The 144179-nt window shown below is 45.4% G+C and overlaps 3 protein-coding genes across 5 annotated transcripts; 2 read left to right on the top strand and 1 right to left on the bottom strand.

The window, feature by feature from the left end:
• Positions 1-77490: 77490 nt before the first annotated feature.
• TSEN2 (tRNA splicing endonuclease subunit 2) lies at positions 77491-105623 on the top strand. Of its 3 annotated transcripts, none has more exons than XM_088472712.1 (12): positions 77491-77581; positions 83186-83384; positions 84344-84425; positions 86689-86725; positions 88658-89144; positions 94238-94315; positions 94428-94478; positions 95746-95884; positions 95999-96035; positions 96305-96416; positions 104164-104253; positions 105508-105622. In XM_088472712.1, exons 2-12 carry the CDS (start codon positions 83199-83201, stop codon positions 105565-105567), a joined length of 1359 nt encoding a protein of 452 aa, XP_088328838.1. In that variant the 5' UTR covers positions 77491-77581; positions 83186-83198; the 3' UTR covers positions 105568-105622. The 3 variants fall into 3 exon arrangements, with proteins under 3 accessions (XP_088328838.1, XP_088328840.1, XP_088328839.1); XM_088472714.1 differs by having other exon boundaries at positions 77497-77581; positions 83189-83384; XM_088472713.1 differs by lacking the exon at positions 77491-77581 and adding an exon at positions 77596-77693 and having other exon boundaries at positions 105508-105623.
• A 134-nt stretch (positions 105624-105757) lies between these two features.
• MKRN2OS (MKRN2 opposite strand) lies at positions 105758-122433 on the bottom strand. The gene is made up of 4 exons (XM_088472715.1): positions 122184-122433; positions 118639-118688; positions 117724-117886; positions 105758-109258 (listed from the first exon to the last, which is right to left on the bottom strand). Exons 1-4 carry the CDS (start codon positions 122399-122401, stop codon positions 109051-109053), a joined length of 639 nt encoding a protein of 212 aa, XP_088328841.1. The 5' UTR covers positions 122402-122433; the 3' UTR covers positions 105758-109050.
• An 8788-nt stretch (positions 122434-131221) lies between these two features.
• Positions 131222-143529, top strand: MKRN2 (makorin ring finger protein 2). The gene is made up of 8 exons (XM_088472711.1): positions 131222-131477; positions 135255-135383; positions 139067-139239; positions 139367-139677; positions 140304-140518; positions 140820-140930; positions 142371-142515; positions 143263-143529. Exons 1-8 carry the CDS (start codon positions 131452-131454, stop codon positions 143404-143406), a joined length of 1254 nt encoding a protein of 417 aa, XP_088328837.1. The 5' UTR covers positions 131222-131451; the 3' UTR covers positions 143407-143529.
• The last annotated feature ends 650 nt before the right edge of the window (positions 143530-144179 follow it).

Here is a 144179-nt window from a genome sequence, read left to right as displayed (position 1 = left end):
TACTGTCTGGTAAGCCTAATTGAAACTCAGTAGGTGCCCGACGGGGCCGTACAAACTACTGGGCCAGTGTACAAAGCAGGTACATTGTGGTTATCGAGAAACTAAGGGGTTTCTTGGTCCGACACCCATTAATCGCAAACTACATTGATCAGTTAGGTTCTTTGGGAAATGCGATCGAACCGCATGGTTATATAAACTGTGATTGTGAAGTGGGTTGTTGTGGGAGTGAAACTGCTGGCAAGGTTAGGAGTTATTGGAATTTCTAGATGCTACCAGTGGGAGAAAGCTCAAAGTAGGAAGCGAGTGGTGAAGCTTGGAGTTAAATTCATCACAAGTAAAATAATTGGCTAGGCGCTTATTTTACTCCTCGTTTATGCACACGGACCCTATCGCCTAGCGGGAAAGTGTGTATAGCAGGAAGGAGCGAGCGGCGGTAGCTCGGGTTTAATATCGTCGCAGGTAGAATAATTTACAATAGGTGGTTATTCTGCTCCTCATTGTGCAAGCCGACTGTCCATAACGGGAGGGAGTGCGTGAACGTAGCTCTCTGAAAATCGTTCACTAATTGAAATCCTCTAGAAATTGCTAAGTGTTTACCTCAGATGCAATCTCTAGTAATGGTCGATGATGTGCTGCTGGTGGAAGGGCCGCTTGGGTATGTTATGGTATGTTATGTTTAAAAAGTAAGGTGCGTACGCTACAGCGTACTGCGACATATGGGTCAAAATTACCAAAAAATGTAGAACACCTTTTCCTAAGATTGGTATCTTTGATTTGGAGGTTCTGAACAATGTCAGAGACAGTATATATTTAGTGAAGTCTCTGAAGAAAAGGGTAAAGTTTAATGATTGCTTGAAGTTGTGGCAGCACGAGGGGAACATGTGGCTTAGTGCTGTGCACGCGACGCAAACTAGAGTTGCATGCACATCGCAAAGTAGCGCGCACGCAAATAGCGTTGTGTGTGCGCCGCAAAGTAGCGCACATGCACCACCACCACCCTATGTGGATGGGGGTGAAGGTACAGTCGATCTAAAAAATCATAAAAATGTAACAAGTAACTTGTACCCTCTCCTAAGTAACTATAAGGAACATGTTTATGATGCAGATGATGAATCTGTTGTGATGTCCGCTCTTTCCCATGTTGCACAAATGTTAAATGTACCACCACAGCAAGCACAGGTAGCTGCCCCGCTAGTACCAGAAATGGAGGTAGCCCCACCAGTGCAGGAAGTATTAACACCCGCTGTTACAGTAGCGGAGATTGCTAATACCATACGTAGTAGCAATAGGCTGAACCCTCAAACAGGTAGTAAGGCCAAAGGTAGCAGTGTGGCAGGCATCCATCCCGTCCGGACAATAACTGTTCCCAATGGGAGTCCGGAAGCACATGGTGTAGTGGCCACAAGGAATGTAGCGATGCATTGTCCATGGACAAGAGCAGAACTACGTTCCATAATGACAGATTTCCCTGACCCTAGGAAAGAACTAGCAAAGTGCCAGAGATTTGTAAAGGATTTAGGTAATGCTCATAAGCCAACCAATAAATATTGGCGAGTGGTATTACGGGCTTGTCTTCCACACAATACTGACATGAAAAAGTTTATCACGGCCTGTGTATTGGATGGAGATAGTCCCATAACTGATGAAGGTAATCACGACAATATAACCCACATTGTCACCCAATTGGCTGTATTTTTCCCATTAATTGTTAACGGGAGTAAAATCTTCACAATTAAGCAGAAGAGAGTGAGTCTGCAGCAGATTATTTTACCAGAGCGCTGCAGACTATTACCCAATACACAGGCATAGAGGATATAAAGGACAACAGCCATCACAGGTAAATTACCATACCGGTGCTTATGGATGGTCTTAAAGACCCTCTAAAAGCCAGGGTTCAGACCTCACTTCCTGGTTGGAGAGGAGTTACAGTAGACACACTCAGAGAATCTGCAATTGAACATGACAAAACATCTTTAGGAAGAGAGAAATGCAGAGCGAGAAGCTAATGGCTGTTAGTATTCAAGCTCTGGAAGGAAAGCAAATAACACCACAGCACTCTTATCACACTCAGCCACAATACATTCATCCCATATAACCGCCAAACACTTATCCCTATACACAACCACAATCTTTCCACATTCCCCAACCCACACAACAACAATCTTTCACAACACGTCAACCATGAAGGTGTTATAGATGTAACAAGGAGGGCCACATAAGTAAGTTCTGTAAGGCTAGAAAGTGGGAAAAGCCAAACCAGGGAACACCGACATACCCACAGAAAAGGCACCCACAACAGTTAGGACAATTCCAGCCATCACCTGCTCACGTCGCAGCAGTAAATGCTTTACTGGAAGAAGATAGTCAGCTCTAGGGGTCAGGTCACACCTGTAGTCTACAGCCAGTCAGGTTAACTGGGGATATAAGAGAAGAACCTGTAATGATAGTTGATGTAGCTGGTACTAAGCATTATTTTCTTGTAGACACAGGGGCGACCAGATCAGTGATAAAATCTCCATCTAATTTACAGGTGACCAGCAAAACAGTACCAGCAATGGGTGTAACGGGTAAAGTGCAATATTATCCTTTAACCAAATCTGCAGAGGTTACTATAGGTCCATTGCATACCAGGCATTACTTTCTGCTGGCAGCAGCGGCCCCTACTAACCTACTGGGAAGGGATTTGCTATGTAAAATGGGATGTGTCATTTATTGTACCCCTGATGATATATTTTTAGATATCCCAGAGAGAGTTGTGCACGAGGTGAGGGATATATTGGACACTCCCCAAAGGTTAATGTATCACTCCACTGTTCCAGATAAGAATCCATCTCATAGTAGAGTAGATGTTGTCTCAAATACCAGGTTCACTTTGGACCAAAGATGGACAGGATACTGGATTGATGGCAAATGTAGCTCCCGTAATGGTAAATCTAAAAAGTGGTAGGCAAGCTCCAAAAATTCCCCAGTACCCATTAAAACCAGAAGTAGAGTTAGGAGTTTATCCCATAATTGAGCAATCATTGCAACAGGGAATTTTAGTCCATATAGCAAGTGTAGCCAATAGTCCCATTTTTCCAGTGAAGAAGGCTGGGGGGAGGGGCTATAGGTTAGTACAGGTGATGCCAGTAGGCCCGTAGCATACTACAGTGCACAATTGGACACTGTGGCAAGATTACTCCCAACGTGTTTAAGAAGTGTAGCAGCAACTGCTCTATTGGTCAGTAATAGTGAGGATGTAGTATTAGGCCATGATATGATTGTTTATACACCACATGCTGTATCTGCTTTGCTGAATTCTGCCCAAACCAGACATGTCTCCTCAGCTAGGTTCAAAAAATGGGAACTAGCTCTAATAGCACCTGCAAACATCACCATTAAACGGTGCAGTACGTTAAACCCAGCAACGTATCTACCATATGTGCCTCAGGATGCACAAAGAGTGGAGAGAGGTGAGTTGCTGGTGGAAGGTGAGTTTTGCAGGTATACTGATGCACATGATTGTATGGAATATTTAAATCAGACCTTTACTGCAAGACCTGACATACTGGATACACCTTTAGAAAATGTAGATGTGACATTTTACACGGATGGGAGTTGTCATAGACAGACTGACACTGGAGAGTTATGTACAGGTTATGCTGTTGTAAATGACGAAGACATCATAGAAGTCGAACCTTTAGGACCACCACACTTGGCCCAAGTGGCGGAACTGGTGGCACTAAAGAGAGCATGTGAATTAGCGAAAGGTAAATCTGCTAATATCTACACTGACTCTAGGTACGCCATCGGGGTAGTACACGATTTCGGTGCCTTATGGCGTCTGAGAAAATTTATGACAGCAGCAGGCACACCAATTGCACATTCCAAACATATAAAAGGACTACTAACAGCAATCCAATTACCAAAGGCAGTGGCAGTAATTAAGTGTAAAGCCCATACATGGGAAGATGATCCAGTGTCACTGGGCAACAACAGGGCAGGCGAAGCTGCAAAATGGGCAGCAGGGTTAAAAATGAATGTACCAACTGAACAAATCATGACTTTCCAAACAATTGATATGCTGAATTAATCGAGGTGCAAAATTTGTGTTCTATCCAGGAAAAGTCAGTCTGGAGGTCCAAGGGATGTGGGCAAGAGTCCTCTGGACTCTGGAAATACGGACAAGGTAAGCCAGTAGCTCCCAAGGCATATTACCCAAGCCTGGCTGAGGCAGCGCACGGTCTGACTCATCTGGGAAAGCAAGGTATGTGTATATTGGTGAGAGCTTACTGGTGCGCACCGGGTTTTTCTTCTCAAGCGGAAAAGAGAGCAATGTCCTGTCTGACCTACTTGAGGAAAAACATTGGGAAAATGAGCCCTACCAAACCATCCCACAATCCCCAACTGACGGACCTTTCCAGTTAATACAAATTGATTTCATCCAATTACCACCCTGCAGGAATCTCAAGTATGTATTAGTGTGCACTGATGTGTTTTCCAATTGGGTTGAGGCATACCCAGCTGCCACTAATACTGCTGCGTTTACTGCCAAGAAAATTGTTCAGGAGTTTGTGTGCAGATACGGTATCCCTAAAATTATCGAGAGTGATAGGAGTACTCATTTCACAGGTGATGTTTTTCAAAATATGTGTAAACTGATGGGTATTAATAGTCGACTTCATACCCCCTACCGACCGCAAGCCAGTGCCAAGGTGGAGAGGATGAACGGAACTATTAAAAACAAACTAAGTAAAATCTTGGCAGAGACTGGACTAGGATGGCCAGAAACACTACCGTTGGTCCTACATAGCATAAGGACCACTCCTAGACCCCCTCTAAATCTGTCCCCCTTTGAAATACTGTTTGGTAGACAACCTCATATGATTATAAGTCCGCAGGAAGATTTGAAAGGTAACAACGAGGTAACTGTAATGAGTAAACAGTTAAAACAGCCACAGCAGAAACTGAAATTGTTGTCCTATGATATGCCTGAAACAAACTGTCATGATGTTGAACCTGGAGAATATGTTATGATCAGAAATTTCTTGCATTCAGGTTGTTTGACTGATCGTTGGGAAGGTCCGTATCAGGTGTTGCTGACGAGTACCACATCTTTGAAGGTGGCTGAGAGAGATAAATGTGTCCATTCCACGCACTACAAAAAGGTTAACCAACCAGTGGAAAAACATGGCGGAGACGAGGCTGATAATGTGGACCTGTCGATCGCGAGCTTGTTCCGGGAGTATTAAAAGGTGGCAGTGAGATATCTGAGCTAAAGAAATTTGCAGGTCCTTGCTGCGGCAATGGACTGGTCTGCTGTGTTCATTTTTATATTCTCTTCCAGAGTTTCCATCATCCTGGTTTGTTCGGGGATTTCTGGTTTCTGTGACGAGGGACCGAAGGAGAAGATGGGAGCTGATGGCAGTATTGATGGAGTGGAGTCACAGCATTTATACTAACTGAACCAGTTTAAATCTTATACTTTAAAGCTTATTAAACCTTATGTGTGAATATGTAATGTGTGAGTATGCGGGGTTTGATATAAAGACGCTAGTCAACTTGGGGCAGATGCGTGCGCATGAAGTTAATAAAACAGTGTTTTCATACAAGGTCTTATGTATTCGCTAATATGCAACTAGTTAACAGCGCAGTAGTGTGTATTAATGTGTGTATGAGGAATGGTGCACTTAAATCTCACTTACTAAGTGAACACCTAGCAGTGTTGAATGCTGAGCCTTATAGTTCCACATGCCCCCTCAGCAGCCCCCACCTTTCCCAGGCTCAAAAGAAAAGCCGTTTATTCTCCCAGACTCTTGTGTGAATGCAAATTAGCCCAGCTACAAGACCCAAACCTAAGATAACACTCTTGGCTTTGAAGTTATTTCATTGCAGGAAGCCTGCTAATGTAAGGTGTGTATACTAGCCGGGCCACCTGGAGTGAGAGCAGATGTTATCCAGGAAGCTTATCTACACAGGCTAGTTATCACGTGGCCATTTGCTCTGTTCTAGCTAAATGCAATATATCCTTTAGGGGAATTATAATAATATGCACTTTATCCAGAACACCCAAACTATGTAAAGTCATGAAATGGGCTTTTGGTGAATCGCCGTAACTTATGACGATGGTCACGGATGCAATCGCATGATGCTAATAGTATTATCGCCACATGTACTAAAGTGTGAGTTTATCTAAAATGGCGCTTAGGCGGCCATTCGCAAAATGGCGTCTTGCAGCCAGTCGCAAGATGGTGTCGCTGCGATTCAATTTTAAACTGATCTTGTCTCAGCCAATAATCCAGTTTCGACAGTCCACCCTTTGATAGCGAACAACATGCTATCACAATCTGCTATTAGAATTTAATTTAGGCTTACAGTTACATATTATATAGTGTTATTATGGGATGGCACAAGGTGGTTCTTAATCCATCAATAATGTGTCTCTGAGTGGGGACATAAAACTACTATTATACACACACCGCGGATCTTGGAAGATCATGTGAAAGGTGTGGGGATGCACCAGTCTTATAAAAGCAATCTTGAAGGGGAATTTACACTTTACATTATCTGAGGTGCTTTAAAAATAACATTTCAATACATTCTATGCATGTCTAAATATAATACATTAAATGATGGTATTTCCTAGTTCAGGGTTGTAATATTTACCTCTGTATTCATATTGTCATTACTGACCACCATCATAGTTTCGTTCTTTCGTTTTACTCTATTTTTACATTTTCCACACTTCAACACAATAGGAACACACCGGACGCATATGCCAATTATTATGATGACAATTAGTATAAGGATCAAGAATTTGCCTATGCTGGTGATCACTTCCTGGACCCATTCCCCTAGACCTGAGAACCATTTCACTGGGTTCAGCCATGAAACCCATCCTTCTATCTTCTCCCCTACTTCAGCCACTGAAGCGTTATGGTTCTTATGAAACTCCCATTTTAGCTGCAGAATTTCATCCATCCTCCGGTCTATCACCTCCTTAGGGTCACTGGTATCATTGGTGACATAGGTGCAACATTTTACTCCAAATTGGGTGGCTAACGTTATGCAATACCCTCCAGTAATAGCAGTTAAATAATTCAACACTAGCCTGTGTTGCACCAGTTCTTTCTTGTACGTTTGCAATTCTCTCCCTGTATACCTGAATGTGTCATCGTATATCTCCGTGATATTATCTATCAATTTAGCAAGTTCCTGAATATATCTAAAATTTAATGTACCCTGAGCAATTCTGGTGGGATCCAGTGCGACTAAAACTTGAAAGCCATTTGTCTCACTAATTAACTGAGTGGCTTTATGCACGTCACCAGGTATCATATTTCTTTTGCTTCTGTGTTCATATTGCGTGTGAAGATATGGTCATTTCAACATGTGTGAGGGTCATAACTTCTGGAAGTATTCTTCACAAATAACATAACAATTACAATACTAAGATTGGTCAGACACTCCCCTGATTTGGTATAGCACTCCTCCTCCTGACTCCACTCCATCAGCTCTGCCATCAGCTCACATTTCCTTTATCGGTCCCCCATCACAGAAACTGGGTATCCCCAAACAGATCATCACGACAAAAACTCTGAAAAAAAAAAGAACTAGGATGACCACAGCAGACCACTCCATTGCTGGAAGCACTGATCTACACATTTCTTTTGCTCATATATCTCACCGTCACCTTTTTAGTCCTTCCGGCACAAGCTCGCAATCGACAGGTCCACGTTATCGGCCTTGTCTCCGCCTTGTATCTCCACCAGTTGGTTAACCTCCCTATAGTGAGTGGGATGGACCCACGTATCTTCCTCGGCCACCCTTTGAGGATGTGGTATCGTCAGATATGGACCTTTCCACTGATCAGTCAAACAACCTGAGCTAAAAAAAATTGGATCATAACAAATTCTCCAGGTTTGACACCATGACAGTTTGCATTAGACATGTTAGTTAATAACACTTTCAATTTTGGTTATTCTCATTCATCTTCGTGAGACCCTGCACAGTAACCTCATTATCATATTTTCACATGAGGCTGCCTGTTTGAACAGTATCTCCAAGGGGGGCAAACAAAGGAAAAGACAGTCTGGGATAATCTTAGTGTTGTTACCCATAACCTTACACATGTTCTTGGAAACGTCACCTGTAAAATGAGTCCCCCTATCATTTTTAATAATTCTAGGGATATAGTATCTGCATACAGGTTCCTGCAATTAAATCTTGTTATTAATAGCTACTGCTCTAAATAATGCCTGGGCCACTGGGATGGATAGTATTCCGAGTATTCGACCTTAGCCTGGCATAGCTGCCGTTTATCCTTAGCAACCTTGTGTCCTGTGAGTGGGAGATAAAGCACAACAGTTTAATATCATTTAAACATGACCTAAAATACAACAATAAATTATCCACATTTTACATTAGAACAGATCCATTGATAGGTTGAAAAGATTGTAAACAGTCATATAAGGCCTGGGAGAAGATACTGGGGTTACCTATGAACCCATGGGAAACCCGTGTTCATGTGTGGTGTTCTTTACTTTGCAGTACTTATGTGTCCCGCTTGGTTGCAGTTAAAACATTTTTTGAGCGGGGTGGATGAAAAGATTGTTGTGGAATTTGAGCAAGAGGGAAAGGTGGTGGGTATGGGTAAGGATATGGAGGATAAGGGTATGGTGGGAGGTATGAAGTTTGTGGGTAGCATGAGACCTGTGGTTGTGTATGATATGTGGGGTAAGGATGTGTTTGCTGTGGTGTGGGATTGGTGAGGACGTGTAATTGTTCAGGTGCAGGTGTGTGTGTGGGTGCAGGTGTGTCGGTTGGCTGTGATGTTACCAACATTCCTTCCAGAGCTTGGATACTGACAGCCATCAGTTTTTCGCTCTGGGTCTCTTCTTTGTGATATTTTTATCATGTTCTATGGCAGATTCTATGAGTGTATCTATTGTGACTCCCCTCCAGCCAGGTTGTGAGGTCTGAACCCGAGTCTTTAAGTCGTCTTTCAGACCGTCCATGAGTACCGTGACTATCATTCCCCTGTGGTGAGTGCTATCTTTAATATCTTCTATCCCAGTGTACTGGGTGATAGCCAGCAGAGCCCGATCGCAATAATCCTCTGCAGATTCACTCTCCTTTTGCCTAATGGTGAAAATTTTGTTCCAGTTAACTACTACTGGAAAATATATACCCAATTGAGTTACAATGCGGGAAATCTTACCTTGGTTTACTTGGTCTGTTAAGGGAACGTCACCATCCAATACACAATCCGTGATGAATTTTGTCACGTCGGTATTACGTGGCAGACAGGCCCTTAACACCACACGCCAATCTTTTTTAGTTGGTTCATGAGAACTACCCAAATTTCTCAAAAATCTTTGACATTTGGCTAGTTTCTTTTTTGGATCGGGAAAATTATTTATGATGGAATTTAGTTCTGCTCTTGTCCAAGGACAATGCATTACCACTTCCCTCGTGGGCACTACACCGTTCGCATCTGCATTTCCATTTGGAACAGTTATCGTCCGAATGGGATGCAGACCGATAGCGTTGCTACCTCTGACCTGGTTACCTGGCTGGGGGTTTAATCTGCTGCTACTACGTATGGTATTAACAACTTCCTCTACGTGTGCAGAGTGTGTTAACACTTCCCTTGCTGTTACCGATGGAGATGGCGGCACCACTCGTGATTGTGGTGATGCAGCATCTATCATTTGCACAGCATGGGAAATGGCAGACATTACAATAGGCTCATCATCCACATCATAAACATTTTCTTTATGGTTACTTAAGAGAGGGTACAAATTGCTTGTTACATTTTTATGGGTATTTTTGGTAACTGTACTTGCACCTCCATCCACATAAGGTGGGGGAGGTGAGCGTGAACTGCTGGCAATACTCTCCACAACGCTACCTTGCCGCACGTGTGTGCCATTTTGCGGCTCGCCCGTATTGCAATTTAGCGTCGCGGATGTATTTTCTGGCAATGCGCTCGCGACACTAGTTTGCGTCGCTTGCACATTTTTAAGCAACGCATCCCCTTCATGCTGCCACAATTTTAAACATTCACAATATTTGACCTTTTCCTCTCGGGAGCGCATCAAACTGATGTGATCCCGGACATTATCTAATACATCCTTATCAAAACTACCAATTCTACGAAACGGTCTAACACTCTTCATCGTCATTTTAAACCATACATCACAACTCCTTATTGCATAAGTACCATACTCAGTATGCATAATACGACGGGCTTTCATTAGCAGCACATCATTGTCTAACATCTCTACTGTTTGCATGGCTCCCATTCTGAGACAAAATCCTACGCTTTTCAATAAAGATTTAAACTGGTGAAAGACAATCTAGATACTCTCACTTACCTACGGAAGAAATTTCTAGATGCCCCCGCTCACCTACGGAAGAATTTCTAGATGCCCCCGCTCACCTACGGAAGAAATTCTAGATGCCCCCGCTCACCTACGGAAGAAATTCTAGATGCCCCCGCTCACCTACGGAAGAAATTCTAGATGCCCCCGCTCACCTATTATCTCTCAGCTCACAATCACACCTAGTGTGGCTTAACTACAATGCTCAAATAACCCAACCTTATTATTGAACACTGCAGTCACACTGAGAGCCGGTCCCTAACAAAAATAACAAACCATACACCTGCTCTGTGTACTGAATGGTAAGCTGCTTACCGAGCGGCTAGCACCTAGCCCTTAAAAGTCATACGGTACCTCTAACTGTAGGGAACAAGTTACCCCTACCAACAAACACTCACAACAAATACTCACTGTTACACACTTTTTCCTGCGCAGAAAAATACACGTTAACCCAGATATTGATAACAATTGCAGCACAACCAGAAGTACGTATACGCTATTGTGCGACCAGTCACATACAAAATAATGCGACTACCACACAACCGTATGACAACTTTTTAGCTGCGTATGCAAAAGTGCGTCTTTACTGTGCACAAAACTGCAACTCAGCCGCGTACTCAATACTGCGGCACCCTTTTAAACGTTAGGTTCTATCAACAAAGGAAAACAAACTTTTTCCTCTCTTGTCCCTGGATTCTAGTCAGCTTCCTTTGCTCCCACGAAAACGGATAGCGACTTTTCAGCACAAAGCGGTTGCAGGAAAACTCTGCATGTGGCCACTCCACCCTTTGCTGAGATATCGATAGCCGTATGTGCCGTGTGAGTAGGTAAGTGACTTCACTTGATGAGCCCCCATCTGATGATACTGGATCAGAACCTCTATATACCCCTGCCTATACCTTCTAATATCCTACCTATAAACCTCTAAGGATGACGCTAATTTGCATACGCAGTCATACAGTAAATAAAGAATCTGTGGTTCCAAAGCACAAGTATTATTCAGGTAAAAGTACAGTCAGTTACACGCTATTGATCCAGACACAATTCAGCGCAAAGGAATTATACAGACCCAAGTACAGTATACATACACAGCGCTTTCTGGTCCAGATGTTAGGCATCAGCAAGAAACCCCTCGTCCCTCAGCGTTCAGCAAGAAAACTAAAAACCCAGTGTTGGAGCACCCATATTTATACCCCCCCAGAATAGACAGGACAATAGGGGAATAGGGGAAGCATCTGTTACAGAGCGTTTAACAGGCTGGGTCAAATAGGCGGGGTCAAATAGACTCATCCCAGCCTCTAACAACTGGGGGTCTCTGCCCTCCCGCCCCCATGCACCATCATAACAGTTGTTCATAATATACATTTTGTTGCTTGAAGTCTTTGTGGTCCATAAGTTGAGAATGCATGATGCGATCTCCACACCGATAATACCGGAATTCTGTTGAAAGAGTACGCATCAGTACAAAACCAAACACGGCTTACTTCGCATGTATAAAACCTTAGTTATCAAATATCTTTATTTCACAGCATTTATACTAACTGAACCAGTTTAAATCTTATACTTTAAAGCTTATTAAACCTTATGTGTGAATATGTAATGTGTGAGTATGCGGGGTTTGATATAAAGACGCTAGTTAACTTGGGGCAGATGCGTGCGCATGAAGCTAATAAAACAGTGTTTTCATACAAGGTCTTATGCATTCGCTAATATGCGACTAGTTAACAGCGCAATAGTGCGTATTAATGTGTGTATGAGGAATAGTGCACTTAAATCTCACTTACTAAGTGAACACCTAGCAGTGTTGAACGCTGAGCCTTATAGTTCCACATGCCCCCTCTCTCAGCAGCCCCCACCTTTCCCAGGCTCAAAAGAAAAGCCCTTTATTCTCCCAGACTCTTGTGTGGATGCAAATTAGCCCAGCTACAAGACCCAAACCTAAGATAACACTCTTGGCTTTGAAGTTATTTCATTGCAGGAAGCCTGCTAATGTAAGGTGTGTATTCTAGCCGGGCCACCTGGAGTGAGAGCAGACGTTATCCAGGAAGCTTATCTACACAGGCTAGTTATCACGTGGCCATTTGCTCTGTTCTAGCTAAATGCAATATATCCTTTAGGGGAATTATAATAATATGCACTTTATCCAGAACACCCAACTACGTAAAGTCATGAAATGGGCTTTTGGTGAATCGCCGTAACTTATGGCGATGGTCACGGATGCAATCGTATGATGCTAATAGTATTATCGCCACATGTACTAAAGTGTGAGTTTATCTAAAATGGCGCTTAGGTGGCCATTCGCAAAATGGCGTCTTGCAGCCAGTCGCAAGATGGTGTCGCTGCGATTCAATTTTTAATTGATCTTCTCTCAGCCAATAATCTAGTTTCGACAGTGGCTCTCTCCAAGTTCCGAAGGTTTGTGTTACCTGGGAAGAGTAGTGCCAGAGGTTATGACCCTCACACATGATGAAATGCTTGGTATTCATAAAAACACACCATCACCATATCTTCACACCCAGTATGAACACAGAGGCAAAAGAAATATGATACCTCGTGATGTGCATAAAGCCACACAGTTATTTAGTGTGGCAACTGGCTTTCAAGTTTTGGTAGCACTGGATCCCACCAGGATCACTCGGGGTACACTAAATTTTAGATATATCCAAGATCTTGCTAAATTAATAGATAATATCACCGAGATGTATGATGACACATTCAGGTACACAGGTAGGGAGTTGCAAGTGTACAAGAAAGAACTGGTGCAACACAGAATTATAAATTATTTAACAGCTGACACTGGAGGATATTGCATAACTTTGGCCACCCAATTTGGAGTAAAGTGTTGCACTTACATTACAAACGATACCAGCGATCCCAAGGAGGTGATAGACCAGAAGATGGATGAAATTCTGCAGCTAAAATGGGAATTTCAAAAGAACCATAATGCTTCAGTGGCTGAAGTAGAGGAGAAGGTAGAGGAATGGGTTTGATGGTTGCACCCAGGGAAATGGTTCTCAAGTCTAGGAGAATGGGTCCAGGAAATGATTGCAAGCATAGGTAAACTCCTGATCCTCATCCTGGTTGTCATCATAGTAATTGGCATATGTGTCAGGTGTGTTCCTACTGTGTTGAAGGATGGAAAATGTAAAGACAAGGTAAACCGGAAGAACGAAATTATGATGGTTGTCAGTAGTGACAATATGAATACTGAGGTAAACGTAGAACTGCATTACAACCCTGAACTAGAAGGTACCATCGTATAATGTATAAGATTTAAACATGCATAAAAATGTGTTATTAAAAATGTTATTTTACAACATCTTAAATAATGTAAGTCCCTATTCCCCCTCAAGACTTCCTTTATAGGATTGGTGCATCCCCACATCTTTCCCATGATCTCCTAAGATCCGTAGTGTGTGTATAGAGGTAGTTTTATGTCCCCTCCTAGAGACACATTATTGATGGATTAAGAACCATCTTGTGCCATCCCACAATATAACATTAAATAATATGTCATAATGTAAGCCTAAAATTAATTTTACAGTCAGAGTATGATAGCATGTTGTTTGCTATCAAACGGTGGACTGTCGAAGCCGGATAATTGGCTGAGACAGGATCGGTTCTAAAATCAGATCTGCGCGACGCCATTTTGCGAATGGTAATGAGACGTCATTTTGCGACTGGCCGCCCAGCGCCATTTTAGTGAAACTCGCCACTATATGTACATACGTCGATGCTATTATTTAGCGTTGTGCGATTCCCACGCAATAGAAAGAAGTTAAAAGTCCTCACCACATAAATACAGTCGCTAAAACATATAAACTAATTATCCCTGCAAGACACGCACCACAGTGTACACCACAGAACACATAGTCGCACAACGCTAACTAGCGTCTTTTCCAAAATTCCCCAATACTTACACACTGCACACTTACATGAAAGGTTCCCTAGTATTAAAGTGTAATATTCAAGGTTTATTCAGTGATTATTAATGTTGTGTAATAAAGGTTATTTGATATCTAAGGTTTAGTACAGTGTTGGCTAACCTTGACACTCCAGCTGTTATGGAACTACATAACCCAGCATGCACTGCTACAGTTTTGCTATTAGGGCATGCTAAAACTGTGGCAGGGCATGCTGGGATATATAGTTCCACAACAGCTGGAGTGTCAAGGTTAGCCAACACTGGTTTAGTACATGGTAAGCAGACCATGTTTGGTGTTGTACTGATCCACTGTGTCTCCACAGATTTCCGGTAACATCGGTGAGAAGATCGAAACAGACGTCTGCAAACTATGGACTATAGAGAGTTAAAACATTAAAATGTACTCTGTAATGTTAGCAGCTTAGATTAGCATGCAGCGGGAAGAAGGACACAAAGGGCGGTTGGAGGCTGTTTGTGTCCAATTGAAATTGTCCAATGAACTATCCTGTAACAGAAACATCTTTAAGAAGAACCAATGGAATCATGCCAAACTTGCCTATTGAATTGTCTATCCCTGAAAGAGTATATATGTGCGCTCTCTGACCCCACTCGAGAGTCTAATTGCTGTGCTGTTGACTGAGGTTTCTAATGCTGATGCCGGTATCTGGGCCCAGAGCGCGTGCGTATATAACAACTGTACCTTGGGTCTGTATGATTTATTTGCGCTAATTGTCTTTAGATCACAGCGAATAACCATCTGTTTTTATACTGAATAATAACTTTTTGTGCTTTGGAACCACATTCAAAGTCTGAAGGCATTTATTTACTGTGCTACTCATTACGCTAAATATCGACAATTTTAGAAGGTATAGACAGGATTGCATAGAGGTTTTAATCGGGTATCGATAGAGAACTGTGCGAAGCCCGAGGCGGTCTTTTTCCTAGGACCATGTGGGGTCTTAATCCGGCTCTGGGACTGAGCAGTAGTAAGGAGGAATGGAACCACGAGCAATAATAAAGAGGGTGGAGGAGGCAGTCCTCTCCCATCATCACCCCCGGCTTCTCTTTGCCTCCACTGAGTTGGTACCCATTTCCCATCCTGGTCCTGACATCAGCTGTCCTGGGTTGCACAGATTGAGCATCAGTCACACAGGAGGAGAGAACATGGCGGCTGTGTCCCTGCTGCTGAGGGGAGGCCTGAGTCGGGTGCTGCTGTTGAAAGCCCAGGTTGCAACGCTTGTGACTGCGAGAAGCCTGAATGGTAAGTCTGGTGAGGTCACTCCTGACTGCTCTGATGCCATATGCAAATAAGGGGCACTACTGTGGCTTACGGTGCATAAGAGGCACTACTGTGGCATAATGTGTATAAGTGACACTACTGTGTGGCATTATGTGAATAACGGGATCAATTGTATGGCACAATGAGAATAAGGGACACTACTGTGGATTAATGTGTATAAGTGACACTACTGTGGCATAATGTGAATAAGGGGCACTATTGTGTAGAATAATGTGAATAATGGGACTACTGTGGCATAACATGAATAAAATACACTACTGTGTAGTGTAATATGAAATTTTGAGCACTATGGGCCAAATGTAATAGGGTGAGAGTTTAGAAAATGTGATGGAGCATACACACGGTCAGATCTGTCAGATGAACGATTTGAACGATTTTACCAAAGATTTGAACGATTTGAACAATTGAATGATTTTTGAATGCATTGAAATGAATGGAATCGTCCAAGTCTGACTGCAAACACATCAGATGTCGATTTCGTTATCTGACCATCGGGAACCGCATCGTTTAAATCGTTCATCTGACAGCTATGTCAGATTTTCCTTCAGATATGAACGATTGAACGATTTTTTTAATCGTTATCGTTCAGATCTGAAGAAAAATCTGACCGCGTGTATGCTCCATGAGAGTTTAACAGTAAAACTCTCACACTAATACATTGATCGAGTTGTATTTTCAATACAGGAAACACCTGGATGAGAGTTTATATCTTGAGAGTTTTTTGAGTCTGAAAAACATGCAAGTTTCCATGTTCTGTGACTTTATTACATTGGCTGAGTTTCCATGTTCTGTGACTTTATTACATAGGCTGAGTTTGCCTGTTCTGTGTCTTTATTACATAGGCTGAGTTTGCCTGTTCTGTGACTTTATTACATTGGCTGAGTTTCCATGTTCTGTGACTTTATTACATAGGCTGAGTTTGCCTGTTCTGTGACTTTATTACATTGGCTGAGTTTCCATGTTCTGTGTCTTTATTACATAGGCTGAGTTTGCCTGTTCTGTGACTTTATTACATTGGCTGAGTTTCCATGTTCTGTGACTTTATTACATAGGCTGAGTTTGCCTGTTCTGTGACTTTATTACATTGGCTGAGTTTCCATGTTCTGTGTCTTTATTACATAGGCTGAGTTTGCCTGTTCTGTGACTTTATTACATTGGCTGAGTTTCCATGTTCTGTGACTTTATTACATAGGCTGAGTTTGCCTGTTCTGTGACTTTATTACATTGGCTGAGTTTAAAAATGTGACAGTTTTCTCACACATTTTCTAATCTCTCACCCTATTACATTTGGCCCTATATGTGGCTTAATGTGAATCGGGTGCATTATATTACAGTACATATAACGTAACATTGCTTATATTAATGTTATATTTCTGTTGTATATATTTTATAAGTGGAATTACTTTAGTGGGTTGGAATATATCTAGCCCTCCATGTCCCAGTTTGAAACTATCCCTAATGTTTATTTTTAGTTTCATGTAGTTTGCAGCTACATGCTTTTCGGGGAAGCGCAGTAGCACTCACATGCTTTGGGTGCCATGCAGGGGCTGTGACCGGATGGCCTCTTGCCGACTTCCGATCACAGGTTGGGGTTTCGAACCCCACTTGATCTTGGGGTATCAGGGATTCCCACTTACCGTCAGTGACCGCCTGTCACTGACTCCACCCACTGCAAAATGGGCGAGTGTGTCGCTGCCACCACCAAACTCCTTCCATCTGCGTTTGGAACCACTTCTTAGGTACACTCAGGCTCCTACCACCGGCGCCTAGAACCACCCAGCTGTGTATGCGTTGACTAGCTGCAGCCACACCTTCTGTTTGGTGTCGGCTGTTCCTGCCTTATCCCTCGCAATGGACCAGGCTCTGCACGGTAGCTGGCAGGGGGCTTGAGCTTCGGAGACGCTCGGCTCAACCCAGAACAGTAGGAGAACGGAATAGCATTTGGCGCAATTCTGTTGGTCGCAGGATTCAGATGCAATCGAATAGGCAAAGGTGTTTATTGCTCAAAGTCTTAAAAAAGACTCGTCCCTTCGGATTGAAGGGGAATGTCAGCATACAAAAGATGTTACAGCAATTCTTCTCCACACAGGATATACAAGGATGCACAATTTTACCAGGCACGAAGCCTTCTTTTATGCTACTCCAATACACATTACCACAGGGGGTAAGTCCGCCCTGTGGTTTCAGACCAATCACCTTAAGTGTCTGTGCTGTGCATGTGCTGGCCACACGTTTAACATTGTCCCCTATGGACGGTGGTGAGTGGTCACTCCTCGGTGTCCGAGCCTGCCCACAGAGCTCGGCACACCCAAAGCTCCGATTCGTTGGAAGGTACAAAGTTTTCCCTCCAAAACCAACTTCCAGGAATCTGCTCAGCGCTGGGCTCCACTAGCCCTGCAGTCTGGGACTGCTGAGGCTCTCTCCTGGTGCCTGCTCACAGTGCTGGGAGTCTGGCTCTCCCTGTCCCCCAGCGTGCAGCCACTTGGTCATGCTACTGCTGCACAGGGAGCCGCTAGCCCGGTCCCCCTGTGCACTCTATCCTGGCCAGTCACGATGTACTGGGAGCTGCTTTCTCCGGCCTCCCAGTGTGTGGCCTCTCCTCCTATACTGGGGTATCGGGAGCTAGCGCTCCCAACCCCCAGCGTGCAGCTATGACAGTTCTCCCCTCGGTGCCACACACCGAGGGTTAACTGCCAGCCACGCTGCGTTCTGGAGCTGGGGCGTCAGGAGCGATGCTCCTGATCCCCGGCGGTCAGCGCACAGCACCACCTGGGGAGCTGGCTTGCCCGGTCCCCCTGTGCGCCACTTAGCCCTGCAGTCCGGGACAATCTTGTCCCAGCTGCACCGGCTTTCTGCTGTCCTGGGGCGCCAGGAGCGCTGCCAGGGGCTGCGGCGCAGCAAAATAATATATATTTTGCACACCCGACGCCTAGCGCCGTTAAACAAGTAAAACATGGCGCCTAGCGCCATTTATTCATTTAAAAATGGCGCCGCAGCATGAGGGTTAACCCCTTCAGTGCCGCTGCAGCCATTACACATGTGTGTGGCCAGCCTCCGGCCACATGGGCGTATCTATAATTGGTGCAGGGTGTGCGGGGCACATGGGCCCCTAGATCCATGGGGGCCCCGCACCGCACACCCTGCACCCATAATATACTTACCTCTCCGGAGTCCCATGTCTGCGCGGGGGTCCGACGCTGTGAAAACATCTGGCCTCTCCTATACTGGGGTATCGGGAGCTAGCGCTCCCAACCCCCAGCGTGCAGCTATGACAGTTCTCCCCTCGGTGCCACACACCGAGGGTTAACTGCCAGCCATGTTGCATTCTGGAGCTGGGGCGCCAGGAGCGATGCTCCCGATCCCCGGCGGTCAGCGCACAGCACCACCTGGGGAGCCGGCTAGCCCGGTCCCCCTATGCGCCACTTAGCCCTGCAGTCTGGGACAATCTTGTTCCAGCTGCAGCGGCTTTCTACTGTCCTGGGGTGCCAGGAGCGCTGCTCCCAGGTCCCAGCAGGTGGAGGTTGTAATGCAACACACAGCCCCCAGCCTTCCAATGCAGAGCACTTCGCCGGTTAGCTGGGGCACCGGGAGCTGAGCTCCCAGCGGTCGGCATCCCACCCTGCCCTCCTCTGCCTGGCTGCAGTAAGCAGCCAGCATGGAGGGACCAGTGGCATCCGTGTGGAGCTTGGGCACCGTGAGTCACACTCCCGGTCTCCAGCGAGGAGCCCTTACTGCCGTCCTGCCGCAGCCGACGGGGATGATCCGCGGCAGCGGCACCAACATACAACCCCCAGTGCAGCACGTTGGGGGTTAACAGCCATTACACATGTGTGTGGCCAGCCTCCGGCCACACTTCTTCCCCCCTCAGGCGGGCCAGCAGAGGGCTTCTTCCCTCCCGCAGTCTCTTGGGGGGTGAAGGGAAGCTACCTGGGGGCCTTTGGCTCCAGCATGGAAAGTTCATCCATATTGCAGTGGGCATTTCCTGGTCAGTACACAATATCCACAAAGTCACCATGAAGTCCAAGGCTCCACCACAACTGTCAGTTTCCCCCAAGGTAGGTATCAGCCACTGCAAAGGGTGGTGGTCAGTTACCACTGAGGGGGGCCAGTTGCCCAAACAATTGCCAACCATTGTGTTCCAATTGTGGCATACCCCACCTCCCACCATAGCAGAATTCTGCTCGAACAGGCCATAGGGTGCTCCTGCCCATATGGCCCCTCCTGGCTCCGTACTGCTCCCAGTCCAAGCAATGACGCATTACTTCGTACCACAATGTCCTGGTCCTGGAATTGCGCCAACTGCACTGGAGCTGGTACCAGAGCCTCCTTCAAAGACTGGAATGCCAACTCACAAGCGGGTATCCGGTCCACTGTCTTGGGAAGTCCCTCCCTAGTCCAATCTGTAAGGGTTGTCACTACAGTCCTAAAGTCAGGGACAACTCATCTGTAGAGCCTTACAGTTCCTAAGGTCAGTATCTGTCTTGGGGTTGTGAGCCGGGGACAGTCTCTGGTTGCCTCCACCCCAACTGGTCTTGGCCTACCATTGTCTCCCCCCACTCTATACCCTGGGCACTGCACCTCTGTCATCTCCACCTGGCATCTGTCTACACTAACTATCAGACCTGTCCTACCATCCTCCTCCAATGACCTATGACTAGGGGAACCTACCCTGTCACCAAGGAATTCTCTTATCACCTCATTTGCTACCTATTCCACAGTGATGGCGGACAGATCACTAGCCTCTGAACGCCATGTGGCATGCACCACGGTTATGCTGTGTGTCTTCCCTGATCTACTTGACACAAGCAGGGGACCTTACTCCCTAAATGACCTATCCCCGTCTACCTTCCTGGCTACCCTGTATCCTAACCCTTCCCACCAGGTCATACACACTGCCACCATCCCTGAAAGGCCGCTGCCAACTTGGCATGATATGCCTCCCAGAGATGGGTCAGCAAGCTGATCTTCCCTGAACTCCTGTCTGTGGCCCTCATTTCCTTCTGAATAGGAACATTCTACAGGGGGATATGGGATCGCCAGGGTCAGTCTGGTTGAGGTCAGTCAAAGGGAAGTCAGTGTGGTCACTCATACTCACCGCTGGAGTTGGCAGACCACTAGGGACAGGAGCATCACTGGGCAGACCCACAGGATCAAATGAGCCGGAACCAATATCCTCTGCGTTTCTGGGGACGTAGGCATACCATAAGCAAAAGGCATGCTGGGTAGATGTGCTGATCTAGCCGCTGTAATCTTTTCCTCTTGGCTGGTTGATGCTGTGGTAAGCTGTGCTGGCAGTCATCTAGCCACTGTGGTCTTTTCCTCTGGGCTGGGCTGGGCTGGGCTGCTCTGGTACAGATGTTGTAGACTGTGATCTGGAAACTTGACTTCAGGCAATGGCGTCAGCAAACATGGCAACGATTCCACAACCAAGGTCATTCCCCAAGACCACATTGGTTAGATGGCCATCCATGACGGCAACATCCCTCAACTCTGGGCCAGCTTCCCAGTCCAGGTAGACTCTCGCCACAGGTACCTCTCGCTCCATTCCGCCTGCCATGGTCACTTTGGCAATGCGACCTGGCAGTACTGCAGCAGGATCAATAAGGTAGGGACTCACAACAGTGATTGAGGCCCCATAGTCTCTTAATCCTTGTCCCTGCAGGAGCTCCACTTGGACCGTCTGCAGGTGCCGCCACATATTTTGGGGTGGCCCCTTGGTCATGCAGGTTACTCTATTCATAAAGTCCACCTGATTCAAGTCACACTCCATTGGACTGACTGGAGTAGGAACAATCTTTTTGCGCTCAACTCCCCATGTTAGACAAGCAAGTTAGGCACCAGCACTCGGATTTGGGGCACGAGTCTGGGGTGCTTGGGGTGCAGGACAGTTTATCCTCAGATGTCCGATATTCCCACAGCTGTAGCATTTCTTGTCCAGTCGGAGCCTCGGTGGTCTGTAATGATTTCAGGGACAGGACGGGGCAGTTGCTGACCAAGAGCATCCGGGTTGGAAGATGCTTGCTTTGGGGGCGATGAGCAGAAGAGGGGTATTCCCCAATTCCCCTGGTTGTACAGTCCATTGGGGTTGGCTGCTAATTGGGCGCTTCTGCCCTTGTGGCCAAATTGCCACATATTTTTTCTGCTAACTGGGCAGCCATCTTCAAGCTGGGTGGCTCCCAGTCTAGTATCCACTCCTTCACCTCTGGGGCGCACCTGCGGTAGAACTGCTCTTGACACAGCAGATGAATCAGTGCGTCCCAAGAAGTGGCACCAGATCCCTTCACCCACTTCACCGCGTACTGCCTCAGCTGGGTGGCGAACTGCTCATGGGTGCTGTTAAGGTTCTTGGGCAAGTCCCGGAACTTTTTCCTGTAGGAGTGACAAAGTATCGCTATAGGAGGGCCCTTACAACTTTGTCATAGTCACCGCAGTCCTCGGTGGCCACTCCTCAATAGGCCTCCAGGGACTCTCCATGCAGTGTGGGCACTAGGTGTCTGACCCACTCCTGCTTGGGTAAATCGTGTAGTTTACAAGTCCTTTCAAATACTTGCAAGTATCCATCTATGTCCCCATCAAAATCTGCAAACTTGGCAAACTGTATATGATCTGATCCCGGGACAGCAGTCTGCAACAGTGCTCGGGGTACCACGGCCAGTGGTGCCTGCTTGTCATGCCACATCCGAATGATTAGCATACATTCCTGCTCCATTCTTCTTTCTCCCAATTCCGCTAGCCGATCCACTAGGGTATCCATTCCACCCTCCTGGGACGTAGAGATTTCTGCCATGCTTGAGAATGCTGAGAAACATAACTGCTGTGAGAAGGGGTGGGACTTGTTGCTCTCACCATGTTCTGAGGGGCGTCCGTTGTTACGCCGGCCGCACTTTCCACCTCCGTCTGATGCAACTCCGCTCCGCTGTAATCAGCCATCCTGCGTGTTCTCCTGAACTGCAGTTACTCCTCTCCTGAGTAACTTGGCTTCTCTTGTCGGGTGACTGAAAAGCCGCCTGGGATTATCCCACCGCTATGCCACCAATATCTGTGACCGGATGGCCTCTTCCCGACTCCCGATCACAGGTTGGGGTTTCGATCCCCACTTGACCTTGGGGTATCAGGGATTCCCACTTACAGTCAGTGACCGCCTGTCACTGACTCCACCCACTGCGCAATGGGCATGTATGTTGCTGCCACCACCAAACTCCTTCCGTCGGCATTTGGAACCGCTTCTTAGGTACACTCAGACTCCTACCACCGGCACCTGGAACCGCTCTGCTGCGTATGCGTCGACTAGCTGGAGTCAAAACTCCTGTTTGTCTTGGCTGTTCCCGCCTGATCCCTCACAATCCCCAGCGCACCATCTACTGCTGCACAGGGAGCCGGCTAGCCCAGTGCCCCTGTGCACCCTATTCTGGCCAGTCACGATGCACTGTGAGCCGGCTTCTCCAGCCTCCCAGTGTGTGGCCTCTTCTCCTGTACTGGGGTATAGGGAGCTAGCGCTCCCGACCCCCAGCGTGCAGCTATTGCAGTTCTCCCATCGGTGGCACACACCGAGGGTTAACTGCCAGCCACGCTGCGTTCTGGAGCTGGGGCGTCAGGAGCGATGCTCCTGATCCCCGGCGGTCAGCGCACAGCACCACCTGGGGAGCTGGCTTGCCCGGTCCCCCTGTGCGCCACTTAGCCCTGCAGTCCGGGACAATCTTGTCCCAGCTGCAGCGGCTTTCTGCTGTCCTGGGGCGCCAGGAGCGCTGCCAGGGGCTGCGGCGCAGCAAAATAATATATATTTTGCACACCCGACGCCTAGCGCCGTTAAACAAGTAAAACATGGCGCCTAGCGCCATTTATTCATTTAAAAATGGTGCCGCAGCATGAGGGTTAACCCCTTCAGTGCCGCTGCAGCCATTACACATGTATGTGGCCAGCCTCCGGCCACATGGGCGTATCTATAATTGGTGCAGGGTGTGCGGGGCACATGGGCCCCTAGATCCATGGGGGCCCCGCACCGCACACCCTGCACCCATAATATACTTACCTCTCCGGAGTCCCATGTCTGCGCGGGGGTCCGACGCTGTGAAAACATCTGGAAAATGGCCATTTTTCCATCGTTTGTGCATGCGCAGTACAGGGAAAATGGCTGCCACAGTCATTTTCCCGGTGACCTGTGCATGCGCTATAGACTCTGGGCACACTCTAGTGCCCAGAGTCTATAACGCCGGCTGCCGAACGGAGAGGAGGGGGCCCGTGTCGGAGACTGCACACAGACCCTCTCCTCACTAGAAACGCCCCTGGCACCATGGCTACACCTCTGGTAATATAGAGAAATGAAAAGGCATTGCATTGTCCCCCCACATGCAGTTATCAGATGGTATCTCCCAGCTGTGTGATCAAGTTATATAGTAATCTGCTTCAATGCCTGATATGTAGTTGCCAAGAGGAAAGAGGCGTGGAATAGCTCTATAATGTTTACTGTTGCATGCCAGGCATATAAAATCTATTAATATGTAACTATTTCAACTCTTTAGACAACAGTAAGACCAGGCCATAGCAGTATTTTGTAAATACTATGACTATTATTGCTGAACACTGATGAGGTTGTTAGAGAACCAACCCCTTGTCGTTTATTACGAGAACGAGTTTAATGATTTTGCTTATTCAACAATGATATTTGCAGCACATCGAGCCAGCATGTTGGACATAAACTTATATCACTGTTTATAACTTTTTGTTTTGTTTAATTAAAATTTTATTTTTACTGGTTTTCGTGTGAACAAGCCATACTGGAATGGCTGTACAGTAAGATATTTACAATATCATTTGTGTCAGGAAACTTCTGGATGATTCACTGAATTCTGTTACGTATTAACAAGGCTGCAAGGGAAACGTTTTGGGTGGAGGACAGAATCATGCTAGAATAGGCTAGGCCATAGCCTATTTAAAAGCTGAAGAGACTTCACCAGAATCATGTGATAAAAAAAAAAAAAAATTGCATTAAGGATAATGAAAATATTATATATGGGATAATGCACCACCTACACAGTATAGGAATTCATAAGGATATTAGAAGCCATAAATAAGTTATTATTTAAAAGTGTGAACCTTCTTCAAAGAGCATTTCATACAGGTCACTTTACTATACACAATGGTGTAGCTGATTCTTTTTTTCTTATACAAGCTTTCCTAAAGCACAGTGAAGTGGTGGCAATGGAACTCACCAAGTATAAGCAATGATGTTGTGTACGGGATGCCGACACTCTGTATCCTGGTGTTCAGGATCCTAACCCTCCCTTCCCGCTGCCTAAACTAAACCCTCTGTTAGGATCTGAGTTTGTTGTGGACCGTGGTAGCAACAGGAGCAGACACCTGAACAGACTTAAACTGAAAAGTGTTTTTTTTAATGGGTGAACTTGAAGACATGTACACTGATAATTGTTACAAGTCCAGTCCAGGACTTGTCTCCTGCCAGTATTCCTCCTGCTCCTGACCATGCTTCTAGGTTGCCGGTTGCTAGGAGACCCAGACGTCAGAGGATTTCACATGTTTCCTCCTAGTGTTGCCTGATTGGCACCTGATCCTATTTGAACTTCCTGGAGTGTCGCCGCCCTGTCGGCTATAGAGTTTTCATGTGGAACTTTTGGTTATGCAAGCTGCTCTCTGTGCATCCAGACTTCCAGCTATATTTTCTACATGCTGTGTGTATTCTGCTCACCGGCTTTTAAGTGACCCAAGTACCCTGGGTCCAAGCAACGCTGTCTACAGAGCCCTCCAGGCCATACAGCTATCCTGCTTGTATACCGCGGTTCAAGCATCGCTGTCTACAGAGCCCTGCAGGCCATACAGCTATCCTGCTTCTATACCACGGTTCAAGCATCGCTGTCTACACAGCCCTCCAGGCCATACAGCTATCCTGCTTTTATACCACGGTTCAAGCATCGCTGTCTACAGAGCCTCCAGGTCATACAGCTATCCTGCTTCTATACCACGGTTCAAGCATCGCTGTCTTCTAAGCCCTCCAGGCCATACAGCTATCCTGCTTCTATACCATGGTTCAAGCATCGCTGTCTACAGAGCCTCCAGGCCATACAGCTATCTTGCTTCTATACCACGGTTCAAGCGTCGCTGTCTACTGAGCCCTCTAGGCCATACAGCTATCCTGCTTCTAAACCACATTTCTAGCTACGCTGTCTACTAGGCCCTTCAGGCCATACAGCAATCCAACACCACGTTTCAAGCACCGCTGTCTACTAGGCCCTCCAGGCCATACAGCAATCCTGCTTCAACACCACGTTTCAAGCACCGCTGTCTACTAGGCCCTCCAGGCCATACAGCAATCCTGCTTCAACACCACGTTTCAAGCGCCACTGTCTACTAGGCCCTCCTGGCCATACAGCAATCCTGCTTCTATACCAGGTTTCAAGCACCGCTGTCTACTAGGCCCTCCAGGCCATACAGCAATCCTGCTTCAACACCACGTTTCAAGCGCCACTGTCTACTAGGCCCTCCTGGCCATACAGCAATCCTGCTCCTATACCAGGTTTCAAGCATTGCTGTCTACTAGGCCTCCTGGCCATTTAACAACTTTAGTTTGGACTGTAAACCTACAGTATATTCTATTGACTGTCCTATGGTTTCAGCTCCTTATTGCACCATTGACATGTTGTGTTTTCACTGGTCCATCATATCATTTATTTAGTAAACTGCCATGATTTAACTATACTACTTGTGTTTGTTCTTCAATGTGCCACGTATCTCCAACACCTCCATCTCAGTCCTAGCAATTGCTAGAGGATCGTAATAACAATAATATAAAGTCCTGAATATAGATGGGGAGGTGATGACTTGAAACTGAAGTGAAGCAACAGTGGGTAATGTCCAGGTAGTGACAGAAATAATAAAAAGTCTTTGTAATGCAAATGGTTACTGTGAGACAGCAGACAGGTTATCAGCTTACAAATTGATACTGGTGAGATGAAATCCAGAGAGGTTATGGAGTAGTTGAATAGTAGAAACTGGATAGCTGCAGAGAGCTAGGTAACTGGAGGCAGTGTAGGGACAGGGTTAACTGCACACTCAGGTCTTTAGGCAGGGAGAGGGTTAATGGAAGGTGCAGGGTGGTTCCAGCAGGAGACTGGGAGCAGGCAGAGCAATGCAGGCTGCTTGGATGCTGTAATCCAGCAAGAGCACAGGTGAGCAGGGAACAGACAGGTCTCAGGAGCACAGGAACTCTTTCACAGCATGCGCTGTGAAACATGTTGCACTGTCAACTATGGGGAGCTTTAAACTCCCTAAAGTACTCAGTCACATGACCAGAAGCAAGATGGCGGCGCCCATACCAGAACGGAATGGAAACACCACCAGGCTTACCCCAGCCAGAATGACACAGTGCCTGCGGAATACCTTGCATAGCCAACGCCGGCCACCAACCCCTCCGCCGGAAGGACCACGCCACAGTGCCCTCACAGGTAATACCCGTCGTCCACTATGCTGGGAAATACTCGTCATGACACCCTCACCCCTAGTGCCTATCCCTAACCCACCTCCTTAGTGCCTATCCCTAACCCACCCCCTTAGTGCATAACCCTAACCCTCCCCCTAGTGCCTTACCCTAACAGTGGTGGATTTTACCTAGGGGCTGTGGGACTGCAGCCCCTCCAGTAAAATACACCACATGCAAGGACTGCCTAGCAGTGATAGTGACTTCTCATTGGAAGCACTCCATGCCGATCATAGCCAGACAGGCAGTCCCAGGAGGAGGTGTTTTCTTCCCCTGGGACTGCCAGTCCAGACTGCAATAGCAGAGAGAGTGCTTCCCATGGGAAGCTACTCCGCTGCTATTACGCCAGCCCTATCTGGCTCATGCAGGTAAGAAGCCGCCGCTGAATCCTAACAATCCCCTAACCCCAGTACTTACCGTCAGGATGCCAGCTGTTGGGAATATAACTACATCCATAAGCAAAACTGTTTATGCTGATATTATCACCACTGCAGAGTTTTTTGACAATTTAAAAAACTCCCCAAGACTGAGAGCTTTAATGCAGGAGACATTTTGTTTTTGAATCAACTTATAGGGGCTAATTTCATTAGCTCCACTCCGGCGGCTTCTCCGCGTTAACTTCAGAAGGCAGATTCTACTTCTACCAACAGACTCTGCTTACCATAATGAGAAGAAAAAAATGTGTAACTCGAGAAAGAAGAAAGGGCATATCCAACGCTTTCCCCCAAAGAACACGCCTTCAATGCCAGACAGACCAGTGGAAAGTGAACACGGAACCCGTTCACTGCTGCTCTAGAGAGTTCTACTGAACAGAAGATAACCATCCAGCCTGCTGAGCAATGCTCAAATTAGAATAGTTGGGATATATATGTAATAAGGCTTTAATCACAAGACCTGCTGCTCAAGTATAATTATAGTGGTTATGGTATAGGGAGTGGTTTGTGGGTTGCTCATGCAAAGTTGTAAGGAGCCGATTGCAAGTTGTGCTGTTGCCCATGGCGCAGGGCCCTGAGGGCGACACTGTCACTGCCCCCAGCTCCCTGTATCTGGTTAGCACTGTGCCTGAAATGGCACCCTGTTGCTAGTAGCACTGCTGTAGTGCTCCTCAGAGCGTACAATTAAATGCTTGAGGCATGCACGCGGCAGTGTGTAGAGCTGCCCTCACAGTTCTCTACTTTCTCTTGTCAACAGCCCTGCCCTCTCATGTGACATCACTTGGAGGCGGGCTGGCACAGGACAGCAGTGAGCCCCGCTCTGGCACTCCATACCTCCTGGAGCCACACAGGAAGAGAATGAGAGAGATGGGTTCCAGGGTGATTCTATCAATGGGGTACATGAACGGCATTTTATTTTTAGGAACTGCCTTGCTGAGGTATCTACTAATATCATACATCTACACTAGAAGTATATAATTCCTTCCACAAAATGGCATCTACAATAAGTACTTAGAAATAGTTTCCAGGTTAGCAACCGTGCATGATGTTACACATATTTCATTACATTTTATATTTACTGAGGTGACAATAAACGGGTATTGCAGCAGTACTACTGCCACTTGCAAAATCAAGGGAAAGCTATTGACAGTAACCCTTGTTATATAGGATGCAGCAAAATAAAAATCCCTATCGCAGGAACTGAAGTTTTTATAGATAATAGGGCTCAAACACAAAACAAGAACGGCCTTACAATCTTGTGCTATAGGTTGTTCCAGCAGTTTCAAAATGTCAGAATCTCCAGATGTTTTGAGTAATATGGTCCGTAAATGTAAAAAAAAAAAAAACATCAAAAGGAGGAACAATAATGTGATATCAGTTAGAAACCCAAAAAAAGGTTCATACCCCTTGTATCTGTTTACATATAACAGGGTGAGACAGTCCACATCCAGAAGATCTTAAAGATGTCCAACTCCCATCAGAACCAATAATAAATCATACCCATGGGAGCAAATGTAAAAACCTGCGAGTTTTCGGCGATGTATCAGCTAGATTTAAAGTGGCAATTTATTATGAGGTAAACTCAAACATTCAACAGGTAAATTGTGACTCAGGGCCTGATTTAGAGGTGGACGCAGTGTCGATGTTTGCACAGATGAGCGATTATTTGCTACTGTGCATGCGCAAAGAGTCTGAGAATGCCCTACGGCGTATGCGCACCACTGAGTGTATGCAGAGATCTCTGTAGCGAACAGAGTTGCTTGTAATAGAGCTGGCTGGCGGTGGACAACCATGGGCGTTCCTGGGAGGTGACTGGAAGAGGCTTGAAATGAACACCGTCTCATGGGCATGTTAGGGTGTGTCCGCGAATGCGACTGGGGTCTCAAACGCAGAAATGCAGCCACAGAGGCCATGATTAGAGAAAGTTCAGAAGAAGACTGTGCCAGCCATAGGGCGTCATAAGTGACCCTGGTCATTGCGATGGTGCACCCATTGTGGAGCGTTTGAGTCCACCGATGGATTTCCACATGGACATCAAAAGTAGGCATCTCGGGGCTCATAATTACAGAAGGGGAAGGCTGAGACTAGCATTTGCATATTATCGCAGCAACCAATCAAAGAAATCACAGCCATGCATGCATTAACACCCACCTCTGAATCAGGCCTGCAGTTCCTATAGCTACTTTTACTTATTGTATTGTTTGTAAAATAATATTATAATAATAATTTTATGTTAATGTTAATTTATATAAGGTACCATAAGGCAAAGTATAGCAATTCATTGAATAATGATTGCTCCATTGAAAATAGACCATCATAAGACATCGGTATATATAAAGTCATAACTTCATTAAAATGTATGGTTTATATTTGGGGCACGTGCAATTTGTTGGCTAAATTGTTTTCTTAATTCATGTTTCCAGCATTATAAATTGACATAATATATCTTTTGAATTGATGTTGTGTTATTTTACCAGTGAAAAATCATTCCGCAAATAATTCTACTGCATAGTTTTAAAAATAGATAAAAACCTAATTTTGGGCAGAAAAACAGTCACACATGGGGCCTGATTCAGAGCCGCTCATAAGCGGCCGCTTGTTCGTTCCGAGCGATGTTTGCCCAACTGCGCATGCGTACGGATCGTAATACGCATGCGCGAACCAGTCAGTGCGGCCGAAAATCGTTTGTTCGCTAAATAGCGAATGCCTGCTATTTTGAGTGACAGGAGGAGGCGTATGTGGGTGGTAACAGGGGAAGGTGCTTGAAAACGGGGAGTGGAGATCTGAACGCAGGCGTGCTTAAAGGTCAAAATGGGCGTTTTATGGGTGTGCATAAATAATACAGCAGCGTCATTGACCACGTCACTGGGTTATTTTATAGTCAGAACTGCTCGCAAGATTGTGGTAGGAAAAACCAACCACAAGAATAGCAAGCAGTTCATACGCTGGTCGATGTACTCGATTAATCTAATAAATAGCGGACATGACGTAGGATGCGAGCGGCCAGGGGGCGTAGTTATCCAAAAAATGACCGCAAGTTTTGTTCGCTCGTTCAGACATAGAGGCATGAACAGACCGCAAAGAGCGAACGGTTCATTTGAATAGCCACCCCTTTTTTCTGAACGAACGACCGGCAAATAGCGTCCGGCTCTGAATGAGGTCCATAGTACAAATCACCTCAGAGCGTTAAGGTGCCTACACACTTAGAGGTATTTTACATGATTTGCCCGATTCCGACGCATTGTGATGACAAATCATGTAAAATATGCCCAAATCGTGAGTGTCCACTCCCTGTCACGATGCCGATGCGCGTCCCCGCAGGTCATACAATGCATCTTCAGATCTGTCGTGCTGTAGGGCAGATCTGACAATCTCAGTCACGATGCCCTGGAATAGTTAGGAGGCACGATAGATTGTTTGTCACATTGGACAGTTTTTAACACCAAATCGTTCCCACGACTGCTGGGGAGAGTTCAATGGGAAATCGGACACAATGTCGGATAGTGAGCACATCGCCAAGTGTGTAGGCTCCTTTAGAAATAGGCCTGGTTTTGTTAAAAGGGATAATGCAAGGGGGAGAAGTGGAGTGTACTCCTGTTTGCAGAGTGTAGTCTGCGTGCTTTTGCATTGGGCATACTGTGGAGCTGAGTTTAGGCAAGTAAGGACGATGCAGAGTAATGCTTTTTGATAGCATCTCCACTTACAAGTAAAGAGGCATTACTGGGCTGTAACAGGGAAAGGCTCAGTGAATGCATGTCCATGGGACTGTGGGCAATCAACAATTGGACATAAGTGTAAATAAACCTGTTTCCAGGTGTATCATTTGCACCAAATATAGGGCCTGATTCAGCAAGGATCGCACCTGCAACAGCGTACGCAGACAGCCGATAGTTGTGTACTGCATATGCGTATGCATTGTGGTGCGCAAATGCCTCACTGTGATCGTGATCCTTCTGAGGAAACTGCCAGTCTGTAAGGCAGAGAAACGCATCAAGGTACTGGTACTGTGTTTAAAGATTACCAGAAGACGTCCCGGCTCTCTGTGAATCCTATCAGCAGAGCCGCAGCTAGACTTTCTGCTGCCCTGTACCAGAGAGAGCATTGGTGCCCCCCCCCCCCAATATTTTTTTATAAGATTCTGCACCAGAAAAAGTGCCATGGCCTCATGGGGAAGGGCCAGGGAAGAGATAGGGGAGGCCAGGAGATGCTGGGGATAAAAGAAGAGGAAGCTACAAGTGAGAATGATAGTAAAAAAAAAAACTGACAGGCCAAAACAGCACCCCCTGCTCTGCGGTGCCCTATGCCATGGCACTGGTCGCACTACCCTAGTTACAGCCCTGCCTATCAAGCTGCCCGGCAATACAGTGTGGTAGACACACAGCCGCCTGCCGCCAGGAACTTGCCTGTCGTAAGCGGTCCTGACCTATGGACAAAATCTTGCTGATGGCTTGTCACTGCCGCTGGCCACACATACAGTCACTCGCTGCCAGTAAGTGCCCTGTCGGAGGAGGCCCAGACCCATGGACAAATACTACCGATGACTCGTCATTGATGTAAGCCACATATGCAGATACTGCTGCCCGGATCACCTGGCTGTCACTGACCTAATAATCACATGCCAGCCGTATACCCAGTAAAAAATATCTGGCCAAATAGCCATCTAGCACACTCAGGACCTCATTCAGAGGCACTCGCAAAATTTTCCGGCCCGGCCTCCTGGCCACTCGCTAGGCTGTGGGTGACCACCCACAGCTTTAGCGAGCGGCCAGGTTGATAGTCGCGATGGTCAAGACCATCGTGACCATCCGGGCTTGCGACGAGACCCTTGTGGTAGGGTCTCATCTTCCGCAAACCCCAGTGAGCTTTCGGCTCTATTAGAGCCGGAAGCTCACCACTGACATCACGAGTGATGTCAGTGGGGCCGCCCCCAAACGACAGGCATTCCGTCAGGAACGCCTCCGTTTGGCAAGCCACCCCCCCGCCCCGCCTACAAAACCATCACCATCGAAAGCCGTCCCTTTTGTAGTAAGCCCCAGAGCGAGAGAATTTCTCTCTCGCTCCGGGGCTTGCGCACAGGCAGTGCGGCCGCTGCGCATGCGCAGGGCCTCTACATCGACCCGCATGCGAACGCATCGGCGCTTGCGAGCGGGTCTGAATGAAACCCTCAGATCCCACAAAAGAAACTCTGATACATAGGATCCCTGAATGAATTACTTTTCTCAGTGGTATAGAAACTCTTCAAACAGGTACAGACCGTACACAGAGATCATACAAGTTGTGAGATGAATCCTTATACACACTTTCTAACAGTGCACTGTAACAAATGTGCCATTCTCATTGAAGCTATACGACTATATCAAACTAAGCAACTTTATTAAGGATTGTTTCAAATACTGCAGCAACAAACTTGCCTTTTTTATGCAATCTGCTTGCTATCATGCCACGTATCCACTACGCGACAATACTGAGCGATTGCACGATTACGACATCGTAATAGTGCAATCGCTCAGTAATCAGGCACAAATTGCGCACATTACTGTCGGAAATGACCAGCGATGCTCGCTCCCCCTGGTCGTTTCCAACATCAATCATCGCCCGAACATGCTGGTCAACCTGACGATAACGACAGATTTCCCATTCGGGGGTGACTGATGTGCCTACACTGAATGACTGAACGTTCACTGTAGGTACAGCACAGGCTGTGAAACGACTGCATGATTACAATGTCGTAATCGTGCACTCGTTTCTATGTCTACTAGTGGATCCGCACCTTAAGTCTCAATAAGAATATTGGATAAAGGAGATTTCTAATTTTGTCAGTTGATATGTATTATAATAAATGTCTATAAAGTTTATTGATTTTTTATGTATTCTTGTTTTTTTAGACTGCTAATATTGAGCACCATATAATAAATGACTGTTATATTTAATCGGTCACCTTTTATCATTTATATATAATTGGTATAGTAACCCTAAGCACTTCCCTTAACTCCTTCTTTCCTCTTGTATTAGTGTAAATAAACCTGTTTCCAGGTGTGTCATTTGCACCAGATATAGGACCTGATTCAGCAAGGATCACAACTGCAACAACGTATGCAGACGGCCAATGGTTGCGCACGTATGCATCGCAGTGTGCGAATGCCTTGCAGTGACTACGCATACTTATCGCAGAGTGATTGACAGGAAGTAACACAGGCGTACTAGTGCGTTTGAACGCCGTTACAGGGGTGTACATAAATTAGCCACTACGATGGCATATGCAGCTTGAGTGCTTACTGCGTACAGGAAAGTTAGCAATTTATTAGTGAGGTCTGACCTGCTGTAAATGTACGAGTGGCTCTGATGTACTGTGATATTACCGATGTTTTGGCTGGATTGCAAGGTGTGAAGGAAGTGCGAGATTGCACAAATTAGCATACTTTCGCAGCAGACCTGCGTACGCAATCGCATCAGCGATCCTTGCTGAATCAGGCCCATAGTCAAATGCAAGTGCGCCATAATCATTGTGGCTAGAAGCAAACCAAGCATAAGGATTCAGGCCAAAAACACAGTAAGATGCGTGTAATAAATGCGTTAATATGCATTTATTTCCCTGCATGCAATGCGGGAGCACATTTGAGTCCAACTCTGGTGGTGAGTCAGCATAGGACGGAATTGCAAAGCCGTACACTAGCAGCTTTGCAATTCTGTCCTTGCAAATATGCAAATGCAGCAGGTGGTGTATGACACCCACTGCTGCATTTGCGATCCCAGTCAAGGTCTCAGGCTGGGATAACCATCATGGCCATCGATCGCGATGGTGGACGGTGCCGGCTAGCTGAGTTAGCCTGCTTGCGAGGCCAGGAAACTGTGTCCGTGGACACAGATCCTAGCCTTGCCGCTCCTGGAAAACTGGGACGACACACCTCCATTTCCAAGAAACGCCGGCCGCCCCAGCCACATAAATGTCTCTGCTTGTCAATCAGACAGAGGCACAGGAGGGGCAGCGTGCGATCACTGTATACATGCAACCTCTGTACCAGGGGAGTGTGAATGGCAGAGGTTCAGCACAACACATTGTGTATGCATTTTCTTTAAACAATCTACAATAAACAATATATATATAATTTGTTTTTATATTAACTAGGGGTGTGCACCGGCCACTTTTCGTGTTTTGTGTTTTGGTTTTGGATCTGGATCTTTCTTCGTGTTTTGGATCTGGATTGGTTTTGCCAAAACCACCCTTCCGTGTTTTGGGTTCTGGGTTTTGTGTTTTGGATCTGTATTTTTTTTTTAAAAAGCATAAAAACAGCTAAAATCACAGAATTTGTTGGTTTCTCTGCTCCTATGCTATTATTAACCTCAATAACCTTAATTTCCACTCATTTCCAGTCTATTCTGAACACCTCACACCTCACAATAGTGTTTTCATGTCCAAAAGGTTGCACCGAGGTAGCTGGATGACTATGCTAAGCGACACGAGTGGGCGGCACAAACACGTGACCCATCTAGGAGTGACACTGCAGTGGCAGACAGGATGGCAGTTAGAAAAACTAGGCCCCAAACTGTACATAATGCAAAGAAAAAAAAGAAGTGCAAGATGGAATTGTCCTTGGGCCCTCCCACCCACCCTTATGTTGTATAAACAGGACATGCACACTTTAACAAATCAATCATTTCAGCGCCAGGGTCTGCCACACAACTGTGGCTGAAATGATTGGTTCGTTTGGGCCCCCACAAAACAAGCTGGCAATTAATGTGTCCCTGCACAAACTGGCTCTACGGAGGCAAGATGTCATCCTCATCCTCCTCATCCACCGATTCCTCACCCTCTTCAGTGTGTACATCCTCATCCTCACAAAGTATTAACTCGTCCCCACTTGAATCCACCACCACAGGTCCCTCTGTACCTTCTGGAGGCTGGTCTCCCTGGAAGAGCTGATAATTCATTTTGATGAACATCATCTTCTCCACATTCTGTGGAAGCAACCTCCTACGCCTTTCGCTGACAAGGTTCCCGGCTGCACTAAACACTCTTTCGGAGTACACACTGGAGGGGGGGCAACTCAGGTAAAATAGAGCCAGCTTGTACAGGGGCCTCCAAATTGCCTCTTTTTCCTGCCAGTACAGGTATGGACTGTCTGACATGCCTACTTGGATGCTGTCACCGATGTAATCCTCCACCATTCTGTCAATGGTGACAGTATCATATGCAGTGACAGTAGACATGTCAGAAATTGTTGCCAGGTCCTTCAGTCCGGACCAGATGTCCAAACTTGGTCCTGCCTGCCCTGCATCACCGCCAGCGGGTTGCTTAGGATACCTAAGTTTTTTCCTGGCAGCCCCAGTTGCGGGAGAAAATGAAGAAGGAGCCGTTGACGTGTCACGTTCCGCTTCAGCTGACAGTGTGTTCACCAGCAGGTCTTTGCACCTCTGCAGGCTTGTGTCGGCCGGAAAGAGAGACACCACATAGGCTTTAAACCTAGGATCAAGCACGGTGGCCAAAATGTAGTGGTCTGATTTCAACAGATTGACCACCCTGGAATCCTGGCAAAGCGAATGAAGGGCTTCATCCACAAGTCCCACATGCCGAGCGGAATCGCTCCGTCTTAGCTCCTCCTTCACTTTCTCCAGCTGCTTCTGCAAAAGCCTGATGAGGGGAATGACCTGACTCAAGCTGGCTGTGTCTGAACTGACTTCACGTGTGGCAAGTTCGAAGGGCTGGAGAACCTTGCACAACACTGCGCTTGAGTTAGGTGCATACCCCCTCCTTTGCCTATGTCATAGGTGGATGTATAGGCTTGTATGGCCTTTTGCTGCTCCTCCATCCTCTGAAGCATATAGAGGGTTGAGTTCCACCGCGTCACAACCTCTTGCTTCAGGTGATGGCGGGGCAGGTTCAAGAGTGTTTGCTGGCGCTCCAGTCTTCGGCACGCAGTCGCTGAATGGCGAAAGTGGCCAGAAATTTTTCGGGCCACCCAAAGCGTCTCCTGCACGCCCCTGTCGCTTTTCAGAAAATTCTGCACCACCAAGTTTATTGTGTGAGCAAAACATGGGACGTGCTGGAATTTGCCCAGATGTAATGCCCGCACAATATTGGTGGCGTTGTCAGATATCACAAATCCCCAGGAGAGTCTAAGTGGGGTAAGCCACTGGGCGATGATTTCCCTCAGTTTCTCTAAGAGGTTGTCGGCGGTGTGCCTCTTACTGAAACCGGTGATACACAGCGTAGCCTGCCTTGTAACGAGCTGGCGTTTCTGAGATGCTGCTACTGGTGACGCTGCTGCTGTTGCTGCGTAAGGTGATACATCTACCCAGTGGGCTGTCACAGTCATATAGTCCTTAGTCTGCCCTGTTCCACTTGTCCACATGTCCGTGGTTAAGTGGACATTGTGTACAACGGCATTTTTCAGGACACTGAGGACACTTTTTCTGACGTTTCTGTACAGTCTCGGTATCGCCTGCCTAGTGAAGTGGAATCTAGACGGGATTTGGAACCGGGGACACACTACCTCCATCAATTGTCTAAATCCCACTGCACTAATGGCGGATACCGGACGCACGTCTAACACCAACATAGCAGTCAAGGCCTCAGTTATACGTTTTGCTTCAGGATGGCTGCTGTCGTACTTCATCCTCCTCGCTAAGGACTGTTGGAGGGTCAATTGTTTAGTAAAAGTAGTGGTGTTCCTACTTCCTCTCTGGGATGATGAACGACTCCCAGCAGCAGCGGCAGCAGTAGGCGTAGCAATGCAGGATCCTCCAGAGGAATCCCGGATAGGAGAGTCAGTCATGCCAGTGACATGGCCTGCAGGACTACTTCCGATCCTGACTAAGGAGGAAATTGACGAGGAGGGAGTTGACGGTGTGGTTTGCAGGCGCTTGGATACAACAGGACAACGGGATTTAGGTGTCCCTGGACTGCTTACGGTCTTAGCCAAAGTTTCTGAACTTGACAGTAACTTTTTATGAACGCGCTGCAGGTGCCGTATAAGGGAGGATGTTCCTAGGTGGTTGACGTCCCTACCCCTACTTATTTCACCTTTACATATGGTACATATGGCAAGACAGTTGTTGTCCGGATTTGGATAGAAATATTGCCAGACCAAAGAGGTGGAATGTTTGGTCTTCTGCCCAGGCATGACCGTGATGGGCTTTTTCATCCCACGGACAACAACTGTCTCCCCCGGAGCCTGATTTAAACAAACCACATCACCATCAGAATCCTCCTCGCCAACTTCCTCCTCAGCGCCAGCTACACCAGTATCCTCATCCTGTTGTACTTCAACAGTGACATCTTCAATTTGCATATCAGCAAGTGGACTGTGGGTGCTCCTTTCAGCACTTGCAGGGGGCGTGCAAATGGTGGAAAGAGCCACCTCTTCCCGTCCAGTGCTGGGAAGGTCAGGCATCGCAACCACCACCACACTTGGACTCTCCTTGGGGATTTGTGATATCTTCTTAGAAAGCACAGTTCTTCGCTGTGCTTTTGCCAGCTTAACTCTTTTGATTTTTTTAGTGGGAGGAGGGCTTCCATCGTCATGTGAAGCTGAACCACTAGTCATGAACATACTAGGGATCGACCTTAGCCGTTCCTTGCCACTCCGTGTCGTAAATGGCATATTGGCAAGTTTACGTTTCTCTTCAGCTGATTTAAATGTCTTTTTCAAGGTCATTTTCCTGAACTTTGCCATTTGGGATTGTATGTGCCCTCTACTATGACATTGGGCATCGGCCTTGGCAGACGACGTTGATGGCATGTTATCGTCTATGTCATGACTAGTGGCAGCAGCTTCAGCACTAGGAGGAAGTGGTTCTTGATCTTTCTCTATTTTATTTTTATCAGAGAAAGTTTGGTCCTCCATTTATGTTATATCGATTTGATATATACGTGCGGCTAAACACAGAAAATAATTATTTTTTTGGTTTGGACTGGAGTGTACTTTGTGGGTTACAGCACCCTTTAACGGTCAAGCCAGCCGGCCCTTTACTTATGACACAGGCGCACGCTTGGCACTACTTTGTTGATGCACGTGCGGCTACTGCGCACACAATTCACAAACACAGAAAATAATTTTTTTTTTGGTTTGGACTGGAGTGTACTTTCGGGGGTTACAGCACCCTTAACGGTCAAGCCAGCCGGCCCTTTACTTATGACACAGGCGCACGCTTGGCACTACTTTGTTGATGCACGTGCGGCTACTGCGCACACAATTCACAAACACAGAAAATAATTTTTTTTTTGGTTTGGACTGGAGTGTACTTTCGGGGGTTACAGCACCCTTAACGGTCAAGCCAGCCGGCCCTTTACTTATGACACAGGCGCACGCTTGGCACTACTTTGTTGATGCACGTGCGGCTACTGCGCACACAATTCACAAACACAGAAAATAATTTTTTTTTTGGTTTGGACTGGAGTGTACTTTCGGGGGTTACAGCACCCTTAACGGTCAAGCCAGCCGGCCCTTTACTTATGACACAGGCGCACGCTTGGCACTACTTTGTTGATGCACGTGCGGCTACTGCGCACACAATTTACAAACACAGAAAATATTTTTTTTTTTGGTTTGGACTGGAGTGTACTTTCGGGGGTTACAGCACCCTTAACGGTCAAGCCAGCCGGCCCTTTACTTATGACACAGGCGCACGCTTGGCACTACTTTGTTGATGCACGTGCGGCTACTGCGCACACAATTCACAAACACAGAAAATAATTTTTTTTTGGTTTGGACTGGAGTGTACTTTCGGGGGTTACAGCACCCTTTAACGGTCAAGCCAGCCGGCCCTTTACTTATGACACAGGCGCACGCTTGGCACTACTTTGTTGATGCACGTGCGGCTACTGCGCACACAATTCACAAACACAGAAAATAATTTTTTTTTTGGTTTGGACTGGAGTGTACTTTGGGGGTTACAGCACCCTTTAACGGTCAAGCCAGCCGGCCCTTTACTTATGACACAGGCGCACGCTTGGCACTACTTTGTTGATGCACGTGCGGCTACTGCGCACACAATTCACAAACACAGAAAATATTTTTTTTTTGGTTTGGACTGGAGTGTACTTTCGGGGGTTACAGCACCCTTTAACGGTCAAGCCAGCCGGCCCTTTACTTATGACACAGGCGCACGCTTGGCACTACTTTGTTGATGCACGTGCGGCTACTGCGCACACAATTCACAAACACAGAAAATAATTTTTTTTTTGGTTTGGACTGGAGTGTACTTTCGGGGGTTACAGCACCCTTAACGGTCAAGCCAGCCGGCCCTTTACTTATGACACAGGCGCACGCTTGGCACTACTTTGTTGATGCACGTGCGGCTACTGCGCACACAATTCACAAACACAGAAAATAATTTTTTTTTTGGTTTGGACTGGAGTGTACTTTCGGGGGTTACAGCACCCTTAACGGTCAAGCCAGCCGGCCCTTTACTTATGACACAGGCGCACGCTTGGCACTACTTTGTTGATGCACGTGCGGCTACTGCGCACACAATTCACAAACACAGAAAATATTTTTTTTTTGGTTTGGACTGGAGTGTACTTTCGGGGGTTACAGCACCCTTTAACGGTCAAGCCAGCCGGCCCTTTACTTATGACACAGGCGCACGCTTGGCACTACTTTGTTGATGCACGTGCGGCTACTGCGCACACAATTCACAAACACAGAAAATATATTATTTTTTTAGCACTTGGGGGGAGCACCCCTGATGGACAGAGCACCCCCTGGACAACACTACAGCACCCCTTTAGGTCTGGGACACTGCACAGGACTTTGGAGTGGACACAGCCCCTATGGAGAACTGACTGCACAACACAGTCCAGCCAGCCCCTATGGACTTTGAAGTAGTGGACACAGCCCCTATTAACAACAGCAGCACAGCACAACACAGCCAGCCCCTATGGACTTTGAAGTAGTGGACAACAGCAGCACTACACTACACTACACTACACTACACTACACAGCCCTAACTCCCACCCTCCCTCTTCACTGTCCACAGTGAGAAAATGGCGCCGACGCGGGTACCTTATATAGGATCCAAAACCCGCGAGACTCGGAAGGCGGGATGATGACGTTTTGCCTCGATTTCAGATCCGAGTCAGGCGGGAAAAGTCGAGCCTGACTCGGATCGGACTCGGATCGGGGGGGCTCGGGGGGGTTCGGATTTCAGAAATCCGAACCCGCTCACCCCTAATATTAACCAAAATAACTGGATAAAGTTATACAAAAAGTATCTATGATGTATATGAGCATATTTTTGTATAAATAATACCATTGAAATAAAATCCAGAGGAGAAAAATCCTTATTGTATGGCGGTTTTCAGATTCCACTTTTCTGGACACTGTTAGAAGTCAGACCTTTATACAAACATCATTGAAGAATAGATGTTTTGCCATGCCAAGGAATGTACTCAAAATATGAGATTTTACAATTAAAAATTGTTGTGGTACGTGGCTTTTTAACCTGAAAACATATTATAAAATTAAAGAATCCTCAGAGGACCCATCAAACTTTTCCTGCTATGAACAAAAAAAAAAAAGGGGGAAAATCACATATACGAGAAACTGGATATGTTTTGCAAAAAGGATGTTTTCTTAAAATGAGATTGATATGTATTTTGGCATATTAATCATTTATTTTTAAACTGCAACTGTACAAATTGCAAAATCTAAAAGTGCCATCCAACCCTCAGTTTTTGAACAAGCATCCTTCTTGCATCATGAAGGAATTTTGTCCATTTAGTTTCTTGTGTCAGACAATTAACTCTTCAGGATATTTTTCTTATTCTATAGTTCTATCAGTAAAGCTCTTTTAGGAAGCTCAAAGCATCTGATCAGGGGCCCGTGTGCATTACCCATCCGAGGTCCCCTTCTCTCACCCTGGTAGCTGCCAGCAGACTGAAGGCTGACTGCCGGCGGCCGCAGCATCAGTAGACTCTGGGCACTAGTCTGTGCCCAGAGTCTACTGCACCTTTTCCCAGCGATTCCCTCACTGCGAATGGCACTACCCCGGGAAAATGGGCGCGGCAGCCATTTTCCAGCGTTTTGTGCAGGGCTGAAACACCCGATGTGGGCAGGGCTGAGACACCTGACGTGGGCAGGGCTGAGACACCCGACGTGGGCAGGGCTGAAACACCCGTGAGTATTAGAAAAAATGGGTGCCCCGCACACCCTGCGCCCATTATAGATACGCCCCTGCATCTGATGCACAATGTAAGACCAGCCATGTGTCCCGAATTTTCATAAGATTTCCACTGAGGCGTATGGGTTTATAGCCCAAGCTGGCAACAATTTCAGAGGATTGCCAAGGGAGTTGCAGAATTAAGTTGTTCTAACAAGGTGCAGACTAGACGTTATAAACAGTGGCACAGCCAGATTTTGAAGTGAGGGGAGCAAAGGGTAAAAAAAAACATGGTGTTTCTCTTAGGTCTTTCTATTTCTCACCAATGGAGATCCTTTTTTTATGCTTCATTTCCACTCTACATGCCCTGCCAGGATCTCTCTCCTTCTCCTATTTTCTCCTTGCACTGGCCCCCATGGCTTCCTGTGAGATACACCTTCACTGGTGCAGAAGTGTGCGACTGAATGTACAATTACTGGGTTGCCTACTTTGAGCATCTTTAGACACTGCAATCCTGCTAGGGGCATCTTTAGACACTGCAATCCCGCATGGGGCATCTTTAGAAGTAACCACTAATCACATCATCGAAACTTGCACCAGCAACATGCTAGGTGCAGACTCAGCATCAGCGTATGCCCTCCAATGTGAACGATTAGGCATCTGATGACCTGACTGTGTTTGTGCACAACTCCGATGGTGGGTATACTGCACATGCACAGGACCCGTACTGCGCGTGTGCATGATGAGTCTTTTGACATCACACGCAGTGCTTCCATGACTGACATGCTGCGGCCGTTTTGGGGCAGGAACGGTCTCTTAAGCGGACAGGGGGTGGCAATTCTGATTAAGTTTAAGCTGCATACACACCTGGGTGTCCTCGCCGATCTAACGATTGGTAAGTGCATATACCAATTGTTTGAGCGATGTTTGTGTCCAGCAGAACCCTTTGAATATGACTGCCCACTGGGGACGTATTCATATCATATCTCACATATTCAATCACTTCTGCTGCAGGCATATCGGGCTGTTGGAAGATCGGCCATACAGACAGCCAGATGAAACGATATATCTGCTAGATGTATCATCATCGGCTGTGTTGCGGGGCTGATCAGATATGTCTGTGAACAACGTCATTAACAGACATATCGGGTGTACACAACCACCAATGCACTACAGATATATCGCCTGTTCCATTGTAAGTGTGTAGTACTGTGTACCCAGCTTTAGGCCTACTCAGATGGCTGATGGTCTTCGGGTGCAGGCATCGGATCTGAGATGCCGGAAGGAGGTGTCTTTTTCCTTCAAACACCTCCTGCAGGCATTAGCATATTTAAAAGCGTCCATCTCTAAATCAGGCAACTAGTTCAGCGACCTGTACATGACACTACTATAAGACGGCACATCTCACACACTGTACATCTCAATCGCTATTGCGCCTCAATGTTATGCATGCGCCGTATGTATTTCAGGGATTTTCACGCACATGCAGTAGCAAAAAAAATCGTTCAACTCCTTGAACATCGCCATTGAGTGAGTCTCTGAATCAGGTCCAGAATCTTAATTATTATAGAAGGAACAGTAGAGGAGACCCAGTCACTGGCCAATGTGAAATTGCCATTGGAATATCTATACTGTAAAATAAAGATCTTGACGTGAATATTACATTAGAAGTATATATTTAGGAAAGAATACTACCTTATATTGGTGAACCATAACTAGCCCACAGTTCTTAGGTGCTAATTCAGCAGAGGACGGAATTGCAAAGCCGCACACAAGCAGCTTTGCAATTCCGTCCCTGCAAATATGCAAATGCAGCAGGAGGTGTCTGATACCCCCTGCTGCATTTGTGATCTCAGCACTGTGACAACAGGCTGGGATAACCATCCCATTGGTTGTGATGGTGGACTGCACCAGCCAGCTGAGTAAGCCTGCTCTAACCTGTAAATGAGTAATGCCTGTCTTATAACTGGTGCAAACTGAATTAGTATACGAAGGCGGGATAAGCGTGAGTATAACTAAGAATACTATGTTTTTTGCTGTATGGCTGTTGATGACAGCCTTGTTGCTGGGCAGATTATAAGGCTGTCTGGTCAGCTGGTTGGGTGAGCCAATGATATTGCTTGAAGGAGTGGTCAGATGATCAGTATATATTGGGCTGTGTGAGCATGGACAGCCTCTTGGTTCCTGGATCTTTGAAACACTGTCAGGCTGAGTAGTTTTTCCCTTTTTCTGTGCACTACCTTTCCATTCCAGTTTTATCCTTTCATTCCCCCCCTGGTATATATATTCCCACTGGTGCCTCTCTTACATTTATCCCCTGTTCAGTCTGTCCTGCCCCCCCCCTCCCTTCTTTCCCCGTATAGCCCGTTCATTCCATTCTGCCCCCCCCTGCATTTGGGCTTGTTGATCATATGGTACCACTCAGCCCCGGCACCATGCGCCCCCCCCCCTCCACCACCACTTGCTCGTGGCTCCCTCGTGGCTGTAGGTCCCCAGCCCTTCCCGCAGCAGACTAGCGCTTAACCGCGCCAGCGGGAGCTCCCGCTTTCGCGCCTCCCGCTGGCGCTCCTTTGTTCTTTTCATACCCCCCCTTTTTCCTTCACCGCTTCTTAGGGGGTGTGCGCTCCCGCGCCTCCTGCCTGTTCCCAGCCCCGGCAGCATATGCAGTTTTGGCACCAGCGGGAGCTTCCGCTCCTCCCGCTGGGGAGCCGGTTACTGCCCTCCGGTCCCCATTTCACCTTACCCACCAGTGGGGTGAGCACCTCCCGTTGGTGCCCAGTCACCGGCGGCGCTAGTCCCTCTATGCGCCAGCGGGAGCTCCCGTATCCACTCCTCCCGCTGGCGTTCCTGCCTGCCCTCCAGCCTCCACTTCACTGGCGGGGGTCACCGCTCCCGCGCCACCTGCCGGTTTTTCCGGCCACACTGCCACGAGTGCGGCTCTTCACTCTCCAACTCACCCCCCCCGCGCCATGTCCACCGCACTGGGGGGTGTCCCATTGTTTCATCTGCAGCTATGCATTGCCCCTGTCCGCGCTGCAGGCCCGGCGGCCATTTCCCATGGTGGCCATTTTGAGTCCCACCTTGGTAGTGGGATTTCAGCCCAGCATCCATCTTTAATATTATTATTCTTTTTATTTTATTTTTTTTCTCGCAGCTGGCCTTGCAGCTTCTGCCCACTGCCTGCCCCTGCCGTTCTGCCTCCTCTTGCCCTCTGCCCCCTATCTCCCACACCTCCTGTCTTCTTTTTACTGCTTCCCCATTCCCCCACCCCCAGGTTCATTTTCCCTTGCTTCACCCCCCCCCCCCCCCCCCAGTTTTTCTTATTATCACTGTCCTTCCTTCCTCTGGCTATCTTTCTTTGCCCCTTCATCCATGCCTCCTTATAATATTTTCCTAGCACGGCTCCTCGACCTCTCTTCTATGTCTCTGCTTTCAGCACTCCATATTCCTCTCTACCCATTAATTTTCCACCCCTGGTTGTCCCATGCACCCTCTCTGCCTTCACGCCTGTCCCCACCTCCCCTCCCGTGCTTGCACCCCCCTTCTCCTCCTCACCTTTCTCCTTTAGTTACAGGTCGGCCTGGCTCTGTTGGCTTCTCAAGATGATGCAGTTGCTGTTCCATTGCGGTGGCTGGTGATCCCGTGCGTTTTGAGACGGTTATGTCGGTCAACATGGTGGCTCCGCCACGTTAAAACGTCGAAGATGGCACCTCGCAGAAGCATTGTAGAGGAGGTTCTGGGTCCACCTGGTGCTGGCGAGTATGATTGTGTCACAAATTTTGTTAAGACATTTGTTTCTCATCTACCGTTTGCTCGCCCGCGTAAGATGGACAGGAGGGTTGCGCAGCGGTTAGACAAGGGGTTTAGGTGATAATTGCAGTGAGGTTTATGATGCAGTTATAGGGGTTAGGAAACAAGGGTACTGTACATTGTGTCAATTCAGCTTTTGCTGTGTGTTTTGCGCTGCAGCGAATAAGGATCCGCAGAAGTTGATTTGCTGATTTTTCTTGTTCAATTTTGGGATGTCATAGGGTGAAATCAGACGACATAGGCGAGTGTCGCAATTTTTGTGAATATAATAAATTGGGTCATGCTCCCCTTTGCCATCGGCTATTTGGCGGACAGAGTGCATGGGTGGATTTATTATACATCTGTGTTGTCGTTACATGTTTGTCTAGTCCAGAAATTTGGTATGGGGTGTTTTTGATGCCCAATGCGGGCGGAAAAAACAGCAACGTCAACTCTCCTTGGTCACGGGGCTGCCTCCGCATTACCTCTTCGAAACTGGGTAATCCTGGTTTATTAAGGCATATTTTTCGCCAGTTATGATCCTCGATGTGTTGTAGGTTGGGCTCTCGTTTGCCCTCATGCCGCACTTGCGGGGGTGGCTCCTGTCCAAGGATAGCCTACGGGTATAGGTGGGTTTACCTCCCGACTCAGGGGTTAGCTCCAAGGGAGCTAGTTGGGCTCAGTCGCCATTTTGTTTGGCTGTCTTTCGCTGTGCAGCACAGGTAGTGCAGTGGTTAGCGTTCCTCCCTTCCAGCGAAGAGATTGTGGGTTCGGTTTCCACCTTGGTCTGATAGCTTCCTGTGTTTGTTTTTCCTCCATGTATTCGGTTTCAATGCATGGGGTTTAAGTGGTATTCAGGTGAATTTGTAAATAATGTTTGCCTTCGGGCGGTGCGGTTTCCGGCACCTATTTCGGGAAATCCATTTTTCTTATTTTCGCATGTTCAGGACGGCACTGACCAGGTCGGTGTAGCACATCGTCCGTATTGATTTCTCTTCATGGGCGCGGGAAGGAGTGACGTCTGTTTGGACCTCCTCTTGGGGGGCAGTCACCTTTTTTCCGTGTTTTGGGTGTTCCAGTTGCGCGTGATATGATTGTAGGTTTTGTGTCCTGTTGGTAGGTTGGAGAAGGAGATAGTCACGATTGTCGGTTATGGTTGTTTGGTAGGTTTTTGTAGCGTAGTGGGAAATGGATCACATATCACACAAGACATTTAAGGTTTTGAGCCTCAGTGGAAACATTTTAAAAATAAATAAATAAAATAAATAAATAATAATTATGTATGGGGTTTGTAAGTTGTTTGCTTAAAGGCGGCGGATTTATAGGTTTACACAGTTTGAACAAGCATTTCGTTGTTGGTCAAGTTTCTTGTTCAATTTGACGGTGAACTAATTTGTACTTCAGCGGCAATTTTTGCTGCAATTTGTTTACCAATAAGGCTGGCTGGCCAGGTTTTTTTAGGGGGGTTTTCGGTTTTAGGGAAATTTTTCAGCATGGTTTTTTACGATGCAGGTTTTTCGAGTAATTGTTGCTGTTGGAGCCGTTCCCAATTTTCATGGCCAAATTTGCTGGTTAGTTCATCTGAGGTTTAATTATTTTCTAATCTACTCAATAGGGTGCAGTTCATGCCATCTATGACCGAAACTCATTCCTTTTGAGTTTGCGTTGTCATTTAGTTTTGTACGTTTAGTTTCAGAATATTATATTACTGATGTGAATTTCCAGATCTTCTCGTAAAGCGCTGCGGAATATGTGTGCACTATATAAATAACTGGTAGTAATAATAATAATAATAATTTCTACATACAAGTTGAGCTTCGTTTTCTTGTCCCAATGATACCAAGGAGGTAATCGTCTGCCTGGCAATTTTGGCGAGCTTATAGGCTCAGCCATCTACGGAAGGTAAGTTTTTCAATATTGCCTTTACTTCTTTGTTTGGAGCCATTCATAGCGGAGTGGCTCCAAAGCCTCTGCGGTGGTGGCGCCAGCGGGGAGCTCATCTATTGTTGGCTTGAAGGTATTCATGTACATACCCAGTCAGTTATTACATGTTGGGTGAATGGTTTCCCCGTTCGCGTCGTCACCCGGCGGTTTTTTGATGTACGGTTTTTTATGCGTTGCTTATGGTTACGGGCAGGTGACTTTCTGACGGGTGTGAGGCTTCGCTTTTGCATTGGAACTTTCCAACTGCTATTTTGGAGTGTTTCATTTCGTCGGGGTTTTTGTTTAAAGATATTGTTTTTCAGGGATTAGTGGTGCTTTGCAAGTTTTTATTGGGCAGTTCAGACCATAAAGGTGGGGGTGGATAGTTTCCTTTTCTTAACATCCATAGGTTCATTTGCCCGGTACGCCTTGCGGTGCATTACAGATGTGGCGCCCTGCTGGTGAACACAAGGAGAGTTTACAAGGAGGGTATTAGGCCTCGCTTTTACATTTGAACTTTCCAGTGGCAATTTTAGAGTGTTTAGTTTCGTTAGGGATTTGGTTTAAGATATTGTCTTTCAGGAGATTAGTGGTGCTTTGCAAGTTCATTGGGCAGTTCAGACCATGCAGGTGGGGGTGGATAGTTTCTTTTTCTCAACATACAGAGGTTCATTTGCCCGGTACGCCTCGCGGTGCATTACAGTTGGGCGTCCTGCTAGTGAATGCAAGGAGAGTTTACATGCCAATCTTACCCTGCATTTCTTCAGTTCACTTAGAGCACGAGGGTGGTGTACAGGCCAATTTTATCCTACACACTACATTTTAGTTTTCTGCGGTTTTTGGTCATAGTTTTGATTGGGGCAGTTTCTATGCTTCAGTTTCTAGTACTTAATTTCTTCTAACTGGCGCAGCGATTGCGGTGGCATTTCCTGCAGAGTTTAGGGCGTGCAAATGGCTGCCTATGAGACATGTTCAGTTGCGACTAGAACGAGTTGCGCACCTGGCGACAACCTGAAACGTTGTTTACCAACCAATCGTTGAACGACTAGCATTCAACAATTGGGGGGGGGGTGAAGGGATTTTTTAATTTTTCCTCCCGGGAGCCTTGATCCGGCCCAATTTGGTTCACGGGTAGGTTTTTTAGTTTTTCCCCTTCACTCGGGTTATTTGTTTCCCCTCTTATGCATCCCTGCTATTTAGTTGCTATGTGTTTTCTTAAAGTTGTGTCGGGATGGTTTGGGTTTGGTGCGATACTCATGGTACGGAACTTTGTTGCTCACTGGGATTGCAGCATTGACAATTGGGTTGTGAATGATGTGCGCGGTTTGATGTAGATTTTCGTGCTTGGTTTTCTTGTGTCCTCGGTGACTAAATAGGATGTGCCTGACTAGGAGGGTTGCCCGTCAGGGAACGATGTGCGACAGCAGAAAGGTGCGGGATGATCGTTCGTGATGAGAGGTTTTGTTGGGCTTACGGACAAATGGGAGGATGTATGATCTGGCTGGTGCATAGTTTGACTTGGAGAGTGGTGTATAAGCATGGTGCATTAGACAGGACGAAGAAGAAGGTGAATGTGTCAGAAGACTGTCATGCGGAGTCACTGGGTGGCTTGGTTGTGAGTCATAGCTTTTAGTTGGAGATTTAACTCTGTATTTTTCAATCCTGATTGAGGGCATCTTGATGACTTGGATTCAGTTTCTTTATTTAGGAATTCTTGTTTTGGGCTAGGTCGTGTTGGGTGGCGGGCCAGTTTCCTTTGGAGTCTGGCTTTGGCGGGAGTACGCTGCAGCTCAGTGGCTTTATGTGGCGTAAGATACGTTGTGGGGGCACTTGCCCTCGATGAACCTGGCGAATTTGTCCTGCTCCGCACGGGGGGACCCGGGCGCTTTTTGGTACGGAAGCGCCTCGGATTGGCCCAGGAGGGAAGTGGGACCCTCGCAGCGTTAGTGCGTCTAGAGGGGGGACGTGTCAGTCGTTCCCCGAGTATTTGAGCAAAGTAAAAGCTAGAACTGAGTCTGCAGCGTCTCTTTGCCACCCTGGTTAGGTTAATTCATTATAAATAAAAGCTGTGACCTTTTTTAGCCAAGCTCTTGTTGTCTGTGTCGTTATTTATTAGTTTAAGTTAAGTAAGCTATACAAGGTTGTTAAGGGTTAGAAGCAATAAACCAATGTATTTCTTAGTGGTACTGTGATTGTCTCTCTATAGCTGGAAGTGGACACTGCCAAGCACAGGCTGCTGTTGGACATGTGATTAGGCAAGATACTCATGTTCTGTTTACAAATGTCCTGAGCATAAGACATCATCCAGGAATGACTGGTTGACGTCTTATGCTTGGCGACAAAAGACGCAGCCAATACTGCAACAGCGTCCACCTCTGAATCACCCCCATATTGTCTTAAAACACTTTCAGGGACAGATTCTGAGTAATGTGGTTGCAATTTTGGCTGCTTACAGCGAAGGTAAGTGGATCTGTTTTCTCAGATGCATCTGTGTGTCAGCATTGCCCCCAGCCTTCTGGCTGTGAGAGAAGCCATCATCACTAGTAACGGAACTCACACCCACCACATACTGGTGCAGAAGATCGGACTGATTGGACCATTATTATGTACATTTCTAGTCACCTCCCATCACTTTTCTGATACCATCGCAACAGCACCTTTGTACGTACACAGAAATCTTTGCGCGTGTGCAGTTGCAAATAACGCTCAATTGCGTGCACATTGGCACTGCGTGCGGATTTCATGCCTCTCGGAATCTGGCCCTATGTGTTTTACTAATGGGGAGTACAGTAGATGGGAAGCTCAGTCCATAAAACAGGCAGATTATGACATCTAGTGGTTATACATAGAAATGGCAAATAAGCTGTCACTATGCATTCATTAAGTTTCATTCATTTGTCCATTTATGAAGTGATGTTGGCACAGCATACCCAAGCAGTTTAAGTTTGCTGAGGCTTGCTGGGACCAGTAGTGCCACATATAAATGTGCTTAAAAAGATTTATTACTCGAAAACCCACCGATCAGGTGTTTTGAGGAGCACCAGTGCTTCCAGCACGAGACTGTTTTCCCCATGGAATTCAGGGCTCGATTCAGCAAGGAAAGCAGTTGCTTATACGCACGCAATCGGACGATTAATTCGCACTGCTCATGTGTATGCATCGCAGTGTGCGTGCGCGAGCCAGACACTGCGATCGGGAAAGCGATCGCAGAGGATACGCAGACCCATGGCAGAGTGATTGACAGGAAGTGCCATTTGTGGGTGGTGATGGGGGGGGGGGTTGGGTGAATGCAGGCGTGCCAGTGCATTCCAACGGTGTTGCATGGGCGTGCATAAATTAGCCACTGCGATACCAGACGCAGCCTGAGGCCTCATGGCGTGTGCTGAAGTAAGCAATTCCTGAGTGAGGTCTGACCTGCCTTAACTGTGTGTATGTTACCGATTGTTTCGCTGTGTTGCCAAAGTATACGGATGTGAGTATGCATATCACCGCTGATATTAGCAATCCATAGTGAATCAGGCCCTCAGTCCAATGATGCACAGGCTGGTTCTGTGTCCCAGCCTGACAGAGGGACTCATTGCTGTGGGTGTTAATATTATTTGCATTCAATATTATTGTTTAAAATTCCTCAGGCAAAACAGCTGGAAATCAGTGACTTTGAAAATCCAGACAGGCAGATAGGAGCAGGACAGCAAGGAAAGGATCGGAGATGTGCAGCAGGTTGGGGCTGACCAGGGGGTAAAGGTGCAATAATGATGCACTACACAAACAAAAATGACGATGTGGAAAGGCAGGGGTTAATGGAGGCTGGGATCAGGGATGTCAGTGGCAGCTGGGATGCAGGGGATGAGCCGGTGCCAGGCTCTGTCTCTCAGGAATGGCTGGGACAGAAATTCGGTGCAGGCTCTGAGAATCAGTGGCGGCCTCCCCTCACTTGTCTCCCTCAGACGCGGCCCAGGAGAAGGCGCCTGTATCAGCCCCAGAGACCAGTGCGAGAGGTCATGTGTAGGGTTGAGCTGGATACCAGCGGCTGCCAGGGGTGGATTGGGATGGAAAACCAGCCCTGGATATTTTTGGAAGCAGCCCTATATGCTGACGGGGTCTGTGGAGGAAGTGGGATACTCCCTCCTCATAGGGCCCGAGTCTGAGGCAGTTGTTTCCTTCCTTGTGTCTTTTGCGGCAGTTGCTTCTGTGACTTTATGCTAATGTAGATAGATAACTGGATATAAGGGGAAAACAGACCTGTTAGAAGAAAGCGCCGTGGCTCCGTTTCCAAACCAGAAACCAGTTTCCGATATCCTCTGGACACGCAGTCTACCAACAGGTTTGTTTGCTCCTGATATGCCAGTTTTTAGCTTTTCTGATGTACGTGTGATTTATCCTAAATGGAAGTCTTCCTTACCTATATGGTGGTTTCACTGCAATAGGGAGCCTCTGAAGAAACTGATCCTCCATGGGCAGCTGGTGACTTCAGATGGTATTTTCTATTCGTGTTGGAGATCACTTTGTCTGGAAGATGCCTGTTTGCTCAGGAATATTTAAGCAATGTCATAATCATATAACAGAGGTTCAACTGGCTAATACATATTAACAGAAGTTTTTGTTGCAGGGCAAAATGTGAACTTCCCTGATCAAACATTTTTCAGTGTCTAACCAACTCCAGCCTCCTTGTTTCTCCCAAGACCCTCAGTGTCTATCCAGCAACACAGTGCCTCCCCAGCTCCAGCCTCCTTCTGGGCTCTATTTATTAACATTATTTTTACTAAAATAAAGTGAAAAAGGGTGTTTTCACACCCTTTTCACATTATTTTAGTTTCACCTGTAGTTACTATAGGGCAATTGGAGTAGAATTAGTAAAATTCTACTCCAACCCCCAGTATCACTTATTTTTAGTAAAGCAGATCGCATTTCCCATAATTGTAATGGGAAATGTGATCCGACCTAAGTTACTAAAAATAAATTGTAAAAAAATACCGGGGGAAGCCCTGTGATAATAACGCCACCTGGAGGTGGCGTTATCCAGGGTCTCCCCCGGTTACCGGGCTCCCACTCTGCTCTAACGGGGAGAGCAGAGGCGGGAGCTGGTACCAGTAATCAGCTATGTGGTCTAATCAGACCGCAAGCTGATTACTGTACAAAAAAGAAAAACAAGCCACAGAGGGGAGCAGGCGGTGGTCCAATCCGTCCCTTGCGACTGCTGCTAATTATACCCATAGCCGCTACCAGCTCCTTGTAAAAGAAGGCATACCTCATTTTTATTTTGTTCAGTGGACTCCGCGTCACTCTCCAGGGGTCGGCGCCCTAGGCAGCTGCCTAATGGTAGCATCGGCCCTGCATAGGACCAACAAATGCACCTCTTATGTGTGGAATTATTATTACCCAAATCCTGACAACAATTGTCAAGCCATCTGTAGTGTTTGTAAAATCCACGTTAAGTAGAGGTAGGGACGTTAACCATCTAGGAACCTCCTCCCTGTCACGTCATTTGCAGCAAACCCATTAAAACTTTTCGACAACATAAGAAACTGGTGCTAAAAAAATCAGGATTTTGGTACTTACTGATAAATCCCTTTCTCCGATTCCACAGGGGACACTGGAGTCTCAGGGCCTGATTCAGAGCCGGACGCTATTTGCGGACGCTCGTTCAGAAAAAGGGGCTGGCTATTTAAATTGAGCGCTCGCTCTTTGCGGTCTGTTGACGCCTCTATGTCTGAGCGTCTTTGTAAAGACGCCCCCTGGCCGCTCACATCATACGTCATCTCCGCTATTTATTAGATTAATCGAGTACATCGAAAGGCGTATGAACTGCTCGCTATTCCTGTGGTAGCATTTTCCTACCGCAATCATGCGAGCAGTTCAGGCTAAAAGACAACCAAGTGACATGGTCGATGACGCTGCTTTGTTAATTATGCACACCCGTAAAACGCCCGTTTTGACCGTTTGGCACGCCTGTGTTCGGATCTCCACTCCCCGTTTTCAAGCACCTTTCCCTGTTACCACCCACAAACGCCTCATTCTGTCACTCAAATTAGCAGGCATTCGCTATTTTGCGAGCACACGATTTCCGACCGCACTGACTGGTTGGCGCATGCGCATTACAACCCATACGCATGCGCAGATGTGCGAACATCGCTTGGAGCGAACGAGCGGCCGCTTACGAGCGGCTCTGAATTAGGCCCTCAGTACAATGGGGTATAGATGTGGGATAACTGGGAGCTGGCAATTTAATACATTTGAATAGTAGCTAGCTCCTCCCCCTCTATATCCCCCTACAGGTCAGTCTAAATAAACTGTGCCCGAGTGGAGCTGGAACAAAAGGAGAAAGGAGATAGAAAAGCTACAGCATTCATGTAAAAAGAAGTAAATAGTGTTATAAAAGAAACAACAACATTCCAATCAGACCCTGGATAAAAAACAACCATCTGAACCTGGAAAACAATAACTTATGCAGGTGGAACAGCGCAGGGTGGGTGTCCAGTGTCCCCTGTGGAATCGGAGAAAGGGATTTATCGGTAAGTACCAAAATCCTGATTTCTCCTTCATCCACTAGGGGACACTGGAGTCTCAGTACAATGGGGATGTCCCAGAGCTCACAATCCGGGTGAGAGAGCGCTGAGAACCCTGCAAAACTGCACGGCCAAACTCTAAAGCAGAGGCCGCAAAAGTATCAAAACAATAAAAGTATGTCTGCCTCACCAAAAGGCAGCTCGACAAAGATGGTTTAAGGAGACTTCATGAGCAGCCGCCCATGAAGGACCTACAGAGCGCGTTGAATGCGCTGTAATGGAAAAAAGGCGGTCGTCTTGAAGCCGCCATATAAACCTGTCTGATAGACTAATCCATCTGAATGGTTTGTTTTGAAGCCAGTTCTGTCGACATAAATCCGGAGTGCTCTAACAACATCTAAGGATCCAGAGGCTGGAGACTCGTCCCTGAACACTGGGACCACAATTGGTTGTTTATATGAAAAACAGATACAACTTTAGGAAGAAACAACATCTGCATACGCAACTCCACCCTATCCTCATGGAAAATGAGATAAGGTGGACAACAGAATAGAGCCCCCAGCTCAGACAAGCGCCTCGCTGAAGCGAGCACCATAAGAACAACCTTCCATGTTAAATACTTTATCTCTACCCTCTGTAATGGCTCAGAGGAATCAGACTAGAAAAAAAACAGGACCAAGTCAAAGTCCCATGGTGCCGTAGGAGGCACAAAAGGAGGCTGAATTCTGACTACTCCCTGTAGAAAGTTCTGGATATCCGGCAATAAGGCTAATTTCCTCTGAAAGAAAAAGGACAGCGCGGAAACCTGTAACTTTAAGGGACCAAGACGAAGGCCTGCTGATAAGCCGGCTTGAAGAAAAAGGAAGCGTGATATCTTAAATTCTGACTGAGGTGAACTGCGGCGTTCACACCAAGCTACGTACGTCTTCCATATCCTGTAGTAATGTTTAGACGTAACCTCCCTCCGAGCCCGAGTCCTTGTAGGAATCACACTGGACAGGATACCCTTCTACCTGAGGATGGGCCTTACAATAGCCACGCAGTCAAACGACACCACCTTAAGTCCCGATAAACAGACCCTGAAGAAGAAGGTCTACTTGTAGAGGAAGCAGCCCCAGCTTGTCTCAACAGACTCTGTATGTGGGAGTACCACGCTCATCTGGGCCAATATGGAGCTACTAGTAGCACCCTGACGTTTTTACGCTTGATTCTTAGAAGCACTCGAGGGATGAGCGTAAAAGGAGGGACAGGTACACGTAGTGAAATGGCCACGGTGTTGTCAGTGCATACACTGCGGCAGCCTGTGGGTCCCTCGATCGGGAGCAGTAACTGGCAATTGGTTATTAATCTCGAGGCCATGAGGTCGGCCTGATGTCGACCCCAACGCAGAGTCACTTGGTGAAATACTTGTGGATTGAGTGACCATTCTCCCGGATGAATGTCATGCCACCTGAGGTAGTCGGCCTCCCAATTTTCTACTCCTGGGATAAAAATCGCAGAAATCGCCCCTGCACTTCCTCTGCCCAAAGCAGAATTCGGCTTACCTCCCTCATGGCGGACCGACTTTTTGCTTCAGCCTTGTGTGTTTATGAACGCCACTGCCGTGGCATTGTTGGGCTGCACTCTGATTGCATGGCCCTTCAACAGGGGCTGAGCCAGCTGAAGAGCATATAATACGACCCTTAACTCCAGAATCTTTATGGGCAGTACTGCCTCCAGCGGCCCTAAAAGTGTCTACCCTGAGACACTGCCCCCATCCTCTCAGACTGGTGGGGTCTCTCGGCAGCTCCAACGATGCAGACAGGCAGGGAGTAGCCTGTCTTGTCCTCATATGTTGATCGAGGAATCTTTAATTAAAACAGAGAGCTCTGTATAGTGCAACCAGCTCCCTAGGCACAAAATTTAGACTGACCTGTAGGGGGGTATAGAGGGGGAGGAGCTAGCTACTATTCAAATGTATTAAAGTGCCAGCTCTTGGTTATCCCACATCTATACCCCATTGTACTGAGACTTCAGTGTCCCCTAGTGGATGAAGGAGAAATAATAACAAACAGTCCAGCTAGCTTCCTTCTGTCAAGTTCAACTAAATCCGAGCACCTGCAATCTCTACCGCCAACACCTTCATCCTCAATATCCACAGTAATGATTGGAGGTAGTCATGCATCCAATTTGTTAAGGCTAGGTGACTCCTTCCCTATCCAGGATTCCTCAGAAGAATCCTTCAGTGCTAGGCCTGCTGCTGCTGCTGGATCTTCATCCCAGAAGGGGACCAAGAAGACTAGTTTCAAACGACAATTGACTGTGAAACAATCCTTTGCAAGGGGAAGCAAGTATGACAGCTCTCAGCCCGGCGCAAAATTGAATATTGAAAACAATATTGTGAGCTATGAGGTTGTCAAAATTGACTGAAAATAAGTGGGAATTAATAATGTTATTGAGGTTAACAATACTCTAGGAACAAAAAAACGTTAAAATTATGTGATTTTAGCTTTTTTTTGCCAATTTTTGGAAAAACAAAACAAAACTAGTCACAGAGGTTTGGCAAAACCAAAACCGGCCGACGAATTAGAACCAAAACTAGAAAAAATGGTCATTTTTACTGATTATGATGTAACAAGTCACATGGTCAGTATACTGAGGTGAAAAATCACCTCCTGCATGCATATTGGCATTGCTATCTATTTATAATCTATTTATACTGTAATCTATCTATCTATCTATCTATCTATCTATCTATCTATCTATCTATCATTTAGGTTAAACTAAGCTTAAATTACAAGACCAGTAGACATATTAACAGAAACAGTTGATAACTGACAGATCTATAGCATGTCACATGATCAGCCTGTTAAGGTTATAAATCACATCCTACCTGCATTTCATCTATCTATCTATCTATCTATCTATCTATCTATCTATCTATCTATCTATCTACAGTATCTATCTATCTAGTTAAAATAAGCATACTTTACATTGTGACATGTTATATCAGCAGATAAAGTTAATAACTGACAGTTTTCTACAAACTGGTGACCTTTCAGCCAAAGCTGAGTGACCTCACAAATGCTGTTTATGATGTAATAAGTCACATGGTCATTATACTGAGGTGAAATATCACCGCCTGTATGCATTTTGCCATTGCTATTTATAATCTACATATTTTCTATCTTTTAGGTTAAAATAAGCTTACACTACAAGGTCAGTAGACATATTAACAAATATAGTTAATAACTGACAGTTCTAGACCAAATCACATGATCACGCAGTCACATCCTTCCTGCATTTTACCAATACTATCGCTCTCTCTATGGGGTAAATTAACTAAGAATCGAGTCTGATCGAGTTTGTTTTTTTTAAAACCGCTTTGCCTCCCCGAAACTCGAGTGATTTTCCCGTTTTTAAACTCACAAATTTACTAAGAAGTGAGTTTAGCTGAAAGTGAAATGGCAGATGGTGAAGCGGAATGAGATTTCTCCCCCGAGTAGCAAGTTTAGATGAGATCACTCACCCGAGACTGCAGTGTTTTCTCTCTGCAAAACCCTCCCAGAGCAAGCAGCCTGCACATATCAGTCAGATATCTGAAGGCTGCTTGTGTGTTGTACCTGTAAAAAATGGGTTAAATGTAAAAAAAAAAATTACGTAGAGTCCCCCCCAGAAGCATAACCAGCCCTGAACTGCTCAGCCAGTCCTGGTTCCTAATATTACGGGGAACAAAACGAGTAGGGTTCCCCCGTAATTTAGGAACCAGCACCTGGCTGCAGGGCCAGTGCTGGTTTTAAATATAGGGGGGAAAAAATGCGCAGGGGCCCCCCTATATTTAAAACCAACACCGGACCCAAACCGATCGGGGTGTAATGCCACAGCCAGGAGACCATATCACCTGGGCTCCATGGCCAAAAGCATTCACACCCCAAGCCGGTCAGCCCAAGCCGGGGATCTCAAGGGAGGTGGGGACCCCCCCCCCAAGAATGGGTCCCCCCTCTCCCAAAACCCCAGGCTTAGGCTAATAATGATAGGTAATAATGTGGTATATAGTTCAAAACTATTGTAATTTACAGTGGAACTACAGGTGCCAGCATGCCTTCCCTTTGGCACTTGTGGAACTACAAGTACCAGCAGGTGTCCAGCACTCATACCTCCACTTTAAAATAAATAGATTAAAATAGGACAGTACACACACCGTCTAAAGTAAAACTTTATTACACACCTACCTACCTCACTGACACATACTTACCTGTGCCAGCTGGTCGGTCCACTTCTCCCATGTAGAATTCGTTTGGAGTACCTGGAATAAAGATCCTATACTCACCTCCATCCTCGCGCTGCTCTCCGTAGCATCCAGGGGTCTTGGCAACATAACAAACTCAGTAACCGAACCCAGTGTCAAACGCAGGATTTCTAGAGAGGGGGTTCCAAAAGCTTGATTTTAGAGTGAGTGTGGCCAGTCCATGAAGAGGGCATAATTACCACTTATCCAGCTTTAATATGCGTCATACAAAGTGTATTGTGTGTCATAATTCCAGCATATACAGGACCAGAGATCACAGTAAGCCATTAAATGCGGCAGTAGGGCCATCCTGCTTGAGCTGAATGTTTTTATTTTAGATGTGATCACCTTTTCAGGGCAAGGGAGCAAGTCCGGGAGTCTGGGGGAGCAGCAGAAGCTGCTCCCCCAGACTGCCTAGCTACTCACACAATCAGCCATAAATTACTAGCACTGCCCTGGACATATATGTAAATATTGGACTCTATAGCAGTGCATCCCTAACAGTGCATGTTTTCCAAATCCCCTAATTGGTGCACAGGTTATTTATTCCTGGCTGATACATGTTAAAAGATCCACAGGTGGTGCTAATTATTTCATTTATGATACTGAGAAAAACATGCAGCGCTAGTAAAATTCCATTATATTACTATTCATGGTGTGGGCTGGGGAGGGGGGTTTCCAGGCAGATGGAAACCCCCCCTGCATTTACCTATGGAACCCATATGGACAAGTATTGGTATGTGTTGTCACACATACCAATACTTCGCGAATGCCAGCTGACGGGCCTTGGTTCGGTTACTCGGTTTGTTATGTTGCCAAGACCTCTGGATGCTACGGAGAGCAGCGCGAGGATGGAGGTGAGTGTAGGATCTTTATTCCAGGTACTCCAAACGGATTCTACATGGGAGAAGTGGACCGACCAGCTGGCACAGGTAAGTATGTGTGAGTGAAGTAGGTGACATCATCATCGTCATGATGACCAGCTGCCTAGCTACTCACACAATCAGCCATAAATTACAAGTTTTAAAATAGATTTTCTAGTTTTCTCTCAAAATTATAATTTATTTTTTTATTTTTATGTATTAAGGGAAGGTGGAGCTGATAGTGTATGGGGTAGTGTATAGTATATTTCACTAGAGTGCTAGCCCTGTCCCATCACCTAGGAGGCTCTCCATGGAGGATTTTGTGGGGACATCTTTTTACAATGTTTTAGAAATTAGTATCAAAATCAGTATTCCATAATTTGCTTTTTACTGTCTATATAATGTCTTCAAATGAATTAGGTTTAGCCATAGCTGGTAGGACTCTGTCGGATGTTTTGAGCAGCTATACAGACACTGGCCTGTCATGGTCAGTGATTCCGTCTTTGCCACAGTTGTGCTGATTGCAGCGGCCATGTTCAGACGGATAGTCTGCGCCTCCATAGGTCTGGTGCAATGCTTAATGGTGCCACCAATGGTGCTTCTTAAGGCGTGCGCAGTCGGTGGGAATCTCTGTACGAATCCCATGGGCGGTGGCTGTAATACAGTGCACTTTCATGTCCCAATATCCTGGAATGGCTTTTTATTTTGAATTTTCATTGATCATGACATCCCAAAAATACTCTCTGCATTATATAAGCATTACTTTGATGGGCAATGTGGAGTTTATAATGTTGCCAAATGAACAAGATCTTGTACATCTAGTTGTAACTTGTGACTATGGGAAAATACTGTCTGGCTAAGGGGATTATTCTGAGTTGGGAGCAAAGCAAAAAAGAGCAAGTAACTGTGCACTTCGGTATAACCATGTTGCACTGCAGGTGGGGTAGATTTGAAGTGGGCAGATGGATTTAGATTTGAGAGGTGCATGTCCAAACTTTGATCAAAATTGCAGTGTAAAAAGAAACTGTTCAGCATTTATTTATTGGTGATCTACTTTTAAAGCTGCATACACACACAACGATTTTTTTAATGAACGATTTGAGTAAACGATTTTTTCCCTTGAAAAAATTTACTAAAATCGTTTACTAAAGTTGTTCATTTACTAAATGTAATGAACGATTTTTATGAACTACAAACGATTTTTGTATAGTCCCTTAATGTCAATCGTTGAGTTGACAAGTCTGACTGAACGACAAACTACAAATGACAAACTACAAACGTGAACGCGCATGAACGATAATCATTCATCGTTTGACTCAGAAAGTGAACGATTTTTGCCATCAATTATCGTTAAACGATATCGTTTAACAATAATCATTAAAAAAATCGTTGTGTGTGTATGCAGCTTAAAACTTAAAACCTTTTCGTGATCTACCGAGCCCGAAAAACTGGGTGTGGTATGCAAAAAGGGACGTGACCTCGCAGAAAAGGGCGTGGGATCTGTCCTGCCGAAATCACACATAGTATCCAATAAACAGTGCCCACAGAAGTGCCCCTTATACAATGACCACTGTAGTAGTGTCACTTATGCAATGCCCCCAGTAGTAGTACCTATTATGCAATGCCCCCTGTAGTTGTGCCCATTATGCAGTTCCCCCTGTAATAGTGTCCCTTATGCCAGTGGTTCCCAAACTGTGCGCCGTGGTACCCTGGGGTGCCTCGGGACACTTGCAGGGGTGCCTCAGGTTGGTGGTCCAGCAACAAATCAACTTCTTTATGGTCAATGTAATGTAAATATGTGGACAAACAGAAGCGCAGACCTGTCCACCACCACATAACTGAACAAAAGGATGATATTTAAGCACAATTTACTTCACTTTACTACTTCACTTCAATTGTTTCTGAGTTTATCAATGACAAAGTTAAATTTAGGGGTGCTGTGAAAACAATGCTGATACTCTAGGGGGCCGTGATTCAAAAAAGTTTGGGAACCACTGCTTTATGCAATGCCCCTATAGTTGTGCCCATTATGCATTTATCCCTGTAGTTGTGCCCCTTATGCAATGCCCCCTGTAGTTGTGCCCCTTATGCAATGCCCCCTGTAATTGTGCCCATTATCCAATGCCCCCTGTAGTTGTGCCCATTATGCAGTTCTCCCTGTTGTAGAGCCCCTTATGCAATGCCCCCTGTACTTGTTGTGCCCATTATGCAATGCCCCCTGTAGTTGTGCCCCTTCTGCAATGCCCCCCGTAGTTGTGCCCATTATGCAATGCCCCAATAGTTGTGCCACTTATGCAATTCCCCCTGTAGTTGTGCCCATTATGCAGTTATCCCTGTAGTAGAGCCCCCTATGCAATGCCCCGTGTAGTTGTGCCCCTTATGCAATACCCCCTGTAGTTGTGCCCATTATGCAATGTGCCAATAGTTGTGCCCCTTATGCAATACCCCCTGTAGTTGTGGCCATTATGCAGTTCTCCCTGTAGTAGAGGCCGTGTAATACCCCCTGTACTTGTGCCCATTAGGCAATGCCCCCCCTGTAGTTGTGCCCATTATGCAGTTCTCCCTGTAGATGTGCCCTTTATGCAATGCCCCCCATAGTTGTGCCCATTATACAATGCCCCCAGCAGTTGTGCACTTTATGCAGTGTCCCCTATAGCTGTGCCCTTTATGCAATGCTCCCAGTAGTTGTGCCCCTTAGCAATGCCCCCAGTAGTTGTGCCCATTAGGCAATGCCCCCCCTGTAGTTGTGCCCATTATGCAGTTCTCCCTGTAGTTGTGCCCCTTATGCAATGCCCCCTGTAGTTATGCCCCTTATGCAATGCCCCCTGTAGCTGTGCCCCTTATGCAATGCCCCCAGTAGTTGTGCCCATTATGCAATGCCCCCAGTAGTTGTGCCCATTATGCAATGCCCCAGTAGTTGTGCACTTTATGCAATGCCCCTATAGCTGTGCCCCTTATGCAATGCCCCCAGTAGTTGTGCCCCTTATGCAATGCCCCCTGTAGTTGTGCCCATTATGCAATGCACCCTGTACTTGTCCTCATTATGCAGTTCCCCCTGTAGTAGAGCCCCTTATGCAATGCCCCCCTGTAGTTGTGCCCTTTATGCAATGCTCCCAGTAGTTGTGCCCCTTATGCAATGCTCCCAGTAGTTGTGCCCCTTATGCAATGCCCCCAGTAGTTGTGCCCCTTATGCAATGCCCCCAGTAGTTGTGCCCTTTATGCAATGCTCCCTGTAGTTGTGCCCTTTTTGCAATGCTCCCTGTAGTTGTGCCCCTTATGCAATGCCCCCAGTAGTTCTGTTCCTTAGGCAATGCCCCCTGTAGTTGTGCACATTATGCAGTGCCCCCAGTAGTTGTGCCCCTTATGCAATGCCCACTGTAATTGTGCCCATTATGCAATGCACCCTGTAGTTGTGCCCATTATGTAGTTCCCCCTGTAGTAGAGCCCCTTATGCAATGCCCCTGTAGTTGTGCCAATAATTCAATGCCCCCAGTAGTTGTGCCTCTTATGCAATGCCTCCTGTAGTTGTGCCCCGTAATGTAGTGCTCCCAGTTCTAGATCCCCCTCCCAGTGCAGAACAGCCCGCCCACACTCCTTTGAAGAATCTTACCTGTCTTCACGCTGGCACCGCTTCACGCCATCAGGGCTCCAGAGTCCTGCCGTCTCTGCCGCTGCCTGCTAAATCTAATTGGATCCAGCAGGCGCACAGGCTCCTCACTTCGCAGGTGACGTCATGACACCTGCGCACTGCATCACTGGGAACGCTGGCCTCTGAAGTTATTAGAAGTTTCTTTAGCCTCTAATCGCTTCAGAGGCCAGCATTCCCAGTTGCTGTGTTTAAGTTGGTCGCGATCTGCTGGCGGGAGCACTGCAAGCTACCGGTAGATCGCGATCGACCTTTTGGCCGGGCCTGGTTTATAGGCTACACGCAAAAGCAGCCAGTATTTACCCTGCATGCAAACAAATAAATATATTTTCATTCCTTGCATTGCAATCTGGGGCCTGATTCAGAAATGGACGCTAATCCCGTCACGGCGGCTCTGTGAAAATATGCAAATGCCGCAGCTGCTGGGATTTGTACAGAGAGGCCCATCAGTGGCATCTCTCATTCGCCTCTTGCGTACATAGACACCACTGATCCTCTGAGCAATCCTATGGTTGTTCAAAATGACTGCTGGAAATCAGCCGTCGGAGCCATTGTAACTGCGTACACAAAACCTGTCGCAACACGTCTGTAGGGTTGCTTTAATCAATTAGTGGGCCAGTCTGCATTTTTTTTTATATGGCAATACACACCGTCTAAAAAATGCGCTAGAAGACAAATTGTTGTTTATATACTGTACATATGCAGATAGATGCACAATGCAGGAAGAAGGAAGATACTGGGTATGTCTGTTTATCTCTATTTTATCACTATTTCTATTTATTACGCCATCCTGATGGCAAACTCATTACGGAAAAATATGCGCATTCTGTGGGTTTATGAAATGACTGCCCGACACTTACCCCATATTTCTGTATGGGAAGTAAAGTTTGACAGAAGACTGGTGACCCCAAAAGAAATCATAAATTACTCTTCTTGAATCAGATGAAGATGTGAAAAATCCTTTTATCTCCGTTGATGAATGATACAGGGCTTTACACTTCAATATAGATAAATCCCCATATCCGTTTGCAGAAAGGTGGCAGCAATTTTTATCTTCCTTGTAATAAACTGTATTTATCAATGTAATCATTACTTATCCTGTTCCCCAGTATTTGTTCCGGATGACTGGCCAGTGAGATTGTCCTGGACACAGAATGTACGTGAGATTCAGCTCTACTCTATAGATCTAGATCTTCATTTGATAAAGGGAATATGTAACATACTGTATAGATCTAGAGCTGAATCTGCCTGTTGCTTAATAGTTGTCTACTTTCCTGGGATGTCCGGGACACTCTGGGAATAGAGAGGAACCTCCCAGGCTCCCGGAAGAGACGGCTAAACGCATGAATCCAAACTGTCAACAGTATGGTCACTCACATGATTTCAAGGGACATTACAGCATAACCTGCTACGATTACAGTGTGCTTGGCGCTGATGGTACTGTATAATCAGTGGGGAAGAGTAGATGAAATAGTGATTTGCGGTGAGGTAAATGGCTAGGGAGGCACAGACTAGTATCAGAGCCAGATTTACACATACATATATGAACCTGAGGATTCATGTGGGCATTATACAAAGGTGCAGCAGTATATAGTGCTGGAAATTTGGTGTGTTTTGATCAGGGATGTGCGGAAAAGGTAGACAGGGGAGGCAGTTCCTCACCTGCCATATACATTTTACTCCAGAGTTTTCACTATAAAAATTATTGGAATAATACAAAGAAGATATTTATAATATTTTCTTTCAATTTTTCGCATAATTTTATAGTCAACTCAAAACTCTGGAGTATACCTAAGAATGACAGGAAAGGCTCTGCCTCGCCTGATGACACATCACAGCAAGGGTGCAGTGAAAGGCGAGAGAGCGACAAATTGGGGGGCGGGGACTTAGAGAAAGAAAGTAGGTGGATGGAGAAATATCAGTGAGAGAGTGGAGGAAAAGGTGAGTCAGTGGTGGTAATTACGAAAGGGTGTAAGAGAGAAAAGAGAGGTTGAAAAATAGGGGACTGAGGGGTATATGGTCCATGGTAGGAGCTAGACATGCCCCTGGGTGGCAAAATATACATCCATGGGAGGAGCTAGACACGCCTCTGGGTGGCACAATATACATCCATTGGAGGAGCTAGACATGCCCCAGGGTGGCACAATATACATTCATGGGAGGAGCTAGAGACGCCTATGGGTGGCACAATATACATCCATTGGAAGAGCTAGACATGCCCCAGGGTGGCACAATATAGATCCATGGTAGGAGCTAGGCATGCCTCCGGGTGGAACAATATACATCCATGGGAGGAGCTAGACATGCCTCCGGGTGGAACAATATATATCCATGGGAGAAGCTAGACACGCCTCTGGGTGGCACAATATACATCCATGGGAGGAGCTAGGCACGCCCTGAGTGGCACAATATACATCCATGGGAGGAGCTAGACACACCTCTGGGTGGCACAATATACATCCATGGGAGGAGTTAAGCACATCCTGGGTGGCACAATATACATCCATGGGAGGAGCTAGACACCTCTGGGTGGCACAATATACATCCATGGGAGGAGCTAGACATACCTCTGGGTGGCACAATATACATCCATGGGAGGAGCTAGACACACCTCTGGGTGGCACAATATACATCCATGAGAAGAGTTAAGCACACCTCTGGGTGGCACAATATACATCCATGGGAGGAGTTAAGCACACCCTGGGTGGCACAATATACATCCATGGGAGGAGCTAGACACGCCTCTGGGTGGCACAATATACATCCATGGGAGGAGCTAGACACGCCTCTGGGGTGGAGAATATCCCATGTGCAGTATCTAGGTGTTCATTGAACAATCTCTATAAATTGATATCAGACCCTCAAACATGATCTATTCCATCAGGTACAAAATGCCCACAGTCCATCTCTCCAGTGAATAATCACAGCAAGCATGTGAATGACAATTAGTATTTTCTTACCTATATGATTTCTCCGCAATAGGGAAACTCTGAAGAAATTGATCCTTCTTGGACAGGCAGTGTCTTGAGTTGGTATTCATTATTCATACAGGAGAACATATGGTCTGGAAGCCACCTGTTTGCATAGCAATAAAGCCAATGTCATCCTCATGCAACAGAGGTCCAACCAGATAACCAAGAGCGGATTGGGATGGAAAACCAGCCCAGGAAATTTCTGGAAGCAGCCCTAAAGGGGGTGGGGTCTGTTGTGGAGGTGGAGTCTGTTGCAGGGCGGAATCTGTTTAGAGGGCAGGGTCTGTTGAGGGTGGTGGGTGTTAATCAATCAGTGATTACCAGCCACTGACCTCACCGCACGTCACTAAACTTCACTACACTGCATCCAATATTGTCACTGCCTCTGACTCAGAATCAGGTGCTGTATATTACTATGCCATACTGGTACTTGCTATATAATGTCACTCCACTTCTATCTGCTGAACACACCAATTCTAAAAATGTTCAGAGGTGCAATAGAAAATAGCAATTACCCAAAAATAAATAAATGAGGAAAGATTTTGGCTGGCATTTAGTGGTTAGCAGCTGGTGTGACTTTATGGTGACCATCACACCAAACATGCTGCAGCATACTATATCATATAGGGTAAATATATCAAATGTGCTGACTGACTCATGAACACTCAGCCCATACCCCTGGACCTAGAAACATGAAAATGTGGGAGTATATTCCTTCCATGACGTAGGTGCCCACTAAGCAGGGATTTTTCGAAATTTGACTCTTTAAGGGGGTGAAAAAAGTGGTAAAATGTTTCCTCTCGACGGAGGTGATTGGGTAACAAAGCAACATGGCCCAAGTGCTGTGGGAATGTAAGCTCATTGTCTGGGATGAGTGGCGGGTCCGTGTGTCTGCATATGAGACAAATCCTCCGTGTCCTATCTCCTGGACTGTGTATAGGAAATGCACCTACACCTTCAATATTAAATGCATACAGGTATAGATGGACAGGTATGATATGCACATTTTCTATAAGCACACATATATGTAGAAATAAACACATAAATGGGATAGAGGGATGGATGTGTATGTATATATCTATACATATATAATTGGTGTCGAATGGGATGTTTTATATATATATATATATACACAATACAATGCTCGTCCTGTGTGAGGTATGGAGACCCCCCAGGAACAGAACAAAACGAGGCACTCCCTTTTAAAGTAGAAAAAAAATATATGTTTATAACATGTTGAAGTTCAGTACAGAGGCATGTCAATGTTTCAAGGTCCGCAGACCTTTTCGTCAGGACTGTACAACAGGCATCAACTTGATGCCTGTTGTACAGTCCTGACGAAAAGGTCTGCGGACCTTGAAACATTGACATGCCTCTGTACTGAACTTCAACATGTTATAAACATATATTTTTTTTCTACTTTAAAAGGGAGTGCCTCGTTTTGTTCTGTTCCTGGGGGGTCTCCATACCTCACACAGGACGAGCATTGTATTGTGTATTGACTATTAAGGAAGGCACCCCGTCCTTTGCATTTTTCACCTGAGTGCCGAACTCTTGTACTAATATATATATATATATATATATATATATATATATATATATATATATATATATATACACACACATACACACACACACAAAGTGCATCCGGAAAATTCACAGCGCTTCACTTTTTCTTACATTTTGTTATGTTACAGCCTTATTCCAAAATGGAATAAATTAATTTTTGTCCTCAAATTTCTACACACAATACCCCGTTATGACAACGTGTAAACAGTTTTTTGCAAATTTACTAAAAAAAAAAAAAAACAACAACTAAGAAATCACATGTACATAAGTACTCACATTCCTTTGCTCAATAATTTGTTGATGCACCTTTGGCAGCAATTACAGCCCCAAGTCTTTTTGAATATGATGCCACAAGCTTGGCACACCTATCTTTGGGCAGTTTCACCCATTCCTCTTTGCAGCACCTCTCAAGCTCCATCAGGTTGGATGGGAAGCGTCGGTGCACAGCCATTTTCAGATCTCTCCAGAGATTTTCAATTGGATTCAAGTCTGGGCTCTGGCTGGGCCACTCAAGGACATTCACAGAGTTGTCCTGAAGCCACTCCTTTGATATCTTGGCTGTGTGCTTAGGGTCTTTGTTTTACTGAATGATGAACCGTCGTCCCAGTCTGAGGTCAAGAGCGCTCTGGAGCAGGTTTTCATCCAGAATGTCTCTGTACATTGCTGCATTCATCTTTCCCTCTATCCTGACTAGTCTCCCAGTTCCTGCCGCTGAAAAACACCCCCACAGCATGATGCTGCCACCACCATGCTTCACTGTAGGGATGGTATTGGCCTGGTGATGAGCGGTACTGGGTTCCTCCAAACATAATGCCTGGCATTGACGCCAAAGAGTTCATCAGACCAGAAAATTTTGTTTCTCATGGTCTGAGAGTCCTTCAGGTGCATTTTTGCAAACTCCAGATGGGCTGCCTTGTGCTTTTTACTAAGGAGTGGCTTCCGTCTGGCCACTCTACCATACAGGCCTGATTGGTGGATTGCTGCAGAGATGGTTGTCCTTCTGGAAGGTTCTCCTCTCTCCACAGAGGAATGCTGTAGCTCTAACAGAGTGACCATCGGGTTCTTGGTCGCCTCCCTGACTAGGGCGCTTATCACACGATCACTCAATTTAGACGGCCGGCCAACTCTAGGAAGAGTCCTGGTGGTTCCGAACTTCTTCCATTTATGGATGATGGAGGCCACTGTGCTCATTGGGACCTTCAAAGCAACACATATTTTTCTGTACCCTTCCCCAGATTTGTGCCTCGAAACAATCCTGTCTCGGAGGTCTACAGACAATTCCTTGTACTTCATGCTTGGTTTGTACTCTGACATGCACTGTCAAGTGTGGGACCTTATATAGACAGGTGTATGCCTTTCAAAATCATGTCCAAACAACTGAATTTTTACCACAGGTAGACTCCAATTAAGCTGTAGGAACATCTCAAGGATGATCAGTGGAAATAGGATGCACCTGAGCTCAATTTTGAGCTTCATGGCAAAGGCTGTGAATACTTATGTACATGTGATTTCTTTGTTGTTTTTTTTTAAATAAAATTTGCAAAAATCTCAAAAAAACTTTTTACACCTCATTATGGGGTATTGTGTTTAGAATTTTCAGGACAAAAATGAATTTATTCCATTTTGGAATAAGGCTGTAACATAACAAAATGTGGAAACAGAGAAGCGCTGTGAATACTTTCCGGATGAACTGTATGTATGTATGTATATATATATATATGTCCATTTGCAGCGGCAATCGTCAGATTTTTTTAAAAGAACTCGGATTCCACAACAGAGATTTCAACTTTTCGAGTATATTTCAACCCTTCATCAGGAATAATACATAGAAGATACATCTTACCTTGAATAGCCCAAGTGATTAGTGAGACGCCGGGATCACCACCAGCACCACCACATCAGCGGACCCTTTGTGACACAAGTGGACAAATGACTATCGTTGGGATGTACTAAAGGGGAAAATGTTATAAAAACCCCAAAAATGCAGTTTTTGGGGACTTTACTACATACCCCATATGTACTAAGCTTTGTCACAATAGGTAACGTTATCTTGAGGAGGTGTTACTCAATAGAAGCATATCCTTTTTTTGGGGGGGATGCCTCTCCTGATAGGGATCCAATCGCTTCCCTCCCATCACCCCCTCAGCCTTCTGCGCATGCGCTGAAGGATGCCAGATGGACTTCTGGGTGTTAAACCTATAAGTCGCTCTCTCCGGAGCCATCACAAAGGACAACTCTTATCTGGAGAGCTGTCCTTTGCAATATTCTAGGTACATACCATGGTAATCAATTGCACTATGGAGCTCATTCAGACCCGCTCGCTAGATGCTGCCGCTCGCTCCCAGCGTATGCAAATTCAGCTAAATGACGTCAAGGCAGGTGATCGCACGGGAAGGCATAAGCACGCCCACTATGTCTTGGCGAGCGATCACTTTGTGTTTATAGACGCCCACCAGCCTGTCTTCATCCACCATCTAGCGCATGTCATCTCCAGGAAGTATATACAACCATCGGTACATCGGGTTCCATCGGGTCTGACTGCAGCGCTTGCGGTTGCCTTTACCCTACCGCAAGCACTGCGAGCATTTCAGTGTAAAAACCAGCCAGGTGACGTGTACTCTGACGCTGCCTGTTAATTATGCACACCTCTGAAACGGCGTGCATTCACACCGCCACTCCCCTGTTACTACAGTCCTGCCCCTGTTACCACCCACAAACGGCCTCTCCTGTCACTAATTCCACTGGGCTGTCTTTGCTGGGCGAGCGAGCACTTCCCGATCGCTCGAACTAGTTTGCGCACGGACACTGCGATGCATATGCATGTGCAAACTAGGGATGTGCAGGCTCGGATAGGTTCGAGTTTGCACGTGGAGTTCGGATTTTTCCCTCCAAAAAAACGGAACTCAGAACGAGGCAAAACGTCATCTTACATGGACGAACATCATCATTCCTGGACAAAAGTCCAGGAATGATGATGTTCGTCCATGTAAGATGACGTTTTGCCTCGTTCTGAGTTCCGTTTTTTTGGAGGGAAAAATCCGAACTCCACGTGCAAACTCGAACCTATCCGAGCCTGCACATCCCTAGTGCAAACGCATAAAATCGGCTGCATACGAGCAAGCGGCCGCTTGCGAACGGGTCTGAATCAGGTCCTATGTACCCAAATACAGGTAAGATGTACCGCATCGCGAAAACGATGTTAGTACATCCCACCCTTTGCACCTTAAAACAAATAATGTAAATTCTACAAAAATTGCAGATATATAAAAATATTACAAATATATAATATTATTATAAACGCATGACCCCTTGTATTGCATAGCTGTTATTCTAAAAATTCTAAGCATTAACCTTAGCATAATGTATCCTTTTACTTACCATTGATAGCATATTTGTTGTTTTATACTCCTCGTACACTAGTGCGATTTCGGGCCGATTGCCAGATTTTAGACTCGACGTACGATGAATCTTGTGGAAATCGTGTAGTATTTAGGTAGGATACGATCTGATGCAAGCTCCCGCCGATGTTCTATCGTGTCGTATTATCAAATGTGCAGCCCATATTATCTATCGTAATCAGATCGTGTGTGAAAAAACAGGATTTTGGTACTTACCGATAAATCCCTTTCTCCGATTCCACAGGGGACACTGGAGTTCAAGACAGTGGGGTATAGACGGTGGTAGAGCAGAGCCTGGCACTTTAAATAATTCTGAAGTGTGACTAGCTCCTCCCCCTCTATGCCCCATCAGCCCCAGTTTTAAGAACTGAGCCCGACAGGAGACGGTAGACAACAGGAAAATGAGGAGAAGGAGAAGACCACAGAACGGAACAATACCGACTGAAGGAGAACAGAGGAACCCACTGCAGGGAACACATGCAGTCACACAACTAGATAAGGACCCAACAAAACGGCAGGAACGCAGCACTGGGCGGGCGTCCAGTGTCCCCTGTGGAATCGGAGAAAGGGATTTATCGGTAAGTACCAAAATCCTGTTTTCTCCTTCATCCACTAGGGGACACTGGAGTTCAAGACAGTGGGGACGTCCCAAAGCCAACCTCCCGGGTGGGAAGCGCGGAGAACTTGCCGACCTTTCGGCCAACCGAAACAGGGACAGCCCAAGACTGGAGGCATGTCGTAGAGCCAGGAGACAATCAGAGCTCCTTGCTGAACAGTCACAGACATTCCACAACTTACAGCGTAAATTCAATGGAATACGGCTAGAGAGTAGCCGCAGATGAGAAGCATCAGAACACCGTAAGCTCAGCCAAAAACAGACCAAGCAAGACCACTGGGAGCAGAAAACCCCAACTAAAATCCATAGAATGGCAGTAACATGAGAACAAAACTCGAGAAAACCGTACCAGCGACAACTACAGGAAGCTGCAACAGTCTCAGACAGCAGAATCCCAGCACTGCGGGACATCAATCATATAGATAAAAGTATAATGATACCAATATACAGAGACGGAGCTGAACCCGTCCACAGACTCCTAACCAAGCAAACAAGGAGGCAAGAGTCACGACCTAACAGTCGCCCTGAACCATTCTCGAGGTCCAACTACTAAAGGGTTGGTAACCAGTGGAAGGTTTAGACCATAGAAGTTGTCAACGAGTGGCGATCCCACTGGGCATGAGGCGGATACGAGAGGATTGAGACTACAATTCCTTCTAGTGGGTCAGACGGCAGTACCACCCCTCTTGTCAAACAGCAGACAACTTCCTACATGATGGTAGAGTGTAATCAGTACCAACTACTGGCCTGAACATAGTATGAACACACCCAGGATACCCTTAGCAGAAAAAGAGCACGGATGCCACCTCCACCCAGGGAGAGTTACCAATATAGGGAAGTATCCCATCCGCAAGGCTAAAGCACTAGGACAACTATGAAGGTACCATTCAGGTACCTGTCAGTGTGCTGAATTTATCAACAGATACTGAACAGAAGCCCGCTTACCTGTGAGCGACCAGATGCCCTCTGTACGCTATGTAGAATGTCACTGACCTTATTCATCTCACAGCAACCCACCACGACAGGTACAAAGAGTAGCCTCAGTGGGCAAAGATCAATGCTCTACAGCACGGACTTCAGTCTGGAGATGCTGCAGAAGAAAATACTGTAGAAACTAGCAAATTGTTAGTGGAGACAAGAAGGCCGTACAACAGGACGCTATACCTGAGCCTGTTCCATTAGACATATGTATCCATATAGAGATTACACATACCCCAAAAACGGTCTGCTAGTGTATCCTTACATTAACACTTATAATGGTGAAGTGTGTATTACGCCCACAATCTGATACAACCCAGGCCAGACCCTGCCTATATCGGCGGGTGGCCCTAGGCCTCATGTAAATTAACTAAATAAGCCATGAGGATGGAATAGATCCTGGATTCTCTATGTACTGATAGGAAATGTACCCAAGGGACCTTCAGATACCCATTTTATTTAGATATGCGACAAGACAATAATATAAAGTACCTGAATCGATACTGGGAAAGGTACCTGTACATAGACATAGAATGCGTTAATTATCCCAAGTAAGGGCCAAAAACAGATTTCTCCAATTAGGAAAATTCATACAAGGAACGGGAATATATCAGTATATATACACATACACACACATAAACATAGCTGCATGAAAAGGCAAACTCTTTGAAAGGAAGAGTTAGTAAGTCACTTGTCAAACTCCTGCACCAGGAGATCAGCACGCTACATACATATACATATATACACACACACACATATATCCCGCAATAGGAGATCAGCATGCTATATCTATATATACACACACTGCATTCCTAGTGTCTTACAAGTTGGTTACTAAGTGCGCCCTAGAGTGTAGTTGTAATTAATAGGTCCCCCGAAGTGGACGCCGTAGATATAGACTGATGGAAACAGGACTATAACCCGAGGCGGGTGTAAGTACATATCCTTATATACATGTGTGGACATACAGGAAGGCCCCAGGACATGTATAGAGTCCATACTAGAAGCAATGCCGTAGGAGCCTGTGACTATCCTATGTAAGCTGCAGAACATGACTCTAGTCTATAGAGCCACCATATAATATGTATGGATATAACAGACAGCTTCTGGTAAACCCTGGCAGCTTTCCAGACGTGGAATAATATGTACCTTAATGATTGTGGAAGTATAGGCATACCTACATATATCCATAATTATATACATATACACACACACCACCCAATCCCTAGGGAGAGATGGTGTAAGCGGAGTTATAGAACAAACTACCGGATCAGGAGAGTCCAGCCTCTCATCGCAGCATCCTCTTTAAATATGCTAGGTATCAGACATAAAACTGAGAAGAACATATCCTACCCCTGCTTTAATGGTAAGGATAAGAAGCAATATATATATATATATATTATATATATATACACATACACACAAATCCCCACATGCCTACGCGTACCTACATACAAGATTAGTAGGTGACTATATAATTTGAAAAATATAACATGGGCAATAGTTAGAGCCATGGAAGGAACTGAGCCCCAGGTCTTAACGCCGGGTTTAGTATAAAATACAAGTATATACATACATGTGGCTTACCTCCACGCAGGGAGACTGCTCATGTGCCGCGCGTGGCTGTCATTCTGCTACGGCGTTGGGGCAGGAAATGTTAGCAACGTACTATCCCAGACTGATTGCGATCCTGGGACCCTTCCGTTACCGGTGTACTCGCCTTATCAGGTGTGCCCTTCTGGCTCCAGATGATGGAAATCAAAAGATGACCTCAGTGATGCGAGACAGCAATGCCAACCACCACAACGGCCATATGTTACTACTTCGTGTTGTGTGTGCTGCCGAAGGGAATAAATAAGATATAAATCCATATAGATGCACAGATGCATACCTTCTAAGGTAAGCACCGAAGGCTGTTGAGATTTAACATATGTGCAGCCACATATATGCATGAGAAGAGTACGGCTCATTGTTAAGGTGAGCCAATGTGAGGCATAAGCCTGGGGATGGGACGCACCCTTTTTGTAACCTTGAGTTAAAGATATGCAATAACCGTAATTTCTGGCAGCAGCCAGAACAGTGGCCCCGACTATGCATACTATACACATTTAGGCAGAGTGATCTCTGGCAGCTATAGATGCAAGAAACACACTGCATTATTCTGTTACACATCAAGCATATTTGCCCCAGATGTTCAATGTAATAAGCCTGCCGCACCTGGTATACCCAGGCGGTCTCCCATCCAAGTACTAACCAGGCCTGGCGCTGCTTAGCGTCCAAGATCAGACGAGATCGGGCGTGTGGCCGTAGGCGCTGATAGATATGTGGTGGGCAAAGTGGCATGGACACAACCTCTATATTAGGCTGTGGCATGTTCCTCCCTGTGCTTCATTCTTTTTTTTTTTTTTTTAATATATAATATTAAACCAGTACACTGCCCAGTTCCGTAGGGGAACTACCGACGTGCAATATAACAGAGATGAGGCAGAGCCAGAATCTATATAAAGACTGCAGGTTAAATTACAAACTCCACAGTTGTGCCGTTAAACCTAATAAGACCAGGTACTGTAGGTTTAAGTAAAGAAAAAAATGGGAGAGGCCATATGCAAGCACAGGGAGAACATACAAACTCCAAACAGCTAGGGCCGTACTGGGAATAAAACCCACAACCCTGTTAAGGGTTGCACCCCCCACAGAACTCCAGAGTGAGGATGCAGGAGATGCTGGCAATAAGCCCCGGCTCCTTTTAAGGCAGGTGCATATGCTGTTTTATAATACTCGCTGGAGGTAATGGCGGCATCTGTGCACGCCAGCATGGACTAGACTCTGCCACTTATCAATAAGCGGGCGGGGCGCAAACAATGGCTGGTATAGCAGGCATAATGCGAGTGGGGGAGCGGGAACGTAATAGCCAGCAACCAGCAGCCGAGGGCGCTGTGAATAACAGCCTCGCTCTCCGGCGGCTGTGTGCAGAAGCCAGCGCTTCTACAAGCACCAGCGCGGCAGGGAACAACCGCGCTGAGCAGCTCCCTAAGCCCCACCATGCGGCCAATTGTAGCCAGCGCCGGTGCAATCTTCATACAAGCACTGGCGCCGCAACCAGCAGCCGAGAGCGCTGTGAATAACAGCCTCGCTCTCCGGCGGCTGTGTTCCTCCCCCTGCAGAAGCCAGCGCCAGTGCTTCTACAAGCACCAGCGCGGCAGGGAACAGCCGCGCTGCTGCGCAATGTAGACTCCCTTATGGGAGTAGCGGGACGTGGCAGGCTCCCTCCCCGTGGGGATAGAGAAGAGGGAGGATTCGGCTCTCGTGAGAGCAGCAGACAAACAGAGCGCTGTCAGCTCTATTAAGTCAGACAGCGCTCAGTGCAGGGATATCAGGGCTCGCTGCTAGGCAGCAACATTACAGACTGTCTGAACAGTCTCCCTGTACATGTATCCACGCTCTATGCGCGGTAGCTCCGCCCCTTGTAATGACGCTAGCGGCGTTATAACAGGATTCCAGGAGGGGTTATTCTACAGTATATACCACCTGAGCCTGGGAGGGGGCAGAGGGGCCGCAGATTAAACTCTGTTCCCCATAAGGGGAACAGAGCTATACTTACCATTGCTGGCATCAGGGCTGCGGCTAGGCATTCGGAAGCACGGACACAGCCTCTATATTAAGCTGTGGCGTGTCCTCCCTGAGCTACTGCCAGGGTGCCTGGGACTCCGACACGCACTCTTTTTTAGTGGTGGCGGGTCTCCTGCTGCCTCCATGTAGCAGGCTGACAGACGCAGTACTCTGTCAGCCTGTCCTCAATGCTTTTTGAAAGCTAGAAATTAAAATAAAGTTGAAATAAAAGAAAAAATATTAAGTGTGGGCTGGAGCTCAGCCCTATGTGACCGGCTCTCTTGGGCACATTCTAAAAACTGGGGCTGATGGGGCATAGAGGGGGAGGAGCCAGTCACACTTCAGAATTATTTAAAGTGCCAGGCTCTGCTCTACCACCGTCTATATCCCACTGTCTTGAACTCCAGTGTCCCCTAGTGGATGAAGGAGAAAAGCACTTAATCGTGCAGTCGTGACTGCCAGGGAGTTCAAGGGAAATCGTAAGTTCAATTGCACCGCGCTAATGTATGGCCAGCATAAGAGTGTCCTGTAATATTGATGATGCCGCTGCTATTAGATCATCTTCAGTTACATTATACTAAGGTTAATGCTTAGAATCTTTGGTATATATACAGTATATATACTGTATATCTATCTACACACATATATATCACATCCCACTGCACAAATTGTCATAGTATTTTAGGTGATGCTGTCTGAGTGGGATGTGATCAAATTACACACATATATATATATATATATATATATATATAAATATATATATATAGGAGTTCTATGTCACATGTGGATCTTTTTGATATAAGCCATGTTCACACACTGAACATTTTTGCTCATAAAAGTGGGTCCCTTCCGTAGATGTACTCTGACGTCATCAATGTCATTCCCTAGCATCTATGTTGGCATAGAGGGGGAATATAATCTTGTGGCAAGCGAAGCGAGCCCGCGAGGGGACAACTTTCTTTTGGTGTACAGTATGGGCAGAAAACTGCACTTCCGCCCTCACTTACGTCACTTCCTGGTACCAAATCTGAAGGGGAAATATACCTTACCGCTTCACTAGTTGCGATAGGCAGCCGGCGCGGGGCTGCCTGTCATGCAAAGAAAATGACAGCCGGGTGACACGATTTAGGGGCGGGGCCACAGATAACAAGCGGCCCCACAGTCCAACCGGCCCACCGGGAATCTTCCCGCTTAAAGTAACGGCCAACCCGCCCCTGGGTGACTGCAATCATAAAGTCCAGGAGCAAAGCATTTTGTACCTGATGGAAGGGGTCACGTTGGAGGGTCTGTGATATCTAATAATGTATTTTTCACAGCACTTAATAATAAAAAATGTATCTATTGTATTCGGTGTAGGATTGCTTTACCTTTACTTTGTAAGGTAATATTTAAACATTATTTTTCAATAACTGTTACCTATATAATCTATACAGAATAAAAAGTTGCAAGTCTGCCTTCATTACCGGTTGCAAGTGCTGATATAACACACAGATCTTCTAAATTCTAATGATTTACTCATTTAATACCCTAGCCAATCAGTACAGTAGTTACAGTGTTACCCAGCTCTGGATCCCCCGCTATAATTAAAATGTACATGAAGTAAATAATAAAGGAAAGTAACAAAAACAAACAAACACCGGTAGTGACCATATGCTGTAATGACTGCGCGGTGTATTCCGCTGTAGTACGGTATATACGGCACTAGCTGCGTTTCTTTTGCTATATGTACAATAAAGTCACATGACCACTGAGAGGGCGGGGTTTCAGTGACTGCACGTGGTCCTGAGCTTCCTGACTCGTCCTGAGTGACTGACATCGCTGCTTACACAGATCGGTGAGTGCCGGCATCGCTGCATGGCTGGTCACCACACTGTCCCGACTATAGCGACATTTATAACCCCAGCCCCTGTCTCACACCATTATTATACGTAAATCCGCTCTCATAGGTCTGTATTACATACACTCCTCTGTATACCTCACTATTACACAGCACACCTCACTATTACATCACATAACTCACTATTATACCATATACCTCACGATTACACCACATAACTCACTATTATACCATATACCTCACTATTACACCACAGTCCTCACCATTACACCACATAACTCACTATTACACATAACACCTCACTATTGCACCACACTCATACATCTGTATTACACCGTACACCTCGCTCATACGTCTGTGTTACACGGCACACCTCGCTCATACGTCTGTATACACATATCTATTACACCTCACTCATATGTGTCTGTATTACACCTCACTTATGTGTCTGTATTACACCTCCCCCATACTTGTATATCTAATTTCTAAAAGTCTCCACATATGCACTCAAACATCTGAATTGCTTAAGTATTAGCCTAGTAACTAATATAAGGCATTAGGCTCTGCCCTGTAATAGCAGAAGTTATAGTGTATAAGCTCCTACAAAGCTCTACGGTAGTTCCTCTGAGAAGCAGATCAGGGAAGACCCTTCCAACAACTCCTGCTCTTACTGACTACTTTGTTAGTTTCTTGTCTCTTGGTAAAAAGTCTGGAGAACATGTCTGCTTCCCATGTTGCCACATCTCCGTGGGATACATTACCCCAACATAATACCCTATTCAGTAACATAAGCTAACTAATATCCCTTTCACACAGAAAAGCAAATTACCGGGTAAAACTACAGTGTAAGAGTGGGTTATGTTTGTAAATGTGATTGGGACTAAATTGATGGGGCAATGACATCTAATCGGAGATCCACCCTGCTTGTCTAGCCAAGGCCCATCCCTTTGTGAATGTTCTGGCAGTTACAACTAGGCTGAAGTTAGATTCTTATTCCTGCTCCCGCTTCTTATCCACTTCTTATGCCTGCTCCCGCTTCATATCCACTTCTTATGCCTGCTCCCGCTTCATGTTCGCTTCTTATTCATGCTCCCGCTTCATATCCACTTCTTATTCGTGCTCCTGCTTCATATCCACTTCTTATGCCTGCTCCCGCTTCTTATCCACTTTCTATTCCTGCTTCTTATCCACTTCTTATGCCTGTTCCCGCTTCTTATCCACTTATGCCTGCTCCCGCTTCTTATCCACTTCTTATGCCTGCTTCTTATCCACTTCTTATGCCTGCTTCTTATCCACTTTCTATTCCTGCTTCTTATCCACTTATGTCTATTCCTGCTTCTTATCCACTTCTTATGCCTGCTCCCGCTTCTTATCCACTTCTTATGCCTGCTCCCGCTTCTTATCCACTTCTTATGCCTGCTTCTTATCCACTTCTTGTTCCTGCTCCCGCTTCTTATCCGCTTCTTGTTCCTGCTCCCGCTTCTTATCCGCTTCTTGTTCCTGCTCCCGCTTCTTATCCGCTTCTTGTTCCTGCTCCCGCTTCTTATCCGCTTCTTGTTCCTGCTCCCGCTTCTTATCCGCTTCTTGTTCCTGCTCCCGCTTCTTATCCGCTTCTTGTTCCTGCTCCCGCTTCTTATCCGCTTCTTGTTCCTGCTCCCGCTTCTTATCCGCTTCTTGTTCCTGCTCCCGATTCTTATCCGCTTCTTGTTCCTGCTCCCGCTTCTTATCCGCTTCTTGTTCCTGCTCCCGCTTCTTATCCTCTTCTTGTTCCTGCTCCCGCTTCTTATCCTCTTCTTGTTCCTGCTCCCGCTTCTTATCCGCTTCTTGTTCCTGCTCCCGCTTCTTATCCGCTTCTTGTTCCTGCTCCCGCTTCTTATCCGCTTCTTGTTCCTGCTCCCGCTTCTTATCCGCTTCTTGTTCCTGCTCCCGCTTCTTATCCGCTTCTTGTTCCTGCTCCCGCTTCTTATCCTCTTCTTGTTCCTGCTCCCGCTTCTTATCCTCTTCTTATGCCTGCTTCTTATCCACTTCTTATGCCTGCTTCTTATCCACTTTCTATTCCTGCTTCTTATCCACTTCTTATGTCTATTCCTGCTTCTTATCCACTTCTTATGCCTGCTCCCGCTTCTTATCCACTTCTTATGCCTGCTCCCGCTTCTTATCCACTTCTTATGCCTGCTTCTTATCCACTTCTTGTTCCTGCTCCCGCTTCTTATCCACTTCTTGTTCCTGCTCCCGCTTCTTATCCGCTTCTTGTTCCTGCTCCCGCTTCTTATCCACTTCTTGTTCCTGCTCCCGCTTCTTATCCGCTTCTTGTTCCTGCTCCCGCTTCTTATCCGCTTCTTGTTCCTGCTCCCGCTTCTTATCCTCTTCTTGTTCCTGCTCCCGCTTCTTATCCGCTTCTTGTTCCTGCTCCCGCTTCTTATCCGCTTCTTGTTCCTGCTCCCGCTTCTTATCCGCTTCTTGTTCCTGCTCCCGCTTCTTATCCGCTTCTTGTTCCTGCTCCCGCTTCTTATCCGCTTCTTGTTCCTGCTCCCGCTTCTTATCCGCTTCTTGTTCCTGCTCCCGCTTCTTATCCGCTTCTTGTTCCTGCTCCCGATTCTTATCCGCTTCTTGTTCCTGCTCCCGCTTCTTATCCGCTTCTTGTTCCTGCTCCCGCTTCTTATCCTCTTCTTGTTCCTGCTCCCGCTTCTTATCCGCTTCTTGTTCCTGCTCCCGCTTCTTATCCGCTTCTTGTTCCTGCTCCCGCTTCTTATCCGCTTCTTGTTCCTGCTCCCGCTTCTTATCCGCTTCTTGTTCCTGCTCCCGCTTCTTATCCGCTTCTTGTTCCTGCTCCCGCTTCTTATCCTCTTCTTGTTCCTGCTCCCGCTTCTTATCCTCTTCTTATGCCTGCTTCTTATCCACTTCTTATGCCTGCTTCTTATCCACTTTCTATTCCTGCTTCTTATCCACTTCTTATGTCTATTCCTGCTTCTTATCCACTTCTTATGCCTGCTCCCGCTTCTTATCCACTTCTTATGCCTGCTCCCGCTTCTTATCCACTTCTTATGCCTGCTTCTTATCCACTTCTTGTTCCTGCTCCCGCTTCTTATCCACTTCTTGTTCCTGCTCCCGCTTCTTATCCGCTTCTTGTTCCTGCTCCCGCTTCTTATCCACTTCTTGTTCCTGCTCCCGCTTCTTATCCGCTTCTTGTTCCTGCTCCCGCTTCTTATCCGCTTCTTGTTCCTGCTCCCGCTTCTTATCCGCTTCTTGTTCCTGCTCCCGCTTCTTATCCGCTTCTTGTTCCTGCTCCCGCTTCTTATCCGCTTCTTGTTCCTGCTCCCGCTTCTTATCCGCTTCTTGTTCCTGCTCCCGCTTCTTATCCTCTTCTTGTTCCTGCTCCCGCTTCTTATCCTCTTCTTGTTCCTGCTCCCGCTTCTTATCCGCTTCTTGTTCCTGCTCCCGCTTCTTATCCTCTTCTTGTTCCTGCTCCCGCTTCTTATCCTCTTCTTGTTCCTGCTCCCGCTTCTTATCCTCTTCTGATTCCTGCTCCAGTTTCTTATTTAGAACATTTTATAGTAAAACAATTGAATCAGAAAGTTAACGTATCAGTGTGTCCCTTATGCAAATTTAAATGATTTGTTTGCCTGGCCTAACAAGGTTTTTGGCATGAAATAGTGTGGCAGATTGGGCACAGGTACTAATTTTATTGACTTGAATTAGAAGCTGTAGTTCTGCAATGGTTAAGTAGCCTTGGGTAACAAATTTGACACTTGGAACACACACAGGGAGGTCACTTACATATGACCCACCTGCAATTTGCCTTGCCAAACAAGGTTTTTGTCATGAAATAGGGAGGCAAAGTGGTCCTACCTGCAGTGGGGCACCGATTCTGCTCATCTCCAGCTGTTGCCACACTGCAGCTGGGAGAACTGCTGCTGGCAACCGAGGCTGGAGACCAGCAAAATCATCCCTGAACAGAGCTGGGTTGGAGCCAGGGCCGGCAAATTAAATCTTGGGGCCTGGCACATTCATCACATGATCTGGCAGACGTTTGCTTACAATATAGGGCTGGATTCAATTAGCTGCGAAAAGCCGTGATCGGTGAAAAGCGCAATGTTTTGAGGCAAAGTTTCTTGCCTGCTTACTTCTTATTCAATTGTAAAACAGGCGAAAACGTATATTGAATAATACAGCAAATAGCGGAACTGGCGAAAAAGGTCTGTTTTTTGGGGGGAAATCACTGCACCCCCAATAAAGCCTAACTCACCCGGGGAATCAATATAGGAGTGTATTAATACCCCTAATAAAAGTAATTAGGGTACTTAAATTGAGTCAAAAGGCTTTTATATGCATATTTCCATAATTGTGGAAAAATGCTGGAAAGCATTTTTTTTGGGGGGGGGGATAATTACTGTAGTTAAATCGGGGGTACAGTAAAATGGGTAATAGTATATTTTGGTGTCTATAAAGTGCAGATTTAAATAAATTTAAAAATACACCTGCTGCAGCCTCTTGCAATCCTAAAAACACCTGTCCCATCCATACAGCCCCCCAAATACCTGTCCTAGTGTTTTCGACCCATTTTCCAACACTTTTTTTACATTTTCACCCCAAAAATGACGTCTCTTTTTGGGGTGAATTAAGTTTTTTTGCTTAATTCGTTATTAGGAGGGTATCCAAAGGGTTCTGAACCAAGTCCCAATATTTGTACCCCAAAAATATGGGTTTTGCACTTCTTTTCTCCTGCCTTTTGGTGGTGAAACATTTTCGCCTGTTTTTGCCGGGATGTAGTTACTAGACCGGCGCACGCAATGCCGCCAGTCTAAATACCGACACTCCTTGCCCGACACGGGACTTAACATAGGCGTCAAAATGACAACGCCTATATTAATCCCGATGCCTGAAGACCGACCCCCGCCATCCCGATCGTCGTCTAACGGGTAAGTAGAACACTTAGCTCGAGGATGGAGGGGCTATGTTTAGGGACCCCCGGGGGGACTTAGGGTTAGGCACTCACCCGGGAAAGGTTAGGCGCCACTAGGGAGTGGTTAGGGTTAGGCACCCCCCCAGGAGGGTTAGGTTTAGGGTGCGGGGAGGGGTTAGGGTTAGGCACCCCTGTGGGGGAGAATAGGGATAGGCACTAGGGGGGGGGGGGTTAGGCACCCCTAAAGGAGGGTTAGGATACTTACCACCGCCTGTCGGGATCTACCACCTTCGGGTTTTAACTGTCGGGCTGCTGGTATTTCAATCCCATTCCGCTTTTGCCTATGGACTTTTCGCGAAAACGCCCTGGAATTGAATAGGGTGATACTTGGGAATCAGGCGAAAACCGCGCATTGGCAAAAACTTTTCGCCGATCGCGGCTTTTTCGCCTCTAATTCAATACGGGCCATAATCTTACAACAGAGGTAGTTTTTTTTTTTATTTTCAATGTCCATCTCTAGCAGCCACAGCTTCCCCCCTGTGACTCTGCAGAAGCCACAGATTATGAAGTGATTGATATCCAACCAGTAACATTTTGTAGTCCCTGATCTTCTCTTTATGGTCCTGGAAAAAAAATCCCACTGTATATTTTATAATGTATAAACCTAATTATTATTCGTTAATTTTTTCTCATATCAGCAGTAAGAAGACCATGTCACAGGCCACGTTCCATGCCCCGAGGAGAAAAAGAAAGGTCTACGAGACCTACGAATCGCCCTTTCCCATCCCTTTGTCTCATGATTGTCACATGAAGGATTTCAGGATCTGCCAGGCCGAGATTATTAATAATTATGTCATTGTGAGGCGTCTGGAGGAGATAGAGCTTCTCTATGGAAAGGTGATACACTTATGGCTCCTACACACTACATGATATTGCTAAAGGTTTGGCCTATTCCGATGCATCGGAATGACAAATCGCCAATATCGTGCAATACATTGTGTAGCATGCGCTCCCGTGGGGTCGTCAGCCTGATCTTTTGTACATGCAGGTAGATCATGCGATGCAGCTGACGATCCCATGCAGCGCTGTGTGGCTGGGGCCAGCATATTGGGTGATCAGGCACCGGATTGCGCTGTGTGTACGGACCGCTCGATATGTCAGCCCTGGGATTGTAGGTCACATAGCTGGGTACACAATCGATTAGTCTGTACCCAGCTTCAATATGTACGTATGTTCCAACAGAGACATCAGCTGCTTACAGTACAATGAGTTCCACAGTTGTTTTTTTCCTGTCCTTATAAAGCTGGTCATAAAATAAAAGTACATTGTTTGGAAATGGTAGAATTACTAGAAAGTGAAGCTGTATTACTCAATTCGTTTCCTCTAGTACCAGAATTTTGGTAGTTGTTACAACCAATCCGCAAACAGCTTTTGTCTGTCGAGTTAGTAAATTAAAGCAAGTATCTGGTTGCATTTAGTTCAAATGTAGCATTTTAGTAAATTATTCCTATTATTTAAAGAAACATGCAGCAATTACTTGATATATTGTATCCAGCAATTATTTTCTGTCTTATTCTTTTATGCAACTTAGACCAGTTATGAGGCGCATGACTGTCAAAAAAGACCACCACCCAAAGTGAAGGTACTCCCTTAAGCTGTCCCTCCAGATAGAGGTCTGTTGGCCCCCCTCCCCAATCGGTGTTGTCTTTTGAGCACCATGGGCAATGAAGAGTTGAAGCCACCTGATAAAAATCAGACAATTGCCATTTGGTAGTGCGCTGTGACAGTGGCACCAGATTGGATAAATAGGTGAAAGCCTCAGAGTTTGATCTTTCTTCCATTGTCTCTGTCTTTAGGGGTATTTTGGGAAAGGAATTTTGTCGAGAAGCAGACCTGAGTACAACTTTACACAGAATGAACTGAGGGTCAGGTGGAAAGGTAGGGTGGCTCTGTTCATGATTATTAGCGAATGTAATCAGCAATATGATAATGCATTAGTTTGGCATTAGTGCACCTAGAAGGTCTGTATGTGCACAGCATCTATTCACAGTGAGGGGAAAGCTTGGGGGAAGCCCAGCACCTCTGTAAGTGCTGGGCATGCCCCCAAAAGTGACAAATTGGGGACGTTTTACTTAGACATGCCCACTTCCCTGGTAGGCCATGCCTCCTTTTTAGGGAGCTTGCAGTAAATCCCTGCCCCGCATCTCAGCATCCTGCCCCGCCTCTGGTCTGGTGGGATCACTAGAACTGTGATTACTCAGGTGATATTGCTGGTTTTCGAATTGCTGGAGTTTACCTATCTAATCATTGCTACTAAGTAACAGTTAACATCTTGGCTGCTCGGATATACTAAACTGCAAACAATGTGTGGCATCTTCCAATACGTTTCCTCCGTATTCAATTACAAAGACTTTTCGCCAGTGCGGAAACTCAATGCATTGGAATCGGCGAAAAAGAGTTGCCTCTGAATATCAGTCGAAAAAAAGTGCAGAATTGGGGTTTTGGGGTGCAAAGCTGCGGGAACCCCCCTGCACCCTTGGGACAGTCCCCCAAAGGTAAACTTTGTCAAAAAAAGTAAAAATCAAAAAACAAAACAGTAGATCACCCCACAAAAGTATTGATTTTGGGGGCGAAAAAGACCAAAGTTGGGGGACAAACTTCAACTAGCGAAATAAACTCCACGGGGGTCCTCAGTTTGCAGGTGCTTGTGGCAGGTGGATTTTTTTACGATTTTTAGAACTTCACTTTAGCAACTTAAAATATGCTAGCAGCCATTGTCAGGTACCCCATATTTGCTGGGACTACTTATTTTCACCAAAAAAACCCTGCTAAATGCTATTGTTCACCACTTGTGCAAAGATGCTAAATGCAGCTATTGAGAGCATTTAAGTACCCCAAATACCTTCAGCAGGCCTATTCGGGGGGGATCTATGGTGATCCCCAATGTGCTTTGTTTGGGGGGTGTCAGGCTGATTTCCCCAAATCTGACAGCACTTTTCACATGTTAGAGTTTTGCCGGGTCCCGTTTTCGACGATTTCTAATTGAATACGGGGAAAAGCGGGCACACACTTGATACTTTTTTGCATTCAAAACCAGCGATGTCAGTGAAAAGTCCTGTATGCGAAAAGTATGGGACTATTTGCCTGGAATTGAATATGGCCCTAACGCGTTACATCCTGCCCTGAGTAGTTTGCGTTACATCCTGCCCTGAGTAGTTTGCGTTATATCCTGCCTAGAGCAGATTGTGTTATATCCTGCCTAGAGCAGTTTGCGTTACATCCTGCCCTGAGTAGTTTGCGTTATATCCTGCCTAGAGCAGTTTGTGTTATATCTCCTGCCTAGAGCAGTTTGTGTTATATCCTGCCTAGAGCAGTTTGCGTTATATCTCCTGCCTAGAGCAGTTTGTGTTATATATCCTGCCTAGAGCAGTTTGTGTTATATATCCTGCCTAGAGCAGTTTGTGTTATAAACAAACTGCTCTAAGCAGGATATAATAAGTTGTCATGGCTGTAACCTGGCTTGGTTGAAGCCAACACATTTTAAATCCTCCACTAACCATTTACTAACAACTCTGTAGTTTTGTGAATGAGATTTATACAGCACATGTTGAAATAATATTGTATATTACATAATGTACATGTTATCATTTTATGTGTCATATTATGCTGCTTACTGGTTGTTTGATTTTTAAATTGTGTATATTATTTTATGAATAAATAATGATACTTTCTGACAGACAGCGCTTCCCTTTTTGGATTTTGCACTTCTGCCTGAACCTGTTCTCTGGATAGCGGAGGTACAGCAGCGACATATGGATGCTGCATACTCTGTACTTGTGTTCAATAATGTGAACACAATAAGGTTAATGGATAGTTCTCCATTAACCCTTCCCCCACCAGTTGCAGGTGTAAGCACTTGTGTTTTCTTAAGAGCAGTTGGTAACCAGCAGCTTTAATATATTTTTAATTGTTTAATTTACAAATAATGAAGCTATTCTCTTTAGAATGCGCAGTTCTTTCTAAATGTTTTTCATTTCTGACCATAAATATTTGCAGCGGTACTTTGTCAGGAGTTCTCCTCCAAAATCTCCATACAACTTTTTTTCCCCACAAATGATGTCCCCCATTACCACAGTGGATGTTATGGTGGGAGATATTAAAGGACTGAAAAAAAAATAAGAGTTTTTTTTTTTTTTTGCAGCTTCTAAAATCAAATTACCAATAATTTCATCCAAAAAGTGAGTATTTTGTCAGTTATACGAATTATTTATACTACTAAGAAATATTGAGGGACAAACACTCTTTTAAAAAAAAATGTGCTCTGTTTGTATGTAAATAGTTTTTTTATTAGGAGATATAGAATATATATATATATATATATATATATATATATATATTATTTTTTTATAGATCTTGATCTCTCTCTGGTGACTGCATGTTACAGTCGTTGTTTTAGAACAATTATACAGAAACAAAAAGTGTTATTTATACAATGTACTAATTTTCCTTGTATTCATGTCTATTAAAATCTTTAAGGACTGAGATTACTGACACATACTGAGATTTCTGACTGCAGATAATTGGTCCCTGTGACTAACAATATATCATCTGAACCTAGACTGTGTATTGTATTTCTAAATACCTACTGCACTCATTTATCTCTCTGTCTATCCTTATGTACTCAATAATGGTAATGTTCATATTACTTTAACAATGTGTTCTGTAAATGCAATGAATAATTAAATGGCTGACATTCACATAAAACCTAATTTATGATTATCATCTCATAATTCCAACTGTGTTGGCTTTGCCACATTCATAGATCAGATCCATCTAGATCAGGGGTGGGGAACCTTTTTTTCTGCCGAGGGCCATTTTGATATATATAACATTATTCGCAGGCCCAATGCTGGTCATGCTCCCTCCGTGTGACGTCACACGGGGACGGGGCCACAATCGCCGGTGATTACAGCAATGCCCGGAGCATCCTGAGGATGCTCCGGGGAGCTGTAAGGGCAGCGATCTGACTGTCTGAAGCGTCCTAAGGACATCCAGGCAGCACTGCTGCATAGATGCTGGGTGCCATTCTAGGCACCCTGCTTGCCAGATGAGACTAGCATAACAATGCTCAGAGGGCCAGACCTAATGGTTCTGTGGGCCTTATACGGCCTCCTGGCCTGAGGTTTCCCATCCCTGATCTAGATGAAAATCTTTTTCAGTCTTTGATTATGTGCTGACAACAGAAATGAATGGCACTCATCTACAGTCAGCAGCCACAGACACTCGTAGGCAGTGCTGCTTTTGTGATGGTACTTATGGGTACGTTTTTTGTCTAGTTTTTAATTCTCATAACTAGTTCCAGAAACAGGAAGAAATTAGTGAAATAATTTCAGAAATGAATGAAATAAAATACGTATCTGCACACTAGACGATGTGTGTACCCAGCGATGGCACAATATATCGGGTGTACACACTGCACGATCTGATGTACAACTGCCCAATATAGCATTCAACATCCAGAGGCATAGTGTCAGCCGCCGGATCTTTTGATCTGCTGTGCATGCACAGCAGATCAGTAGATGCAACCTAAGACACTCGAGAACACGCAATAGAGCGCATACACTGATTGATGTGGCCGATATATCATTCCGATCCACGTCTGAACAATATATCGTCCGATATATCGTTTAGTGTGCACGCATCTTTTATAAAGAGTGCAGAAGCTACTATAAATCTTGTACCAACCTGTGAGTTCTGGCACCTTTTCACATAGAAATGCACTGCTAGTAGGGCTCTGGCACATTTATGATTAGGGGAGAGGTTCCCAAACAGACCAGGTTTTAGAGAGATCCATGATTGAACACAGGTGGTTAAATCAAATTGACTGAGACACTAATTAAGTCACCTGTGTTCAAGCATGGATATCCTTAAAAACTGGACTGTTAGGGTACCTTGAGGACTGCGTTTGGGAACGTCTGGATTAGGGTACAGATTGTACTCCTTGCAAGGTAGGGACACAACATTGTGTAATCACAGGGAGGAAGGTGCTAATGTTAAGTATAGACCATTTTATTTTCTTTGTTTCTCATCAGTTCTATATTTTGTCGTATAAATTATCTATCTGTTTTGTCATAAATGCACTAATCTGGAAATTGCTAACATATTTTCAGGTATCAGCAGCATGTAGAGTGGGCCAAAGGTCTTTTAGAGGCACAGGGACTAGACACAAGTTCGATTAGCAAACTACTTGGAGATTATACCAATCCTATTAATCTACCAGAGGATAAAAATGAGACCGCAGATTCAGGAGACCACAAACCTGACCTAGAACCTGCGTCAGCAGATGCATTGTTCCCTGCAGGTGAAGAAAATAGGATTTTAGAAAGAGATTCTGTTTATGACCCTTTGGCAAAATATAACTCTGAGAAGATGGAAATCCAGGACACGTGCATAGAACCAGACAGAGGAGTTCTGGAAAAGATGTACTGTCACAGACATGATGATTTTATCATACATTGTGGCTGTAAGGCAGAAAGACAGACTGGTAAAACAGAAGCCGCAGTAACAAGTGTGTATGACGGAGGTGAACGTGAATACGTCTTGGTAGAAGAGCTGGACTCTGGACCGGAAGTTGAAGACCTTGAGGAAGAGCGAGGTGTACGATAGTTTTTATCAATGAACATAAGAGCTAATACTCTGGCTATCACCTTTCTGTGACATCTCCCTGACACCTAAACACAGTGAAGCACCCAGTGATAATGAGAATGCAGCCTGTACTTCACTAGTTCATACATCTTTATTTAGGAATGTTAAAACATCCCTTTTTTTGGATCCGATTCCATGGCTGAGGGTATAGATGTGTAAAATAATCCAGTGCAATTATATTAAATACAAGAGTAAATCTGTTGTGTACTGTAGAGACAGGCGTAGAGGGGACAATGCAGAGTTGAATGCAATTTGCAACTTCCCTCATGCGTAAAAAATAAAAATTTTTAGTTCCTAATTTTAAGCAGTGTGGGCAACAAAACGCGCCTCCTTACTCCAACAGACTACAGGTGCGGATGCGCCATCAATACGTCGGGAGGTGTGGCTTCACAGTGACTGTAAAATATGCTTTCAAATCACTATGCAATGCATTGCAGTACATGGATAGACAGTGTAGTTCATAGGCAGTAAAGTAAGGGAGCATGGAAAAGACAAATGCCAGCTTTTTTTTTTTTTTTTGTTTAAGTACACGATAATCTATTATTAACCGTCCCCTTTAAAAACTGACTAGGAAACATATTTTATCACTGCAAACCAATTGCTAATTTCACTGCTATCCTGCAAATAGCTTGCGGTGGCATTATTATGAGTATATTAGCAATTAGCATAATTGGAAGGGATTTAGATGCCTTCAGCCAGTCAGATGCGATCGCTGGTAATCATCCTCATCAGTTTGCAGCTTGCACCATGAGTTAGGTACACGTAAGTGATCCACCTCTAATCAGACACATATGCATCTCTTTGGTATGTAGCATAGGTTACATTTGTCATGCCTTTCCTCATTCACTAATATCTATGTACAATGTATAACCTGGCAGGAAAGTTACAGAGCACTCCATTGGGAAGACTGTCTGATTACACTAAACAAAACCTCAAAATTGCTCTAAGCTTAACTGTGTTTAGGACAGGGAAATGTATATACTTGGCATATGTTTATGTTCCAAATCTGTTTGAGCTGTGACCAGATGCAGGGACTTGTTCCTACCACACCTGTTCTGTCATGTTTGTGCACCTGGCCATCATTTTCCCAATGATGTCCCTTAATATTTATACTAGACAAATATAGTTGTAAAACAAATTATTGGTTGGGTTCCCTTTATACCCCTTTCACATCGCAAACCCGGGTCGGACCTGGGTTTTGAACCCGGGTCAGGGCCTTTCACATCGCCATAATAACCGGGGTTATTGCAGATTTGGTGCCTTTTAACTCAACCCGGGTTGCCCATGTTAAAACAGTGTGATGTAATTTTTAAAGGATTTTATTGGCTCACAATTATGATGACGTTTTCAGTAAAGAAAAAGGGGAATGCTTGCAGTGCAGCAATCATGGCCGACAGAGCACGTCACAGATGCATAGTGTGCAAAGGGCCTGATTCAGAGACGGACGCTCTGAACGAGCGCTCGCTCTGAATCTGGGCAATTTTTTTTTTTTTGTTCGGCCTACTGGCCACTCTCATAGCTGTGGGTGACCACCCACAGCTATTGCGAGCAGCCAGGTTGATGGTTGCGATGGTCAAGACCATCGCGACCATTGGGCTTGCGACGAGATCCCTGCGGTAGGGTCTTGTTGGCCGCAAGCCCCAGTGAGCTTCCGGCTCTAAATAAGCTCACCACTGACATCACTAGTGATGTCAGTGGGGCCGCCCCCAAACGGCAGGCGTTCCTTTGGGAACGCCTCTGTTTGGCCAGCCATCCCCCCTGCCTGCCTACCAAACGGGGCGAGCTGTCAATCACCATCATCAGCTCGCCCCCTTTGGTGCGAGACCAGGAGCGATGGAGCGCCCGCCGCTAGCCGGGTCTCGCGTATGCGCACGACGGAGCGCTCAGCGCTTGCGACCGGGTCTGAATCAGGCCCAAAGTGTGCAGTGCAGGACAGTAATGTAAATACAGAGACATGTGCTCTGTGTGCAGGCTGGTCAGCTGACTGGAAAAAGCCAATCAGCACTATTTTCTCAGACCCGGGTCGAATATCCTGAGTCTGTACCATTTAAGAGCCAAATAACCCGGGTCCGAACCGTGTTTAACCCTTCTTTTAACCCGGGTTGAAATACTGAGTCGGTAGACCCGGCTTATTAATTTTGGTGCATTTTAAAATCATGTCGACCCGGAAATAACCCGGGTTATTTTGGCGATGTGAAAGGGGTATTAGTGTGCTACTGTTTATACAATCTTTCTAGCTTCAGAGACCACCAGTCTATTTACATTACACATAAAGAATAGTAAAGGTAAATTATGATTCATACAATCCAATATATCTGAAAAATAGCGCTGAGTGTGTTTGTTTATATTTTCAGGAAAAGGACCACAATAAAATACATACAAATATTATAAGTCTCCCTTATTTATCCTTATTGTCTGCCTCTACTTCTTTTTACAAGAAAAATACCATTTAAAAATAGGTCACTAAAATTTGATTACAGCGTCTTTCACGCACTTACTTCACATAGATATTGCCTGCGTTTTGTACATATACAGGTTGAGTCTCCCATATCCAAAATGCTTGGGACCAGGGGTATTTTGGATAACCAAATATTCCGTATTTTGGAATAATTGCATACCATAATGAGATATCTTGGGAATGGGACCCAAATCTAAACACAGAATGCATTTATGTTCTATATACACCTTACATACATACATGAAATTCATTTGTTTCATATACACCTTATACACACAGCCTGAAAGTTAATTTATACAATATTTTAATAATTTTGTGCTTTAAACAAAGTTTGTGTACATTGAACCATCAGAAAGCAAAGGTTTCACTTTTTCAGTCACGCTAAAAATATTCCGTATTTCGGAATATTTGGATATGGAAGACTCAACCTGTGTGTGTGTGTGTGTGTGTGTGTATATGTGTATATATATGTATATGTATGTATATAATATTGTAAGGCATGGCCGCACTCACATCAGCAATTACTTGAAGTGTCCTGGGGTGTCACCCTTGGCATCCACATGGGGAGTCCAAAAACATAGAAAAAATGAAAATGAGGGGCACTTACCAGTATTGCACATATAAAAAATATCAAACTTTATTCCTCACATAGTCCATAAGTGAATAATTCTCCTCAACGTTTCGGTCCCATCCGGACCATTTTCAAGAGATGCATCAATACAGCCTCCACAGCAATATCCAACCAGTCCTTATGGATCCCAAGTTATATTGCTGTGGAGGCTGTATTGATGTATCTCTTGAAAATGGTCTGGATGGGAACGAAACGTTGAGGAGAATTATTCACTTATGGACTATGTGAGGAATAAAGTTTGATATTTTTTATATGTGCAATACTGGTGAGTGCCCCTCATTATATATATATATATATATATTACATAATACACATTCATTAGAGGTGATTATTCTCTCCTGTCTTCTTTCTTGTTCACTCTTCCTTTTAAAAGTTGATTTATTTGTTTGAGAATTTCCTCAAGAAGTGGGATTAGAAGCTGATAGAAAGCCCCATCTGGTGCATTATCCTTTTTATTAAATACAATATATAACACCATAAAATTTGTTCTCATCCAAAGCATCTAAACTGAACCAACAGAACTTGCAATGACAAAAACCAATAGGGTTGAAACGTTTGTCAATAGGCAGGTGGGGGAGTTTCTGTTTGATGCAAAGCAACACTCCTGAGAGGTGACATTTGTGAACCTAGAGTCCCGGGCATATGAATAAGATCTGTGGGTTTACATAGTATGTGCTCATCTAACCAGCTTTCAGGTATTCAGCCTTGCAAGAGTTCTGTTTCTTTATTTTTGATGCTCTGGATGAGAATGAATCTGAAGGGGCCTATCCATTACCCGACCAGGAGGTTTTGGCCGCATTGTTCACAAAGTCCGGGTAATGGATAGCCGGCAAGGACCAGCATTGCGCGTGCACGCTGGGTCCTTGCCGTTCCCGGCTATCTACTGAACATGCCCGTCAACCTGACGACGCTTGTCAGGTTCGGCATGTTCAGAGATAGGAGGTCGAGCTCCTTCACTGAATGACGTTCAGTGAACGCCATTCAGTGCACTTCACCTTGGCGACCTGAAGGTCTGAACGCTAGACGTTCGGTCTTTCAGGTCGCCTAGTGGATAGGCCCCATTACGCTCTTATATTCTATTCAATAAAAGGATAACACTAGATGTGGCTTTCTATCCTCTATTTCTAATCCCCTTTCTTGAGAAGATGCTCAACAAAAGTCAACTTTTAAAAGGAAGAGTGTACAAGAAAGAAAGTAGAAGAGAATACTCGCCTCTAATTGTATATAACGCAGGCAGTATCTTCTATGTGAAGTAGATGCATTACCATTAGGGAGCGAAAGACGCTGCAATCAAATTTTTCGTGACCTATTTTTAAATGTATTTTTTCATGTGAAAAGAAGTAGCGGCAGGCGATAAGGATAAATAACGGAGACTTGTAATATTTGTATGAATTTTATTGTGGTCCTTTTCCTGAAGATATATAAAAACACTCAGTGCTATATTTTCAGATATATTTGAATGTACATATGATTATTTATAGGTCTGGTGACATTTGAGATCAGCAGCAGTGTGTGTTAAAGCACCACCGCAAGTTTTAATTTCTGTTACCAAATAATTATTATCATGGGGGGATTGACCGGGGCGGTACACCTGTGACTCCGTAAAGCAAGTGTCCTAAGGCGAGCTCAGGGAGGACCGATACCTCCTGTAGCAGAAGATGTTATCAGTTTGAAAAGATTCTAAGGGGTATATTTACTAAGATGGGAGTTCTATTAAGAAGTGATGTTGCCCATAGCAACCAATCAGATTCCAGATATTAACTTCTAGAAGGTGCTAGATAAATGAGAAGTAGAATCTGATTGGTTGCTAAGGGCAACATCACTTCTTAATAGAACTCCCATCTTAGATAAATGTACCCCTAAGAATGATATCTTACAGATTCCACATTACTAAAGTCCTGTTTTTCTATTGCCCTTTGTCTATTCCGCTTTTCTGTTTGCTGTTTACAACTGTAGGAGATGCAGAAAAAAAGACTGGTTTGTCGGAAGAATCCGTTCAGAATATTTGAGTACTTACAGCTCAGCCGTGAAGAGGTAAGTAAGCTGTTATGTTCCACATTGATACCTCAGCTATAGCAGATATGAATGAATGAACGCGCAAATTCATGATTCTTGTGTGTTTAAATTATTTTCATTTTTCCCCCAGGCTTTCTTCCTAGTTTACGCCTTAGGCTGTCTGTCTGTCACATACAAAAAGGTAACCAATGTTGGATATATTTATCTAGAAAAACGCTTTTGTTTGGTCTATTCACATGAGCGTCTCCTCACTAAGATATAAAAAAAAATTGCGTCATCAAAATGCCAATGGCCAGTCACGTGAGTTTGTCAGAGCAGTTTAATGGGGGAATTTATTTATTTATTTATTTTTTGCGCGTCCAACTAAGCTATTAAATTGTTACATTACTGATTGTGCTTGTCGTGCCCATACGCATCGGGTTTAACCACGTAAAGAGGGTAGATCTGTCTAAACTATTGGGCGCACTGCCGAAAACTGCCGTTTGGCTGCCCTACGGGCTGACTTTTCCCCACATTTCTGCTCACCAGCTCAGGAGAGTGCGAGCAGAAATATGGGCGCCAGCGGCAGTCGGGACAACAATTGAATAGCTCTGCTTATTAGCACATCTGACATCAGCAATAGGTGTAAACTGTTATGGTGCATACACACGGTCAGATATGTCAGATTTACCAACAATTTGAACGATTTTTAAAATCTTTATTCTACAGATCTGAAGGAAAATCTAACGTGTGTGTGCACCTTAAGAAATATGCTGCAATAAAATGCATGTTTTGCGTTGGTCCTTAGATTTCTCATTAGTGTTAAGGGGCCTATCCATTTGCCTGCTTTCTGCACAATGCGACCACGAACGTGCAGAAAGTCTGCAAGTGGATAGCCGGCAAGGACCAGCGATGTGCGTGCACGCTGGATCCTTGCCGACCCGGACTATCTATCGAACATGCCCGTCAACCTGACAACGGTCGTCAGGTTCGGCATGTTAATAGACAGGGAGGTTGGGCTCCTGCATTGAAGACGTTCAGTGAACGTCTTTCAGTACGGTGCCCGCACCTCAGCGACATGAAAGTCTGAAGGTAATAGATCAGCACCACCTAATGCCCAGTTTAGGTTTAAAATAACAGTTCTTGAATTGAAAAAAGCATAGTTTTTCTCAAATGTCTTGCTTCTAGTACAGTGTATTTCTAGTTGCAAGATTTAACTTCCCCACAGTCATAACAACAGTGCCACCTGCTGGTAATAAAATCAAACTAACAGAGATGCTTATAACAAAACATTTGCTGATGTCATACACTGCACAGCTCAGTTGCCTTAAATAACTTAATTTTTCACATCGTGCTAAAATCTTCTTCTGTCTGGTCGTCTTATTTTTTTTTTCTAGGGGTGCAGATCTGCAGTGGTCTGTATAATCCTGTCTTTGAAATGTCTTCCTGACTTTCTCTCTCTCTCTTAGGAGCCTTTACCGATACAGAAACTCTGGGACGTGTTCAGGGCAGCACAGCCGAACTTCCCGACAAGTTACATGGCGTATCAGCACTTCAGAAGCAAAGGCTGGGTGCCCAAAGTGGGACTGAAGTATGGAACAGACCTGTGTAAGTTACCAGGGTACTTTTGTATTGAGGGGACATTATTTTATCATTTTATTAACTTAATATCATATGTTTTTAGTGAGAAAGGACTAATTGAAATATTGTGCAATCTTTTAGTGCTGTATCGTAAAGGCCCACCCTTCTATCATGCAAGGTTGGTAAATATCTCTGCATTTATTCTTATTTGCAGTATATGTATGCATTACAAGTTCTTATAGTGTACTTTTACTATGTAACAGGTTTTTTTTTTTGTAGAAGCTTTGTGTTCTGGAAAGTTTTTTTTTATTTAAATCTAAATGCTGATTGGTTGCAGTGGTTTGCACCTCACCCTCTATGTCCTGCGGAAAGGACCAATAGGCGAGAACGTTACTTGGTCTTGTAGAAGTCACAGTCTAGCCTATCATTGCCCTCTTCCTCTTTCAGCTATTCTGTAATTGTGGAGCTCGCTGATGAGAATTGTGAAGGCTCTCCTCTGCGGCCTCTAACGTGGAGGTCCTTATCTGGTCTCAACAGGACAACTATGAATGTTTCTAAGGTAAAACCATGGAACATATTAATGTGCGATTTACATTTTAATTATGACATATCTTGTCAGTGAGCGTTACCAAAAATACATTCTATTGGTGACTACAAACTGCTGTGTCATTGCATTTATGTATCTCGAAGCCAGGCTGGATGTGCCACAACAATTTAAGGGCACGGCAAAACTAAAGATATATTATAGGGACTAATGTGAACTATTACAATTAAAATAAAGTGGTTGTAATTCACTTTTGATTTAAAATAGTTTCTCCTTCATCCACTAGGGGACACTGGAGTTCAAGACAGTGGGGTATAGACGGTGGTAGAGTAGAGCCTGGCACTTTAAAAAAAATCTAGGAGTGTGACTGGCTCCTCCCCCTCTATGCCCCATCAGCCCCAGTTTTTAGAATGTGCCCGAGAGAGCCGGAAGCACATCAGGCTGTCTCCAGCCTTTTTAATATAATTTTTTTTTTTTTTTTTTTTTTTAGAGCTTTTTATTTAAAGCATTGAGAACAGACAGACTGTTTACTGTGGCAGTCTGCCTGCTACGTGGGAGCCGCCGTGAGGGCACCGCCACGGCTACTGCAGCCTGTGTCCGATGACCCTTAGGGGGGACTTTAAACAGAGTCATCGGACTCCGTGAGGACCCGCCACAGCTGAAACCGGTTCGTGTCCGGGTTTCCTCATTTGCCCCCCAGCCCAGCAACCCGGCCGCAGCAGTTTGTAAGTATATCCCACCACTCCTGACTAGCTGGAGTGGTGGGCCAAAACGCTGGGCTTAGGGACAGCGCGTGCTGCGCGGCTGTAACACACAGCTCCTTCCAACCTGCCACGTGGTGGTGTCGGAGCTGCTGACGAAACCCGCCGCTGCACTCGGCAGTCAGGGTCTCTGGCTTATTCCTAGCTATTCCCCTCCTAATTTAAGGAGGGGATGGAGCGCGGCCCCTGCAACATCAGACGAGCGATGGGGACAGCGCGGTGATGCCGCGGCTGTCACTGAGGACGCCTGCTCCTCCCTCCTCTATATAGGAGTAGTAATGCTGGTCGGTGAGTAGCTCACACAGTAATGACAGACGCCGCACTGCTGTTGATTAAACAGTACAGCGCTGACAGGCGAGGTCCCGCCATCTGCCATAAGCAGTGTAAGGTGCCGGCTTCAGGAAGCCAGACGAGTCCCTCTAAATGAGGCAGTGTAGCGCTGACAAGCAGCGCGGTCCTTGGCCCCTACGCAGAGTAGGCTGCCCTTGTTGAGAACAAGGGCTCAGCCTTATAAATGTGTTATGCTGGCGGGGGCTTATGCCGATGACTCCCCGTACCCTGCTCAGAAGGGCCGGGGGGGAAGGTTGTCCAGGTCTACCTTACATATGCCCAGCTCACTTTTTACTATAAGTGGGCAGTGGTGAGCCTTATAGTGCGCATGCGCGTGTATATAAGCCGGTATTATGAAAAGGGCGCGTCATGCATGTTAGCGGCGCCATCTATAGTCGGGCTCGTGCTCTCCCTAATCTGAGAGCAGCACGGTTCTACCAGTACTCGCTTCAGCAGATAGGTTAGCTCTATAGCAAAAGGGCTTTAATGTTGTTATAAATATTAGGCTCCCCAAAGCCATTACTAGCAGATCTCCTCTAATCTAATCTTTTCAGCGGCTGGGCTGACAAACTGAGTGGTGTCACCCCACAGCCCCGGACGGGCACTTAGTACTTCAGCAGCGGCGTGGCTTCCTCCACTAACGTGTAGCAGCCTGTCTTTGGGGGTGTTTTCCTGTTAGCGCAGCAGCGCAGACATTCTCTGCATTAGTCCCCCCGCAAAGGGGCCCCCGGACGGAGTGCTGTGCGGACCAGCCTACTGCATGAGGGAAAGCACAGACAGTGTAATGGTTATCATTACTGTCTCACAGCACTGAGGTTATGTGTTCCGTTCCCACTATGGCCCTAACTGTGTGGAGTTTGTATATTCTCCCTGTACTTGCGTGGGTTTCCTCCGGGTACTCCAGTTTCCTCCCACACTCCAGCGGTTGCCTCCCGTTTTCCCTCTTTCGGGCTGCCCTAAAAGCAGGGATAATTAGCGTGGGTCTCCTACGCGACACCCTCCCCCTCCTACGCTGGGAATGCTGAAGCGCAAAAGGTAGGGGATGCCTGTCACTGTATGACAGTAGATAGCTGGTTGCTAGCAGTATGGGAACTAGCCCAATCCCCTTTTTGCACTATAACACCGCATATGCGGTTATGAAAGTAAATGACGGGTATTACCCCCTGTCAGGCTTCCCCTTGGTTCTATACAAAGGGTGCATAGCTTAATATAATTGCTTGTGAAGGCTACCTCAGGGTGCACTAGCTACCCTGCCTAAATGGGGTTATAGTCACTTAGTGTTCCTTCTAGCTCCGGCGGGAGGCAGGGCGCCGGAGCTATAGAGGGCATGCCGCGCGCGTGCGTCCGAGAAGGGGGCGTGGTCATCTGAAAAGGGGGCGTGCCCGGCACTTACGGACACGCCGGGCAGCCCCCAAGCCCTGCAGACAGGGAGAATAGATGCCGGGCGCATGTGCACGGCGTCTATTCTCCGGCGGTGACCGGGTCACCGCATGTTTCTCCACCCGCGGTACACTGCGTCCCGCGGGTGAGAACGGCTCCCGCAGGCTGTGAGGGCAGGGCGCTTTTTGCCCTCCTCCTGGAGGGCAGGGTGCTTTTTGCCCTCCAGAAGGAGGGCAGGGCGCCGCGCCCCGCTAAAACAGCCTAGCGGGAACGCTAGTCACTGTTCTGGTGTTGCTGGCAGAATTTCTGGTTATAGCATACCTTTAACCCAGGGTTAGCAGATTATTGCATCCCATACCCAGGTTTATGCCTCACATTGGCTCACCTTATAGACGGGCAGAACTCTACCCATGCATATATGTGGCAGCACATATACTAAATTATAGGCTGGTTTTTAAAAAAACTTCTAGTTCTCACCAGCCTTCTGTGTTTATCTTAGAAGGTATGCATTTGTGCATCTATATAGATTATATTTTAGGTGCTCCGTTCGGCAGCACATACAAGAGGAAGTTAATTACTGCCGGTGGGGGGGTTGGCATTGCTGCCTCACAGCACGGAGGTTGTCTTTTTTTATTCCCGCTTTAAAAAAGCGGGTGCATCTGTAGCTCCAATGGCACACCTGATGAGGCGAGTACACCAGTAACAGAAGGGTCCCAGGATAGTTTGGGACAGCACGCTGCTAAAATATCCTGCTTTCTATGCCGTAGCAGAATGACGACCACATGCGGCACATGAGCAGTCCCCTTGCGTGGAGGTATGCCACATGTATGTATTTGTATTTTATACTAAGCCCTGCTTTAGAATATATACATGTCTGGAGTGAATTTTGTCCTGGGGCTCAATTCCTTCCATAGCTGTACTATTGCTCATGTTCTATTTTCAAAATAATATCGTCACCTACTAATCTTGTATGTAGGTATGCATGTTTGGAGATGAGTATGTGTGTGTATAATATATATATATATATATATATATATATATATATATATATATATATATTCGCTTCTTATCCTTACCATAAAGGCAGAGGTAGGATCTGTTATCAGTTTATGTCTGGTACCTAGCATATTTTAAAAGAAAGGTTCTGCGATTGGAGGCTGGATTCTTCTAATGCGGTAGTTAATACAATAACTCCGCTTTACACCATCTGTCCCTAAGGTTTTGTATGTGTGTGTATATACCTATATTCCACGGATGGGAAGCCGCCTGGGATTACCAAACGCTGTCAGCTTTATCCATGTATATATTAATGGTGGCTCTATAGACTAGAGTCATGTTCTGCAGCATACATAGTGATAGTCGCAATTCCCTAAGGCATTGCTATGATGAACCCTATACATGACTGGGGCCTTTTTGTGTGTGTATATATATATAGATAGATAGATAGATATGTACTTTAATCCTCCTGGGGTTATAGTTCTGTTCTTGTCAGTCCCTATCTGACACCCCCCTTTAGGGTGAGCTATGATTATTTTCAACTTTGCACTTGGTAGCAAACTTATAAGACACTAAGAAGGCGGGATGTGTATTTGTGTATATATATGTATGTGTGTATGTATATATGTGTGTGTATATATATATATATATATATATTATAATATGGCATGCTGATCTCCTGGGGCAGGACATATATAGATATAGCATGCTGATCTCCCTGTGCAGGAGTCTGACAAGTAAACTTGCTGTGTAGGCACTACTCTCCCTTTCAAAGAGATTACCTTCTCATGCAGCTATGTTGTCTGTGTGTATATATACTGATATATTCCCATTCCTTGTATGAATATTTTCTAATAATTGGAAAAACCTGTTTTTTAACCCTATTGGGGTTATCACTACAAATATATCCCTTCTTTTCGGGGGATAACTAACGCACTCTGTCGATGTACAGGTACCCTTCTCAGTATAGATTCCGGTACTCCATATTATTGTCTTGGCACATACAGTATCTCAATAACATGAGTCTCTAAGGGCCCCTAGGTACACTCTATCTGTACATAGAGCATCCAGGTTCTATTCCGTCCTCAGGGCTTAATTTGTTAAATTACATGAAGGCCTAGGGCCATCCGCTGATATAGGCAGGGTCAGGCCTGGATTGTATTAGATTTGTGGGCGTAATACACACTTCATCATTATAAGTGTTAATGTACTGATACACGAGCAGACCGTTTTTGTGTTATATGTAAAGTTTCTATATGGATACACATCCCTAATTATAACAAGCTCAGGTACAGAGTACTGTTGCACGACCTTCTTGTCTCAACTAACATTTTGCTAGTTTATACAGTGTTTTCTACTGCAACATCTCCGGACTGAAGTCCGTGCTGTAGAGCATTGGGGCTTAGCCCACTGAAGCTACTCCCTATACCTGATGGGGCAGGTTGCTGTGAGATGGAAAAGGTCATTGACTTTCTACATAGCGTCCAAAGGGCTTCTGGACGCTCACAGGTAAGCGGACTTACCCCACTAATGCCCAGCCTGACATTGCATAGCCGTTATTCTCCCTTATGCACACTAGCGGTGGTCCTAGCAGCCATCCGCTCTGTTAATCAGTTGGCTCTACACTTTAGAGCTTCCCTGGGGCATAGTTTCAACATTGAGATTAGTGACACTATTCTACTAGAATCTGTTGACGGGTACCTGACTGGTACTTTCATGGTTGTCCTAGTGCTTTAGCCTTGCTGTATGGAATGCTTCCCTATGTTGGTAGCCCTCCCTGGGTGGCTGTTGCATACATGCTCTTTAACTGCTAGGGTATCCTGGGTGTTTCAGAATATGTTCAGGCCAGCAGTTGGTACTGACTACGCACTTCCATCATGTTGGAAGTTGTCTGTTGTTTTGGAGTTTGTGGCTGTGATTTTCTTTTCAGCTGCAGGTGTTCAGTCGCTGTTTTCTACTCTATTTTCGGAATGGGTTGTTCTGCTGTCTGACCCTCTGAAGGTATTGTAATCTCAATCCTCTCGAAGCTGCCTCGGCCTTATTCCCAGTGTGATCTCCACTCGTGGGAGACTTCTATGGTCTCTTCCTTCTGCTGGTTTACAACTTTGTAGTAGTTGGACCTCCAGAATGGTTCATGGTGATTGTTCGGCCTTGACCTTTACCTCCTTGCATACTCTTTGTTAGGAGTCTGTGGACAGGATCAGCTCTGTTTCTGTAAATTGGTATCGTTATACTTGTATCTATATGATTATGTCCAACAGTGCTGGTTTTCTACTAGCTGCGACTGTTGCAGTTTCCTGTTTCCGAATCTGGTACGGTTTTCTCTAAGTTTGTTCTCGGGTTACTGCCCTTCTCATATGGATTCGGGTTGGAGTTCTCTGCTCCCAACAGTCCTGCTTGGTCTGTTTTCAGCTGAGTTTACAGTGTTCTGATGCTTCTCACCTGAGGGTGTTTTCTCGCAGCCGCTTATTCCATTCTACTTACGCTGTAAGTTGTGGAATTTCTGTGTCTGTTCCGCATGGAGTTCTGATTGTCTCCTGGCTCACGACACTTGATCCTCCGCTCTTGCCTTCCGTTGAACCTCTGGTTCTTGGCTTTCCCTGTTTCGGTTGGCCAATGGGTCGGCATGTTCTCCGCGCTTCCCATCCGGGAGGTTGGCTTTGGGAAGTCCCCACTGTCTTCAACTCCAGTGTCCCCTAGTGGATGAAGGAGAAAACAACAGGATTTTGGTACTTACCGATAAATCCCTTTCGCCAATTCCACAGGGGACACTGGATGCCCGCCCAGCGCTGCGTACCTGTCAGTTGTTTGGTTCCTTCTATGGTTGTGTGACTGCATGATTCCTTGCAGTGGTTTCCTCTGTTCTCCTTCAGTCGGTCTTGTTCCGTTCTGTGGTCTTCTCCTTCTCTTTGTTTTCCTGTTGTCCTCTGTCTCCTCTCGGGCTCAGTTCTTAAACTGGGGCTGATGGGGCATAGAGGGGGAGGAGCCAGTCACACTTCTAGATTTTTTTAAAGTGCCAGGCTCTACTCTTACCACCATCTATACCCCACTGTCTTGAACTCCAGTGTCCCCTGTGGCATCGGAGAAAGGGATTTATCGGTAAGTACCAAAATCCTGTTTTTGTCTTATTATTGTATCTTTGTCCTGTCAAGAAGACCTGTATGAAATGGCATCTGTGCTGGTAGTGTCACATGAGCAATAAGGCTGGGAAACGAAGTCTTATGTATTAAGATCCCAGTTTGTTTCCACAAGCTTGCAAATTAATTTTTAATAATACACTATGTAGACAAAAGTGATAGGACACTGACCGCAAATAGATCAACAAGATTGTATTGACGTCAGTACTTTAAAGGTCCACCACGTGCAGCGATTACTGTCCACAAGTTCCGGGACAACAGCAGGTGGTATGTTTTGCCATCCCGCCTTAAGTACAGTGACCAACTGTGACACTGAAGGTCAAATCGGCTGCACCCGTCGCTCCAATTCGTCCCAGAGATTCTCAATGGGGATAAGTTCTGGACTGGTAGCTGGCCATTCCATCCAGGTTACCGAATTTTCTGTGTACCAGTCCAGTGTCGCCCTGGAAACATGACAGGTGGCATTGGTGTCCTAATAAAAACATTTATGTCCGTAGAACTGCAAGTGCAATGGGCCTCCCTATAAAGTGTTCTTGTCGAAACCGGCACATTAGTGGCCATTTGGAACTTGTGTGCAGTGGTATGCATCTCGCTTACGTGGGCGTGTCCAATCACTTTTGTCTACATAGTGTAGTTTGATCTGTGCTGCCTGGTTGCATGCGCCGAGTTACTAAGATGGCGTGTATCTTGTAAAACATTCAGAGTTACATGCAAGTCCCGTTTGCAGATGTACGTATCTTGATATTTTTGTCACTGCGCATGCCCGCGTGTAGCTGGGTGGTAATGGGGTGTTTGCACATAGGCTGAGTGGTGGCCAGTAGGTGGAATTGTGGCCGGTGCAGAGTTGCACTCCCCTGATTTCTGACAGATCTCTAACAGCGAGGATAAATCTATATGAGGCAGTGCGTGGATCGTAGAGGTGCAACCACATAGATGCGTGCAGCTCTGTGTATGGATGAATGTCCATATTTAAATTTTGTGCCCATGATGTGAATGTAATATTGGGTGACTTGCATGAAGCTCTGGATCTACCCAACAGAATGTAAGAATTTACCCAGCCATTTGCTCCAGCAAAGGAAATATTATTTAATGTTTAATAGTGGTCATATTCTTACCAGCTGAACTCTGTAACTGATATACACGTTAATTTGTCAACAGGAGCTGCTGATCTGTTATTTAATTAAACCTCTGGGATTCACAGAAATTGACATGAACACTCCAGAGTGCATCAAAAGGTTCAAAGTTCAGGCAAGTTTTTGTGCACAATGCAGATGAGAAGCTGATGGCTAATTTAAAACTGTATTATTTGTGTAAGTATGAACATCACCCTACATACAGTACTAGCAGACATATTTTTGGTCAAACATCTATTTATGAGAATGCAGTTACCCTTAATTAGCGACATCACTAGTTCCTTGGAAATCGATGAACTGCATTTAGTGTTTGGGGGTCTTCACCCACAATGGTGGCCTTATAACAGCAGTATATAATGACAATGTTATATATTGGAGAAACCGCAATAAGTATAGCTAAATATATAATGGTGGTCATGTTAATATTGTTGTGTGTTGTATCTCACATGTTCCAACTGACACATTGCTTTCTCAAAAATAAAATAATCTCCTTTATAATTAAATGGAACATTGTCACTAATGGGCACATTGATACATTGTGGAATATTATAGTATACTTTATGATCCGCTGCAAGATTCATCCATCTGCTAGGAACAATTTTATTTTTGTTTTTACATTAATATCAGAGTTTTAAAAAATAATTGTAAAACTTTTTTTCTGTAGAATAGCGTATCGCCCGATTTAAAACTGTATGGCGCCTGCCTGCAGGAACCAGTTGTGACGTCATTGTCGCTGGTACCTATGGTCAGCATATGGGTCTGTCAGTCGCCCGTACATACAGGCAGATGTGCACAATATATCTTTCAGATATATCTCATCTGCTGTGCTGCACGGCCGTTGCGATATATCTGTGAACGACGTGGTTCACAGATATACCCTATACAAACGATTTATCATCCGGTGTGCACCCAGCATAACACTGCATGTTTTCCAGGTCATCTAGCAGGTGTGCTAATTGACTAACGCAATAGATCTACAGGAGGTATGAATTATTTTTGAGGATACCTTGAAACACTCACTGTTAGGGTTCCATGAGGAATGAGTTTGAGAAACTCTAATTTATACAGTATAGGGGAACTCAATTAAATTTCCTCCGCACACGAGAGGGACGAGTTGTCATTGCGACCGCATGTAAACTCTGACAACCGCATCGGAGCTCGCCTCCCCTGTGGCTGGGACTCGCAGCCCTACGGGACTGCATACAAAAATCAGTGTAACCAGCAGTACCGCTAATGCGGCATATAGCCACACTTACTCGCGGCGGCAAGAATATCGCTCCTATTGCTCCCTATGTATCATAATGGACATAAGATTTTTTTTTTAAAAATTCCCATTTTGATTTTTTAACTCTAAATATCACTTTTGCAGGAGGTAATTGTGAGTCGCTGGATTTCATCACGAGAGAGAATGGAGCATGATGAATTGTGACAATTGTTTTCAGAATAAAATGTTGGTGGATAGTGCTTTGTGTTTTCTTTTGATAATTGTGATTCCTCTATTAAATGTGTAATGCTGTGCATTAATGGAAATCAATTAATAGCTTGAATCCTTATATAAAAATGTTAAAGGTTACTTTTTTCCATAGATAACATTTCACACACAGGTCAGTAAGCTGATGAAATCATTATGTACACGGTTTATTTTTGACAGTCCTTTCTGACCTATATACTCTGATCTGTGTTTGCCTGTTACAGAAAGGTTTAGCTAAAACAGCCACATGTAAGATGAGCATTATCTATGTAAGGAGAGATTTGCATAACATAAGTACTTATAGGGAAAGTATTTTGCTCCGTCACATTTGTTAATTAAATTACTTATTTGCGTAAAGCAATGATTTTTCCATATCTAGGACATTTCTTACATTAGAGTATTATTATTATTTCTATAAACTTTTATTTATATAGTGCCAGAATATTCCATTGTGCTTCAGAATTGAAAAGAAAATAGTAATAAAACAAGACTGGATAATAACTAACAGACAAAGAAGTCCCTGCTAACAGGCTTACAATCAGGGAAATAGGAATTGGATACATGGGGATGTGCTATATATTGCACATGGTCCAATCAAGGTTCATAGTAGCCTATATGATCCAGTGACAGTGCTGGGGTCAGTGGGATGTACGAGTATAGAAAAAGAACAAATGTAATGTGTGTGGACTATGTAGAGGGCAGGTAATTGGGCAGGATAGCTTATGGAGATTACCTGGGTGGTTCTGGAATATGATAAACTTGTCTGAAGAGGTGAGTTTTCAGAGAACACTCGAAGGCTTGGCTACTAGAGAAATCTTGTTGTGCAAAGGAGGACATTCCACAGAGTGGGTGTAACCCGAAAAAGTTCTGTAACCGTATATGGGAGCAGCTAATGAGATCGGATGAGACACAGATCTTGTGCAGAGCTGAGTGGGTCCAGCTGGGAGATATTGTGAGATAAGTAAGCAGATGTATGTTGGTGTAGTCTTGTCATGTAAGCAGAAGTATTTTATATTGAATTAATTTAAATACAGACAAGCAATGTAATGACTGACAGAGCGGAGCAGCAGAACTTTTCATAGGGGAAATCGGTCTAGCCACTACATGCAACATAGATTATAGGGGTGAAAGTCTGTTTAGGGAAGAACCGTAAAGATTCACATAAATTTCCAATTGCAACCACTTGTGAATTGTGACCACTTTACGTACGACTCAGAATCTGGCTCTATATTTGCTAACAAGACCTTCTAACCTTTAATGTGTTGTCAACAGAAATAGAGCCGTCAGATCGATAACTGATGGTAGATGGTAGCTCAGAAATGACAGCACAAAGCAGTGGCAGTAGATGGTAGCTCAGAAATGACAGCACGAAGCAGTGGCAGTAGATGGTAGCTCAGAACTGACAGCACGAAGCAGTGGCAGTAGATGGTAGCTCAGAACTGACAGCACGAAGCAGTGGCAGTAGATGGTAGCTCAGAAATGACAGCACGAAGCAGTGGCAGTAGATGGTAGCTCAGAAATGACAGCACGATGGAGTGGCAGCAGATGATCGTAGCTCAGAAATGACAGCACGAAGCAGTGGCAGCTCAGAAATGACAGCACAAAGCAGTGGCAGTAGATGGTAGCTCAGAAATGGCAGCACGATGTAGTGGCAGTAGATGGTCGTAGCTCAGAAATGACAGCACGAAATAGTGGCAGTAGTTGATCGTAGCTCAGAAATGACAGCACGAAGCAGTGGCAGTAGCTGGTAGCTCAGAAATGACAGCACGATGTAGTGGCAGTAGTTGATCGTAGCTCAGAAATGACAGCACGAAATAGTGGCAGTAGTTGATCGTAGCTCAGAAATGACAGCACGAAACAGTGGCAGTAGTTGATCGTAGCTCAGAAATGAAAGCACGAAGCAGTGGCAGTAGCTGGTAGCTCAGAAATGACAGCACGATGTAGTGGCAGTAGTTGATCGTAGCTCAGAAATGACAGCACGAAATAGTGGCAGTAGTTGATCGTAGCTCAGAAATGACAGCACGAAACAGTGGCAGTAGTTGATCGTAGCTCAGAAATGAAAGCACGAAGCAGTGGCAGTAGCTGGTAGCTCAGAAATGACAGCACGATGTAGTGGCAGTAGTTGATCGTAGCTCAGAAATGACAGCACGAAGCAGTGGCAGCAGATGGTAGCTCAGAAATGACAGCACGAAGCAGTGGCAGTAGATGAACCTCCATTAAGATGAAAAGAGGTAGTTGGGTGAGAGCGGACACTGCCATAACAACTGGTCCCATGCTTTCAGCCAATCACAGCTTCTCCATTCATTTCTATGGCAGTGGCCGCTACTAACTTGTCACGTTGCGTTGGCACTGTACACAGTGTACAGTGCTTGTCTGTGGGGTTCTGCTTAGGTTGTTATTTTACCAAGACTATTGGATGCCTACTTGGAATGAAGAGGAGGCCATCCAAAGATTTGGTAAGTATAAAATTGGTGGTTTTGGGAGGTTTTTTTTAAATAAAAGATTACAACATGCAGTGAGCGAGTTCTGAGGTTATTTTAAAATTTCTTTACAGGTGCCAGCAGGCCCTTAATGTCCGGGAATGCTGGCGCTTGTTTCCACAAATGTCATCATGCAGGGGCTGGCTTGCTGGGACTTGTAGTCCACCTGTAACACATTATTATCTATTCTTTTACCATTAACCCTGCACCCACCCACACAGGGCTGGTTGTTCCTTGGGAGGGGACACCATTATATTTTTGTGATCCCCACTTTCTGAGGAATTCCAACTCTGGGCTGACTAGTTTGGGGCTGGTTGCCGTTAAGGCAGACGGACCCCACTCTGTGTTTCTCCCTGCTATAGCATCAGCCCCCAAGCTGTTTCAGTCTAGTGCTGGTTATAGGAAAATAGGGGAAACATCACGTCAGTTTTTTCCCCGTTTTCCCATACTGCCCAAGCTGGGAGGTCCGGGGCTGATGATGGTGCCCATGCATTTTTTTTCTTAATTTTCTTTTTTAACTCTTTCTAACCCTTTTAAACTTAACGAGCCTGCACTGATCTCTGCAGTGCTTCTCCCAAACATGCCTTTTCTATTGGTATTGATTAGAAAGGTGAATACCGACGAACTTTAGAGCTGCCAAAAATAACACACATTGACTTTGGGTTTCAATTGAAGTTGAAACCTGACGCATGATAAATAGTTGCTTTTTAGGCAGCAGCATGCTATCTATATCTGTCAGTTCTGGAATAGAACCAAAATTAACAGTAAATTTAGGCCAAAGTATTGAATGTATATCTATTGGCCATTACAGTAGCTATAGCCTATGTTGTAATAACGACTTGTGTTCCTCTGGAAGTTCATTTCTACAAGGTAGCAGAAGATATGCGCCACATCTGGAATGTCGTGTTCAGGATCTCTGAGATCAAGTTGTCCATTGCACCACTGACACCATCCATAAAGGTTATTTTTTAGAGTGGTCAATTATATAGAAATAATTCTCAGATACCTCATGGCAGAGGGTTATGTACTTGGAGGCTCTTCGGGTTCTTGGTAATACAAATCTTTCTGTAAACTCCACTTTGGTAAAAGTTTTCTTCCCTTGTAGAAGCAACAGGTCGTTGACAAACCTCAGAGCGAATGTGTAGCAGTTGTGATCTTGTTCATCGTATCTACAAATAAATAAGAGTTATGGTAGACTTACCTTTTGTTAACTCTTTTTCTTCGAAGTCCATAGGGTCCACAGGGATACCATGGGATAATGTGGTTGGAGTGATTCAGTCCAAACAGTCAAGCTCTTCAGCTCCCAGGATGCCCCAGGTCCTCCTCCACATATACCCTGCCCCTGGCCACAAGCATTCAGTTTTCTAAAGAAGCGCAAGTCAGGAGAAGGAAGAACAATCGTACACCAGAAACAGTCACAGAAAAAGAGGGAATCCATGACCAAAAGAGAAATTACCCAATGTCAGCCAGGTGCATCAGCGTGGATGCCCTATGGACTTCGAAGAAAAAGAGTAAACTAAGGTAAGTCTACCATAACTCTTATTTTCTTCAGGGTTCATAGGGATCCACATGAATACCATGGGTATGTCCTAAAGCAGTTCCCCTAAGGGTGGGGACGCTCCTGTGCAGAAAGAAGAATCCGCCGCCCAAAGGAAGCATCCTGAGAGGCAAAAGTGTCAAAGGCGTAGAACCTAAGAAAAGTGTGGACAGAAGATCACATGGCTGCCTTGAACAATTGTTCAGCAGAGGCACCACGAAGAAATGCCCACGATGGTCCCACAGACCTGGTAGAATGTGTCATTTTGCCGTGTTTGGGACAGGGAGATAAGCTTGTGTGTAAGCCTGAGCGATAGTCATATGTAACCATCGAGCCAAAGTTTGTTGACGCCTGACATTTCCCCGACACCGGGAGACCGGCGCCTGGCATCCCGATCAAAGGGATGCCGGGCGCCCGAGCGGACAGCCGCGGGGGGAGGAGGGATAGGTTTAGGGCACCCGGGGGGGACTTGGGGTTAGGCTAGGGGGAGGGAGGGTTAGGCACCCCCCCGGGGGACTTAGGTTTAGGCAGCGGGGAAAGGGGGGTTAGGGTTAGGCGCTTAGAGGGGGGAGGTTAGGGTTAGGCACCCCTAAGGAGGGTTAGGAGGTTAGGTTAGTTTATACTTATCTTAGGGGAGATCGGGATTTCCAGCGCTGTCTGGCTTCTGCTGCCGGGCTCTGCTGATCTGTCGGGCTGCCGCTGCCGGGATTCGAACTGCCGGCCATGCAGCAGCCAGGATTCCATACCGATTCTGTACGATCCACATAGATACGGAGAGCAGGAATCACATCCTGGGAGGCTTCACCTATAGAAAGGTCTCAAGATTGAAAAGCTGGACCCACAATTTCTTCACATGAAAATGGGACACTACCTTTGGAAGGTAACCCGCCCGTGTACGGAGAACAGCTCTATCCTGGTGAAAAATCAAAAAGGGGGAGCGACATGCTGCCAAATCAGGAGAGATAGTGAGGAGAAAGTGTCTTCGCTGTCAACCACTTCAAATCCTCTTGAAAACAAATTCCACGGTGCCACCGGTGGAACAAAGGGTGGTTGAACTCAGAGAACACCCTGTAAAAAAAATTCTAACATCTGGCAAGGAAGCAGTCCTTCCCTGGAACCAAACTGACAACGCAGAAACCAATACTCTCAGGGTGGCCAGGCGGAGACCGAGGTCTAACCCAGCCAGGAGAAAAATAAGTACCTGGGAAACCCTAAATACCTTAGGGTCATACTTTCTGTGGGAACACCATTGACCAAAAGAATGCCAAACTCTGTAATAGATCCGGGCAGAGGAAGGTTTTCGTGCCCTAAGCATAGTTTGAATCACTGGAGAAACCTTTTGCTCTGAAGATGGAAGACTCAAGGGCCACGCCGTCAAAGACAGACGTGGTAAGTCTGGATGCAGGCAGGGTCAGATCCGGTCGTAGAGGAAGAGGAAACCGTGTCTATGGATAGATTCCGTATGTCGGTGAACCAATGACGTCTGGGCCAAACAGGAGCTACTAGTATCACTGTTTCGCCTTCCTGCTTGAATTTCCTGAGGACCCTTGGGAGGAGGGAAATCAGAGGAAAGAGATATGCCAGCTTGAAGTCCCATCTCTCTGCCAGTGCATCCACGAATGCTGCTGAGGGATCTCTGGTCCTGGACCCGTACCTGGAGACCACCAGGAGTTGAAAAACCCCCAGGTAGCGAGCCCTCTCTCCGGCGTGTATGTCCTGATGACCTTGGGAAGTCAGCTTCCCAGTTGAGGACACCCAGGATGAATATTGTCTAAATAGCCGGAAGATGACGTTTTGCCCAGATCAGAATGTTTGTCACTTCCCTCATGGCTGCGTGACTTCACGTGCCTCCTTGATTGAGAGAGGCTAATGTGGTTGCGTTGTCGGAATGGATCTGGAGCAGGTCCTGTGCCATGATGTGCTTTGTATACTGTTCGAAGCTCCAGAATGTTTATGGGCAGATGACTTTCGTGATCTGTCCATCTTCCCTGAAATGACCTGTCATTGCCCCCCATCTGCGAAGACTGGTGTCCATGGTGAGGAGAACCCAATTTGGAATCCAGAATGGGCGACCTATGTCCAGATGTGTAGCCACCACGAGAGAGAAAGACGAACCTCCGGAGTGAGAAGGATCCTCTGGGACCATATTAGATGATACTGTGTGTTCCAACAAGAGAGAATCAATTGCTGCAGAGGCCTGGAGTGGAACTGAGCATATTCCACCATGTCGAAGGTGGATACCATTGACCCCACGACCTACATTGCTGATTGAATGGATACCTTTCGATTGTGTACTCTCAATGATAGGGCCGCAATCTTGTCCCCTGGCAGAAACACCCTTTGTGTCTGAGAATCCAGAAGTGCCCCTAGATGTACCATCCGCTGTGTTGGAGAAAGAGAGAGAGTATTTCTTCCATTTGATGATCCAGCTGTGCATCTATAGGCAGGTAATGGTCATTTAGAGATGGTGGTGTAAAATAGCTGAAACACTGCCAATGTCAGCAGTTTGTCCAGGTATGGAAGTATTCTGATTGCCTGACGCCTGAGGTAGGCAATCATAACCGCCATTATTGGTGGGATGGCGTAATCGGTACATGCAGGTACGCATCCTGAATGTCCAGGGAAGCCATAAAATCCCCAGGTTCCAAAAATAATTGATTGGAGAGTCTCCATATGAAACTTGGGAATACAGATGAACTTGTTGAGGGTTTTCAGATTTAGAATAGGGCGATTAGACCCATTTGGTTTCTGAACCAAAAATAGATTGGAATAATAATCTTTTTTCCTTAAGGGATAATCACCCAGGGATAAATGGCCTCCTGTAGGGCCAAGGCCCTGATAGGCTCCGATGGGGGAGCTGTACAAAAAAACTTCTGGGGAGGATGCCTCCAGAAAGTGAGAGCATACCCCTGAGAAACCACTTCTCAGACAGAGGCATCTACTGTTTGAAGCCAGTAGTCCGTAAATTGTCAGCCTCCCACCCTGGGATCCCCCAGGAGGAGGCCCGCCCCATCAGGCAGAGGGTTTGTCGTCCGGCTTAGAAGCTGGACGTCTGGCCTGCCAGGACCTATTAGTTCGCTGCTTGATGGTCCTGCGAGAACTAGACGGCCTGGAGGAATACTGTCTTTTTTGCTCGTCCCTGAGGACGAAAGGACCAAAGAGAAGACTGCCTAGACTTTAATGTAACTGTTGATGGCAGACCTGCAGATTCTGACGCTGCCAGAGTAGCCACGATCTTCTCTAACTCTGCTCCAAAAAGTATATTACCAAAAAAAAAGGTAAGGATTCCAGATTCTTCTTTGACCAAAGGGTTCTACGAGCCACAAAAGCGAGGCTTCCGATGCTTTAGAAGTTAGGAGCCCCACATGTAATGCAGCTTCTCCCAAATAGGAGGCAGATTCCTGAATGTTGGAAATATATCAGCTGTTCTCTGGTAGCATTTGGTAGAGTATCTTCCAATGCCCCTGTCCATTCTTCAACAGCCATGGATACCCAAGCCCCAGCTATAGCTGGACGAATAACAGCTCCAGACAAAGAAAATACTGCATTAAGACATTTTTACATTTTTCTATCTGTAGAATCTTTAAGAGAAGATGCTGGTGGAATAGGCAACGTAGCACTCCTGACTAAATGCATCACATGAGCATCCACAGTAGGAGGGATTTCCCACTTAGTACATTCAGTAGCTGGGAAAGGATACAAATATGGAACCGATATCATGGTTATTCCATGCCTCTTCCATAAGTTCTGTGAGCTGGTCAGATTTAGGAAACTCCGCTTTTACCACCTTCTGTGTTTAAACACTGGAGCCTTCTGTCTAGGAGCCAACTCAACATCCTGTATATTAAGGATTGATTTGGCTGCCCTCACCAAAGATGGGACATCCACTGTAGAAGGAAGGTCCTAGTCTCCTGAGATAGACCCAGAAGAAGAACCCGGCGATCATCTGATTCCTCCGATGATGCGTCTGAATCCTATATGCTGAGCAGACTGATAGAAAGAAAATGCCTGTTTAGGGGCCTTAAGCTGGCCATACACCTGCACGATGAGGGCCAATGCGACTCACCGTGCCGTTTTCCCTTCAACTCCCTGGCAATCCCGGCCACACGATGTACATGCAATCTCACTATACGATGCATCGTGCGTCCATCGTGTGAGCGGCTTCATTTGTTAAAAAAAAAAAGACTGATGCACGCACGGGGAGATCCGTGATGCACTGTCTGTAATAAAATAAGCATAGCTGCAGGGATGGTTCAGTGAGAACCATCCATGCATCTGTGAAAAAAAAAAAAGTGTTTTAAAAAACAAAACAAAAAAAAAAACGGCGTGTGCATGTATGTTTAATAAACTTATACTGTGTACAGTGTGTGTGTCCTGTGTTTAAACATTTCTTTACAGGTGAACTACAGGTACCACATGCTGGTACTTGTGGTTCTTCAAGTATCAGCATGCGGGGGAGGCTTGCTGGGACCTGCAGTTCTATTTGTAAAGACTATGGAGCTCATTCAGACCCGTTCGCTAATTGCGGCAGCTCGCTCCCAGCGTATTTAAATTTGGCAAAGTGACGTCAAGGCAGCCGCTCACGTGGCAAGGCATAAGCACTCCCACTATGTCTTGGCGAGCGATCACATTATCAATGTAGACACCCATTAGCGTGTCTTTACACGGCCACTAGCGCACGTCATCTCCAGGAAGTGTCTTAAAATATTGGTACATCGAAGGCCATCAGAAGCGATCGCAGCGCTTGTGGTTGTCTCTACCCTCCCGCAAGCAATGGGATCAGTTCAGGCTAAAAAACAACCAAATGACGTGTTCAGTGACGCTACTTTGATAATTATGCACACCCATTAAACTCCGTTCTGACGGCCAGACACGCCTGCGTTCAAACATCCACTCACCCGTTCACAAGCACCTTCCCCTGTTACTACCCACAAATGGTACATTCTGTCACTCAAAGTAGCGGGCAGTCTGTGTACTACGAGCACACGATTCCCCGCTGAGACTGGCTTGCGCATGCGCACTGCAAATTATATGCATGCGCAGACGGGTGACTATCGGTCAGTGCGAGTGGACGCAGCTTACAGGTCTGAATGAGCTCTGTTTACACATCTATTTTTACTACAACACCTATATACCCTCCAGGGCACCCCAGGCCCCGGCCTATCAGCCTGGGCCTGGGGTGCCCTGGAGGGGGGGACCCATTTGTGGGGGGGGTCCTCAGCTCCCCAGGAATCCCTGGCCTGAGCTGACTAGCAGTCAGGGCTGATGCTGCGGCTGGGGGGCCCGGTGAAAGGGCTCCCCTGGCTGTGGCATCAGCCCCCTGCTAGAAAAAGTCCAGGGCTAGTTCTGGAAAATACAGGGGAACCCTACTAATTATTTTCCCCTGTATTTCCAGGATCGGATCAGAGCCCGGTGCTGGTTGTGCTTACGTACGGGGGACCCCTACGTTTTGTCCCCCGTATGTTGCCAAACCAGCACTGGGTCTCTAAAAGCCCGGGGCTGGTTGCTCTTTGGGGGGGAAGGGGGGGTGTGTGTTTTTTTTTTTTTTTTTACACAGATGCATGGATGGTTCTCACTGTCTGTGTTTATTTTAATAAAGACAGATGCATGCATCACGGATCTCCCTGCACGTGCATTAGTCTTTTTTTTTTTTAACAAATGAAGCCGCTCGGACGCACGATGCATCGCATGCTGATAAAACGGCATGATCAGCATATGAACACGACGGAGAAGATGGACTGTACAGCTGATCACACGACACGTTTTAACGGCTTTGGGAGCGCGCATCACATTGTATCCTACGTAAAAAAAACACGATTTCCACACAATCCATCGTACGGCTCGTCGAAAATCCATCCGAAATCGGGTAGGTGTATGGCCAGCATTAGTGACTACCAGTCTGTTTGCCATAGTCTGACTTGAGTGAGCATAAACATCCATCCAAGAAGGATGTATAGGGGGAGCAAACAGCATGCTGAAACTACTGTGGGTATCCCATTAAAGGAGACTGTGTGGGAGTAGTCAAATTATCCACTAGCTGCTTCATCACCTGAGACAAGGAGGACACCCAAGATGGCTCCTGTACAGGGGCTGGTATATTGGACTGGTGAGGTGGTTCTTTATAACAGACAGCACACAAACCATCCTGTATAAAGTCCTGAGGGGACAAGCCTGCCAAACAGGATTTACATGAAACCAGCACAGGGGCCTCCACCTCCTGTTTCCCTTTATTTTTTGACATATCATTTGTAAAGGTAGCAATACAATGTAATGTGACAGCCTTCACATATAACTAGTAAATGTTAAGTACAAAGGAAAACCCCCACCTGCCTGGCCAGAGGGATGAGGAGAAAAAAACAGTGATAGTTATAACTGACAAGTTAGAAATAAAAGGTAGTAGCAACACAGTAGCTAGCAAAAAGTCACATATGCAATTTAGTTGCAATGGGCTCTGAATCAACTACTCAAATGGTAGGATATAGAGCACTATATACCTGACTCAAGGGTGTCCTCGGTGTGTTATCCGGTGGTGTGATTGCATCCTTACTGCATGTTGCAGTGCGAGACTTTTGCCCGTCCTTCTTTCCTCCTTCAGTGGCTGACACGCTGGTCGATACACAGCGGCTTGCCGGGATTCATGTGAGCTAACCCAGGTGATCTGCACCACAGGATCATTGTTCAGGAGGGGTCAGTCCCTGCTTCACTCATCTCTCAAGGAAATCTCCACGGCTAAGGACGCCGCAGACTGTTGACCGCCGAAGCAGTTCAGAGAGAGGGAGACCCTGTCGGTCACTTGTTCCGCTTCTTCCGGGACACTGGTGGCGGCCACGGAGGCTGTTTATTATTCATCATTACCGGAGTGACCTGTTCTATTGGAGGAGTGTGAGTACTGTTGAGCCCCTATATACACACCTATTATTGCTACAGTACTGCTCGACCATCAGCATATACTCCACTTTGAAGTTTAGCTCGCATGCACTGTGCTTTGATATCGATGTTGCCATAATTATCGGTCTGTGGCCTGTTTGTTACACAGTATTACAACTACTGGGAACATTATTTCTACTATTGGATGTGGAGCTATTATTGTGCACAGTCTTATCATTTGATCTGGAAAGGGACTTTGGCACCCTGTATTACAGGGGACTGGAGATCAATACCCACCGGCGACTATAGTTATATTTCATTGTCAATTTGTGTACAATATTTGTTTCTTATTATGTAATATATGTTTTTTTTAGGATTGTTACCTTTTAGTAATCCTATTTAGGGATTATTCACATATTTTATGTGCATATTAATAAATATAAATTTTTATATCGTACATCTTTTCTATCTGCTGTGATTAAATAGCGTCGTCTATCTACTGTTTGTTTTTAGTTCAGATTGCTGGGAGTGTGGCAGACTCCCGATAGGTGTGCAGCTTTTTTTGACCAACAGTATAGCATACAGTTCACTTTCACTGGCGTCTTAGCTATATATTAATCAGACGATAAAGACCTATTATTCAAGTGAGGGAACGGACGGCCCCGGGCCATTACTGCAGTGACTACCAGTGCATCTCCAGCACCGGAAGCAAGGACTGCCAGGCGCGATTCCACGTAAGCAAGGAATCGCCTTACCTGACATCTCTGTGCGTCTGGTTCCAGTGCAGGACCCAGCATCGCTGCTAACAAGCTGTGCCGTGACCCGCCGAAATCACCAGAGACGTTACTGGTGTTGCGGCCCGGCGGAGTTAGACGGAGTCGCAGTGCATGCGTCTTAATATGCTGAGCACTGATCACTCTAAAACAGAAATAACATAAAACAAAATTAAAGCTTGGGACTACCTGAGCAGTCCCCCTGTTAAAAAGGTGCGTCTGAATCCTGTCGCACAAAACAAACAACTGAATGCCATGGGCGGGGTATATGTGGAGGATGACTTGGGGCATCCTGGGAGCTGAAGAGCTTGACTGTTTGGTGCCTGGATCACTCCAATCACATTATCCCAATGGTATCCCTGTGGATCCTGAAGAAGAAAGATCTGGTTTAAAATATTAATTACTATGGAAAATCTCAAAATACTGTCCACGGAGGAGACACCCCTGGCAAACGTACCTGTGAGGGAGCCATCTGTCAGTAGATGAGAACTGTTCTAGGTAGATATCCCATTGATAAATGAGGGCGTGCTGGTCTGGTGGCACTAGTGGTACACTCACACACTGTTCCCAGCCCACATTATCCTTGTGAATGCCAGTTTCATTGTAATGATGCACAATACCTGGGACAAAAAAACAAATATGAGACATGTCTAGGTAAAGTTATCTCTTGTGATTGGTATAAACTCCTAACATGATCCATTTCCAGCATATCCTGGGACACTACAGTTTTTCCACTTTTTTCTTAGTTCAACTGAATTAGAACTTTAGGGCCAGATTCACTATGGATCGCTATTCTGCGGTGATATGTAAATGTTTGTAACATAAGGACACCCACTTCCCTTTACATCCGTATACTAGGGGAACATAGCGAAACCATCGGTAACATCGGACCCATATGCACACTTGCACAAGCCCTGACCTTACTCAGAAATTGCTATTAGTGCTTTGGCTGCTTATAGCCACACAGTGGCTAATTTATGCATGCCCCTGCAACGGCGTAGAAACGCCTGCGTTCGCCCAACCACCCGTGCATCACCACCCACCAACAGCACTCCCTGTCACTCACACTGCTCTGGGTGTGCGTAGCCTCAGCAATCGCAGTTCCCATCACAATTGCTAGTTTGCGCACTGCCATGCATGCGCAGAGCACAAACATTGACCGATTGCGTGCGTATTAGCATCTGTGTTCCTTGCTGAATCAGGCCCTTAGTTCTCTAGCTATTTTACAGAAGTCTGCACTAAGCTCCTCCGGGGCCTTACCTCAACTTGACACTTTCATAATTATGTATTTAACTTAATACAGGTCAACGCAACTGGGACAAAAGTGAGTAAAGCAGACATATTACTACAGTACACACTGGCAAATCTTCACCTTTAGAACTGGTGATACCGACATGGAGGTCAGAGCAGCCATCGTACTCCCTACAAGAAACAGAATAAATTGGTCATTGACAAACCTAATTCCAAAATAAGTGGAAATATCACCCAATAGGAAGATGACATTATGTTAGTGGGTGTAGTAGGTATTACCGCCGGACGCATTCAAATCCCGACAGCAGCAACCCAGCAAGGGTGAAAATCCCGATCGTCCCTAAGATAAGTATCGCTAACCTAATTTACCCCCCTAATCCTCCCTTAGGGGTGTCTAACCCTAATCCCCCCTCTAAGTGCCTAAACATAACCCCCCCTTCCCTGCCGCCTAAACCTAAGTCCCCCGGGGGGGTGCCTAACCCTAACCTCCCCTTCCCCTAGCCTAAGCTCCAGGGGGGTGCCTAACCCTAAGTCACGCACGGGAGCCCTAAACACTACCAACCCCCCCCCACGGCTGGGTGCCCGGCATCACTCTGATCGGGATGCCGGGCGTCGGTCTTCCGGTGTCTGGTTAATGACAGGCATCTAGATTTAGACGCCTGTCATTAGTACCACGCCGGGATTAGAACATCTGGAAGCCGGCGGTCGGAATTTAGAAAGTCGGCTTCCAAACTACATCCCATGTTAGTGAACAATCAAACTGAGAGAAGCAATAACTGTCAGCACTGACCATTTTCATTTTGTTTTGTCAAAACATAGATAAAGAGATGTTAGGGATGTGAGCAGTCATCTTAGTGAGAGCATCACCTGCATCCTGTGACACAATAGGCCTGATCGCAGCTGTGGCCTATGCTAATGCCATGGACAATTTCGTTAAAACTGAGGCCCTGATTCAGAGCCGGACGCTCTGACAGAGCGCTCACTCTGAATCAGGGACGGTCTTTTTTTTTTTTTTTTTTAGAACTGCCTCCTGGCCACTCGCAGCGAGCGGCCAGGAAGATGGTCGCGATGGTCAAGACCATCGCGACCATCGGGCTTGTGACAAGACCCTTGTGGTAGGGTCTCGTTGCCGCAAGCCCCAGAGAGATTTCGGCTCTAACAGCCGAAATCTCTCCCACTGACATCACTCGTGATGTCAGTGGGGCCGCCCCCAAATGGAGGTGTTCACATGGGAACACCTCCGTTTGGACAGCCACTCCCCCGGCCCGCCCACCAAAGGGGGCGAGCTGTCACTCAACATCGACAGCACGCCCCCTTTGTTGCGAGACCCGGAGCGACGGAGTGCCCGTCGCTATCCAGGTCTCACGCATGCGCACGATGGAGTCGGCTCCGTCGTGCGCATGCGCACTGGCCCACCATCAACCCGGTTGCGAGTGCACAGCGCTTGCGACCGCATCTGAATCAGGCCGCACATGCAGCGCTTTGCTCCTATGGAAATCCATCTTGGTGCGTTTTTAGACGCACCATCAAAACTTGCACCAGCCCGATGACCATGGACTCCTGTGTGAGCGGCTTTGTGTCTTCTGTCCACATCTGCCTAACCACACCTTGTTACCTCCCAGATACGCCCACTAAAATCCACACTCCCTTTGCCCAAATTCGTCCAATCTGGACGCTTGCGCAGTGCTACTCTGATGGATGCAAAGCACTTTTAACATCAGCCAACTACGTGAATATCGCCATTGTGTGCGGTTAGTGCGAGACTTAGAATCGGGCCCTAAATGTTACATCAGGCTTTGATAATCCAAATGTAATAAAGAATCATTGGGCCCTCACTGAAAATCGGTGAAGCAGAAAAGGTGAGTCCAATTATTAAAATGAATAAAGCCCAGCAAGGGGTGCTGCTGGTATGCATTCCATACTATGCTTACTCACAGCAGCCCTATAGATGATCTGCTGCTGGTAATTGTGGCGCTTCTATTTCTAATTAACCCCTATTACCAGTTGTATTGCATGAGAGCAGTGACATTAGCCGGGAAGCTGACAGATGGAATCCCGACCGTCGGCTTCCCGACAAGGGGTTAAATGACGCGTCGAAATCCCGACGCCTATCATGTTACCTACACCTGGCTTACCGATTGAATGTAAGCCGGGCGCGGACAGCCGCTTTTAGGTTTAGGGCTCCCGGGAGGGACTTAGGGTTAGGCACCCCCCGGGAATTTAGGGCTAGGGGAAGGGAGGGTTAGGGTTGGCACCCCCCCCGGGGGACTTAGGGTTAGGCATTTGGGGGGGGGGTTTAGGGTTAGGCACCCCTAAACGAGGGTTAGGGGGTAGAATAGGTTTGGAAATACTTACCTTGGGACGATCGGGATTTTCACTGCTGCCAGGATGCCACTGTTGGGATTTGAACCGCCGGCCATTCGACTGGCGGTCAATCATACTGAAACCCATTAGCCATATAGGGGTAAATGTAATAGGCTGCGGCTTTGAGACATCGGTGAATCCCGAGCGAGACTGCTCCATGTTTTAAAGTAGCAGTCTTTTAATAGGCAAAATTAACCTGATTTTGCCTACATTGACCTCATAGACTTCAATAATAGCGCCTAACGGTCTGATTCAGAGACGCATGTTATGCCGATATTCACGCAAATGGTTGATGTTTTTTCTTCAGCGCATGAGCCTCGAGTTGCACCGCGCACGTGTTCTAGTTTTGTTCGTGAAAGTCGCAGATCATATTTAGACACACGGTAGCAGAAATGTAAGTGGCATTCCTGGCCGGTGACTGGGAGGTAATGAGGTGGCGGGGGGATTGGGGGGCTAAAAAGACGTATGGAGATGTTGCATTTTATGGTCGAGAGCCATACTCCATTGGAGAAGGTGCATCTGCTGTAGGGCTGGTGCAAGTTTTGATGGTGGCCTCTAAAGACGCACCAAGCAGTATTTCATCGTCTGCGGACGTTGACAGTGGGCGTCTCAGTCCGTGCGCATTCATACGCACAGATGTACACCAGGGAAGGGTTTTGTAGCAGCGTCAGCATAAAGTGAATGTAGCAAAGGACGCAGCCGCGTCTACGTCCGTCTTAGAATCAGCACCTTAGTGTCCAATTTATATTTACAATATGTAATATTTTGGTGCCTTGACAATGTCTCACAAAGGGGATGCAGTTATAATCCTGACAGTCGGAATGCCGGTGCTTAGAATGCCGGCACCGGAATCCCAACGGTAAGTACCGAGGTTAGGGGGAGGGTTAGACACTGGGGGGAAGGGGGTTTAGGCAGCAGAGAGGGAGGGTTAGGATACTGACAGACAGGTGTCGGTATCCTAACCCTGTTGGGATGGGATTCTGACCTTCGGCATCCCACACCCAACCCGCCACGTATACATAGGTGTACACTTGCTTTAGCTCTACAAAACATACAATATATTCCCATTACTCCTTTCTCTTTCTGATTATCAATACCAGTTAATGTCCATGTACACAAGCTTTCTAAATTCAGCAATAATATATATCTCCTCAAAGAGATGCAAAACAGGTGTCTTAGAAATCATTTTGTATCTTCATTTTTTATAAAATGTATTTATTAAAGGTATTATGTGTTTGTATCTGTGGCAAAGCTTTAAAACAAGCTGCTATGTGAATCAGGTCTCATTGATGATTAACTTACCCTATAAAAAGGCCTTTTGTTGGCTTCAGTACAAAGGAGCATTTTTCACTGTGTGCGTTACCAAAAGGACTGGGAATGCTGACAGGCGCGTGCTCCAGATCCCAGGAACTCACTGTATTTTGCCCACAGATAGGGCAGTGCTGGGGCACAGAGCTGCTGTAGATATCTCGCTCACAGTGACTAAACTTTATCAGACTCTCTGCTAGAGGCTGCATCATCCCTGCTTCCTCCTGATCTGAGAACAACGATATGGCAGCTGTCTCTGATGTCATATGAACCAGGAAGGAACACAATACCCGAGCTGACTCCAGCAGCAGCTCTGTGTCCTGAGAGAGATATAGGGCAATGAAAACACTGCAGACTGATCCTGGCTTCCTGCAAGAGTCCTGTTTTGTAACTATATGATCCTGACATGGCCAGTCAACATTTTACATGTTACATAACACACACATCAAAGTGGAAACTTTGAAGTGAGGGTATGGAAATATCAGGGGGGCCTTACTTAGGCATGCCCAAATCCTGAGCCCCCCTAATAATTCCATACTCCCACTTCTTCCCCTCACAGCACAAAGCACCCCTCTCACCACACCTCACTGCACTCTGCTCCGGTGACTGCTCCCTTCCCCTCACTCCTCAACAGCATTTTGAATTTAGCGCCAGTCGCGAGTCAATGACAGCTCGTGGATCGACAGCCGCGCAGCCGCCCCTAATTGGCTCGTGGCTAAAGCCAAATTCAATATGCCACCGGTCCGCGAGCCGTGATGGGCTCACGGACAAATTTAAACAGGCAAGCAATGGCTTGTTGACTACCGCTGCGACAGTGACAGTCCCAGCTATGGGTGCCGAAGTGAAGTGCCGGTATCAACATACTGTACTGAACACAAAAAAACAAACAAAATAAGAGCAAATACTTAGAACAGAGGTTCCAAACTCGGTCCTCAAGGCTCCCCAACAGTTCAGGTTTTAGAGATATCCATGATTAAGCACAGGTGGTTAAATCAAATTGACTGAGGTACTAATTAAGTCACCTGTGCTCAGCCATGGATATCTCTAAAACCTGAACTGTTGGGGAGCCTTAAGGACCGCGTTTGGGAACCTCTGACTTAGAATAACATTTGCTTTACACACATAAATGGAGCTACTACTGATACTATTCTATACAGCAAGAGTTGCTGCAGTGCTGTACAGAATAACAAATACTGGCATTCGATGCGCAGAGGGCCTGATTCAGCGCGCACTGCAGATCACAGATTCCCGTTTATCGGGAATCTGCGCATGCGCAGGACCCATTCTACAAGTGTGCAGAATGGGTCCTACATGGTTCCATACAGGCCCCTCTATGCCTCCACCTGATTGACAAGCAGAGGTATGTAAGGGGCAGGTTCGGACGATGTTTTCCAGGAGTGGCAATTCCAGGGACTGCGTCAACTGACGGAGTGTCCTGGGCTCGCAAGCCGGCCAGCCTGAGTATGCTGAGGCTACCTCAACTGGCTGGCGGTCCGGCGCCGTCCACCATCGCGACCATCGACCACCGATGGTCATGATGGTGATCCCAGTCTGCGACCTCCGTCGCATTGCTGAGATCGCAAATGCAGCAGAGAGTGTCATACACCTCCTGCTGCATTTGCATAATAGCAAGGATGTAATTGCAAAGCTGCCTGTGTGCATACATCATATCTATAGCCTGTGTGCAGCTTTTCAATGGCGATCCTTGCAGAATCACCCCCAGAAATAGATTAAAACATGGTTGGTGTAATGCAGGGGTCTTCAACCTTTGGCCCGCGGAGCTCTGTCAGGTGGCCCACTGATCGGGGGGAGCTGTTCCCCGCGGCCAGCCTACAGGCTCCATTTGCCAGGTGCCCACTGAGATTTTGTTACAAGCTGGCGCCCGGCTCCCTACCTGCACCGCATTGCCAGCCAGAGGCTGGAGCTCACTCCTGAGCTCCAGCTTCCGCAGTGTGTGCAGTGCACTATGGGAGAGACTTCTCACTGGTGAGGAAGTGAGCAAGCTGCTCAGGCGAAACGATCATCTCCCATTTACCTTAGCCGGGACCAGCCGACACGGGAACCAGCCCTGCAGACACTGCAACTTAGTAGACGGTGATATGCATTTGTTCCAATACCTACACCCACTAAACGAGCATGAATCTCATGTGATACAGGAACCGAGAGCTCTGAGAGTCCTATCTCAATTAGAGCACTCATTAGCATGTGTGGTTTGAGGTGTTATATTCTGACATTATGTTTATATATACGGGCATGCTGAGATCAGATCAGATGCCATGAGAGTGGAGGTTGTTATTTCCTTTTCCCTTTATTCACTTACTAATAATATTGTGGCAATTGATATACAGAAAGTAGTTGGAGGATTTAACACTGACGCACAAACACATGCTTTCTCTGTATAAATTGATACATATGACACCGGTACTCAGAGATCTAACAGCGCAGCTCATGTTTATAATGGATGTGGTAATTGTGTTACTATAAACAGGATTTAATCCTATGATAATATACTGAGAACACTAGTTATTCAGTTACCAGCAAAAGTGATACATGTCACAAGTATAAAAAGTCACAGGGTATATTTAATGAATGTGATAAACCGGGTTGGAACTATGGCCCTGATTCAGAGCTGGACGCTCTTTGTGAGCGCTCGCTCTGAATCTGGGTGGCCTGTTTTCTTTTTTTGGCCGGCCTCCAGGCCGCTCGCTAAGCTGTGGGTGACCACCCACAGCTTTTGCGAGCGGCCAGGTGATGGTCGCGACCATCCAGCTTGCGACGAGACCCTTGTGGTAGGGTCTCATTCCCGCAAGCCCCAGTGAGCTTCCTGCTCTAATAGAGCAGGAAGCTCACTACTGACATCACAAGTTATGTCAGTAGGGCCCCCTCAAACGGCAGGCGTTCCTTCAGGAACGCCTCTGTTTGACCAGCCACCCCCACTCCCCGCCTACAAAACGGGTCGAACTGTCGATCAACATCAACAGCCGCCCCATTTGTAGCGAGCCCAGGAGCGAGTGAATTTCTCACTCGCTGTGGGGCTCGCTCATGCACATTGCACATGCCGCGCGTGCGCAGTGTCCCACCATCGACCCGCTTGCGAGCGGGTCTGAATGAGGCCCTGTGTGTCCATTACATGGTTTTGTGATAATATATAAATCAGACCTGCTCTGTTGGCCTATATGATTTAGGGCTCTATTTACTACAATCCGCATATTGAATGCGGATTGTAGTTTGATATTACCGAGTGAATTCGCATTGCGAATTCAGGTAATATCACAGGGATTTACTATAAATCCCTTACAGGGACAGAGCTTGTGATAAAGCTCTGTCCCTGCGGATCCCATCCGCACTCTAGTCGCGGTATTTTCGGAAAAAATACCGTGACTAAGAGCCCCCGCATGCGCCGACCGACCACCGCTACTACCCCCCACCGACGCTAAGCCCCGCCCCCCGCGATCGCGGACCCCCGCGACCCCCCCTCCCTTCATTACACTTACCTGCATCCTCCTGGCCTCCGGTGGTCTTCTCCGGGCTTCCCGATCAGGTGATCTCCAATACTGCACTGGGGCCCGATCACCTGATGACCGGGCCCCAGTGCACTGTGGGAGACCAGCTGACCGGAGAGGAGCCATCACCGGAGGCCCGATCACCGGTCCCTGGAGTCAGGTAAGTGAAAAAAAAAATGTTTAATTTTTTTTTTCTTTTTTTTACAGCAATCAGCTTGCGGTCTACTTAGACCACATAGCTGATTACTGGTACCGGCTCCCGCCTCTGCTCTCTCCGTTAGAGCAGAGTGGGAGCCCGGTAACCGGGGGAGACCCTGGATAACACCACCTCCAGGTGGCGTTATTATCACAGGGCTTCCCCCGGTATTTTTTTACAATTTATTTTTAGTAACTTGCACACAGATCACATTTCCCATTACAATTATGGGAAATGCGATCTGCTTTACTAAAAATAAGTGATACTAGGGGTTGGAGTAGAATTTTACTAATTCTACTCCAATTGCCCTGTAATAACTACAGGTGAAACTAAAATAATGTGAAAAGGGTGTGAAAACACCCTTTTTCACTTTATTTTAGTAAAAATAATGTTAATAAATAGAGCCCATTGTGCTGAACTGAAGGATTTTGCACTAAAGTTTTATTCTTTTGAGTTTTTTTATTTTGTAATTAATACGTAATTTATTACATGTGGGTGCATTTATGTGGAACTCGAAATTTGCTGTTGCTTGCATGTCCTACCTATATATTTGATGATTAGTAGGGGTGGCAGAATTGGGTAGCCACATTATTTATGAGAGAAACTAAACTCATGTCAAGTGATATTTGCAGATCTGATGTTTTTTGAACAAGAAAATTTTGCTGTGTATTCCCCGAGCATAATTATTAACATATATAGATGTGTATAGATAACTCAGTCTGTGCGCAAAACCCTCATGCAGCAGGACAAACGTGATCTCTTTACAAAGGTATCCCAACCTTCACCAACATGTGAAAAATATAGAAAAAGCAGAAATCACATGACCTGCGCTTGGTATGCTAATCCGAGCAGGGGTGATGTTCCCCTAATCTTATTCAATCGTTCAGTGTAGCTCTCATAGATGATATACCATGGTCAAGAGCAAAAGAAATTGTACATAGTGAAGCACAATTTATTACAAGATAGGTAAAAACATATACAACAAATAATTAAAAAAGCATTCCCTGGGTAGGATATTCCACAGTGACAAGTGTTTGCAATTACCGGATAGCGGAGAGTCCTGTCAACGGACAGACCTCAATGAGCGTGAGATGTCAATCATCAGTAAGTATCCCGGGCATACTCCTGGGCACTGCTCACCTCCTCAACCGTCCGGGCCTTGCAAGGTATCTGCCAGCGTGGAGGTCCCCCGTCTGTACCGACGCGTTTCGATCCCTAAATTCTGGGATCTTTCTCAAGGTAGATATCAATGGTGAATGCTAAACCAAACCGTCACAGCCTTTAAATACTACTTGCATCCAATCGTGTTCCCTCCGTCACAGCTGTTCCCTAAGTACCATTGAACTACATGTCCCATGATTCTCTATTCCGGCGACCACGTGACAGATCTTTCCTATATGTCATTTGCGGAATTGTCTTTCTAGTATATTTTCCGCCACAGTGTATCTCTAAACAAAGGTAACTACAAGGTCCATAATTCCTTGCTGTGGCGGTCACATGGTTCTCATATAAATCCGTTGTCTCCAGAGTCCTCTGGTTCTCCCCTGGGGTTACAGCGATATAAAGACAACCTCCGTACGTCTTCTTTAATTTATTAGCACTCAAGACGTGATCACTGTTGCCTTGGGGATATAAACAACAGACATTCTCCAATAGGTTCCATATATTGTCCAGATACAAAAGTCAATCAGTCCCCGAAAGAGACAATTGGAACATGTAATAGGTTCCTCGGGAAAATAGTAATAAAAAATACATAATTAAAATGACATAATAAAAACATGCTATAAACTAACAAGACACAGAGTATAAAGTGCCATGTGCAAGTGCAATGTTCTAAAGTAAAATACCATGTGCAAGTGCAATATTCTACAGGTAGTTAATTATTTATAAAAACCATTTAACCTCGAAATCAATATTAAGACCACCTGGATGTAAAGTGCCGAGATCAAAAATCTTTTTCTTCTTAAAAATCTTAATATTGATTTCGAGGTTAAATGTTTTTTATAAATAATTAACTACCTGTAGAACATTGCACTTGCACATGGCACCTTATACTCTGTGTCTTGTTAGTTTATAGCATGTTTTTGTTATGTCATTTTAATTATGTATTTTTAATTACTATTTTCCCGAGGAACCTATTACATGTTCCAATTGTCTCTTTCAGGGACTGATTGACTTTTGTATCTGGACAATATATGGAACCTATCGGAGAATGTCTGTTGTTTATATCCCCAAGGCAACAGTGATCACGTCTTGAGTGCTAATAAATTAAAGAAGACGTACGGAGGTTGTCTTTATATCGCTGTAACCCCAGGGGAGAACCAGAGGACTCTGGAGACAACGGATTTATATGAGAACCATGTGACCGCCACAGCAAGGAATTATGGACCTTGTAGTTACCTTTGTTTAGAGATACACTGTGGCGGAAAATATACTAGAAAGACAATTCCGGAAATGACATATAGGAAAGATCTGTCACGTGGTCGCCGGAATAGAGAATCATGGGACATGTAGTTCAATGGTACTTAGGGAACAGCTGTGACGGAGGAAACACGATTGGATGCAAGTAGTATTTAAAGGCTGTGACGGTTTGGTTTAGCATTCACCTTTGATATCTACCTTGAGAAAGATCCCAGAATTTAGGGATCGAAACGCGTCGGTACAGACGGGGGACCTCCACGCTGGCAGATACCTTGCAAGGCCCGGACGGTTGAGGAGGTGAGCAGTGCCCAGGAGTATGCCCGGGATACTTACTGATGATTGACATCTCACGCTCATTGAGGACTGTCCGTTGACAGGACTCTCCGCTATCCGGTAATTGCAAACACTTGTCACTGTGGAATATCCTACCCAGGGAATGCTTTTTTAATTATTTGTTGTATATGTTTTTACCTATCTTGTAATAAATTGTGCTTCACTATGTACAATTTCTTTTGCTCTTGACCATGGTATATCATCTATGAGAGCTACACTGAACGATTGAATAAGATTAGGGGAACATCACCCCTGCTCGGATTAGCATACCAAGCGCAGGTCATGTGATTTCTGCTTTTTCTATAATTATTAACATAGTTAGTCTAAATAATTTTTTACTAATTTTAACTAATACATTAATAAAGGTTATATTTTAGCTGAACCATACAAATCAATAAGAGTGCCCCATAAAAAAAGAGTCTGCTTTCTCTCCTCTTTGTACGAATGGCCAAATATACTCTGTAAAGTGCGGAGGAATATGTATGCTGTATATACAGATAACTGTTCATAAAAGAAAATAAAAAACTAATATCCTATGGGGCCCTAAATAACGTACTGTTTTGTGCCTCCTCTCTCCATCAATAGGCTTGTAAAAAAACAACAACATAGAAACAGGTTAAGGTTATACATGCCATCAGTGCGTACTATTGAACCCTTGTCAGGAGAATAGGTAAAAGTAGCAGTGCTGTGTAGTTAGTTAATATTAATTATAATGTAAGAAAATGAGACTTTACATGTACTTGTCATCAGTTTGCATTGCTAGTTTAGAAGTTGAGGGTGTAACTGTAGACTGTTAAGAACGACTCCAGCTATAACCTACAATTTTATTATTGATAGGGCTTTCTAATACCTCTTTTACATCGAAGTCCCAGGTCTGAACCGGGATTTGGAACATATTTCCAACCCGGATCAGACCTGGGCCAGAGACTTACCGACTGTGGTGGGTCTAATGATCGTTATTAATACTCCACCAAATTTCTGAAAAAAAATGTACGTTTGCCAAATTTTATAAATGCCTTTTTTTCTCAGATTAATAAATGCCACAATAAGTGGATCCCATTTACATTTGTCACAACAGAGAGTAATAAGTGTGGCCCTAAGGGGAAAGTCTTGAAGATAGTAGGGAGGTCTAAACCTAAGTGGGTAGGAGGGGGAGTATTTGTGGGTGTGCAAAGTTGGAGCGTGGGAAAACTTGTACGGTCCTTAGTGCGTAAGGTATTTGCCGTTCTTACTGGCGACTCACTGTCCCTATTATTACCCTACCTTCACGGCTCCTGCCGCACTGTGCCTTCTCCGTATTCACGGGGACTGTAGCGTTAGTGAATCGCTGCGGCTCCTGATAACGTCAGAGGCTGGCGGTCTCTTCTGCTTCTTATCCCTGCTGTACTGGAGATGTGGACTTTTGTTGCTCCGTGTAAACGCCAACATTTCGCGCCACTGCGGACGCTTTTTCAACCTTCAACAGTTTTTCAACAGTTTCCTTGCTGTGTCTCTTAGTATCTTTGCATAGAAAAAGTGTGTCCACACATATGACTGCCACACAGCTGCTTAATAAAGATTTATGCAGGGAAAGGTATACAGACATTTAAAGCCACAATCCTGCTATGTCACATAAATGTAACGACAGAAACAATATATCACTGTCCTTTTATAAAAACCGTTTTTGAAATGACAGAAACAATATATCACTGAGATGTCTTGTATGAGCTATTTTTGAGATACCATTCATTGCTGATTATTATTCTACCCTACATACAATGTAAAGTATCGTCTACCGAAGGTATATTTACACCAGTACAAATGTTCTGCATTATCACCTGATATTTTCGCTCTTCGCTTTTATATTTGTTATGATTCTTGTGTGAAACTGGGGAGGCTAATTGACAACAAATCTATGAGAGAATATTATCTTTCCTTGACCCCTGATGCCATATATCAGACATACGGTCTATTTGCCTAAACATCTGACCACGTGTTGACCTTAGGACACATAGTTTTATAGTATTTTGTCTGTTTTCATGCCTCCTAGAGATATATTTTAAGTGATTATATTAAAAAAAATAATTGTAATAATTATACATTTATAAATAAGAGTGTCCAAGAAAAAGAGCCTTCTTTTTTCTCTCTTTTTCCACATATTTCATCGATGGGGGAGAAACAGATGGTTTCCCTCCATCGATGTCTAAGCATAACCGAATGTTTTTCTTACAAGGTTTCGGTACTCGCAGCATAGCTCAGCCTTGGCACCCGCGAAGCCCCGCCCCCTTTCTGATTAGCCCACGGACAGTCAGTCACAAAACATGGATGACCATCGGTTTTAATCCATCGATGGCTACTTACTATTTCGTCATCGATTGTAACACCACCGATGGCCATTCCTAGATAGGAAACATCGGTCAAATGGTTCCAATGTACGATGTTTAACCCTGCAATGGTGAGGATCCAATGTTTCATCACCATCGCTAGATTTCTCCCCCCGATGATTCCCAGATGGTTTCCAATGTTTTGTTTGTTTGTTTTTTAAACTCTGTGGCTGCTGGTAGCTGCAGTTACTATCCGTGTGTGTGATGCTGACATTGCAATATACAGTTGCCAGCATTGAAGTCACTGACTCTAGCGCTACTAGCTAGTGTACACAGACCGAGACCGGAACTGTTCCGCCGTAGCTGAGATTCCCGGGCGAAGCGGTGATTGCGTTGCACATCTGGTGACGTCCGGCTGGGGGCGGGCTCTGCTGGGAGAAGGGGAGGAGCTATCGGAAAAGGTCTCGGCAACAATAACACGCGTGACGTGGGGACCGGCCAGAGCCATGAGCACCAGACACGTGACATGCCGGTAAGAGGAGAACAGGCCGGTAACACGTGCTCCCCGTCCCCAGAGACGGCAGTGTGTGGTGTGGGTGACTAGGGAGGGCACGGTAATGCCCCGTATGTGCGTGGGTGGCCCTGAGTGAGCGGTGTGTCCGCATCCTGTGTGTGATTAGGTGCAGGCTCCGCTGTGTGAGTGCTGCCCTGTGTGGGGGTGCAGGGAGCAGTGGGTGAGTTGCTGACGTCCTGAGTGAGCGCTCCATGGGGGAGGGGTCCTGGGTCCCGTGTGGGACTAGTGAGTTTCTATCCTGAGTGGGTGGAAGCGGTATGTGTGCAGGGTACTGTGGATTAGTAGGTGGGTGACCTATGTGAGAGCAGTTAGTGGGGAAGGGTCCTGTGTGTGAGAGACTAGGATAGGGTAGGTGGGCGTGTCACTGAGTGTGAGGGGTACTGCAGGGTCCTTTGTTTGAGAGTAGTGGGGTGTAGGGAGCTGTGGGTAAGTGGCTGTCCTATGTGAGAGCTCTTTGGGGGATGGGAGTGGGAGGAATCTATTGAGGGTAATGGGGGGGGGGGGGGAGTGTAGGGTACTGCGGGTTAGGTAGTAGTGTATAGATACCCTTTGATATTTGTACCTAGAAGTGACATGGAGTGAGGCCGGAAGTGTGGTTCCATGCCTATAAAGGCCACCAAAAGAGGAAATTTGTCCCCTCGCGTTGCTCGCCACTCTTCGGGCACGGGGGCTCGCTTTGCTCGCCACAGGTTTATGTTCCCCCTTTATGTCCACGTGGATAGTAGGGAATGATGTTGAACTGTAACTGATGATGTCAGGGTAGAAATATTGAAGGGGATCTATCCACTGCCGTTAGTAGGCAGAGAGCAGTGTGTGTAGAGTTCTATATGTGAGATGGTCAGTGCGAGAATAGGATAAGGCTACTGGGCTGTCCTCTGTGTGTGAGTAGGTGGCTGTCCTATGTGAATATGGTATAGGGCTATTTGGGTAACCTGTGTGTGAGTAGGTGGTTCTTACCTCTGTAAAAGTGGGATAGGGTTACTGGTGTGTTCTGTGTGTGAGTAGCTAGATGTCTGTCCTATATGAGAGCATGTTAGTGCTACTGGGTTGTCCTGTATCTGAGTAGGTGGGTGTCTGTCTTATATGAGAGCAGGATGGGGCTACTGAGGTGTCCTGTGTGTGAGTAGGGTGTCTGTTGTATAGGAGAGTACGATAAGTATATTGCAGCATCCTGTTTATGAGTAAGTCTATTGGCCAAGTGTAAATAGGTTGAGAGTTTAAAAATGTGAGTTTTCTCGCACTTTTTAAACTTGGCCAATATAATAGTCTGAGAACATGGAAACTCACATGGTTTTCAGGCTAAAAAACACTCACGATTTAAGCTCCAGGTGTTTTCCCATTTTGAAGATACAACTCGATCTATGTAATAGGGTGAGAGTATACTGCTAAACTCCCAATTCCTGAACTCTCACCCTATCACATTTGACCCCATGTCTCTTCTATGTGAGAGTAGGGGAAAGGGAAAAATGGAGTAAGTCAGTTTGGATGTACTGAGAGAGAACTATTGTCTGATTGTGGAGACGTGATACTGTGATTGCTTTTGTGTTTCTAACATATACAATCCCTGACCCCCTTTGTGCTCTTTGTTACATTAAAGTACATTAAATTGGCATTAAAAAAAGAACAATATTATAAGTTGGCCACCATGTATAGCGGTGTCCTCTCTTTGAGTGAGAAGATAGAACACTGACCTGTCTGCTATTTTTCCATGGGTAGTTGGGACAATCAATATTGTACAAAACTTGAATTAGAAGATGGGAAACTGAGTGGGATAGATTCTATTCAGCTGATGGCACACCAGCATTTTGGAAGCTTGGTCAGTAAAATGCAGCAGATATCTGCTGAAGTAAGTAGTAAGGTTGCCTAAATTGAACTCTACTCTGCTCCCAGCTGCTGGTGATGTTATCAGGTCCCTGGTAGTGGATTTAAACAGTTTCATGAAATGTTGATAGGTAGATCTGTAATGGCACCATGTGTAATGGAATTGTACTACTCCTGTCTCAATATCCGGTGAGGTCGCCCTCTGTTTCAAAATATAAACTATGTAGCCATTCAGGCTTGACCTCATGCCAAAATGGGGGCCTAATGATCTCCATTTCCTTAAGTATTATTTTTTAGCCACAGTCAATAAAACACAGTCAATAAGGGTTTAATATTAACTGGAGGGGTCAGAAAAGAAGCCCATACATCCAAATGGCAACAAAGCTTAGGGATAAGAGCTTTCCATAAAGGCAGGACGAAAGTAACATTAATAGCAATACCTTGTTCCAAAATGTGTGTCTCTTCCTACACTCCCAAAACTTGTGCTGGAAGGTGGGATAGTCCCTACGACTCTCCTGGCATGAACCAGTTTCATCCGGGGCAGAATGTTTCAGTTGTGCCTGAGAGAGAGAGAGGCCCTGGTTAGGACCTGGAAATTGACTTCCTGAAGGGATGCTGAATGTAAGTGCTGAACGGTGGCAGGGGTAGTATTTTCTAAGGAAATCAGTAGGGCTGGCAGAGGGAACTTATGTGTTCCAGGCAGCATGGGTGTGTTGCCAGGCGGCTGTCATAGCGAATTCTAAGAGTTCTGTATTTGTTGGTCTTAAGATAATAGCGATTGTCCAAGGAGTCTGAGGGTGGCCAAGTAGATGTATTATGGATCAGTGACATTGCATAATGTCTTTCCTGTAAGTCTCAAAGTTGTTGAACGGAGTAGAAAGTGCCTCTTGGGGCAAAAATGTCCCTAATGCACATAATATTTTTAGCTCTCCATCTGAGATATATACAGTAGACTTCTCAAGACCAAGGGGGAAGAGCGGTATTATCCCAAAATGTCACGTATTTAGTGTAAGATCTAATTCTATTTTATTTATTTATTTATCATAGTACAGGAAACATTTGTGTCCCTAAAGAGGATGTTTTGAAGGATGTGGGGAGGCTATGTGACTGGTAAATGCAAAAAGGGCAGCTGGCTAGGAAAGATAAAACCCTCCCCATTCAAGATCAAAATTGACATAACGATTCTGGCCTAAGAGCCAACTCTAGATGTAGTAAATTAGCGCTGACTGGGGAAGGGTGCTATATCGGGCAATCAAGATCTACTTTTTAATAATAAAACTGCTGTTTCCGAAGCATCTATTGGTCATAAATGCCTCAGCAGGGGCAATTCAATTGTTTTGGCTGTCACGATAATTAATGGGCGCCCAGTGTAGCAATTCAATTGCTTTTGGGTGCCCATTAATTATTGTGCTTGTTGTGCCCAATTAGACAGGGTTTAGCTGCGTATAGCAGCTACACCCATCCAAAGTCCTGGTTAGGGCGCCAAAACGTTAGTTTTGGCGCTCAAAACACTGGCAGCGCATATTTCTGAGTAGAAATGCTGGCGCCGGCGGCTATTTGCATCCGAACTAAGCCACAATTTAATTGCTCCGTCGGCCGCCTGGCACTGACCGCTGCTGGCCCTAAGAATTGAATTGGCCCCGTAGTGTTTCCATGCTAGCAGTTAAGAAATGTAGATACATTCAAATGAATGTAAGGTGCTCTAGTCTGCCACAAGTGCGCTGTAAAAGCATTAGTGAACTATGTACACTGTAAGCTAAAGCAGGTATTCAAACTTGGCTTTGTTGATTTTCCAGTAAATGTTTAAACTGGTTTAATAAAGATCTAACTAGAACAAGAGCATCTAACTATAACAATCCAACAACATCTCTGTCTCTCTTTTGCCTTTGAAAATAATGGATTCCCTGCTTTCAGGTATTTCATACATGGTGTATGTCGAGAAGGAAGCCGCTGCTTGTTTTCTCATGACTTAACCACAAGTAAACCTTCAACCATTTGCCGCTTCTACCAGAAAGGACAGTGTGCGTATGGATCCCGCTGCAGGTATGGTATTACATTCACTTTCTTGTCCTTGACATGTATTTGTGCGCCGTAGTGCTCCTCAGGCAAGGACAGTGGGTAAAACACAGCACACAGAGCACCAGGATATAGAAGTAAGGCCGGTGTGGAGAGGACAGAACTAAGACAAGAGGGGTTAGTGTGTCTCAGTGGAGGATGGGACAGCAGTGTTGGTGTACCATTGTGAGTAGTATGGTGAGATACAGAATCCACTAAGAGACCATGTTATTCTAAAGAGTACGCTCTCCTCTTTTATATAAAGGTGCGCATGAGTTTATTGAAACCTGGTAGGGAGAAATATTCTCCCATCTCAGGACTTCTCTGGTGAACACATGATCACCAGGTAACTTTTCAGGGGTCACATTATTTGATACGAATGCCAGGATGTGAGCGAGAGAGAGCACTTTTAATACACTCGCCCTCCTTTTCTGCCTTTGAGAAGGTTGTGCTGTTTATCCTAGTGGTCATTCCATGCCAAAACGCAAAAAAAGTAACTTTTCAACCCGACCGTCTTAGATTTTCATGAAATTTGGTAGGGGGAAAGACTGCATAAAGTAACTTTCATATCTAAAAGTTTAGCCCCCAGTGATACACGGTGTTCATGTTACAGGGTTGCAAACATCATAAAAAAATGTAACATTTATGCTTGCAAGATCAACTAAAACCAATCATAACTTTGCTTCTAATTGTGGTAGAACTTTCGTGTTGGTCTTGATTTGAAGCTAAGGGACCAGAGTTTTCATAAAAAAAAATAGTTTTATATTTAAATATTGACTTTTATATTTCAAGGTCACATGTGACCTTTGATCTTGAATATCTTAAAAAAAAAAGTAATTAAATTTTTTTCTGTACATAAAGTATGTTATACACTTAAATACAATCTCTCTTTGGTGTAAGTTTCAGTTTGGGAAGCCTTTGGGAACAGGAGTAAAAAAAATATTAAGTACAGCAGTTGAACCCACTAACCATGCAACTGGCAAGTTCAGACTTGTCTTGTAGTGTCTCTCTCTGTGTTCTAGGGATGACAAAATTGGGAGCCCAATGTGATGTCATCAAGCCTCACCCCCTCCTGTGTTTGAGTGACAACAACTATACGTGGGGGACTTTTAACTTTAATATAAGTAAGGCTCCTCTTCACCACCCCATTTGAACCCCTGCAATGCTTAAGACGAGTACCTCTTGCCCTTGGCAAAGGTTAAGAGCATTGTAGGTTTGAGTTTCAGGTGACAAACCAGGCAAGGGGCTGAGGACTTTGTAGGAGGTGAGCTATTTTGAATTGGATTCTGGAGGATTTGGGGGCTTGTGTAGTGATTTGCAGAGTGGTGCATGTGGTGGAGCAGCAAGAGAGAAAGATCAGCCTTGTTGGAGCATGTAGGATAGAATGTAATGGATACAGATGGATTAGGGAAGGGATGGGGAATCTCAGGCCCTGGGGCCATATAAGGCCCCGATAAAGTTTGGTTGGCCCTCTAAGCTTTTTGCTGCTAGCCTCATCTGGCTAGCATGGTGTATAGACGGGCACCCTACAGCCAGAATCTATGCAGCAGTGCTGACTGGAGTGTCCTTAAACGCTTCAGACAGTCACACCACTGCCCTTACAGCTCCCCGGAGCATCCTCAGGATGCTCCAGGCATTGCTGTAATCACCTGCAATTGTGGCCCCACCCCTAAGTGACATCACACGGAGGGGGTGTGGCCTGCATCCTGAATGAAAATAATGTTATATAGATCAAATTGTCTCTCGGCAGAAAAAAGGTTCCCCACCCCTAGATTAGGGGAATGTTAGCTAGAAAGAGGTGATGAGAGAATAGTTGTATCCTGTGTAAGAAAAGGACGTATTTTAGCAACATTGGAGATGTGAATGTCACAGGACTGCGAGACACGGATGTGACTAGTGAAATAGGGCAGAGGCGGGTGACACCAATTCAGTAGAGACTGAGGATATTGTGGTGTTATTGAAGGTGAGGCAGAAAACTACAGATAACATAATTTAGGTGCCTCCTGTATACATTTCCTTTGCTGAACATGTAACTGAACCCCTCTAATTTGCAGAGTCTTCTGTAAAGGGCTTTCTGTTTATCTGATTATTAGTATTTAGTACTATTATGCTGCTTGCTCGGCTGAGTGAGCACATGGTATCTGCTATGACTATAAAGCATTAGTGATCTCTGGGCTCAATTTATAAGGCAGAGAGTCTCGATAGGCTTTACCAAGCAATTATGTATTTAATCAAACCCTTTCTTAGGCCTGTGAGTGCACCGCTGTACTCAGTAAGTATAGACGAGGAAGCCTTTCTGGATGTCAGTACAGCTCGGCTTATGCACGAGGTTCTGCAGAAGCCACTCCTGATCCTAATCTGTTTCTTTGATCAATAACAAATCTGCCCTTTTTATAAACTATTATAGACAAGAAGCCAGCGCCTACTCATGTAATGCTTGTATTTCATTTCATATGCAGCTATACCCAAATTACTTCTACATGCAGGAGTGGGACATTCAGTAGCCATAAGTCATTTAGGAGTATTCTGGCTGGACCTAAATGCTATATATAACACCTATCCTTGTGTATCAATGCCTATTTCCCTATAGAGTGTAAGCTTGCGAGCAGGGCCTTCCTACCTATATATCTGTCTGTTATTACCCAGTTTTGTTCTATTAATGTTTACAATTGTAAAGCGCAACGGAATATGCTGCGCTATATAAGAAACTGTTAATAAATAAATAATAAATAAAAGGTATGTTTTAATATCATTCAGTGGAGTATTATACTCTTTTAGGGGACAAAGGTCTTTATTGCCAATATAAATAGATCTCACAGGGAGATAAGGTAGTCTCCTGGTGCACAAACCCTTGTCTGCAGGCAGCAGGTACAGGCCAGCTTCTCACAAGGCACCGGATTAATTGAAAGTTAAATATACCAAAGGGGTATGCCGTACCACAAATCCATTCTTGACAAAATATAAACCATGGGGATCTTTCAATCTTAAGCAAAAGGGAGAGGAAACTCTAAATCTTAATGTTAGATGGTGGTGCTACCTACTACCTTAAATAAGCATATACAGAAGAACAGAACAAGAAGTCAGTGCACAAAGGGTGCACTCATGTCCCTTAATAACAAAATAAATGTTTGTGTGTATTTACACCCAATTGTGTAAATACACACACACACACACACTTCTTCTTATTAAGGGACATGAGTGCACCCTTTGTGAACTGACAAGTTCTCTTCTTTGTTAACTGAAAGTTAATTTCAATGTTCCACTGGCAAGGAGATCCATAGGACCATGGCTGCTATTAAAACATTTGGCTAATTTAAATTATTAAAATGACGACAATATTAAAATGCTGCTAACGTGTTTTAGAGCCTGAAAAATGGTCTTTGAAAACAACTAGAACAAATCATTGTCATCGAATTAGAGCTTTAAGTCTTCCGATTCTGAGCACGGCACTACCTACTTTAAGAGATGTACTCAGTATAACCAGAGCTTGCACAATTGATGTCTGTATTGGCCACCCATTATCATTTTCTGACCTCTTATGGGAGTTCTAGAATGGGTGTTTAGGTTTCTCTTTTATTTTGATTTCACATCCACATATGTACGTAATTTTACTCTAGCATCGGGGTCCCTGCGGGGAAATAATGAAGCACTGCATATTTTGTTTTCGACAGATATGATCATGTCAAACCTTCAGGTTCTCCTTTGGTTTACTTCAACCAAGACCAACCATCGGCCTCGGTAGAGACCCCATCTGTACCGCCACCTGCCCAAGAAGACCCACCAGCCACCACCAAAAGCACCCCTCAGAAGCGGGAGAAGAAGTCCATTGTACTCCGAGACCGTGGTGAGTAGAAGGACTAAGCTAATCAGTAACTTGTACAAAGGATTTCCAACCAGGACACAGCCAAGTGCAAGGAAATTGAATCTTTTTTAATATGTGGATTTATTTTCTTTATTGTTTTATTTATCAGATCTGTGTGGATTGACTGAGGAAAAGAGCCAATCCAACCCTGCTCCCAGCTCTCACTACTGCAGCGATGCACAAGTTGGAGACCAAGGCCTGAAACCACATTCTTACCTGGAAGCCATCTGCACGGGACTGGAAGACGTGGAAATAGCAGCTCCCTATCCTGGAGACCCCCAGCAGCTGTGCCCCTATGCAGCGGCTGGGACGTGTAACTATGGAGAGAGCTGTGTCTATCTCCACGGCGAATTGTGTGAGATTTGTAATCTGCAAGTGCTTCACCCCTACGACCAGGAACAGAGGAAATCGCATGAAAAGGTTTGCCGGCTGTTCCAACAACTACCTGTAGGCTTTTACCGTTGTTCTAGATAGATCACACATCAACTTCTATACAAGAAAGAGCATTTGTATAATAGAATGTTAGTCGTATATATACTTTATGGAGGAAGTCGTTCTTGTTTATGCTCTTCGCTTCACTTCTTTAGCCTGCGCCAAGTGTTCTAAGATTTTAATTTTATAAGGATGAATTAAAATGTTGCTTCCGTGGGGCATTTATAACTCTTCCTGTAGGGTAAATTAAACTGGACAAAGAAGCTGCTCTAATAGCGAGAGCTCAAGTGGCATTCAGTAATGTTACAGCTGTACATTTTATCTAGTAACAAAGATAAGCTGTTTGCTCTCTTGTTTAGCTGTGTCCAAGGTGTTGCCCTTGGTTATGAATCCAATTTGGCTTTATGGTGCCTAGTGCAGCTTTAATACCAAGTACATTAAGTTCTGACAAGTGCCTGAAATATCTTTTTTGTCTACGATTGAATGTTACTACTTCATCTTTAATATTATAAGCTACAGCTTAGGTCATATGTTTAGTAGGATGGGGGAACAGTCGGTGATTGTGTTACTCCTTTGCTGATGTATTTACACTGTACGTTTGCTTCCTCCCCCAGTTGTGCATGGCGACCTTCGAGCTTGAGATGGAAAAAGCTTTTGCCTTCCAGGCCAGTCAGGATAAGATCTGCAGTGTCTGTATGGAGGTCGTGTATGAGAAATCTTCGCCCTCTGAGCGTAGATTCGGCATCCTGTCAAACTGCAATCACACCTACTGCCTCAACTGCATCCGACAATGGCGATGTGCCAAACAGTTTGAGAACCCGGTTATAAAGTGAGTGACCGCACCTGGACTCTTCCAGACTTTGTCTGCACCAACCAGGGTTTTGTGGGTTGTATTAGATCCTTATTTTTGTAACTTATTATTTTCTGTAAATCCACATTGTTCATTTGATCTGTTATTTTGCCTCCTTGTTCCTCAGCGCTGCCATATTTAACAAAATTGCTATTATCAGAACAGATCTTTCTTTGTGTGATCACATGGATTTTGTTGGTGGCATGTCCAGGTTACATGTTGCTAGGGGGGGACGTGAAACAGATCACATATTTTACCTATGTTATTTTCTTTGTTCCAGATCATGTCCGGAATGTCGTGTGATATCGGAGTTCGTTATCCCCAGCGTGTATTGGGTGGAAGAACAGAGCAAGAAGGATGAACTTATTGAGGCTTTTAAGCAAGGGATGGGGTGAGTGTGAATATTATGATATGTACTTTATACTAGGATTTATAAAAATGTTGCTATACATTATCCTTAGAAAAAAAAAAAAGTAAAAAGTGATCACTGTGTTATTCCCAATGCTGCACATAAAATAAAAAATTGGATTTTTCTTTTCTCTGAATCCATCTGGGGGACACTGGACCATGGGGCTTGAGGGACCGAAGGGAGCTGGCACTTAATTAGACTAGTATAACTTTAAGGGAGTAGCTCCTCCCCTCTGCAACCTGTGGTCCTCAGTACAACTTCCAAAGTAGCCCTAAACCAAGACTGAATCACCTAGTGTAATTTACTGATCAACCACAAACCACTCAGAAACAAAGAACTGAGCGTAAGGGTGGGAACGCAGTGTCCCCCAGATGGTTTCAGAGAAAAGGATTCAACGTAAGTACAAAAATCCAATTTTCTCTTTCATCCGTCTCTTCCCTAGTGCCCGTGGGGGGAGCTCAGGAGTGAGTTCCAGCTGCCACTGCGGGGAGTCAGGCGCCCGCTGGTAAAATTTCAGCGGGCGTCCGGCAAATGGAGCCTCCCTGCGGCGGTGGAGGTGGGGGGGGCTTGGAAAACTCGGTCGCCAGGACTAAAATCTTAGTCACCCTGGCGACCGGGATTTGTCGAGCCCTGTTTTATGTATATAAACATTTTTGAAATTGGTGTAATTGGCCGGTACTTTACTTTTCAGAAGTGAATGGCCATGCCAGCCCTCTGCTCCTCTGTATTTTCTCCCATCAGTGAAGTAAAAGAGCTGTGTTGCTATTAGTCTCTGTGGGTCTGCAGTTGAGACAGGCGGCTGCTATGTTGCCTGAATTTGTGAAAGTTCTATTTTTTGTGTGTGGATTTAGCTTGGAGAGAGAATAGAAAATGCTATTTTTTTTTCAACATATATTAGTAATTCTTTAAACTGCATAGATTTTCTTTGTGTTGCACCATTTATGGTTTGGCGACGTGTATTTAAGTTTACATGTGTTTATTTTATCATATAATTATATAATTCATTTCCCAAGTCTGTGCTGGTCTCCGTCGACCAGGGATGGGGAACCTGAGGCCCGGGGGCTGTATAAGGCCTGCGGAATCATTTGGTCTGGCCCTCAGAGCTTTTTTCTGCTAGCCTCATGGCACCCTGCAGCCAGAAATCTATGCAACAATTCCGCCTGGAGCGTCCTTAGGATGCTTCAGACAGTCACACCGCTGCCCTTACAGCTCCCCGAAGCATCCTCTGGATGCTCTGTGCATTGCAGTAATCACCGGCGATTGTGACCCCGCCCCCATGTGATGTCACGTAGAGGGGGCGTGCCTGCATCAGGCCGTGAATATATATATCAAAATGGCCCTTGGCAGAAAAAAGGTTCCCCACCCCTGCCGTAGACCATAGTTATCTAGTATTTTTAGTTTTATCACAATCTTCGGTTTCAGGAAAAAGGCCTGTAAGTATTTTGACCAGGGACGTGGCAACTGCCCATTCGGGGGGAAGTGTCTGTACTTGCACATGTATCCCGATGGCACCAGAGCAGATCCAGAGAAACCACGGAAGCAGCTTGGATCAGAAGGCACAGTGCGGGTAAGTGTGGCACTTATTCATTTGAGACTTCACAGCTTTTACTCGTTGATTTAATCTAAGAAAATGAAGCCAGTTTGTCATTCATAGGCTAGATTAACATCCTATAAAGTAAATACTTTAAATATTGTCTATTAGATCTACTTATCCAAAACTGTACACATTCAGCCTATTGCCTCTGGTAGCCTGTGACAACCATTGCCCATGAATTTCACTAATTAATTGTCCCAGCTCTGCTGCCAGTCACTTAAGAGAGGGGAAAAACCTTCATTAAAATTGTTAGTTCAGTCTTCAGTTGTGTCTTTATTGCCAAGAAATAAGAAGCAGTACATAGAGCAGGAGACGTATACTGGCAATGGGAAACCGTCCAAGTGCGGTAAGTAACACTGTGACTTTGGGTATAAGCATATTTGTTAGAGGACAGGACTTCTGTAATAGACCTATCTCGATGCTAACAAAATCTAGGTGAAGATCACTTACTATCCTAGAAGATACGTCCGGTGTGTTTCTTTATTGAGAAGCCATGATCTACCCTACTCCTAGAAGTACTACCCGTCACAAGTGGTTTAATATTGATCAGGATCTTTGCTCTCTCATGGTGGTTAGGGGAGAACTATACTGGTGCTATTAGTAAGGAGGTGAATCTGTGGCTCAAGTTGTGATTTTGCTACTTGTGGGACTTCCACACTTCAACCTATAACTGAGCTGTAATCACAATACTATCATCTGTTCTTCTTGATTCCAATGCAGTTCTTCAACGCTGTCAGGTTATGGGACTTCATTGAAGATCGAGAAAATCAAAGTGGCTCCAGCACGGACGCAGTGACTGAACTTGGGGACCTCTTCATGCATCTGTCCGGCACGGACCAACAAGCTGCCACTTCTTTTAACTGAAAAAATCTATTTATTAGAATGCTTAGACTAGAAAGCGCCTGTCTGGGGTTAGTGTGATTGCAGATATAAGTGTCCTTTTCACTACAAAGAAAAAAAAATAAATGAAACTAAGACTCGTAACTATTTTGCTCTGTGATGGCATTCTCTGCGGTGTAACCCTCTCAGCCTGTTAAATAACAGAGTGCTTTAAGGACCGCTTGTTGGCCAATCAGATTTAGTACACACATTTGGTTACTGTAAGTAGTAGATCATTAGCTCTGTCTCCCCAGTTACCACATCATCAGAGAAATGGCCAGCAGGAATGTCTGAGCTGGTATATTAAACATGTTGTGAGTTGTTATGCTCAGCTGTGGCCTGTAGATGGCAGACTTGCTGCCCTCCTTTGGCATTCTGAACAGTGCAGTATTTTCCTTTGGGGATTGATACAGATTTTATTATTTTAGACTTGTGTAAATGTAACTGAGAAATACCATAAATGTCATTACACATATACACACACTATCCACGTTTAGATAAATAATATAAAAAAAACACAAGCTGGTGCCATGATTTTAGGCGTACAGTACACTGTTTCATGAACTAGAATCTCAAGAATATTCAGTTTTAACATAATGGCAAAAGTTGTGAGAAGCTGAGTTTTTTTTTTTTTTTTTTTTTTTTTAATCTAATGGTGCATACACACGGCACGATCTGTACCACCAATGACTTGAAAGATATCGTTCATAGAGTCATCGTGCCACATCTCTGAACAGGGAAAATTGACGATATCATCC

This window comes from Taudactylus pleione, unplaced genomic scaffold (assembly GCF_031769625.1).
Source record: "Taudactylus pleione unplaced genomic scaffold, aTauple2 ptg000128l, whole genome shotgun sequence".
Classification (NCBI taxonomy): Eukaryota; Metazoa; Chordata; class Amphibia; order Anura; family Myobatrachidae; genus Taudactylus; species Taudactylus pleione.
The sequence above is the reverse complement of the archived record's forward strand: the minus strand, read 5'-3'. Positions and strand labels throughout refer to the sequence as shown.

What these genes read in the sequence shown, in the direction of transcription:
- TSEN2 (XM_088472713.1), top strand. Translation starts at nt 83,199, where the DNA reads ATGTCACAGGCCACGTTCCATGCCCCGAGGAGAAAAAGAAAGGTCTAC. An exon ending in TAGAGCTTCTCTATGGAAAG is followed by an intron (nt 83,385 to 84,343) that starts GTGATACACTTA and finishes CTCTGTCTTTAG; the next exon opens with GGGTATTTTGGGAAAGGAAT. An exon ending in GAAGTATGGAACAGACCTGT is followed by an intron (nt 95,885 to 95,998) that starts GTAAGTTACCAG and finishes GCAATCTTTTAG; the next exon opens with TGCTGTATCGTAAAGGCCCA.
- MKRN2OS (XM_088472715.1), bottom strand. Translation starts at nt 122,401, where the DNA reads ATGATGCAGCCTCTAGCAGAGAGTCTGATAAAGTTTAGTCACTGTGAG. An exon ending in ACAAAAGGCCTTTTTATAGG is followed by an intron (nt 118,689 to 122,183) that starts GTAAGTTAATCA and finishes TGTTTCTTGTAG; the next exon opens with GGAGTACGATGGCTGCTCTG. An exon ending in CGGTATCACCAGTTCTAAAG is followed by an intron (nt 117,887 to 118,638) that starts GTGAAGATTTGC and finishes TTTTTGTCCCAG; the next exon opens with GTATTGTGCATCATTACAAT.
- MKRN2 (XM_088472711.1), top strand. Translation starts at nt 131,452, where the DNA reads ATGAGCACCAGACACGTGACATGCCG. An exon ending in GCGTATGGATCCCGCTGCAG is followed by an intron (nt 135,384 to 139,066) that starts GTATGGTATTAC and finishes TGTTTTCGACAG; the next exon opens with ATATGATCATGTCAAACCTT. An exon ending in GATCAGAAGGCACAGTGCGG is followed by an intron (nt 142,516 to 143,262) that starts GTAAGTGTGGCA and finishes ATTCCAATGCAG; the next exon opens with TTCTTCAACGCTGTCAGGTT.